The 144,179-nt window shown below is 42.6% G+C and overlaps 1 protein-coding gene and 1 pseudogene across 2 annotated transcripts; one reads left to right on the top strand and one right to left on the bottom strand.

Moving 5' to 3' along the window:
* Positions 1 to 48,050: 48,050 nt before the first annotated feature.
* On the bottom strand, positions 48,051 to 141,204 carry TGFB2 (transforming growth factor beta 2). Of its 2 annotated transcripts, XM_065938343.1 has the most exons (8): positions 140,293 to 141,204; positions 124,185 to 124,268; positions 85,190 to 85,353; positions 60,575 to 60,707; positions 60,340 to 60,450; positions 58,656 to 58,833; positions 56,859 to 57,012; positions 48,051 to 52,652 (listed from the first exon to the last, which is right to left on the bottom strand). In XM_065938343.1, the coding sequence occupies exons 1-8, from the start codon at positions 140,636 to 140,638 to the stop codon at positions 52,494 to 52,496; spliced, it is 1,329 nt and encodes a 442-aa protein (XP_065794415.1). In that variant the 5' UTR covers positions 140,639 to 141,204; the 3' UTR covers positions 48,051 to 52,493. The 2 variants fall into 2 exon arrangements, with proteins under 2 accessions (XP_065794415.1, XP_065794416.1); XM_065938344.1 differs by lacking the exon at positions 124,185 to 124,268.
* LOC136170093 (U6 spliceosomal RNA) lies at positions 107,394 to 107,493 on the top strand (annotated as a pseudogene).
* Positions 141,205 to 144,179: the final 2,975 nt, after the last annotated feature.

Here is a 144,179-nt window from a genome sequence, read left to right as displayed (position 1 = left end):
AGAGACAAAAGCAAAAATTAATTAGGCAGCATCTCCAAAATCCTATTAAGAATATGTGAAGAATAATGTCAAACTCCCTTTAAGATGTTTTGCATTCAGCATTTTCTCATTTTATTCTATGCAACAGAACATACAAATTTAGTGTAAAAAGGGGGGAAATTTGGAGTAGCTTCCTGAACTCTTGAAAGGCAGTCACCTTGACATTTGTGTATCCCACCAATGGCAATAGGCAGGTGTTTGATGAATGGATAAATGCATGAATGAATGAATGAGGAAACATACCTGAGGATCATAGTGATCTCTCACACACTGTTTCTGTGGTTTCTACTGCATGATTTATTCATCTTCCCCTTGTTTCTCAGACCTAAGTAATTGAAGTCCATTTCTCAGGCCAGATTTAGTGAACAAAGCCTTTAATGATACCTGACATGTTTATAACGTACTACCAGAAATGTATTGGGGTATTTTTATTGTGCTACTAATTTTTGGTTTTGTTTCTTTTCCTTCCTTTTTAAAGTAACAGATGATACTTGCTTAACATTCAGGCTATTCATTCATTCAACACACACACACTACTGTGATCTAGACCAGTGTCCTAAATGTGGGAGATACCAAGGTGCCAGACATCTGTGAGCTCACAGGCTGGAGGCTGAGACCATGACAAAGCATAGGGTAATTCTAGTAACAGCTCAGTTCTTCATCACCACCCTCTTGGATGTCACTAACACTCATCTTTTAATCATCCTGGTCCAGTCATTGTCTGAACCCTACTTGTTTAACTTTGGAAATATCCCCTCTCTGTGCTCATTAGCAAAAGGAATGCCCAGTAGCTGCAGCATCATTACACAACCCTTATGAGGGCAAGACCCAGGTCTCCTCTGTTTTCTCCAGGCTTCAAACAAAGATGAAGACTGTACGCTGTCTTGTAAAGATTTCTGTTCTGGGTTCTGATTGCTCATAATGTCAGAACCTCTCTACATTTCAGTGTCCTTGAATATAAAATAAGATCATTGGAGTTAATCGTCTTAAGATCTTTTCTGCAATCTAATGACGGTGATTATTTAATACTAAAGAAATGTTCATTACTCAGCTAGAAGGAGTCTGTCACCTATATGTACGTTTTGAAGGAAGTGTAGTTAAATAGTGAAATTTGACCTCTGAAGTACCCTGAAGAATCAGGAACAGGCTTTTAAATGCAAGTATCCACTTTAGCACAAATGGCATAAATTTAAAAGCTCTCTAAGAGCAGCAGCTAAATAAAAAGGAACTACTTTTGCTAAACATTGCACCCAATTTTCCCAGGCCAGATGCAAGCAAGTACTTCAATCTGGTCAGAGACCTTTTTTTTTTTTTTTTTAAATTGGACCTTCCTGTTCTGGGAAAGTCAAGGCAGAAAGTTGTAGCAAATGAGCCCTGGACTCCAAGCACACAAACTTGCCTCCAGGTCCTACTCTAACATTGAGGGCTGGTGGCATTAGGTACCTCCCTGGCCCTGTTTTCTTCTCCATGAAATTAAATGGTCCAATTCAGCAACAGTAAAAATCCACACAATTCTATCGAAGCATGGTTTTAGGAAGTCTATAACATTAGCATGGCTGCATACTTCAGAAGGGGCTTCCCAGGAGGCTCAATAGTAAAGAATCCGCCTGCCAACGCAGGAGATGAGGGTTCTATCTCTGGGTCAGGAAGATTCATCCCTGAAGGAGGAAATGGCAACCCACTCTGGTGGGAAGTCGCATAGACAGAGGAGCCTGGCATCCATGGGGTCAAAAAGAGGTGGCCACTCTGAGCGACTTAACAGCAAAAACAACACTTCTGCAAATAACCTGATATTTCAGAAGTCCTATACAGCAGCAAAGTCGCCACATTAGATCCTCAGTAGTCCAGAAAATAGTAATTCTAATTTCAGCTTGAATTAAAACAAACTCATTGTTTCCTGTACTTAAGGAAAATGAAGAGGCTCAGATCAATTCAATTGGTAATTAAGTAACTATGCATTCATTGAACTTGCTAGACTCTATACAGGAAACAGGTAAACATATCATAGATATTTCAATGGTGCTCAAGAAACCCAGAAGGTTTATTTGTTCCTTTACAATTCTTTAGGCCCAATAGTAACAGGGTTAGATATCTTCTGTTCCAGGCTAAAAAAAAATGAAACTGGTTTTAACAGTGTTGTGGATATGCATCCAGGCAAGACATACACCTTAGGAAAATTGTTTGGCAGCTGCTATCATTATGGCTTGAATTGGGAAAGATAGAAAAGAAGAAGAGATAAGAGGTTGCTGGCAGAGGATCCTTGAGTCATAAAGATGTTTATTACATAATTATTAGTAGTATGCAGAAAGCAAGAAATCACCTTAAGTACTCTTAATAGACATAGGTTGGAATATCCTATAATTATTAAAGTACATTTGCCAGTGAAACTACTGTGTGTGACACTGGAATGGTAGATACATATTATAAATTTGTCCAAACTCATGGAAAGTACAAGACAAGGACTGAACCCTAACGTAAACTGTGGACTGCAGGTGATTATAATGGGTCAATGTAGATTCATCACATGTAGTTTGTTTACCACTCTGGTGGGAGATGTTGCCAACAGGGGAGGTTGAGCATGTGTGAGGGGAGGGATTACACGGGAAACCTCTGTACCTTCTGCTCAATCTGCTATGAACCTAAAGTTCAGTCGCTTAGTCACGTCCAACCCTTTGTGGCCCCTTGGACTGGAGCATGCCAGGCTTCCCTGCCCATCACCAATTCCTAGAGCTTGCTCATACCCATGTCCATTGAGTCAGTGAAGCCATTCAATGGTTCTAAAAAAATAAAGTCTAATAAAGTCTGTTTGCCAGGAGTTTGCAATAACTTGAGGAAAACACTTTTTATTAAGCTAAATGAAAACGTGTTACAAGATAAAAAGTATATATGTATAGTACACATCTTTACATGAATGGATAGAGACATAGGAATACCTCTAAAATACAGATGGAAAAGTAGCTAAAATAAAGCATGTATCTATCTATTTCTAATTAGGAGGGCTGTAGGCAATGTTCTTTCTGCTATTTCTTCTGATGTTCTCCTTATTTTCCATAATTTTTACAATTATATAATGATATGATTAGCAAAATAAAAATATTTTTCAAAGAAGTTCAAGTAAGAGATGAAGGTAACTTGAGCTCCAGTATCAGCAAAGGGAATGTTGAAGCAAGAACTCGGTAATAGAATGTGGAAGATTTGCTTTTGGAACCCAAAGAGTCTTCAACTTCCTTCTCCATTTTGGCCAATAGCATCCATCACCTCTAGCCTCAAATATTTCTACGTGTGACGGGCTACATGGAGTCATGTTTAATTAAGTGCATCAGCCCTGGAGACAGAGAGCGTGGGTTTGAATTCTGTTCTGCCACTGACTAGCTTGGTGATCTTGGGCAAGTCGCTTACTAAGCCTCAGTCTCCTCATCTTTAAAATGGAATTAATCATACTGAGTTCCAAAGACTGGTGAAAGGACTCAATGAGGTCATATGCTTAATCATTGATAAACTGCTCGCCACAGCAAGGACTCAGTGGAGGCTGACTACTATTTTTTTAAGATATATTTATTTATCTATCTATTTTAGGCTGTGCAGGGTCTTCATTGCTGTGCATAGACTTCCTCTAGTTGTGACGAGGAGGCTACTCTCTAGTTGCTATGCACCAGCTTCTCATTGCAGTGGTTTCTCTTGTTGCGGAGTCCAGGCTCCAGGCCAGTGGACTTTAATAGCTGCAGCACACGGTTCCATTGTCCTGTGACATGTGGGATCTTCCCAGACCAGGGATCAAACCCCTGTTCCCCTGCATTGGCAGGCAGACTCCTCACCGCTGAGTAACCAGGGAAGCCCTGGTTGCTACTTTTGTGGTTACTGTTTGCCTTGTCCACCCTCTAAGCAAGGATCAAGAGGAAAGGGGAGGTAATAAATGAGTTTCTGTTTCATTGGAGATAAAGAGGCAGCCCGCAGGCAAATGGAACCAGAAAAAAAAAAACAAACAAACAGAAAAACCACTACCCACCAGACTCACATTTAAGGGCATGCTGCACAACTGAACCCTGTCCCCTGGCAGGGTCCAGTTACCCTCTCCCGTTCTTGGCTGGTGTTGAGACCAGACTTTGCCTTTCTCACACCTTCAGAAACACAGTGATCATCTGCACCTCACCAACCCATCCCCCTCCGTTATCAGCCAGCTCTGATTTCTTGGACCCTGTTCCCACTCAACCTTACTCCATGAGGTGTTATTGGCATTTATGATGCTCACCATGAAATGGCAGAACTGCATCACTGCTTTAAGGAACTTCCAAAAGATGCCAAAAGGAAGCACAATGCCTTCCTCTTGGGACCATCTTGCGTGACAATGTGTGTTTCAGGAATTAAAATAGAAGCTTTGTTTATTGTAAACTAAAAACTGGCCAAAAGGAAATAGTGCCTTTGTACCGTGACTTTCTGTGACTTTCCTGGATCAGAAAATGGTCTTCATTACTCATGATTACAAAACAGAGGCATTTCTGTTGTTGGTGTTGAAGAATTGTGTAGCGATCATCCAAAATATACTATTGATCTTCCTTTATCCAAAGGAGCAAGTCTACTTCTTTTAATTTGCTGCTTCAATTTTTTTTCCACTGTTTTATCCTTCCTTTCTTGCTCCTTTCCATGTTAACATAAACTGTGCAGATGGAAATATCAAATATTCTAGCAAATAGGATATGATATAACATAAATTCATTATACAAGTGTTTAAATAAAATATCATATTTACATATAGAAAAGTGAAAGTTGCTCAGTCGTGTCTGATTCTTTGTGACCTCATGGACTATACAGTCCATGGAATTCTCCGGGCCAGAATACTGAAGTGGGTAGCCATTCCCTTCTCCAAGGGATCTTCCCAACCCAGAGATCGAACCCAGGTCTCCTGCATTGCAGGTGAATTCTTTACCAGCTGTGCCACCAGGGAAGCCCTTTTTACATATAGGCATGTAGGCAAATATCTGGGCTTCCCAGATGGCACAGTGGTAAGGAATCTGCTTGCCAATGTAGGAGATGATAGAGATGTGAATTCAATCCCTGGATTGGGAAAGAGCCCCTGGAAGCAGGTGTGGCAACCCACTCCAGTATTCTTGCCTGGAAAATCACATGGACAGAGGAGCCTGGCAGGTTACAGTCCATAGGGTCTCAAAAAGTTAGACATGACTGAGCAACTGAACATGCATGCATGCAGGCAGATATTCAGACTATTTATATAGCTTCATGGTTAAATGCTGCTTTTTTGAGTCAATAGATAAAGAAACTTAAAGAAAGAGAAAACAGAAAAATTATCAATGGTACAGTAGCAGGGAGGCAGTTGTAGATCCAAGAACAGAATACAGGAGCCCTCTCTGCTTATTCTATTTAATTATTTCTCCACATTATCCCCTTCAGAGCAAAGATAACACCCAACCTTTCTTGGAAAGCCTCACATTTTTCAGGCTATGTTTCTTTTGGAGTTGTTCTGGAGACAACAACATCATTAAAATTTGAGGCAAGGGACAGACACAATGTCTATCTGGTTGCTATTAGTGTTTTGGAGATGCCAAATGAAATGCTTCTTTCTAGTTAGCAACGAGAGGTGTTGATCAAACAATAGTTTCCTAGCCAACCGCAAATAGGATGTACCCAAATGACTTTGCACTCAAGCATTAGAATTTGAGGGTCTGTGAGTAAAGCTTGACTAAGTGTGGTATCCACCTTAGGATAGTTATGGAGGACCTACTGTGCCAAAAAAAAGTATGGCACAAATAAATTCACATATTGTGTTTATGGCATGCTAGAGACAGCACTTAACATGGCATTACCAAACTCACGATCTAAAGCAACTTTGATGCAATGCTACAAGTCAGCAGAGTTCATGGTAATCTTTTTATTTTCAATTTTTAAAAATTTTTATTGTGGTATGGTTGATTTACAATGTTGTGTTAGTTTCTACTATACAGCGATGTGAATCAGTTATACATGTATCCACTCTTTTTAAGATTCTTTGGCCACATAGGCCATTACAGGGTACTTAGTAGAGTTCCCTGTGTTATACAGTAGGTCCTTATTAATTATTGGAGTTTATGGTAGCCTATTGAATAATGAATCTCCCAGACACTCTTGTGCTCCATTTTGCAAACTGGAGAAAACACTCCAGGAATGAAAATATGGGAAAGCATTCAGATATGGATTACTGAAATAACTACAAGGAACTCTCACTGCACACACACAAGTTATGTTGACATGGAAGAATATCTCCCCATCAGTCTGAGTAAACTATTACATAACAGCTAAGCTATAATAAAATCCTGATTCCAAATCAAATAAGTCTCCCAGACTTCTAAAATGAGTCACCAACAGCTTTATAAACATACAAAATACTTGACAAGGAAGTCTCTGATAATTTTTTAGTAATTATGTCTGCAAATTGTTCCTTGCTGACATCACCATCAGAAATGGTTTCCCATAAGTTTGCATCGCCTCTTCACATCTGCTCATTAATCACCAATGCTTTGAATGTTTCTATCATTATTAGGTAATTCACAGGGTTTACATGATTCCACAGCACTTTCCTCGGTGGAATTTTTAATTAGTGGAATCAGTGTGATCAAAGCTGGTATAATCATGGTCTCATGTTCTTCACAGTGTTTTTTAGGGCAGCTTCACAATATTGACATACTTTTATCCTAAGATCATATTTCACAAACAAAGATGACACAATTTCTAAACATCTCAAAAAAAATGCAGAGAAGAGAAAAAGGAGCAGGGTCACTGGCCCTGGAGGGGCCACTGAATTGACATATTTTGTGTTAAAAGACATTTCAAAGCACTGGCGTCATCTCTCTTTGTGTTGGACGTGAGATTTAAAGCTTTGCTCTGACATGTGATTCACAAACTAACCCTGAGCCAAATATGAGTGTCAGATACTGGGTTCCGCATACTGTATTGTCTGGTAGTGAAAACAGGAGGGAGAAGGAGCTATGAAAAACAGCACTGATGCTTCAGAATAAAGACAAAGCAGCTCACAGCCTGGGCACACGGGTTCATCCTGGGAGGGAGGGTAACATGGCAAAACATTTCAGGCTTAGACCCAGGAAAGTGCTTGGGAACAAGAGGGCTCCTTGGTCTACACTAGGCCATTAAAATGGATATGACCCAGAATAAACTAAGTCCTTGATCTCTCTGTAACTGTACTCACCCAGTGATAAACACTGGCTCCCTGGAAGCCTGAGAAAGTATAATATTTAGAGGAGTTCAAAATGTATCTAAATGGAATTTGGATTTCTCCCTAGATGACCTGTGTGGCTGGCATGCCAGAAACTTGCCACTGGAATGCCCCTGGAATGAAGATGGTTGAACAAGCAAAGGAGTAAGCACAGTACTTCCTGTTGAAAACAAAATTGCTATCTTCATTAGGCCTGAAGTCTTCAGTTTATTATGTATAATAAATACTTGGGAAAGATATTTTCTATGGGAAAATGGAAGTTCTGAGGATAAGTTTTAGCTTAATACCAAAGAAAAGCTTTTTATCATGAAAGCTGTCCAACATAGTAATGGATTGACTAACAAGGTAGTATTTCAGAACACGAAGTGCTCTAGGAGAAGTTGTATGTAAGTGTCACATGAACAGTTTATTTATTAACAGCACAGTATTTATGGAGTGTCTATGAAGCATAAGGAGCTGATAATACAGAGATTAATAAGATACAGTCCCTGACATCCAGGAGTTCACAGACTAGTGGGTGAGCCACTCCCCAATACAGAAAATTAAAATGCTGTGTAGTCAATGATGAGCTGATAACATGACCCAGTTTTGGACCACACATTGAACCTGACTTTAGAAGGAGCTGGAGAAATATATATCTTTCCACTGAGCCTCCGATGGGTTGCTTCTCTCTTCTTCCAAACAAGCAAAACTTTGGATCTCTTGCTCATGTTACTGGAAGAAAAAATGATGCCTAGCCCTTTAATTTAAAGAGAAGCAGCAAGTTGGAATAATAGAAGAGTAGAACAAGTCGTGCTGCCAAAAAAGTGAATCAGTAGGGGGGAAAGATAAAGGAAAAAGAAAGTAACATTAGCAGACCCTTGGAAATCATGCTTTCTACTCAAAAAGCTTCCTCTCTCTCTTCCTCTGATCCAAGAAATAAATATTTTCTCATCACTCTAATAATGAGACCCTTCTGACTTCAGAAACTTGCACTGATAGGAAAATTCACTCACACCCACACTCTCACACACATGCATATGAGCCTGTTTCAATAAGCTAACCATAACAATGATTTAAAAATTAAGAGTCAATGTTAATCTCCCAATTCATCCCACCGTCCCCTTCCCTGTTTGTGTCCACATGTCCATTCTCTATGTCTGCGTCTCTATTCCTGCCCTGTTAATAGGTTCATCTGGACCAATTTTCTAAATTCCACATATATACGTTAATATGTGATATTTGTTTTTCTCTTTCTGACTTACTGCACTCTCTATGACAGACTCTCTGTCAATCCACATCTCTACAAATGACCCAATTTGGTTCCATTTTATGGCTGAATAAAGACCTAGAGAGTCGAGATGTGAGGGTGGGAGATCCAAGAGAAAGCAGATATATGTACAAATACAGCTGATTCACCTCATTGTACAGCAGAACCTAATGCAACATTGCAAAGCAATTACACTCCAATAAAGATAAAAACAAGAGTTAACAAAACCACTAATTTTTTTTTAATTAAAAAATTTTTAAATAAAAATTGAGTCATATAACCTATGCCAAGAATGCTTGAAAATAACTTTCAGGCTCAAAGAATAGAAAAAATATTAACAGGAAAGAATCAATGCTGAAAATGAATGAAGCCCAACTATTTATTTTATACAAGATCCCTGGGATAAGGAAACCAAAAGACGAGAACCATGAACCATTGTCAATTATTCTGAGGAGCTACGAAGTACATGAAAGGTGACAGAAGCCTGGAGAAAGAAAAACGTGGACGAAGCTTCTGGACCAAGCTCACCATGGGTTCCTTGAATTAAGCAAGAAGTATGAACTTATTTCCTGTTCTGACAGCTAAGAACCTTGACTGTCTGGGAAGGGCATTTGACAAGGTGAGTCATGGTGTCCTGGTGGGGAAAATGAAGAAATGTGGACTGAAATGACCAGTCAGTTGGTGACTTTATAAGTGTTCAAACGATTGTAACTTCCATGGGATGACTATGGACAGCCCTGAGCCTAGGAGGAGGACACTCACACAAGCCATGAGTGTCCTGTCCAGGTTAACATATTTATCACTAAATTAAATGACGATGCTGCTAGTCAGCTGATTCCATAATTAGATAACATGAGACTGAGGGGGTACCCGATGAGTTAGCTGTGAGAATTCTGTTCCGAAGGAAAACTGGGTCAATCTGAAACAATGAGTCAACTAGTAAGGGGAAACGTAATAACTCTAAATAGAAAATTTTGTACCTGATCTAAAAAAAAATTCCAGTTTCAAAAAATGGAGGAATATGATTTAAGAAGAGAAAACTTTAAAAATAACTAGGGTTGCATCATGATAGTACCATCGCTACTGGAAACCAGTGTTGAAATTTCAGTAGTATTCAAAGTAGGATTGAGACAGTAGAACCAAGAAACTGAAAATATGCAGATTTCAGTGCAATACAAGGGAGAACTTTCTGGTCCTTAGAGCTGTTGAAAGTGTAATGGGTTTCTGGGAGAGGGTCAGAGGATATTGGAAGATATCCTTTGTGACTACTTAGATCTGTGCTGTTCAATACAGTTACACAAATGACATGGGACCTTTGAGTACTTGAAGTGCAGCTAGTTCAAATCAAGATGTGCTTTCATTGGAAAATACCCTGAATTCTCAAGACTTTGTATGAAAAAAAAAAGAGTGTAAAATATTTCATTAATAACTTTATAACAATTACATGTTGAAGCAATAAAAGTTTTGCACATATTGAGTTAAATAAAACAGTGTTAAAATTAATTTCACAGGTTTCTTCTTACTTTTTTAGTGTGACCATTAGAAAATTTTAAATTACATATGTGGCTTTATTTTTGGCTCACATTCTATTGCTAGAGGACAGCACTGATGTATTAACAGTTGCTGGATATGCATACAGAGTGTGGAGGGAGTTTACACATTGCATAAGGACTGAGTCCCATCTCTCAGTCCTTCAGACTCTGAACTTTATGCTATAGATTAAAGAATCACCAGCAGAAACTGAAAAGTAATTAAAACTTCATTGCTAAATTGCAAATTCTTCTCTGGCAACAGCCATTTGTTGATTTAGGAGTCCTGCTTAGGTTAAGACCATTTGTGGAAGAAACTGAATAGCAGTGACTCATCACACAAGTGTCTTTGAATTCTTGGCATTTTCTAATGGAGTCATCACGTTGATCAGCCATCATGTTGATAACTGCCGTCATTGACTCTTAGACTAGCAAACCATGATCTTTTAAAATGGCCCCTTATAAGAATCATATTCAAGAATTTTCTAATTCTTATTTCCTATAGCATCTTGTAGATATTAAGTAAATAGTTGAATGAAGAACTTCAGAAAGGAGCAAAACAACTCAGGCTTGAGTATTTACTCTGTGCATGAAAGAGAATTGAGGGGAGCAAGTACAATCTATATTCATAAATTCTGTATAATGGGTGCTCATCTTGTCTCAGGATTGAACAATTCATCTCCTTAACTAGATTATTATAATGACCTTGAAATCAATATGCAAGTTCCTCCTGTGAAGTGTGAGCTTTGTACAGAGATCTGGGAGGTACTAGGTAGATGCTTGCTGCATGTAGAGATAACAGTACAGCTCACTATTTGGGGAGATAAGTTCATCTTCACACAGGAGTGGAATTTTCCAATAAGGCCAGAAAGCAGTACAGAAACTGATTTGATTTCAGATGACTATACATTCTAACCGCACTCTTCCTCCCTCCAGAATCTATAAGCCCTTCGAGGAGTTTGAATCTAGCTAAGGAGCTCACCATCATGGATTACAGGATATTAGGGATGACTCTGAAACTGACATCTCCTGACTCCAGCCCTGACCTCTGAAAGTTTACCTGTATCTTATTACCTAGGCATCACATGTGATTATAAAGCCTTAGCATTTTAAGGTAAGAGAGTAGTGGTGGTTAGTTTTAGGGATAAACTTAGACTTGAAATGCTCTGTTCTTCAGTGACCTTTATCACTGATGATATAAAAATTCTGACAAAATTTTAGGATCCCAAAGCTCTTCAGAGACTGCTTATATAATTGCTATTCATCTTGCTTTATAGGTATCTGGCTTAACAGGAAGCTAACAATGAGCATTTAAAAGTCAAATGACAAGAGTCATTAAGAATAGCCATGAAGGATGATGTAAAGGCATCTCCATTTCAGCCTGGAGAGAGTACAGAAATGTTCTACCTCCTGGATCATAGATTAAAAATAGCTGCCATCTCCTGGTGCCAGGGACTTTACATGATTCTCTCCTTGAATCCTCCCGGCCACTTTATGAGATGGGTGCCATGTTACTCCGTGTAATAAGTGAGGAATCTCAGGCAGGGAGAGGTTTTGTTACTTGTCAGATGTTACAGTCGGTCATGGGGTTGGAACCCCATCCTACGCTGATCTGAATCCCAAGCCTGCTCTTGGGGGTGGAGACTGGCCCTCCCACCAGGGAGCTGAGACGGTCTCAGATGAGCTCTTGCTTGGATCTTAGTGAACTGGAAAGAGCTGTTTCCTCTGAGAGCCGGAGCCAGGGAAGGGGAACTGCTTGGACTCTTGGGGAAGCCTGTGCCTAGAAACCTTTTGTGATGAAGGATCTTGCTCTGAGGAATCCCAGAGACCTCATGGCTCTATCCCTCACTCAGTAAGGCAACTAAAAACAACCAGCCTGTTGAATCTATTTGCAGAGCAGCAATGGAGACAGAGAACAGACTTGTGGACAGTGTGGAAGGGAGAAGATGGGATGAATTAAGAGAGTAGCATGGAAACAGACATTACCACACATGAAATAGATAACCCGTGGGGATTTGCCATGTGACACAGAGAACTCAAGCCAGTGCTCTGTGACAGCCTAGAGGGGTGGGATGGGATGGGAGATGGGAGGGAGGCTCAAGAGGGAGGGGACAAATGTATACCTGTGGCTGATTTATGTTGATGTATGGCAGAAATCAGCACAATATTGGAAAGTAAACATCTTGCAATAAAAGTTTTTTAAAAACCAACATAAAATAAGCACTCAGAAACATTAGCAGTGCAATACCAGTAACAGTCCACATCCTAACTTCCAAAGGAAAGAAGTAAACCAATATCACTTGTTTCCCATTGAAACATCTCTTCTGTATCATTTTGATGCTCCAGTGGAACTCTGTACAGATTAAAACCCCTTATGAACTTGCTATCTTTGTTTTCAATCCAAATTCAATTGTAAAATGAAGGACTCTGGTCACCATCAGTGGTGTTGGGCAGGGGCAGGGGGGGCAGTGTCTGTGAATTATTCACACTAAGCTGTAGAGTCTTTATCCATGAACAGTGTTGGATCAGAAATGTTATCTTTGGGTAAGAGACACCAAGTGAGAAACTGTGGAGGTGTTTCTCTCCGAGACCAGCAAGAAGGATTCCAGGAAGGCGGGATGACCCCTCGTCATGGAAACCAAGTTCTGAGTGAATGGAGCTCTGACAGCTCTCCTGAGAAAAGGAGGATGGAGGAAGAAAAGAAGGTGAAGACCTTTCTCTCAGGAGAAAGACTGTAAGGAAGAATGTGACATAACTAAGGGGACCACAGCGCAACAAGAGCTGGGCTAGGGAAAGGTCAGGAGCAGAGCATCTCCGCCCTGCACTTCCTCTGGCTTCAATATCTGACCACAAGTAGAAGTAAACAACAGCTGGGAAGGAAAGGAAAGGGAAGAAAAGGAAGAAGAGACACATTAGTCAGGGGCTGTGAAACGTGAGGGCAAGTCAGATAGGCAGAAAAGTGGCACTTGATGTCAATGAGAGGACAGTGAGTCAGTGGGAAACCCTTCAGGCAAGAGGATAGAAAAGCGTCACATGAAAAAGCATCTGCAGACAGCTACAAAGCCAAAAGCATACTGACTGTTTTGTGCAAAACCCAGTTTAGACACCACGAAGGGAAAAGTGCCAGAATAAGAAGCAGAAGGGAAGGTAAGTCAGGAGGGCGAATGGCAGAAAGGTTGAGGGAATGGATGATAGGAGGCAAAGAAAACACACATGCTGACTTTGAAGAGTTTATCTTTCACCAGCCTGCAATATCTGGCTCACGTGCAAGCAGTAGATAATCGATTCACACTAATCACAAGTGTGACGTGCTACAGTCCATGAGGTCACAAAGAGTCAGACACAACTGAGCGACTGAACAACAGAAGAGGACAGTTTGAATAAGAAAAAAATGTGCTTGAAGGGCAGGGCAGTCAATGACAAGTACAATGCAAATGACAGATATCATCTAACTTAACCCAGTCAAATGCTGTGCTTGCCCTCACCATTAAGGAAGAGCCATTGAACAAGGAATTCAGCTGGTAAAAAGGTACAATTCGGAAAAAGAAAGCAATTTCAGATTTAACACTGTGTAAAGGGGATGGTCTCATTAAGTATGCATCAAAATGGTGCATAATCCGTACCATTATTATTATTATTTATGAATAACAGCAGCATGGAACCCAATTTCACAGTGGCTGAGGTCAGCCTCAAATGGGTGACTCACACACATGGCTGATCGACATAAATAGCATGTGCTAAGATTACCATCTGGTATAACAATCTACATCACAAGACTCCACATTTCCTGTTACCCAGGGTAAGTAAATTTCAAGCATGAGGGAAAATTTTAGCAAGTTTCTCCAAGTACCTTTACTGAGAGACTAATGTGGCTTACACAGAGAGGAGGGGAAGGGAAATTATGAGGTAAAGGCCAGTCTCTCTTTCATCTCCCCGTGACTTCCCACTCCCAGGAGGAGAGAGCCGCCCCCTTAGCTCTTCTGGCTCCTATCATTTAGAAAATCAAACCTGCCTAATTAATCTCTAACAAAGGCACTCCAGACACACTGCGAGACAAATATTTGAAATGTTAAAAACGAGCAGCGCACACTTGAAAATCTTTTTCCCTTCCTTTCTTTTCAGATTCTCTCTTTCCTTTCTTTCTTTGTTGAATGAAGATATCAACGTGTGTCATAGACCCACACAAAGGGAAGCTGTGACCTCCAAAGATGATTTTCATATTTTGCTTTTCCAGTAAAGAAATCCATATCTGAAATCGTTCTCAGACAAAGCAAATTTTGATTCATTTTAAAGATTTCCCTACCCATAAAGATGTTATTACCGCTGTATCTAGAACTGCCTGGTTTTCTGTAACAGGCAGGTAAGGAAGCTCCTACGTTCACGCCTGTGTACATGATGCCTCTTGGCACATCAATATCCATCTCTTTTTACTGAGAACCATCTCCAGGGCCCACCAATCACAGAAGCCTTCAGAGGGACTTTTAGAGTGCGGGACAAGCTAGCATCTCTATTCCTGGTTTGATTCCTCAAATCCTCTTTTATTATTTTTCTTTTTTTTCCTTCAAATTTTCATAAATTTGGAATTTTGCAACTCAGATTATAAAATTCAGGTTATAATTCAGCCAGGCAATGCAATTTTGTCTCTTTTTGCCACCTGTAAGAAAGAATGTTGTGTTACATTAATTAAAAGTATAAACAAAGATTTAATATAACTGGGAAGAAAAGCAAATAATTTACAGCATCCGTTGCTTGAGAGCAAGGACTATGCTTGTTATCAATAACAGAAATCCCTCATACAATACTTTATAGCACCAATCAATAAACTTTTTCAGATAGTAAATAGTTTAGGCCTTTTGGGGCCAAGAGGCAAAGAAGAGGATATTACGGTGGTATTTTATAACCAAAAAGAAGAAGAATGTCCATAAAATCTTTATTGAGGAAATTCAAAATGTAGTAATAATAACTGAGTGCAATTCTATTGTCATATAGACCTATAAGGAAAAGAAAGAATTCTTGGATAAAGGGAGTGGTAACGTTTTTCATGGACTTTCCAGGTAGCTCAGTGGTGAAGAATCCACCTGGTTCGATCCCTGGGTCAGGCAGATCCCCCGGAGAAGGAATTGGCAACCCACTTCAGTATTCTTCCCTGATAACTTCTATGGACAGAGGAGCATGATAGGCTACAGTCCAAGGAGTCTCAAAGAGCCAGACACAACTGAAGTGACTTAGCATGCGAGCACACACATATTGTTTAAAAGTATTTACTGAATTGTGTTACAATATTGTTTCTGTTTTCTGTTTTGGTGTTTTGGCCGGGAGGCAGGTGGGATCTTAGTTCTTCTGCTAAGCGCACCTCCTGCACTGGAAGGCAAAGTCTTAACCACTGGACAGCTAGGAAGTTCCAATACATACATCCATTGGCACCATGCCCTGCTGACTGGCTATACACAGATGGGCAACAGACTCAATCTGGCCTATAGTTTGCCAATCTTAGCTTGTAGTCTTGGAAGCTTTCAAACAATCAAAGCACTCTGACATCTTCTGTCTCATTTGTGCTTCATAATTCCATGAGAAGTCTAGTTTGATACTATACCCCTATACTATGGTTGAAGTTCCCCAAACTTCCATAAACAAAGAAGCTTCTTGAGGGAATACAGCGGCAAACGCTGGAACCAAGACTTAAACTTCTACTTCCTAACCACTCACCCATTCCAATTTAGGGCATATACTATATCTTTGCTTCCTCTGATTTGCCAAGGAAAACAGTCAAACTAATAATGTCCCAAAATTATTCTGATCCTAACCCCAAATTTTTGCCATCTCATGTTTGAAGCATCTATCAGATTATCTTCAATGGTGGTACATCTCTTTCCTTAGACAATATATTTGGTTTTTGCAAAAAGCTCCAAAACATTTGCACCCAAGTCTCATAAACATATAAGCTGCATTTGATATGCAAACAAGGCTTGGCTATAATATAATGAGACATTTTCTCTGGATTGACCTTCAAAGCCAATTCAGAAGAGAACATTCGAGAAGAAACACCTACCCCTGTCTGCAGAAAGCAAAGGAATCTTCACTGGAAAAATGTATAGGCTCCTAGTTGATTAATCTTTATACAATTTTAGAATTAGAAGGGACTTCTGTGATGGTTTTTTTTTTTTTCTTATTTATAGAAGATGAAGAAGGAAGAAGACTCAGAAAGATTTATTTGAAGAATAGCATTTATAAAATCTCATATTTGGCTTTCGAACCTCTTTGTCAGTAGTAATAAACATGGAATTAATTTCCCTCCAATATACATCTTATAAATAAAACTGGATATCGAAGTTTAGTGACATTAAACCAGCAAGAATAAGAAATCTACTGTAACATGATTGGGAATTTTGGTCTGTTTAGGGTAAGTTATTGGTTCAGATCAAACCAGTCAATTCTAAAGGAAATCAACCCTGAATACTCATTGGAAGAACCGTTGCTGAATCTGCAGCTCCAATACTTTGGCCACCTGATGCAAAGAGCCAACTCATTGGCAAAGACCCTGATGCTGGGAAAGATTGAAGGCAGGAGGAGACAGGGGTGACAGAGGATGAGATAGTCTGATAGTATCACCAACTGAATGGACATGAATTTCAGCAAACTCTGAGAGATAGTGGGGGACAGAGGAGCTTGATACGCTACAGCCATGGTGTCACAAAGAGTTGAACAAGACTTAGTGACTGAAAAACAACTGGTTCAAATAATTTCTCAAAAGCTCTCTGAGCCCTCAAAACCCCATAATACTGTGGAAAGCTATACAGAGTCAAATTCAAGTTTTGTAGGTAGTGGTAAATACTAATTACTTTCCATATGTCTTGCAGAGTTCTCAGGTCTCATAATCCTCATAATACTCCTCTTTGGTAGTTAGTATTATCCCCATTTTATAGATGAAGACATTTACTTAGACAGATTTGCCTACTATTGTGTTTATAGCTCAAGGAAGATATTGGATTCTAATCTACTCAGTTACTTGGGGCTCAATCAAAAAAGCAAAATCACCAGGATTGATATATATGAGTTGGTCAAAAAGTTTGTTTGAATTTTTCCAAAGAATGTTATAGAAAAATGTGAATGAAATTTTTAGTCAGACTTTATTTTGGGGAGCTCCAAAATCACTGCACATGGTGATTGCAGCCATGAAATTAAAAGACACTTACTCCTTGGAAGGAAAGTTATGACCATCCTAGATAACATATTAAAAAGCAGAGACATTACTTTGCCAACAAAGGTCCGTCTGGTCAAGGCTATGCTTTTTCCAGTGGTCATGTATGAATGTGAGAGTTGGACTGTGAAGAAAGCTGAGCACCGAAGAACTGATGCTTTTGAACTGAAGTATTCGAGAAGACTCTTGAGAGTCCCTTGGACTGCAAGGAGATCCAACCAGTCCATCCTAAAGGGGATCAGTCCTAGGTGTTCATTGGAAGGACTGATGCTGAAGCTGAAACTCCAATACTTTGGCCACCTCATGTGAAGAGCTGGCTCATTGGAAAAGACCCTGATGCTGGGAGGGATTGGGGGCAGGAGGAGAAGGGGCCGACAGAGGATGAGATGGCTGGGTGGCATCACTGACTCAATGGACATGAGTTTGAGTAAACTCTGAGATTTGGTGATGGACCGGGAGGCCTGGCGTTTGCTGCAATTCATGGGGTTGCAAAGAGTCAGACACGACTGAGCAACTGAACTGAACTGATATTTGCCCTTACACAATTATAGGATTTAACTGAATGGTTTATATACAGCTGGGCCTGAAGTCAGAAAGGCAGGATTTCAGGAAAGGAAAGGTGGACCTGAAGGATGGGAGAGCAAGGACAAGTTACATCCATGAAAATAAGCTAGAATCTTTGAGGATGAACTGGAGCCAATGTTATCCCAATGCCTCCAAGTCTCTGACTTCAATGACACATATCATCTGCACAAGAGCTGGTGCATTTTGTCAGAAAACTACATGAAAACCCATCGGATTCTCAACTTCCAGTTTAATGAAACCATTGCTATATCCACTGTCTTGAGGACTAAGCCCTCTAGACCAACAGGGCAGGTACAGGTAGGGAAAATTTCACTAGCTTATCCCTAGGGATGATAATAAGAGACACCATTTGCATTTCCAACTCTTAATTCCTAGAATCCAAATCCTATCTGTGGGAGAGAGAGTATCATATATTATGCACTGGCTTAGAGCAGATAATGCATTCTGGAGGCTATTTGGGCTGAAGGTTCATGACATTGTACAGGAGGCAGTGATCAAGACCATCCTCAAGAAGAAGAAATGTAAAAAGCAAAATGATTGTCTGAGGATGCCTTACAGATAGCTGAGACAAGAGAAGTGAAATGCAAAAGAGAAAAGGAAAGACATTTGAATGCAGAGTTTCAAAGAATAGCAAGGAGAGAAAAGAAAGGCTTCCTCAGTGATCAGTGCAAAGAAACAGTGGAAAACAATAGAATGGGAAAGTCTAGAGATCTCTTCAAGAAAATTAGAGATACCAAAGGAACATTTCATGCAAAGATGGGTACAATAAAGGACAGAAATGGTATGAACCCAACAGAAGCAGAAGATATTAAGAAGAGGTGTCAACAACACACATTAGAACTATACAAAAAAGATCTTAATGACCTAGATAACCACGATGGTGTGATCACTGGACTAGGGCCAGACATCCTGGAGTGCGAAATCAAGTGGGCATTAGGAAGCATCATTATGAACAAAGCTAGTGGAGGTGATGGAATTCCAATTGAGCTATTTCAAACCCTAAAAGATGGTGCTGTTAAAATGTTGCACTCAATATGCCAGCAAATTTGGAAAAATCAGCAGTGGCCACAGGGTTGGAAAAAGTCAGCTTTCATTCCAATCCCAAAGAAAGGCAATGCCAAAGAATGTTCAAAACTACCACACAATTGCATTCATCTCATACACTAGTGAAGTAATGCTCAAAATTCCCCAAGCCAGGCTTCAACAGTATGTGAACTGTGAACTTCCAGATGTTTAAGCTGGATTTAGAAAAGACAGAGGAACCAGAGATCAAATTGCCAACATCTTCTGGATCATTGATAAAGCAAGAGAGTTCCAGAAAAACTATTTCTGCTTTATTGACTATGCCAAAGCCTTTGACTGTGTGGATCACAAAAGAATTGTGGAAAATTCTTCAAGAGATGGAAATACCAGACCACCTGACCTGCCTCCTAAGAAATCTGTATACAGGTCAAGAAGCAACAGTTAGAACTGAACATGGAACAACAGAATGGTTTCAAATCAGGAGGGAATATGTCAAGGCTGTATATTGTCACCCTGCTTATTTAACTTATATACAGAGTACATCATGCAAAATGCCAAACTGGATGAAGCACAAGCTGGAATCAAGATTGCCAGAAGAAATATCAATAACCTCAGATATGCAGATGACACCACCCTTATGGCAAAAAGTGAAGAACTAAAGAACCTCTTCATGAAAGTGAAAGAAGAGAGTGAAAGTGAAACATTGACTTAAAACTCAATGTTCAGAAAACTATCATGGCACTTGGTCCCATCACTTCATGGCAAAAAGATGGGGAAACAATGGAAACAGTGACAGACTTTATTTTCTTGGGCTCCAAAATCACTGCAGATGGTGACTGTAGCCATGAAATTAAAAGATGCTTGCTCCTTGGAAGAAAAGCTATGACAAACCTAGACAGCATATTAAAGCGCAGAGACATTACTTTGCCAACAAAGGTTCATCTAGTCAAAGCTATGGTTTTTCCAGTAGTCACATATGGATGTAAGAGTTGGACCATAAAGAAAGCTGAGCACTGAAGAATTTATGCTTTTGAACTATGGCATTGAAGAAAACTTGAGAGTCCCTTGAACCAGAAGGAGATCAAACCAGTGAATCCTAAAGGAAATTGGTCTTGAATATTCATTGGAAGGACGGATGCTAAAGCTGAAACTCCAATACTTTGGCCACCTGATGTGAAGAACTGACTCATTGGAAAAGACCCTGATGCTGAGAAAGATTGAAGACAGGGGGAGAAGGGGACAACAGAGGATGAGATGGTTGGATGGCATCACCAACTCAATGGACATGAGTTTGAGCAAACTCCAGAAGTTGGTGATGAACAGGGAAGCCTGGTTTGCTGCCGTCCATGGTGCTGCAAAGAGTTGGACATGACAGGGTAGCTGAACTGAACTGAACTGAATTCCTAGAATGTAAATCCTATCTATGGGAGAGAAAGTACCATATATAACTCACTGGTTTAGAGCAGATAATGCATCCTGGATCCTATTTGGGCTTCCCTAGTGTCTCAGATCCGAGAAGGAAATGGCACCCTACTCCAGTACTCTTGTCTGGAAAATCCCATGGACGGAGGATCCTGGTAGGTTGCAGTCCATGGCGTCACTAGGAGTCGGACACAACTGAGTGATTTCACTTTCACTTTTCGCCTTCACACATTGGAGAAGGAAATGGCAACCCACTCCAGTGTTATTGCCTGGAGAATCCCAGGAATGGCAGAACCTGGTGGGCTGCCGTCTATGGGGTCAGACAGAGTCAGGCACGACTCAGATGACTTAGCAGCAGCAGCAGCAGCAGCAGCAGCAGCATTTCAGATGGTAAAGAATCTGCCTGCAATGCAGGAGACCTGGGTTCAATCCCTGGGTCAGGAAGACTCCCCTGGAGAAAGGAATGGCTAACCACTCCAGTATTCTTACCTGGAGAATTCCATGGGCTCTTCTTCCATCTTCCAACCTATTCACATCCAGTTGGCACTGTAACAAGTCTCAAAAGGTCCTTCTACTCTCCCATCAGGCCACCTGTTTCATAGTGGTGTGGAACCCAGTAAGACTAGTGAATCACAAGGGTAGGAGCCCATTGCTGCACTTAATTTCTTGTGAATGAGGTCCTCAGTTGAAAGCGATGTTGTATGGTGATCATGGCGTCTGTAAGTCTATAAATGTAGTATTGGCAGATGCATTGAAGGAAATTAAGGGAAATCTACATCTATTCCAATGAGAACAAAGTGCCAGTGCTGTCCCTTACATAATAGAACTGGCCCGATGGAATCAACCTGCCACCAAGTGTCTGTTTAAATCCTTCAGGGAGTGGTGCCATATTGGGAGTTCATTGTCAGTCTCTGCTATTGCAGGACATATCTTCAGCAGTCACTGAAGTGAAATCAGTCTTAGCGAGGAGTCTATATTGCTGAGTCCATGTATAACCTTCACCCCTATTTCTCTGCCCACTTTGTTCATAGAGCCAACTGGGCAAGGGTAAGGGTTGCTGGGAAGAGAAACTGACTGGTAGCCATTAGACAGGCCATCTGTACACCGTTTAGGTTGCTGTTTGATGCGTGTTCACAGAGGCCCACCCACAGTCAGAGCATGCCTGATTGACACTCTTGGAGGAAAGACTTATGACCAGTAACTTCCCAAGACCTCTTTGTCACTAACTTTCCCGTTGAGTTCCTTCCAAGTTCCTGACTATCTAGGCAAACCAATAGCCAGACCACAACCCATGAATTATTGTATATACACATCTTTTACTCTCTCCTTCTAAGAAAGATTAACAACCAAGTACACTGCTTGAAGTTCCTTCCCTTACCACTGTCTTCAGGGCCACCCCAGAGTGTGGTTTGTGCTCAGTCACTAAGCTGTGTCCAACTCTTTGCCGCCCCATTGATTATAGTCCACCGGGCTCCTCTGTCCATGGGATTTCCCAGGCAAGAATACTGGAAGTGGGTTGCCATTACCTTCCCCAGGGCATCTTCCCGACCCAAGGATGGAAACTGCATCTCCTGTGTCTCCTGCATTGCAGGTGGATTCTTTACCACTAAGCCACCTAGGAAGCTCAAGACTGTAATTGTCTACTTTGGGATAGTGCCAGCATATTGCCAAAAACTATCCACAAATGAGACCTAAATGATCCTTCCTTAGCTGATAACGGGGAATAGCCACAGGGCCATATGTTTGAGAAGGAAGAAGCTGTATATCTGAAGGCTGTCCCGTGAGCATCCTTGCCTTTGCACATACAACTTACATTAACCTTCAGGACCTGCTCTAACCTGATCTTGTTTACAGTGCTTCCACTTAGTCATGGAATGTTTCTATGCACAAACAGTGTTATGACCCAAATATGTGTGTTTCCATAACCCATGATCTTAACTATTGTACTGCACCTCTGTTGGAGTTCATAACAAACAAGAACCATCATATTCGGTACAGAAAGAAGCATCAGGTAACCACCATTCTTTACAACATCACCACAGACATACATTATGTTAACACTGCTGATTTCAAATATAAAGCAGATATAATGGGAGAGCTAAACCCAAGCAACTCCTGAGAAAATGATAATGGAAGGTGCCTGATTTACACTCTTAGAGATAATTATCTGTGACCAGTAACTACACAGGAGAAAAGACCTTTGAAATTATATATAATTTAAATCCTAAATATCTTTTAAAGTAAATAGGTGTTTCTAAAACTTTTTCTGTTAATGATGCATTCCCATGGCAAAAGAGTAAAGTAGCCAATCTTTTCTTAACTCTTCCATTTTCTTCTCAAGCTTTCTAAAATACAACAGACATGCTATGGTAATTGCTCAAAAATATAACATTATTTCATAATTAACCTTCAAACATCCTGCATCATATTTTGACAAATGTAATAAACTTTAACTATCTGATATGCTTGATTGCCCTTTTAGGAGATTCTACTTTGATTCAAGCAAATTTGATTTCTCAATCTCTGAAGAAAGAGAAAGTTAAAAAAAAAAAAATAAGTAAAAGAGAAGCATTTCTTTTGCAAAGCATGAAGGAAAAAAAGAACTTATCTTAGGAAACAGACTGCAAATAGGACATTGTAAAAGCACAGTTTTGATGTTAATGCTACTACTCCATCCATCATGTATCAAAGGAAGAGTCCACATAAGATGGTGCATCTATGAATAAAGAGATGTCAACATTTCACAAGTGATAATAAGATGGATTGATTTTTCTTCCAAAGAGCTCTCCAAATATTGTATCTACAAAGATTACAATCTTAAAGGAAGAGTGAGACACCCTTAGAAATATGAGCAAGGATTTTCCTTCTAGTCTTTGTCTGACTTTGACTCTCTGGGCTTCAGAATGAAAGCTCTGCAACTCTGAGCACAACTACCTTGCATTTGCCACCCTGGAAATTCTCTAGTTTTTCCTGGGCTGATTTTCCCACCCTGGTTACTCTTGGATATAAATAAGAAATGAAGTTGCAAATGTAGTCACTGTCAAAGCTTCAAAAAAACGTGAGGGAAGGGGGTGGAGTGGTGACAAGGCTAATCCAAGAACTGCAGTTACTGTCAAATGTAAGGATAATCTAAGAATTGCAGTTAAGCCAAAGAGCTTTAATGTTTGGCTTTGGAAAGGATCATGAAATTGAGAGAGCCTTCTTGTTGAACTCTAACAAATACTAAAATGAGTCTATCCCCTGGGGATAACCACCAACTCCTAGTTCTGGGAGGCCAGCCTACACTTAACATTTTTTTCAGTTGAGGTCCAATGTGGACAATCCATCCAGATAAATGGAGAATTGATTTTAAATGTCAGGTGATGAGAAATACCAGTGTGGTAAGAGAAAGGAAGAAGAGATGGGGCAAGAAGGAGGCGTAATTCACATGTCGGCGGGCCCACGGTGACTCCAATCAGACCCGTAATTCTATCCTCCATACTGAAGAAGATGCTTACAACAGTCATGGGTCACAACACAAGCTCCTTTATTCCCACGGCAAACAGCATCTGAAAATGATGCTCCATGCAATTAAGGTTTGTTGGGAACTTTTTTCTTCTTTTCACATATGGCAATATTTATCTTCAAAGTTTTCCTCTTTGGCTCATGGGCTTCTTCGTGAGGCAGCTGGTCTTGTGTGGCCTAATTGTGAGATGATTTGTTGTGTGATTCAGTAGCATTGTTTATTTGTACAGTGGTTCAGTGGAATTTATAAACTGCATAATATTGTTCTAGACTGTTTTCTTTTTATTAAGAAGCCACATTTTCTCCAGCATTCATGACTGGGACTATAATTAGCCAGAGGATTCAAGAAATTTTCAACCTAGCTTCCTCTGTTAATTAATGACATTAAACCAGAAACTCTTGCATTTAAATAAGAAGATGGGAACAGAACATGGAAAGAGAACTCAAGTGATGAATCAAGTTGAAATCAATCTTTGTTTTGCATACAAAGAGCTTGTTAACAAATACTCAGATGTAAGTAATACAAGCTGTAAGTTGTGTCTAATTAGTCCTAGCTGTTCTCAGGAAAATCGAGACAAACCATGGAGTCTTTTAGAAAAGTTCCCTTTTACTATTCTTGGTCTGTCCCTGAGAAACCCTCAGTAAATGGTCCCAGTGACTTGTCACAAGTTCTTTAATGATGAAATATTTCCAGTGCTGCCAGGCCTATAAAAAGTTCTAAGAGCAATTTGACCTTCCCATTTCGTTTCCTTTATTAAAAAGAAACTACATGTGGGGTTTTTTTGTTGTTGTTTTTTTCCAACAGGAATATTTCTAAATAAATTATGAATGGAATTCTCAAGGGACTCTGGAAGTTAAAAAGGGATAATTGCAGGACCTGGGATGGGATGTGAAACCTGACCATGGTAAGATATGTTTAAGCTGAATAGAAAGGCTTAAGACAAAATAGGGAGTCGCAGGGGAGAGCTGGTTAGCTATGGGTCAAGCAGTTTCCAACATGGCATTGCTGTGGTGAATGAGTCACAGACCAGAGTCTGGCCCTTTGCCTTTGCAGTCCTGTAACGATCTTATCTAGACTCCCAGATGTAGTCAGAATCTTGAGGAGAGATTCACACATTAAGTTCACAGAAGGGTAATGAGTGAATCCAAAGGTCAATTTACTAATTTCTTATGGAAGGTGTCTACGTCCGGGTGCTGAATGCTTGCCCCTCCTGTCTAAGACATCCCTTTCCATGTACTGAGTAGACAGGAAGCTGGGTTATTCATCTGAATGCTGCTTGGTTGGCATGGAACTGAAACCCATGGGTGGGGAATGTTTGAGGATCATGTTATCTAAGTCAAAATAAGGCTCAATGAAATTCCCATCATTTCACAGGAACAACACTATACAAAGATCTCTGTCTCCCAAACTTTGTCACTTCAGTCCACTCAATAAGACTTAACATAAATCATTATTTCTTTTCCCTCTTTTCCTCTGTGCTGCACATCTTTATTTAAAGGTGTTAAGTTTGTTAACCAATTATTGAATGGCTATTTCTGTAGATGCCAGAAGATACACTGTCCACTTCCTTATATGCTTACTTAATGTCTTTGAATATTTAAGACCATTCTTTTTTACACTAAGTTTCTTGGGGAACCCTTGTTTCACTCCAATGTATCATCTTCAAAATTCAGGAGTCAATTGTTCACTGAAGATATATTTTTAATCAGTTCAGTTCAGTCGCTCAGTTGTGTACAACTCTTTGCAACCCCATGAATCGCAGCACGCCAGGCCTCCCTGTCCATCACCAACTCCCAGAGTTTACTCAAACTCATGCCCATTGAGCCTGTGTTGCCATCCAACCATCTCATCCTCTGTCGTCCCCTTCTCCTCCTGCCCTCAATCTTTCCTATCATCAGGGTCTTTTCAAAAGGGTCAACTCTTCGCATCAGGTGGCCAAAATATTGGAGTTTCAGCTTCAACATCAGTCCTTCCAGTGAACACCCAGGACTGATTTCCTTCAAGATGGACAGGTTGGATCTCCTTGAAGTCCAAGGGACTCTCAAGAGTCTTCTCCAACACCACAGTTCAAAGGCATCAATTCTTCTGCACTCATCTTTCTTTATAGTCCAACTCTCACATCCATACATGACTACTGGAAAAACCATAGCCTTGACTAGACAGACCTTTGTTGGCAAAGTAATGCCTCTGCTTTTTATTATGCTGTCTAGGTTGGTCATAACTTTCCTGATATTTTTAATATCAGGAGTGTATTGAATATAAGTGCTTCTTAAGGGGAAGCCCTTATATATATAAAGCCACCTTTAAATATAAAGCCACCATTACCCAGATGGCTCCGTTGGTAAAGAACCTACCTGCAAAGGAGACATGGGTTGGACCCTTGGGTCTGGAAGATCTCCTGGAGAAGGAAATGGCTACCCATTCCAGTATTCTTGCCTAGGAAGTCCCAAGGACAGAAGAGGCTGGCAGGTTACAGTCTGTGGGGTTGCGAGAGTCATACACAACTTAGCTACTAAACCACCACCAAACCGAGAGTTAGGTTGGGTACAGTCAAAAGCACAGAAAGAAGGGGAGATGAACTCTGCTGTCAGGAAACCTCAAATTCAGGTAGGGAGATAAACTGTAGATCCATTCAGAAGAGCAGTGCTATGCAAAACATGGCTTGGTGCCAGAGACATAGCAGTGTCCAAAGAAGGAAGAAAATAGGATTGTCCAGAGAAAGTTTAATGGAAGAAGTGGAATTTAGGAGGAAATTTGTATAAATTCCATGTTAGGTTAAGGTGGGCTTTCTTGCTTTAAGCACTAATGATTTTGTTGTGGGGGCCTTTTCCACGTATTGTAGGATGCCCATATTTCGGGCCTCTATCCAACACGCTGGTATTATCACTTGCTCAGTGGTAAAGAATTTGCCTGCCAATGCAGGAGATGCAGGTTTGATCCCTGGGTCAGGAAGATCCCCTGGAGGAGGGAATATCAACCCACTCGAGTATTCTTGACTAAGAAGTCCCAAGGACAGAGGATCCTGGATGGTTACAGTCCATAGGGTCACAAAGAGTCAGACACAACTTAGTGACTAAACAACAAGTGTGACAACCAAAATAATCTCTGGATATTGTCATATATCCCCTGGGGCCTGCAAAATCACCACTGTTAGAACCCTTGCCGCAAGGGTAGCCTGTCATCCAAGTAAATTATTCAACTGATCTTTAAAGATGGAGGACCACTGGTGCCCAGGAGAGAAGTCGGGGTAAAAATTCAGAATGGAGAGTTAGCATCACAACTGTGTGAATCTATAATATTGGGGACTAGGAAGAACAGTGACAATCAAAGAGAATAGGTCACACTGCAGGCAGACTCACCATCTGAGCTACTAGGAAAGCCCTTTTTTCAAGGGCCTGAGACTGGATATAACATAAGACATAACAGTAGTTAGGAAACATATTTTTTGAAATTAAATTGTTGTTTTGAAAACTCTTAGAACATTCCTGCCTTTATTCTGAACTGGTGAGTTTTTTGATATATGGTTCTTCTTTGAAAAGACTCCAAGTAAAGGGAGAAGTTGGCTACATATGACTAATTATCTCAGAAGACATCTAAGTAACCTATAGGAACAAATATGATTGCAGGCCTGACACCAGAACCAGACGGTTTTCAAGGCAGAGAGCTCCCTTCTTACTACATACTATTTTGAGTGCTGAAATATATAATTATGACAGAACACATTTCAAAATGACATGCCACATAAATAATGTCACCACAATCCATCATATAATCCCTTTTCAGGGTGCTTTTTGCCAGGGCTGCATATGAGCAGAAGTCTTCAGCATCATCAATAGCCACTGTGTGTGTGTGTGTGTGTGTGTGTGTGTGTGTGTGTTATTAACAGTCATATCTGACTCTTTTGCAACCCATGGACTGTAGCCCACCAGGCTCCTCTGTCCATGGGATTCTCCAGGCAAGAATACTGGAGTGGAATGTCATTACCTTCTCCAGGGGATCTTCCTGATCCAGGGATCAAATCTGGGTTTCCTGCATTGCAGGCGGATTCTTACCATCAAAATGCCTAATATCACAAGCCAGCTTAGAAGAAGAAATTGATACCTCTGCCCAACTTGCGACTTTGCTGAGGACCATGGAGGGGGACAGGGCTTCCCTGGTGGCTCAAACCGTAAAGAGTCTGCCTGCCAGTGCAGGAAACGAGAGTTCAATCCCTGGATTGGGAAGATCCCCTGGAGAAGGAAATGACACCCTACTCCAGTATTCTTGCCTGGAGAATTTCAAGGACAGAGGAACCTGGCGGGCTATAGTCAATGGGGTCACAAAGAGTCAGACATGACTGAGCAACACTTTCTTTCTTTCTTTCTTTCTTTCTTTCTTGGAAGGGAACCAAGGAAAGATCCACAGGCAAAGGGGCACCTGATGCTAGAGTAGGTCTGTTAATATTCTGTGGAGTGTTCAGCAGGCCTGTTGTCTCCCAGATTCATTTTGTAATCATTCTAGCAGGAAGTAAGAAGGCCCAATGACTCATGCAGAAATACATCCTTTAAAAAAAAAAGAAAGAAAGAAAACAAAAACAAAACCTAGTTGACCTTCCCAACTTGTTCAGATGTACACCGTTTAAACTTTTGCTTGCTTTTAATTCACCAAAAAACAGGAACAGTGGGGAAGTACAGCTGGGTCTTGGGCAGAGGGGATCCATCAGCCTAGCAGGTGGTGGGCAGGAGCACACAGGAGCGTGGAGGAGGGCAGTCTATCTGAAACCTTTACCAGCCTCACTGACTTTGTTTCAGATCTCTTTATTCACTCTTTGCCTGGACTCCAACGTGTCAGGAGCAGCAGTGCAGAAACAACGCTGATTCAGAAAGGCTGGTTGCCAGAAACAGAAAGGATTCTGTGCTGGGAGGGCAAGCTACACATGGCAAGGCCTATTATCCTTGCACACAGGAGAAACTGTCAGAATCTTTTGAATCAAAAATATCAGAGTGGAAAGCAGCCTTTAAAAAAAAAATCTTTTTTTTTTTTAAAGTGCTGACTCTTCTCTGATTTCCAGAGTTTTCTGGTTAGGCTTCAATTGGAAATGCTACTGTGGGTGCGACTGTGTGTGTGCTCAATTGCTCAGTCCTGTCTGACTCTTTGCAATGTCATGGACTATAGCTCACAAGGCTCCTCTGTCCATGGGATTCTCCAGGCAAGAACACTGGAATGGGTTGCCATTTCCTTCTCCAGGGGATCTTCCCGACCCAAGGATTGAACCCTCATCTCCTGCATTGGCAGGCAGATTCTTTATCACTGAGCCACATGGGAAGCCCTGTGGTGGGATTATTCCAACATAACATTATTAAACCATTTCGAGGCAGTGATCCTTTAAAGCTATAGGCAAATGTTAAGGATAATTTTTATTTTGTCCAAACGCTTTTATTCATCTCTTCCTTTGAATCCTCTCCTTGCCCAGCCATTACTATTCGCTTCCTTTTAAAAAAAGAAGAAAGCACTCATATTATAACATACACTAGAATAGCTCCAAGTCCTATTCTTAGATTGATACATAAGGAATTCACCACTCCCTTCAGGATTAAGGAGCATTAACCTTTGGAACACAGTCTCCATAGGCATGTCAGGGTATTTTTAAGAATGGGAAAACCCAAGATACAGATAAACAACAACAGTTCCAAATGGGGTTTATTTTTAGATCTGAGATTCTGAAATATATAAAGTTACAGATACCAAAACGGTTCTCAGTCTGGTGGGCGTGCCCCTCCCAACACCTCCACAGACCACTGTCCTCTGGCTCAGCCTCATCTGTTCACAGGCACACACATGTAAACACATGCGCACACATCTCAGACCCCTTCATAAAATCTCACTGCCACAACCTTAGTTTTGATCGTAATCCAAACCATGAAGAGGAGTAGAAATATTTAACTGTTTCCTGCAGACAAAAGACATTTATTACTAAGACTTTCCCCATAATTGTTCAGCCATTGAGTTGTGTCCGACTCTTTTGCGACCCCATGCATTGTGGCCTGCCAGACTCCTCTGTCCATGGAGTTTCCCAGGCAAGAATGGAGTGGCTTGCCATTTCCTTCTCCCGGGAATCTTCCCGACCCAGGGATCAAACCTGCATCTCTTCCACTGGCAGGTGGATTCTGTACCACTGAGCCACCAGGGAAACCCTTCCCCCATAAAGCTGTAATTTAAAATGCCTGGGTTTTTGCAAATTTGTCCAGAGCATTGGAATATTAGTGATTTCTCCAAAACCTCTCATGGACTCTGAGGCTGTCATGCAAAAATGTTGTGGATATTACCCTTCCTGCAGTGACTACTAACCACTGATCTTTAACAATGGAAAGAGAGTGGGATTACTGGGTCATATGGTAGTTCTATTCCCAGATGCCTTCATAAAGAACAGACTTACAGACACGGGAGCGGGGGTGGAGGGGGGAGAAAAAGGAGAGGGTGGGACAAATGGAGAGAGTAACATGAAAGAATATACACTACCATGTGTAAAATAGATAACCAATGGAAATTTGCTTATGACTCAGGGAACTCAAACTGGAGCTCTGTAACAACCTAGAGCAGTGGGAATGGGTGGGAGGTGGGAAAGAGGTTCAAGAGAGAGGGGACACGTGTATACCTATGGCTGACTCATGTTCATGTATAGCAGAGGCCAACACAATATTGTGAAGCAATTATCTGTCAATTAAAAAAAAGTTTAGGGAAAAAAAATGGACAGAGAGCCCCCAGAAAAGAATGGAAAAACTTCCTTACGTGATGTGATATGAAAAATCTGCAGTGGAAAAGAAAGTAATAACACATGAAAGCTGACCCTATTTGGACTGATCTAGAGCAGTCTTTTGGGGTTCCACAAGGGGTGTGCAGACTCATGTGCTTATTCCAGAGCTGTGAATCTATCCAAAAATATGGAGTACGCTTTAATGGAGCTTTGGTTTTCTGCTAATCTAGAACACATGGCATCCTTAAAGGACTAATGGGATCTGAGAGTAATGGAACTATTTGCTCTATCCTCTTGGAAAAAGCAGCAGCCGTATGGTTCTGGCACCTGCAGGGAATCAATTTCTCTAGTTGGTTTTACCCAGATTGTCTGAATCTGTTTATATTCCTGAGGAGTATCATTATGCTAATGATTTGTTAAATTTGTAAAAACTTCTTAGTCACCTGATACAATATCTGGGATTTATTTCAAAATAATCCGATGGGATGAAGAGGAAAGTGAATAGAGATATAGATAAAACACTTAGAGCTGAATAAAGGGTACAGGAGGTTTATTCTACTATTCTTGCTGCTTTCGTGTGTGTTTGAATTTTTCCATAATAAAAAGCTTTTTAAAGTTTTATGCAGTCATTCATTTATTTTCCGACTGAACTCTTTGAGTGACTCCTTCAAAAAAAGCACAACTTCCCAGTTTAATTCACACAGTTAAAGCATACAGTTGGCAGCCTAGTTGAAGGGGAGTGGGCATTCTAAAGCAATGCAAACAATAAGACATCCAGGTACCCAAATCCTGATTTCAGGGAAAATGTCTACATCTCACTCTGTAATCTTACATTTAAAACTGAAGGCAATAGTACCTAGTTTATCAGAACTGTTATGAAGTTCAAAAAAGTTAATATACCCAAAAGGGTCCTGACCCTATAGGTGATTAATACATGTCATTTTTATTTCTCAACAAAACCACTGATGGAATATCAAATGTTGAGTTTATTTCAAACACCAAAGAAACAGAACAAGAATATTTTAGGCATGTATCTGCCTAAATAAGCATCTTTTGTGTGATTTGAACTGTGCTGGGCACAGCACAGAATAATATATGGTCATTGCTTTAGAGGATTCTGTAGCTTAGTGGTCGGCAGAGATACAAATTTATGCCACCAGTTGGGGAAAAACCAAAACAGGGGCGTATATGCAGAACTCTTGGAACCCTGGCCAGGACACTGTGAACTCAGTCAGGGGGGTCATGGAGTGGTTAATCAGGCACTCGAATAGGGCATCCTACTGACCACTAAGCCCTGCTCCACGGCCTCTCAGGGAATCCATCCAAGCTCCCAGCCAATCCATCGCCTCTCCTGGCCATATCCTAGGTAACCAACAGACAGCCACGGAAACGGAGCATACACAGTGGAAGGAAACCAGAACAAATAACCTCTGGCATTTCCACTCATTTCAGGACAGTCCATCTGAATTGTTAATAAACAGAGAACAGAATTGTTGGAAGGAACAGAGCAGATTGGAGGGTCCAGCTTGAGGGTCTGGGGTGAGGGTTTGATGGGGGAGATATACTAGGAACACTTGAGTTCTTGAGAGGCTCCGAGGGCATCAGGGGCAGGGTGCCTGGGGCATGGGGCATCAGAAAGCAGTCTCTTGCAGGCTTTGCTTTCGGTCAGGGGACAAAGAAAACTTGAAAACTGAAAAAGAGAAATAGCCAGCATGGTGGTACACAGCAAGAGGCAAAATCCAAATAACCTGCCCCTCCTCTTTTCTATTGGCACTATAAATACCATTCTCAAATGTTACCGTAACTTAATGAGTCCCTTTTAGGAAGCACTGGGTCGTGAGTCATCTCAAAACTATGCATGAGGCTGAACACCCTGCTCAGATTCCGTGAACCTTCGCAACTGGCTCTTACTGGGTCTGGTTTGGAATCCCATTTCTGTGGCGAGGAAGCATCTGAGCTACATACAGGCGAGGTCAATTTGGCTGCCAAGATCTCATCAACTGCACTTATTCCTGTCTTGCCCTGGGGGGCTTCCAGGAGAAGGGATGCTCGTTCAGACACTTGCATGATGTGGATCCACTTTAAAAAGACAAGGTGGGGCTAATTTTAATGAGTGAAATGTTTTTAGAAGAAGACCCTTTGCAGATGACAGAAAGTAGACAAAAGGGAAACAGACCGAAGGCTCAAAGCAGGGACAGGGATGACTGCACCAAATCTCTTGGATCCCCTGGGGTTAGGGCTGCAGGGCTGGCCAAACTACATCTTGGCCACTTGTCTAAGGAAATCCCCACAGGTGTCCTTTTAGGGCTCATCCCCTCAATCTCATGGCTCTCCAGAAAGTCAGCAGTCAAAACCAAGACACACATCCGACAGCAATCCTAGCAAAATTATTGCATTACCTTACCAAGTGAGGGCCTGACCTTCTGGTTCACCCTCACCAAAATCTATGAAGTAGGCAGTGCTTACTAGCTTTAGCTTATTAATATTATTTAATGATTTTGCCTTTTGAGTAAAAATTATTTGTATGATAGTAATGTATGTTTACTACCTGAAGATTATAAGGCAAAATAATAAACCAGAGAAATAAGAACTGGGATCCAACCCTTGGACATAAGAACTGTTAGCATTTGAATATATTTCTCTGCTGAATTGCTTGGAACTTAAGGGAATAGATATGCTTTTCATCATAGGGAACTGGAATGCAAAAGTAGAAGTCAAGAGATACCTGGAATAACAGGCAAGTGTGGCCTTGGAGTACAAAATGAAGCAGGGAAAAGGCTAACAGAGTTTTGCCAAGAGAACACACTGGTCGTAGCAAACACCCTCTTCCAACAACACAAGAGATGACTCTACACATGGACATCATCAGATGGTCAACACTGAAAATCAGATTAATTTTATTCTTTGCAGCCAAAGATGGAGAAGCTCTATACAGTGAGCAAAAACAAAACCAGAAGTTGACTGTGGCTCAGATCATGAACTCCTTATTGCAAAATTCTGAGTTGAACTGAAAAAAGTAGGGAAAACAACTAGACCATTTAGGTATGACCTAAATTAAATCCCTTATGATTATACAGTGGAAATAACAAATAGATTCAAGGGATTAGATCTGATAGACAGAAAAACTACTGACAGAGGTTCCTGACACTACAGGAGGCACTGATCAAAACCATCCCCAAGAAGAAGAAATGCAAAAAGGCAAAATGGTTGCCTGAGGAGGCCTTACAAATAGTTGAGAAAAGTAGAGAAGTGAAAGACAAAAGAGAAAAGGAAAGATATATCCATTGAATGCAGAGCTCCAGAGAATAGCAAGGAGAGAAAACAAAGCCTTCCTTAGTGATCAATGCAAAGAAATAGAGCAAAATAATAGAATGGGAAAGACTAGAGATCTCTTCAAGAAAATTAGAGATACTAAGGGAACATTTCATGCAAAGATGGATACAATAAAGGACAGAAATGGTGTGGACCCAACAGAAGCAAAAAGATATTAAGAAGAGGTGTCAACAACACACAGAAGAACTATACAAAAAAGATCTTAATGACCCAGATAACCATGATGGTGTGATCACTCACCTAGAGTCAGACATCTGGAGTGTGAAGTCAAGTGGGCCTTAGGAAGCATCACTACGAACAAAACTAGTGGATGTGATGGAATTTCAGTTGAGCTATTTCAAATCCTAAAAGATGATGCTGTGAAAGTGCTGCACTCAACATGCCAGCAAATTTGAAAACTTCAGCAGTGGCCACAGGACTGGAAAAGGTCAGTTTTCATTCCAATCCCAAAGAAAGGCAATGGCAAATAATGCTCAAACTACCACACAATTGCACTCATCTCAAATGCTAGCAAAGTAATGCTCAAAATTCTGCAAGCTAGGCCTCAACAGTACATGAACTGAGAACTTCCAGATGTTCAAGCTGGATTTAGAAAAGGCAGAGTAACCAGAGATCAAATTGCCAACATCCACTGGATCATAGAAAAAGCAAGAGAATTCCAGAAAAATATCTACTTCTGCTTCATTGACTACACTAAAACCTTTGACTGTGTGGACCACAACAAATTGTGGAAAATTCTTCAAGAGATGGAAATACCAGACCACCTTACCTGCCTCCTGAGAAACCTGTATGCAGGTCAAGAAGCAACAGTTGGAACCAGACATGGAACAACAAACTGGCTCCAAATTGGGAAAGGATTACATCAAGGCTGTATATTGTCGCTCTGCTTATTTAACTTCTATGCAGAGTACAACATGCAAAATGCCAGACTGGATGAAATACAAGCTAGAATCAAGATTTCCGGGAGAAATATCAATAACCTCAGGTATGCAGAGAACACCACCCTTATGGCAGAAAAGGAAGAGGAAATGAAGAGCTTCTTGATGAAAGAGAAAGAGGAGAGTGGAAAAGTGGGCTTAAAACTCAACATTCAAAAAACTAAGATCTTTGCATTCAGTCCCATCACATGATGGAAAATAGATGGGGAAACAATGGAAATAGTGACAAATTTTGTTTTCTTGGGCTCCAAAATCACTGCAGATGGTGACTGCAGTCATGAAATTAAAAGACACTTGCTCCTTGGAAGAAAAGCTATGACAAACCTAGACAGCATATTAAAAAGCAGAGACATTATTTTACCAACAAATGTCCATAGAGTCGGAGCTATGGTTTTTCCAGTAGTCACGTATGGATATGCGAGTTGGGCCATTAAAGAAATCTGAGTGCTAAAGAATTGATGCTTTTGAAATGTGGTGTTGGAGAAGACTCTTGAGAGTACCTTGGACTGCAAGGAGATCCAACCAGTCAATCCAAAAGAATTCAATCTTGAGTATTCATTGGAAGGATTGATGCTGAAGTTCCAATTCTTTGGCCACCTGATGCAAAGAACTGACTCATTGGAAAAGACCCTGATGCTGGGAAAGATTGAAGGCAGGAGGAGAAGGGGATGGCAGAGGATGAGATGGTTGGATGGCATCACCGACTCAATGCACATGAGTTTGAGCAAGCTCCGGGAGTTGATGATGGACAGGGAAGCCTGGGGCGCTGCATTCCATGGGCCACAAAGAGTCATACACAACTGAGTGACTGAACTGACTAAGGGAATAGATGGAGACAGTTGACAGCTTTTATATTAGCTCCTCCACTTGAGACCTATGTGACTTCTTTTGTTTTTTATTGAAGTTTAGTTATTATAGAATATTATATAATTACTGGTATAAAATATAGTGATCCATAATTTTTAAAGGTTATACTCTATTTATAGTTATAAAATATTGACTATATTCCCCTTGTTGTAAAATATATCCTTGTAACTTATTTTGTACATAAAAATTTGTACCTATTAATCCCTACCCCTATATTGTCCCACCCCCTTTGCATCTCCCCACTGGTAACCAGTAGCCTATTTTCTGTATCTATAAGTCTGACTTATTTGTTATATTCACTAGTTTTTGTATTCTTTAAGATCCCACATATAAGTGATATTGAACAGTATATTGAACAGAAAGACAAAGTCTTTCTCTGTCTGACTTAGTTCACTTAGAATAATGCTCTCCAAGTCCATCCATAGTTCTGCAGACAAAATTTTGTTCATTTTTATGGCTGAGTAGTATTCCATTGTCCCTAGAGAAGGGCATGGCAACCCACTCCAGTACTCTTGCCTGGAGAATCCCATGGACAGAGGAGCCTGGCAGGCTACACAGTCCATAGGGTCACAAAGAGTCGGACACAATCGAAGTCACTCAGCACAAGAATTCCACTGGATACACATACCACACCTTCTTTATCCATTTATCTGTGGATGGACACTAAGGTTGCTTCCACATATTGGCAATTACAAATAACACTGCTGTGAACATTGGGATGCATGTATATTGAATTAGCATTTTTGTTTTTTTCAAATATATACCCAGGATTGGAAGTGCTGGGTCATATAGCAACCTATGTGACTTTGGCCAGTCTATTCAACCTCACATCAACCAACTCTCTTTATCTGAAAAATGGGGACTATAATAAAACTGATCTCCAAGATCATTGTACAAACTAATCTCCAGAAAGGATGTGTCACAGCCAAAAGAAAAATAACAGAGAGGAGCTCAGCAGTAGAGACCAGAGGAGCAGAAGGAGGGGGCAGATTCTATCTGCTGTTTAAGCTAAGGAAACTCCTATGCTTGATTATAAAATTTAGCTCTGAGTTCACTGGCAGCCGAAATAAAAAATAAATAATTGATGCACTGTATTTTCTCACAATCTCATTAAAGAAAGCTTCATCTTACATCAAGAAAGATATATTCTAGTAACAGCTGACTCCAAGAGGAACTATTGTATGGTCTTTTCTATATGGGACCATAAAGAATATATTAGGGGCTGGATTTTAAATATTTACCCAAAACATAGATATTCTTCAGGTAACTGCCTCTCATCTTCTCTGAAGGCTCTCCATGTGTGTAATCATTTTCTTTTAAAACTGGATAATATTTGAAAAAACAAACATAAATCACCCCGCATACAACAGATTGCTCTTGATTTAGTAGCTTCTATTTGCTTTATCTTAACTTTGTGTGGTTTAATGTGGCATTTCATTTTACAGCTATGGATAATTCCTACTTATACTCTTTTTTGATACAGATGTGAAAGTATAAAATTCAGTCAAGTAGATGTCAAAAATCTTAATTGGCCTTAGTCAGTGATTCATAAATCAGGCAGCAGTCAGTTGGGCAACAGACAGAAGCTGCAAAGAGTAGTACAGTTTGAGAGGGTTTCATAACCAAAGTGAGCAGGAACAAGGAAGTTATTTTGGGAAAAAGTGGATTGGCTATTGCAAGGTTCCTTTCCTCATATTGAGTAAAGGGAAATCTCGGTGCCTTGTCAGGTAACATGTGCTAAGAAAGCAAACAATGATAACTTACACTTCCCTTTACTGGGAGAGCCGAGTATAGAATCTTAGTTAACTTCTGGTTTGCTGCAGGAGAGATTCCATTTTGAGCCCAACAGAGATAATACATGATTATGAATTAAAAATTAGTGCCAATATATTATGCTAATTGACCTTTCCCTGTGGCTCAGGGGTAAAAAAATCCACCTGCAATGCAGGACACATGGGTTCAATCTCACGAAGATCCCCTGGAGAAGGACATGACAACCCACTCCAGTATTCTTGCCTGGAGAAGCCCCATGGACAGAGGAGTCTGGCAGGCTACAGTCCATGAGGCTGCAAAGAGTCAGACACAACTGAGTGACTAAGCACACAGCACACATTTTTAATAATTAATACATTCCTATAATTAAAGACAAATAATAGAAATAAGTCAGTGATCAGAATCAGTGTTCTAGAGCTGTGAATATCTCCAAAAGCATCCATGGAACAGGCTTCCTTTTTTGAATGGCTAGTTTATTTTGCAAAAGATCACAGAAACCTCAAGATAGCATTTTCTTCATGTGAAAGAAAGAGTTAAGTAAGCGTTGACAAGATTCATATTTGGGAAATGACATCACAACTTCACCAAGAGTGACATTGGTTTGCTTCATCATTTGCGTACATTCCAGTTTTGCTGATGTTGGTCAGTGGTCCTGGAGAGGGGAGTAGGGAGATTCTTTTTATACCACCTGCAGTGTACTTCTGTGGGGGTGACAGCCACTTTCAGGATGACTGATGAAATTGAAGGTGACAAAGTTTTAAACAACTCTACTCTTCTGAAACAGTCACCGAGCTTTGTGTGTCTCAGATGGGAAATGCCCAAGTATCGCCTACCACATTAGCATCCAACACACCTAACCTTGGGGATATTTAGGCAGGATAAATGGTGAAATAGAAGAAATGTCCAGCATACAAATTGAGGAAGAAATTTCTGCTCTGAGGCTCCATGGCTGACTCCAATTGGTTCCCTTTATTGGTAAAGTTTTTCTTTGTGGGTTTTCTTTCTGGTCTACTGAGGGCTTGACCAATAGCCCATGGAATGTGTCAGCTCTAATTGCCTGTGTGGATTGGCACAAGTCATGCCTCAAAATTGGAATGTTGTCACATATAACATAGTCCTCCAAAGGGATAAATGTGGCCTGGAAAAAGTTTTATCCAAACATTCCTTAAAAGCAATTGTGTTCTGCTATGGCGAGGGGGCGGACGACTTTCAGAGAAACAGCTGAGCCAATTCCCAGGATACCGAAGCGGTTCAACACGTGTCAGGACACTGCTACCTCCCCTGGCCCCTAAAAATCAGATTTCGTCTTCCTGCCAAGGAGACAGACAATGGCCGACTGCACTCTGGAGGTAACCTGGCACTGGTGTCAGGGTAGGTTTCCAAGAGAAATGGGTAATTGGAGAGCTGTGAAGACAGATGAGGGATCTACAGACCTGGGCTCACTTTGGGAGTGAATCTTTACACAAGCGTTGTCTGTTATGGTAATAGCTATCAATATAGCCTTGCTACAACAGGTTTGAGGAAAGTAAGGACACTGTGTTCACAGGGGAGGTTTGCTACAAAGAAAGATGCCATGAGTTAAGGACATAATGCAATTATGGAGACAAAAGACACGGAAATCTTGAGCACCTATATGTGCCAGGTCCTGTGAGTTGGCATTTTTATCATTTTTGTCATGGGACTCCAAAGGTCAATCAAGCACTCACATCCTCCTGAAAGGTCTGTTTACTTTAGAAATAAATTGCGGCAACCTGGTTCCTATGAGCCAATTGAGTAGTAAATGTTGGGCCACACAGACAAATCAGTTCTTTGCTTATGCACTCTATTTTCCTCTGCACCTGGCAGACAGGTGCCAGGGAAGGAAAACTGATGCTTGAACCAAATACTATATAGTTGGGAAAACATTCATTGCATATGCCACAAGTTCAGATAATATTCCTCTTGCCTCAGATAACAATGTAGTCCAGACAACAGTCCTCCTTAAAGCCACATAGGCAGGGACTTCCCTGATGGAGAAGTGGATAAGAATCTGCCTGCCAGTGTGGCAGACACAGGTTCAATCCCTAGCCAGGGAAGATTCCACTTGCCACGGAACTGTGGCCCTTGCGCCACATCTACCGAGCCAGTGTGCTGCAACTACTGAAGCCACCATGCCTGGAGCCTGTGCTCTGCAACAAGAGAAGCAATGAAGATCCAGCATGGCCAAAAATCAAATAAAGGCACATAGGCAGACACCAACCCCTGCTGGAAAACTAAACAAAAAAACTAGTTACATTGGGTACATATGATGAAGCAATTAGTAGACTGATTTGAATTTTGGGAAAATGAACACATTTTGAATTGCTCTCTTTATCATGAGAGATTGAGTTGATTGTAGACCAACAGCAAAACAGAATTCGGCGCCATTTGAGGACATGCAGTCAAGGCTTGCCATCAGAGAAGACTCTCTACCGGAGAAACTCTCAAGAAAGTTCCCATAGAAAAACTCAGGCCCACAGGAAATGTCTAGTTGAAATGATGGATCACAGACCACCCCATTTGCCAAACTTCCATTTCAAGCTCCTGCAGCCACCATCACGTGAAGAAACAATTCTCCTTTTTGTCCTGGGATACATCTTTTTTGGGAAATGACAAACTGGTCTTCTAAACATTTCATGTTTGATATTTGACATTTTCCCATGAGACCCAACCTCACCACGCAATGAACTTGAGATAAAGATGCTTCTTTTTTTAGAGACAGGCAATACTGCTTTTGGAGAGCGAGACATAACCACAAGCATGTCTTAGCAGAGAATAGAGCTGTGACAATCAGATCTCTGGAGACGTGAGTGGGAGTCTATGAGCACACAACATTATCAATACTCATCTTCTGACTGACAGCTTTTCAAATATTTACAGTGTCTGGAAACTCTCTCATTGAAATGGTCCCATTTTTATGAACACTTTCTCATAAATTTATACCCATTTGTTTAGACAATACAGTGGACCAGTGAACCGTGTAGGAGTTAGGGGTGTCAATACTCCCCAAGCCGAAAATCCATGTATAATATAAACAGTTGATCTATATTAATAAAATAAATAACCAAAAAGGACATACTGTGTAGCACAGGGAGCTATGTTTAGTATTTTGTAATAGCATATAAATGAAAAGAATCTGAAAAAGTATATATATTTGTATACATGTGTATGCATATGTATATCTGAATCACTTTGCTATACACTTGAAACTAACGCAACATTGTAAATCAACTATACTTCAATAAAACAAACAAACAAGACTTTTCATCTCTCACATCCAAGAATTCAGCCAACTGCAGGCTGAATAATAATACAATAGTATTTAATAGTGAAAAAAATTTCATGTATAAATCCTGTTGTTCAACGCTCAACTGTGATTGATAAATGCTAGCATGAGACTGCATAAGATTTCCTTGAAAGATTTTCTTTTTTTTTACTGTACAGTTCCCTCTCTATCTCAAAAACAACCTGATTTAGTAGGTTGGGATGGACATAGGAATCTCTGGTTTTTACATTCCTCCATGTGACTCTGTTTTGTACCCTGATGTAGGACCACTGAGCATAGACAGAGTACCCATCCTAAGGAATCATGACATTTTTCCACCCCACTACTTTTCAAAATGTCTTATGAAGGAAATGGGGTAACAGAGTTTGGTCTAATTGGCCCACATTGTTCTCTATTATTGGCACAAATGTCTGGCCATTAGCAGATATGTGTATGTGTGTGTGTGTGCGCTCAGTCCCTTCAATCACGTCCTACCTACTCTTTGTGACCTCATGGACTGTAGCCCACCAGGCTCTTCTGTCCGTGAGACTTCCAAGGCAAGAACACTGGAGTGGGTTGCCATTTCCTACTCCTGGGGATCTTCCCCACTCAGGGATCAAGCCCTCATCTCTTACGTCTCCTGCATTGGCAGGCAGATTCTTTACTGCTAGTGCTACATGGAACCTACAATAAACCAATTTCATATGGTCTGATCTAATAATATTATTAGACTTATTTTCTGTTGTTTGTTACTAAGAACCTTAATACATTTCTAATGCATTTCACAATGTATTATTATAACCCACTAATATCATTTCCATGTGTCTGTCATCTCAAAATCACTATATTCCCAGTACCTGCAGAGTGCATACTACATCACAGGTACTCAATAAATATTGGAAAAATTAACTGCTTTTGACTTCCAGATTGTACTTTATATATTAATATTTATATACCTAGTTCTTTCAGAAGACTAAAAACTTCATGGCCAGAGATTGGGACTTCTTTTTATCTCTGAATCTCCAGCAATTTATACAGATCCTGCTAATATTAAAAGTTTCTGGGACTTCCCTGGTAGTTGAGGGGCTAAGACTCCACACTCCCAGTGAGGGAAGCCAAGTTCAATCCCTGGTCACTGAAATAGATCCCAGACAGCACAGCTAAGAATTCACACGCTGCAACTTAAGATTCTGCATGCCACAATAAAGATTAAAGTTCACATGTGCCACAACTAAGACCCTGTGCAGCCTAACAAATACGTATTTTTAAAAAGTTGCTGAGAGACTGAATTCAAAAAGTTATTTTTTGAGAGAAAAGAGTCTGTGCAGATCATCCAATTAAAGTTCCTGTTTTACACAGGCTCTTAGTTTAAGTGATAAAAGTCATGCATCTAACTTAATTACAAAAGCAAAAAAATAGTCACTGTTTCAGTTATCATCACTGTATAACCAACCACCCCAAATTGGTGGCTTAAAATAGCAACAATTATTTTGATTATTGCCTTTTGTAGACAACTTCGTACACCCCCAATAGAATTTTCTATTGTTACCAAACTCGAGTTTGGTTGCTATTCACTTGAAAGTGTTAACTGGAAAGGAAAGGATGCTTTATTCAGGAGGCTGGCAACCTGGGGAGAAGGCAGACTCATGTCCAAAATCGAACTCTGAAGATTATGCACAGCCATGAAAGTTTTTAAAGGGCAAATCATTTGGGGAGGGGGTCAGAGTCTTTGTTTTCTTCCGCCGTGTGCAGACTTCCTCCAGACTGGGTGGTAATGAGGCAACAGGGCAGTGCTCAGCCCAAAGCTACCATCCTCCCCCCAGGTAGAGGCCTTGTTCCTGCAGAAAAACTAGGGTCCTGTTACATATATCCGCGGAGGAAGCCGGATCCTGCTTTATTGATGCATTATCCTGCTTTATTGATGCATTACTGTTTCTTAACTGTTCCACCTTAGTTTCTACATTCCTTCCTTTCCCTGATTAGCAACTCCTCAAATCTGCCTTTTGGAGCTCAGGGAAGGTCAAGGAAGCTTATTTCCTACAAACAAGTGGGGGACACAGAAAGGATTGGTACCCAAGAGGGTCCCAGAGGGTCCTACTCCACTTCACTATGAATAAAGATGTTTTCTGATGCTTGCTCTCTCCTGAGAGACTTCTTAAGACTTCTGAACACACTGGGGTTGAAATGACATTCCAGTACATGCAGCATAACTGGAGCTCTGTAATAGGCACAGATTAATGAGCAACTTGCTTTAAAAGACTCTTGGGTTGAGGTGAAAGCTTTCAGAGACACTCACACTTCTGTTACTGTGCGACTAGACTGTTATTTCGGAAACTCGTTATAGTTACTCACACTACATTTCTGCAAATATGTTCATCATTATTTACTGTCTTGTGAAATACTTGATAACTACCAAATGTTGCTGGAGTTTTGATCTAGATCAGAGTTTTTCAGTCTCTGCAATACTGACATTTTTTTGGCTAGAAAATTCTTTATCGAAGGAGACTGTCCTGTGCATTGAGGGATGCTTAGCTGCACGCCTGGCCTCTACCTCCTCAATGCCGATAGCACTTTCTGAGTTGTGACAACCAGAAATGTCTCCAGACTTTGTCAGATGTCCCATGGGGGAAAGGGGAGGAGTGAAAACAGCTCCCGGTTCAGATCATTGGTTTAGATGGAACAAGTTAGCCATGGGAGATAAATCAAGATACACACACTTAGTAAGTTGCAGTGATGATTTTGTTGATGATGATACTGCTGGCAACAAAATCAATGTAAGTATAATTGGACTCATTGTTTCTTTCACTCTAAATTGTGAGCTCCTGGGGTGCAGAACTAATTACTGTTCACTGTGGTGGAATAAGCATCTGAAGCCCTCTTTGCCGAGTCTCCACTTGTAGCAGCAAAATGCTCCCAGTTTTTCTTCCTCACGAAGAGCGGTTTATCAACTCCTTCGTGCTGGGTTATAGCCCAGCTGCATCTTGGATCAGCAAACGAGAGGCTTGGCTCCACTGGAGAAAGTACTGGGGAAGAAGGGCTTCTTCCTTCTCCATTTCCTCTAAAATCAGCCAAAGAAGTGGCTGCTGATTCCACTTCCACCAGAGATGATCAACCAAGCCTCAGCATCTGCAGCAAAGAAAATACAGCAGGAGGGCAGATTACAGCACTTTCTTTAGGGTTTCACTGAAGTGAAATTCAACTCCCTCTACCCGGAGCATCACCTACTGAATGCTCAGACTGAAGGGCCTGTTTTGTTCACTTGTGTGAACCTAGAAACTAAAACCTAGAAAAAATATCTAGTGTATATGATATGCTCTGTAATTATTCGTTGAATGAGTTGTAGTGAAGAGTTGTTTCACGCTCACTGGTGCAATCATAGAAAAACACACAGAGCATCCTACCAACCAGGAAAAAGAAAAAAAGGAATTGACAAAGGACTTTGTAGATCACCTAATCTCTTTTTTTTAAATTGAAAAAGACACTGAAAGTGTCATCTCTGCATCCCAGATAGTGTGTCAGTGGTTGGGTTGAGGGTATAATCCCATCTCATGCTTTTCTTTGACTTTTGTCATGAGCTAAGTTGTACAGTGGGTTTTCCTGCTGGGTCAGTTGGTAAAGAATCTGCATGCATTATAAGAGATACAGTTTCAATCCCTGGATCAGGACGATCCCATGAGAAGAAAGTGGCAAACCACATCAGTATTCGTGCCTGGAGAATCCCATGGACAGAGGGGCCTGGCAGTTCATGGGGTCACAAAAGCTTCAGACATGACTTATCGACTAAGCCACAGCCACAAGTTGTATAGTAGGTGCTGAGGATTAAGATAAATGAGGATGAATCCAAAATAGGAAATTTAGGATTGGGATGGCTCAGCGTTCTGAGGGAGACTCCTGGGCGTGAGATGTGACCATTCCTAACACCCAGCACGGCAGGGCAGAGACTGAGCAAAAAGAATTACTTCTTCCAGTCACATCATACATGCAACTAGCATCTTTACTTCTTAAGACACCTACTGAAAAACAATGGCACATTAGAACTCCCCCTTTGAATCTTTTGCTTGAGCTTAAGCCCAGTTGACTAACTTGTTCTGTATTTCTCACCACATTTGTTTAGCTACTTCGGTGTTATATACAGACACCAATCTCTTGACTCAATGTGTGATGCACATAAAGTCTGGTGGCCATGTAACCCCCTCCCTTTCCTGTCCGCCTCCTCGTCCCTCCTCACGCCTCCCCCTTTCACTGTGCCCTGGGTGTTCACTGGTGTCACTATTCCAGATCCCAGATCAATAGTGGAATAATGGAAATAAATAGTGGAAATAAATCACAATCGATCCTAGTATTCCCAGTAAATTAAAGGTTCTCGCTTAGTCACAAAAGAATTTGGAAATGAACTGATAGGTAAGAAGCAGATTTATTGAAGGAGAAACACACGCCACAGACAGAATATGGGCCATCTCAGAAGAAGGGAGAGAGTGAGAGAATTTAGAAATATGACATGGCTAGTTTTTATGAGCTGGGTAATTTCATAGGCTAATGAGAGGGAAGATTATTCCAATTATTTGGGGGAGGAGGCAGAGATTTCTAGGAATTGGGACATCACTCACTCTTTTAAGATTAGCCTCGGAACTGTCATGGCCTAATGGGTGTATCATTTAGCATGCTAATGTATTACAATGAGCATACACTCAGGCTCAAGATCTAGTGGAAGTTGACTCGTCCACCATCTTGACCTATTTGCTTCTAATTAGTTTGCGTTGTGTCCTTGGGCTTTGTCATTCTTTTAAAGATTGTGCCCTGCCCTCCTCCCTCCTGTTTCACTAGCACCTTTGGTTGGAATTATTTTCTGCACTACACCCATAAGGATTCTAAAATTAAAATAAATGTTACAAAAAATCTACCTACCTACCTACCTACCTACCTAGCTAATCACCCTTGGGGAAAATTATACAGGAATAATTCCTCATGGTTGACTGTAAGAGCCTGCTGTCAAGGGTTTGCCAGACCTCCCTGGGTCTTCTTCAGATCTACTATGCCACCTTCTCTCTGTATTTTACCTTTGTAGGAATCTGAATGTAGCCAGTGGCTTTGGAGGACACCAGGGTGTGAGCAAGTAGAAGATGTACACACTTGATGATGTAAAATTTATTACTTCATGAAATGGACAACCACTGCTTGATTGAAAGTGCTCCTCCATTTTCCGTACTTTCACTTAATTTTGCTTCAAGTGAAGAAATTAGTGTTACACCCATGCTTGAGGACAAGCCAAACTACATGACTTCACATCAACTTCAGAGCTGAATGGGATTATGTAATATCTTAACTTGTTTGCTCCCAACATCCTGAGATTCAGGACTTTCTATATGAATCAGAATGGAGATTTGGGCCTGAGGAGAGGGTTTCCATCTCTAGGGCTGGCCAAGACTTTATAATGTCACCTGAGTCACCCATCTGTGTCCTTCTAGTTGGGTTGGCATCTATGGGAGACAAAAATCCCACTTTGGGGGAAAAGCCTCAGAAATGATATTGGGCCTTTTTCTTGTCCACTAATGTCCTGCTTTGCTGTTTAATTATGTCTGTTCTCTTGGCCTGAATGATTTTTCTAGTTTTGATCACACAGTCTCCCTCAGTACATTCTGTTCCTTTTACTAGGTCTCTGCCCAACTACAGGAACATACTCATCTCTTCTCCAAACAGCCATTACTTGCTGAAATAGAGAAACCAACTACAAAGTGTTTCAGGGAAATAAGGACACAAGCACAATCATCCCAATGGGGGAAGGGAGGAGATCAGAGCAATTCTTTCCTTTCAAACAAAGTTAATTTAAATTTGCAACTTCAGGAGAAGTTATTTGTATCCCCTGATACAACTACCTGATATTTATATGAACTGTATCTCCAATCTAATAGGGTGTTCCAAATGAGGTATAAAAATAACATCACTTCTATTCCTCTGACCCAGAATGTTAGAAAAACCACAGTCTTTTTCTCCTTTGATCAGCAATAAGATGTGATTTAACAGAGGACTGAAAGAGATGGGATTTAGTTTTTGCTAGAATTACGAAGTGACCATCTGATAGGAATAAAGGCATGTGCTAGCTCGAAGCCCCAAGGCCAGTTTCAGTAAAGCTCTTACAGCTCAAAATGTTCTAGCTTCTTACTTTTATGGGCCTTTTCGAAGGCTCTGACTCTAATTTTGTATTTGCAATTTTAATTTTTTGTAAAACAAAATCCTCCCTTATGTATGCTTCCGGAACACAAAGTCTGGATCCACCCTTCCAAGACCTGTTAGTAAAGGTGATACAGCTTATTCACGGGTAGCAAAGCAATGTCTTCTCAGTGACTTGAAGGAGCACAGTGAGTATTTGGCTTTCCCAGCCCACTTCAACACAGTAGAAAACGTCATTACAGGTACGTTAATGAAGATTTCTATGAACTGAAAATATTTGCTACAATAGTCTCTTTACCCTTGAAATAGGTTGCACTGTCTTAGTAGTGCTTAGATGATAGGTAACCATTAATTTTATCTAGAGCTTTGCCAGTAGAGCTTCTATGATATTTGTATCTTCATTAATACATCTGTTAATTAGTTCCAACTATTAGGTTGAACCTAGGTTTTATAGGTTGAACCCTAAAGAATTGGCAACATTCAACAAATCACAACCTACAAAAACAGTCTCCTAGTGTTTGACTCAGTATTGTTTAATGATAGGTTAATTACAAAAACAAAAGCTGGTCATATAGTTTATGGGAATAGCTTAGTCTTCGAACAGAGCTGTTATCGAACTCTACACCATTCTATTCTCTACTCTAATAGAGAGCTGTCCAACAGAGAGGTAGAAAGAACTTCTGGCTCCACGTGTAAGGAGCTTAGGAGTCACCACTCTGTCCTAACAACTAATAAAAAGCTGAACCGACTGAAAAAAATCAGCAAATCTTCTTGGATCCAAAAAAGAGAAGAGGAAACCAGGCAAACCCCCTCCCTCCAAGGATGAAAAAACAGATGGTAGCAGACATGGGATGTTGGAATTACCAGATCTGTAATTTAAAACAACCAGGATTAATATGCCAGGGAAGGCTGGCATGCTGCCATCCATGAGGGTGAAAAGAGTAGGACAAAACTTAGCGACTAAACAACAACAATATGCAAAGGGCTCTAATGGATAAAGTAGATGGCATGTAAGAAGAGATGGGCAGAGTAAGCAGAGAGATGGGGAAGTTCTAAGAATCAAAAAGAAATTCTGGAGAGATAGAACATAGGGTACGAGTCCCATGTGTAAGTTTAAATTTTCTAATAATTGTATTAAAAAATAAAAAGAAACAGGTGAAATAATTTCAATAATATACTTTATTTAATCCCATATATTCAAAATAGTATTATTCAGACATGTAATCAATATAAAAAAGTAATGAGACATTTTACATTCTTTCTTTTTTGTCCTAAGTCTTCAAAGAATGGTTTGTATATTATACCTTGGAATAACTCAGTTCAGATTCACCACATTTCAGTTGCTTGAAAGTCACACATGGCTAGTAGCTAGTGTATCGAACAATGAAGTTCTCAACCCTCCTCTTACAAACTGGGTGACCTTGGACATGTCATTTAACCATTCTGAGTCTGCTTACCTCTCTGTAAAATGGAATTCTATCAAAAAACCCTACACCCTAGGGTGATATGTGAGATTAAGTAAGATAACAAAGAACATAGCTGGTGGGTGCTCAACAAACTGGAGTTCTCACAACCACCATCTTAGAAAATGGGTCCTTCAACTAACCACCTTGACTCTCTTATTTTGAATTCAGTTGGTGGATTGGAAGCAGAGTCTTACCTGAACATTTCCCCACCAGCTGAAACAATTTCTGGTCAGTCATGTGACCAAACAGTCAAGAGAGCGAGCGACAGAATATTCTCCGAAATAACTGATGGCCTGACTCATTGAGGAGATGAGGGTCTAGAGGTTACACATTTAGTAACAAGAGGAAGAAATATGGCCCCAGCTTAAAGTCTGAACAGATGTTAAAAAGTTCATTACAACAGGATTGCAGAGCCCAAACCAGCTCGGTTTGGGAAATGTTGTCAAGACTATGATTTACTGACCATCAACTACAGGCCAAACACCAAAGTACTTTTTGTACGTCCATTTACTTAACAATAGGAAGGGCACAGAAACAAACATGCAAAGCCCTGTAAAGCAGGTCATCTCATCCTCATTTTAAAGATAAGGAAACAGAGGCTCAGAGTGGCTGACAAATTTGTCCAAGTTGATATAGCTCTTAGGGGACTCTTTTCAGAACCCTATGATACCTTCTTATTCTCACGTGTCAGATAAAGGTGATGTGGGGTGGTACTGGCCTGGTACTAGCCCCCTGCAGAGCACACACGAATTATTTCAAAGTGAAACACTTCCTCTATGAGTTGAATATAAAAGATGAAACACAAATGGCAGGAAAGGAACCATTCTCTGTTCTACCTATTCACCTGAATGGATGGTTTGTTTCTAGGTGATGTTTTCAGACAACAGGCACAAACTAGTTCTCTCATGAGATAAAGCAGGCAATCAGATAGAGCCACAATGACTTTTTTTTTTAATTAGCTCTATTTATTAAGAGACTGGCAACTTGCTTGCAAAGTCTGGTCTTGTAGGGAACAGCCAAGGAAGCTTGCGGGAATAAGGGGTTTTTGGTACAGCGGTAGGGGAGAAATAGAGAGAGGAGTAGCTGGTCTCAACCATCAATCCCAAGGAGCACATGGCTCTTGTTATATCTGGCTGGCTCAGCAGCTATCCAAGTTATGGGGCTGCAGGGGATACTGTCTAGACCAGTTCTTTTGGCCCTGGGGTTGGCAGAACATAGGATCAGAAAGCCAAGGCATGGTCCAAACATCTCTCTGCATTTTTTTCTGGTAGACAGTCAAGCTGGATGGAAACTAAATCTCCAACAATTACCAAATAGCAATAAACAAGGGAATAAAAAGACTGCACAGGGCTTTCTTCAGGCTTTGATAGATACATCCTGGCTCTTGAACTATAAAGTATGACATCTCTGGACTGAATCTCTTTGAGGAAAAAAAAAAAAAAAGCATGATCTTAAAGCTGGTATGACTTTTCTAGCTTGAGCTTAAATGCTCTCTGCATTAGAAGCGTTCTCTGATCTCCACAATGGACAGGAAAAACACATCGACATATCATTGAAATAATTTATTTACCACTAGAGCACCACAAAAACAGACATACATTGTGTTAAAATACAGCGTAATCAGTCATCAAAATACAAAACAGCTATTCTTATGTTCCATTAAAAAAAAAATCATGCCAACCATAAAACTGCATTGCTGTTTAACACAGAAAAACTGTAGCCCCATCCCACCCACATACTAACATTTTCCCCATTCCCTCCCACCTCCCTCCCGTCTCATGGCAATATTTACTTAGGGAAAAAAAGGCCTTACAGAACCCCCCAAACTAAAAAAAAAAAAAAAAGATTCAAGATATCTTAAAATAGAGCATTTAAAATATTATCAGTGCATTCATGAGGAAAGACAAAATAATACAAAACAAAATGTCATTCTATCTGAAAAGAAAATACCTGCAGAAATAAAAGTGATTTACATAGAATGAATAGAAAAGTGGAAGAGAAAAAAAAAAATCAACACACTCCAATCTGGGATTGGGTTTCACCCAATCCAAAGGTTGTTTGGTATTGTGGCATCCTATCTCTTGCTTTTCCAGTTTTCAAACAAATCCAATCTGTCATTTTAATAATGGCCAGGAAATTCCAAGAAAAACTCTATATCAAACAACTTCACTCTGGATTCACACCTCACTGTGCTGCTCTTTAGGTAAAACTGCAAATATTCCATTGTCTTACTATTAATGATTATTCTAAAGCTAAATAAGTGACAACTGACAAACTGACATATCCTACAAACCCAAGGTTACCTCCTCTGCAAAAATGTAGCAAATCATGTATTTCGGCAAGGTAAATTCTAGCCTCTGATTTGGTAAGTCACATTCAGAGGAAAGAAAGGACTTTTTGATCACGGGAGAATTTGCCTTGTGCCTTTGCAACCTTTAAAGAACATCTATAAAAACCTTAATTTCAGTGAAATACACTAAATGACTCATGCTGACATGGGTTTATTTTTTCTTCCTTAAAAAAATCAACTAAAATGTTAATCTTTCCATTTTTCCCTGAACACTAAAAACTCGATTAAAGAAAAAGCTGTTTCCTGTGATCTGTCTGCTCTTTTTTTCAACAGCAGAATTCTGTGAAAATACTGACTAAACCAAGTTAGAGACACCTTTCTTAAACCAGTCACTAAGACTCTGAGTTCCAGTCAGATCCTTAAGTCCTGGCTAAAACTAAAACATTTCACCTCAATTATCTATGTATCTATAATCCCCAATTTTCCTAAAATAAAAGCTTGTTAATGTCTGAACTGATTAGTAATGATGCTTAGAAAATGAAGGAAAACTATGTCTTTTTATAAAAGAAAAAAAAAGGACAAGTGGACTCAGGTAGTTTATGTCATAATAATGGACAATGAACAAGCACAAGTGGAACAAATACTATCAAACATGTATTTGTAGTGCAAGTCGAAATACAGGGGCTTTATTCAAAAGTTCTGGCCAGCTAAAGGAAACAAACAATTCCCAACAATCATTAGAAAGAGCCCAAATTTAAGTCCAATCTAAATCAGAGTTGGTGTTACTATAGAACATTAAAAAAATATGGTAAAAATTTACATATTACACATAAAGTAGTTAATGTTTTGATTTCATCATTTGCAAAAGAGATCTGCAGTTGTGTTTCCAATTATACTGGCTTCTATACCCATCTATTGTAATAATATAGGTATGGTTACATACACCGAAACGAAAGAAAAATCTAGAGCGTAGCTACACAGCAATACTTTAAGGTCTGAAGTTTGACCAGTACGTATCTAAACATCTCAACGTCTCACTGGTTGACTAAACTGACAGAGAACCATTTACAATTAAAGAGAACAAAAAAATCTTACAGACTTAATCTGACTGAAAGTTTCCTTTATTAACAGGCTTTTCAGTTTTGAACCTTACAAGAAGCTTCTTCGGGCAGTTGGTACAGAGCATGTATTTGCAGGGTCTTTCTCTTTATGCAGGCTCGCTCGGTCATATAATAGATCTCACTTGCATTTTTCATCTTGTTAATATGACCTCTTTTTGCTGGCCCGTTTAAGTTCAAGTTCCTTAAGCCATCCACGGGTTTCTGGCAAAGTATTTGGTCTCCACTTTTTTTACACCTGTTTCATTTTCCAAGGGCAATGAAATGTTCATTATATAGTAACACACAATAAATAACTCACTGTTAACTCTAAGAGTAAGAATGGGAAAGACACCTATTGCATAGCAATACAGAAAAATCAAGTGAGGCATGGGATAAGAACATATGTACAGCAACTCCACTGAACGGGATTTTCCTGTTTGTTTTTTTCTTTCACATAATTAACACTAACAAATACTTCCAGTGTTTATTTTTTTCTTAAGAAAAAAAAGGTTTTGCTTCTTGTCTCTCTCACTTACAGAGTAGGTAAAATATAGAGTAAAGCCTTCAACTTTTTTTTCATTTCAGATGCCAGGTTTAACAAACAGAACACACACTTCCAAAGTGTTTGAACTAGTACCGCTTTTTCAATTTTTTTTTTAACACTGATGAAGCAAGGCTCTTTTTGTGTTTTCTTGTTACAAACATTGCCTTTGTCACCATCATCACCATCATCATCATGCGATTATCGTCTTGTCACTTTTCCGAGAATCTTAGCTGCATTTGCAAGACTTGACAATCATATTAGAAAGCTGTTCGATCTTGGGTGTTTTGCCAATGTAGTAGAGAATGGTGAGCGGCTCTAAATCTTGGGACACACAGCAAGGGGAAGCAGACGCTTCTGGATTTATGGTATTATATAAGCTGAGAACCTGAAAGAATGCAGGAGAAGAAAGAAAACATAGGAAAGGCCCAAACAAAAATAAGGGTAGTTATTTTTTAAATTTATTTATTTAATTGGAGGATAATTACTTTACATTATTGTGATGGTTTTTGCATACAATATGAATATGAATTATCAATATGAATTGGCCATAGGCATACATGTGTCCCCTCCATCCTGACCACTATGGAGAACACTGTGGAGATTCCTTAAAAAACTAAGGCAGATATTTTTAAATAGAACCATGGCACAATGTTCCAGTACAGTTCCAGTACTGAGTAGGCAATTTAAATGATTTTGGCTTACACTTTCCTTATTCTCCAATTATAGTCAAATAGGGAGGCATCCCCAAGAACCCCTGAATTTATCATTTTCCCACAGAATCCTTTTTTCATACATTGGACAAAATTGCTCATTCAACAGATTTTCCAGTTTTTCCAATGAGTCTTTACTTTGATCATAGCTTTGCTGTCTGCACTTCCCAGGCCCTCAGAAAACTAGGTCCAAATACCAAACTTGGCATTTGGTCTTATAGATATGCCTGCAATACAGTTCGATTCCTGGATTGGGAAGTTCCCCTGGAGAAGGGATAGGCTACTCACTCCAGTATTCTTGGGCATCCCTTGTGGCTCAGATGGTAAAGAAGTGAAGTGAAAGTAGCTCAGTCATGTCTGACTCTTTGCAACTCTATACAGTTCATGGAATTCTCCAAGCCAGAATCTGAGTGGGTAGCCTTTCCCTTCTCCAGCGGATCTTCCCAACCCAGGAATCGAACTGGGGTCTCCTGCAATGAAGGTGGATTCTTTACCAACTGAGCTACAGAATCCATCTGCAATTCCGGGAGACCTGGGTTCAGTCCCTGAGTTGGGAAGATCCCCTGGAGGAGAGAATGGCAACCCACTCCAGTATTCTTGCCTGGAGAATCCCCATTGACAGAGGAGCTTAGCGAGCAACAGTCCATGGGGTCACAAAGAGATGGACACGACTGAGTGACTAAGCACAAGCCAGAACTACACTGCTTCATAACTGAAGTTGTTTCATGAGTAGATATTTTCAATTCCCACCCAGACGAAGAGTTTCCTCCAGTCAGGGACTCTATACTCTTTAACTTTATAGCCCTAGTAAGTCTTCTCTGGACAAAATTAGACTCATGTGCTAGGTGAAGAAACAAATACACAAATAAGTAAGAGAATAACTTTTTCTTTATTAAAATTCTTAGCAGAATGTTAATCTATCCTTAGGTAGAGCTAAAGACACCTGTCTGCAGTGTGAAATATTTCTACGCTAAGTGTCTTCTCAGGTCAATTTAATGTCACCTAAAATTTTCATTTAAAAGAAAAAAAAAGTTCAAATTTTTTTCATTTGTCATTGCTTCATAAATACAATCATGTGAAAAAATACCCTCAGAAACAATCTATGTTCTTAATTATCCAGTGGTTACATTTTGCTTATAACAATGATTTTAATAATAAAAACATCCTAATAATAATCAACCCTCTATTTAACTTTTCATGTGGTAAATGGTAGTGGCTAAGTTGGAGGGGTGGATAGCCAGTCTGAAAACAGAATGAAAAGGAAGTTCTACAGTTTGTGCTATACCTTTAACCCTGTCCTCTATCAAAAGAGCACATGACTTCTACCAACAGAAGTATGGCACATCCTCAGTGATGATAAAGAGACCTTTCCAAGGATGCCATTAATGTGTTAGTCAAACAGCAAGTGACCTTTTCCTCGAGATCCACGGCAACATTTTCAGCCTAAGACAGAAAATCTGTTCAGCACACCAACACTGACTACTTTATTAAGCTACCTCTGGCTTTTTGGGTAACTGTCCAAACCACATATTTGTGATCATGACAGTGATTCTTCCTCTCTCCTTAAAAAACAAGCATGGTCGCAGCCTTCACACACTCCCTCTGTGTATCAAGAAGGAGAATTATGTTTCTACTTGGCAACTGGGCCTTCCCACATTACGGCTACTGTTGCCACAGCCCAGCTGAAACAGCCTGGCCTGAGAGCTCAGACAAAGGGACAGGCAGGAGCAAGCTTCCCTCACATGGCCAACCACATGGTCAGTCCTGAGAGCCAAAAATCTCCAGGGTAGTCGGCAAAACAGCTGAAGGAAGGGGGGCCGTTTGTGTCAACTGAAAGTTTTGTGGACGTAAGCATTTATCAATAAATAGACTTTATCCTCCACCAACACGTGATTCTTCCACTGAACACAAGAGGAATTTTCTAAGACAGATTGTCCAAAATAATGGATATTCCCCAAACTCTCGAATTCAGCTGAACGCATTATGCGATCTTTTTTTGGCAGCGGATTCATTTTCCTACCCTGCAGTGAAAGGCAATTTTTCTAATGCTCCTTTAATAAGAAGATTTACAGAGGCATAACCCCAATGTGTAGCCAAGACAGAGCAAATGAAGGCCTGGTTATAAAACCAGGAGTCTTGCGTCCTAAACTTTGGCTTGTCACCAACTGTTTGACCCTGGGTAAGTCATCTACATGATACAGACTCTGATTTTTTTAGAAAAATGAAGGATTTGGACAATATAACCCATTTTTTGTATTTTATCTTATGATTATTTTGTTTTTTATTGAATACAGTTGATTTAAAATGCTATGTTAGTTTCAGATGGACAGAAAAGTGATTCAGTTATACATATATATGTATTGAGTTGGCCAAAACAATCACTGGGGTTAAGATGTTATGGAAAGATCTGAACGAACTTTTTGGTCAACCCTATGTGTGTGTGTGTGTGTGTGTGTGTGTGTGTGTGTGTGTGTGTGTGTGTGTGTGTGTGTGAGTGTGTGTGTGTGTATTCTTTTTCCAATTCTTTTCCCTTATCTGTGCTGTATGGTAGGTGTTTGTTATTTATCTGTTTTATGGATAGTACCACAGGGTGGGACAAGATAACTTATCAAGTCCTTTCCATCTCTAAAATTCTACATGATGAGGCACCAGGAAAGAAGCATTTGGAAAAATATCATTATTACACAGAAAAAGTCTTGGCTAATCTGGGCCGGAAACTCATGACATCTACTCTGGGACCTGACTTCTGAATGAGACTTCATATCTCATCAAAGTAACTGAATAAAATTTTCAGATTCTCATTTATTCTAGCTTATATTAAAAAAGACTTAGGGACACTGGTTTTTGAAATCATTGTCACGTATATCATCTTACGTTTTTCACATCTACTCTTGAGTTGGACATTATTATTTCAAAAAATTATTTTTATTCTTTTTACTGATAAGAAACTGAGGTTCAAAGAAGTTAAATAATTTCATAATTGTCATACACTAGTGAATCAGGTGGCACTAGTGGTAAAGAACCCGCCTGCCAATGTAGGAGATGACACTTAAGAACCACGGGTTTGATCCCTGAGTCTGGAAGATCCCCTGGAGGAAGGCATGGCAACCCACTCCAGTATTCTTGCCTGGAGAATTCTATGGACAGAGGAGCCTGGAGGATTACAGTCCATAGGGTCGCACAGAGTCGGACATAACTGAAGCGACTTAACAAGCAAGCAAGTGAATCACTCAGGCTTCCCTGGTGGGTCAGTGACAAAGAACCCACCTGCCAATGTGGGAGATGTGGGTTTGATCCCTGATCCAGGAAGATCCCTTGGAGAAGGGAATAGCACCCCGCTCCAGTATTCTTGCCTGGGAAATCCCATGGACAGACAGCCTGACTGGCTACAGTCCATGCGGTCGCAAAGAGTCAGACATGACTTAGTGATTGAACAGCAACAACATTGAATCAGTCCACCAAAGCATCTATTGAAGTCGTCAGTGTTCTTTCTAGCATGATAGACCCGATTGGGGTGATAACACATCCTTTTTCCAGCTAGAGAACTGGGTCCCTGCACATTTTAACAGTATCTGACACTTAGTCAGATATTGATTCCACCTATTTATGCTTACAGCTGTTGAGAACATAAAACAAAGAGAAAATTAAAATTGTCCTCAGGTTGCTTACAGGCTAATTGGAAAGGCCAGACCTACTGTCTAAACTCATGAGGATTGCTTTCTGAGTTCACCTACAGCCCAAATTTTTTCTCATCATTCAAAAGGGTTTCTCCAGCATCCATTCCTGTGTGATGACAAAAGGGCACCGGGCTATTCAGTAGAACTGTCAGCAGTTACCGTCAGCAGCCCAAGAACGGAGAGACAAGTGAAGCCCATACTTACCCTGCTATGCTGAGTGTCCGAGCTCCACAGATAAGGGCATGCTCCAGCGCAGAAGTTGGCATTGTACCCTTTAGGCTCATGAATCCATTTCCACCCAAGATCCCTCTTGAAATCAATGTAAAGTGGGCGTAGGCAACAATTATCCTGCACATTTCTGATAAAAGAAAGAGCAATGGAGAGTTTAAAGCTGATTTTCGTCCCACTCCAGGTCCCTTATTCCAAATCAGAAAAATGACTCATTTGTTTATTCAACAAGTAAATATGAGCATTGGGGTTCCCTGGTGGCTCAGATGGTAAAGAATCCACCAGCAATGCAAGAGACCTGGGTTTGATTCCTGGATTGAGAAGATCCCCTGGAGAAGGGAACAACTACCACTCTGGAGAATTCCATGAACAGAGGAGCCTGGCAGGCGACAGTCCGTGGAGTCACAAAGAGTCAGACACAACTGAGTGACTTTCATACATACATATATAAGCATATATCACAGACACGGTTTTAATGGTTGTACAGCAATCTCAGAGACTTTCATAATGGAGTGTGATGGTGCTTTGCTGGACTGCTTTCCCTTGGGAGTACTACACTCTGACCCTCTTACCTGTGTCCTCAAAAACTAACCCCTTCCCCTGAAGGATGAGACATAAGCAGAAAGGTGGCAGACGGAGACCAAGCCCCTTCCAACCTACAAAGCACCGTTTTGCCATCCAGCCTCTATTGCCTTTTCAAATGCAAAATGAATGAAGTACAACAGCGATTTACAGAGAACCATCTCAGGCATTTTCCTTTGAGAAAAAATCCTTTATTTCATTTCCTGGCCCTGGATCTAGGGATAAACCAGAGATCAAGGAACACGGAGTCTTGCTTATTAGTGTAACCACTGGCGCTAGCAAACAAAAAACACCCTTTTTCTTGCACTTTATCAGTGAGGACCTCTCACCACCCCATAGCTCATGACATAAAGAAAGAGCCTTTCTCTCACCAGGCTCACTAAGAAACCACAGAAGGACATTCACACTTTCCCTCCATGAACTCATGTGGGAATAGGAGATAAATTTATGTTACTCCCCCTTCTCTCGTATTCTGTAGCAAAAGACACAAAAAACAGCACTTTTCTTCTATCTCTCTCATCACTGTTACTGTCTGTGAAGGAGGTCTGACCATGGGTACCCTGCCAGGTGGCATGGATGATAAAGAACCTGCCTGCCAATGCAGAAGATGTAAGAGATGCAGGTTCAATCCCTAGGTCGGGAAGATCCCCTGGAGGAGGGCATGGCGCAGCCCACTCCAGTATTTTTGCCTGGAGAATCCCATGAACAGAGGAGGCTGGCGGGCTACAGTCCATAGGATTGCACAGAACTGAGGCAGGACTGAGGCAATTTAGCACACACACATGCATGCACACCCTGCAGGGAGACGAAAGGCTCCTACAGATGGCGAGTCTCCCCAGTTAGGGAGCCGCCATCACGCTCCTCAAATAAACCTATCTTTGCTCTGGGAGTCAAGGGTTCCTTTTCTCCTCCAGCCTCAAAGTGCTTCAGAGAGACTTGGGGTGGGGGGGAAACTCAAGGGGCTAGTTTTCTCCCTTCATAGTGGGTTTGTTGCTAAAGAACTGATGAGGACAGCATAGAAATAACTGTTTAAACCTCTGGTGTTACAAAATACGATGGCTATTTTTCTATCCCCGGCTTTAAGCAACGAGTTACGGTTCAAGTCCATTTTCAGTAAAACAAAAGGCAAAGGCAGTATAGGAGTTAAACAGAAACACAATTCCTTTTTTGTTTTCTTTTTATGTCCTTTACCTAAAGCAATAGGCTGCATCCAGGGCACGCTTCTTCCGCCGGTTGGACTGTTGGGACTCAAGTCTGTAGGAGGGCAACAACATTAGCAGGAGATGTGGGCTCTTCCCACTGGTTTTTTTCCTAGTGGACTTTATTGTTTTCTGATCACCACTGGTATAGGTAGAGGTGCCATCAATACCTTGAAAAAATGCATTCGGGTAATAAACATTTAGCTTTACCTTCATCAAGTAGAATCAGCCATACCTTTTTTTTTTCCCCCTTTGTCTGTTGTCACAAACAGCAGTGATGACCACCCAGCAGCAGCAGCTGGCTCACTCCCCACAGCAACGGACAGGACGAGTACCGGTGACAAGGAACACGGCTAAATGGGGCTCTTGTCAGAAGGCAGTTCAGTGTCCAAGGCAGGGCGAGTTGGTTATGAAAGTCACTACAGAAGGAGTCTTTGACCTCTAGTCCAAGGGCACTCTTTCTCAGTAGTTCAGTCAGTCCTCAGCGGAGGCTGGGCTCAAGCCTTCGACGACTGATGACACGGCTAGAGAACATGGCTTGTCACCCGCTGGGCGCCTCTCTTCCCAGGACTGGTCAACTCAAAGACTTTCCTCATGAACCTAAACGGAGCCTCACACTAAACTGCAGTGAATGAGGTTCAAGTGAAACAGAAGTCACCCTTACCTAATGCTGTTTGGGGAAGCTGTGAAGAAAGGGCTTTTTCATTGATTTTTATGGCATCCTCAACACTTTCCTGATTCCATCTGAGATGGAGAAACCCGAGCTTCCCAGAGCATGCTCAAGAGACTGCCAGCTTAAGCATTTAATCTCTGTACTTCTCAAGAATCATGACTAGGTTAGAGGCTGAAATAAATCTCTAGACTTCTGGGAGGATTTTTCCATGAGCAAGGGCCATTGGAGCCTTCGGCCAAGGGATGGAGGTCCCCGGTGGGGTTAGTTAGGGAAGGGCGATCAGCTCCCTAACCTGGTGGTATGGAGCAAGTGCTGCACCCGCAACTGGCCCAGACCCTCTGCTCGTCTCATCATCCAATGACTTGTCATCTGGTGGAAGACACGACTTGAACCCCTGGTATCTCCTCATCCCCTTCGACTTTTGGTTAATTCACTAAAAGGTGAGCAAGGCTGGGGGGACCACTAAAACTCTGTTCTGTGTTTACAAGCGAATTATGAAAGCCTGATAAAGAAGCCACTTGGAGTATTGGGCATCAGTCAGCAAAGGGGGTGTGTTCTGACACAGATCAGGTTAGTCACAGAGGCTGTAGCAGGAGGGGACGTCCTTCTGAGAAATCCAGTGGTGGATTCCTGATGTTGGGTTTGGGAGCATTATCAATGGATGTCCTGGAATGCATGCTATCTTTTTCTTCTATAACACTAGCACTGAGGGAATGCTGGTTTGCTTAAATGAAGAATGAAGGGCTTAACAGGTTCTTTAAGAGTCTGGAAGGCTGGTAAGTCTGTCAATTAGTACTGCCAAGTCATCACTATACTTTGAGCAATGTAAACTGGAAACCAATCCCTTTCTGCCTTCATGTATCTTACCCCAACGACAGTTTTGACCAAACAAATGACCAAACAATTGCAAACTCATTTTCACACGCAAACTGACCTCATTCCCCCAGAAGATTATCGACAGAGGCCTTCCCTCCCCCACCTCCTTTGCCCAAGTTTCATTTACCTGCAAATCGTGCCTCTAGTTCTTCACTTTTATTGGGGATGATGTAATTATTTGATGGTACAAAGGTGCAGCAGGGACAGTGTAAACTTATTTTAAATCCCAGGTTCCTGTCTGGAAAACATGAAGTCGAGGAGGTCATTTTTCTGGGCATCTAATACCCCTCCACCGGCCAGTGCTTTGTAAATAATTTAGGATCACAAAACATCAAAGGAGGAAAACAGAGAGCAGTGGTCACCTTTATGGTGGAGCCATTCGTGAACAGCATCGGTGACATCGAAGGAGAGCCATTCGCCCTCTGCTCTGGTTTTCACGACTTTGCTATCGATGTAGCGCTGGGTTGGAGATGTTAAATCTTTGGATTTGAGAATCTAGAGGAGGAAAGGGCAAGAGAAAAAGCTCAGCTGGCATAGTGACAGCAGGACTAAACCCACACTATTAACAGTATCCCAATTCACTATCTAAGTTGAGTCCCACTCCAGTCTACCCAAGTATTGTCATCTCATGGGCACGGCCACATGCATAAAAAAGTAACACCAGGCCATTTGCCATGAAAAACAGAGCTACTAAATCAGCCATGTGTTTTGATAAAGGTGACAGGAGCCATAAAGCCAAGTGTCTCAAAGAAAGTGACAGTAATTATTTTCTTCTGCTGACACAAGCTTTGCAAGATTTCAGCCATAAATTCTATGCTGTTAAGTTAATGGTTTTGTTGTTCTGCTTCCCGACTGTATTTCATATGGGGAGCTGGGATGTGGGGAGGGACCAGAGGACCAGTCCAGGTCAGAGGATCCGGGCTCACCCTCGGAAGGCTCTGAATATAAATCTTCTTCAAATAAAGAGACAAAGGCCTTAATCTTGGTTCCTAAATCCACCGCCATTTTAATAAAATATGGGACATGCCTCAACTTTGGAGGTAAGTCTCTAGCTGGGATTTTTACTCTCCCTGTGACTTGTTATGATTTATAAGGATATTCCACATCCCGCAGACAAAGAACGAATTTGGGCAGGAGCAGTCTGGCATGGTGTGGAGGGAGAGTCTGAAAGGAAATCAGCCTGAACGCTAACAATTTAGAAAGATGCATTTATTTCAAATAAAAGCAACTGCAGGCTGTTCTTAGGTTTCTATAGGAAGTGAGCATTTTAAGTTGCTTTTTAAAAAAACTTTCTGTCTGTCTTTAAATGATAGTGTTTTATGAACCAGTCAAACCACGACTCTAAGGCTCCAAGAACTATATTAAATCCCTACCCAAACCTGTATCCTGCCTTTCCTCAGTACTTACGGGCTCAAGCCCTGTTGCTTTATATTTACTTCCTGAGACTGAGTCTAACCGTGATGTGGTTGCTTCATGTTTATGTGTTTGGTCTCTCCAGCAAGTTCATAAACCTTTGCCAGGGCTGGGATCTTCAATTTGATATCATCTCAAAGCACAGCACTTGACTTAATCAATGTCTATTAATAGGACTGCCTGCATATCTAGAAAATTGATTTATGCCCCTTTAAAGCTTGTAAAACAAAAATGCATAGTGTTCCTGCAGATTTTACAATGCATTTTCCTTCCATGTGTGCACATCATTGGTTTCAAGCAGTCCAACAACAGACACTTCCTAGGAAATTTGGCATTATAGTAGACTTTTTTTTTCTGGATGGTTGTTCAGTCGATAAGTTGTATCCAACTCCTTGCAGTGCCTAGGACTGCAGCATGTCAGGCTTCCCTGTCCTTCACTATGTCCCAGAGTTTGCTCAAGTTCATGTACATTGAGTCAGTGTTGCTATATAACCACCTCATCTTCTGTTGCCCCCTTCTCCTTTTGCTTTTAACCTTTCCCAGCATCAGGGTCTTTTCCAATGAGTTGGCTCTTCATATCAGGTGGCCAAAGTATTAGAGCTTCTTCTGGATTAAGTAAGTACAAAATAGGGGAAAAAATCATATAACTGGACCTCAGACACCCTCATGAATCTTTAGACTAACCTTACTCTACAAGCCTACCTCTCAAGTGCAACAAACCCCACTATGTGCAGAGAATCTAGAGGTAATCATGATCGACCATACACAAGAGATGCCCTTTGTGAACTAAAGGAAGAAAAGAAACATGACTTAAGGGCTGAGTACATGAGCCCTGAGTTTGGCACACATTATTTCATTTAATTTAATCCTGTCAGGTAGATGAAGGAAACCGAAACTCAGAGAGGTTGAATAACTTGCCCAAAGCCTCACAGTGAACAAATGATTCAAGGCAATTCCAAGTTATTTTTTCAACTCTGATGCTGGATTCTTCAAGGCCAAAAGAGTTGTCAGAGTCCCCTTGGATCACGATTCGCCCTTACCCCTTTCCAGATGAGAGAAAACAGTCCCTGACAGAGGCAAATATTTCTAATAAGATTATAGTAAATGTTGGTAGAAGATGAAAATATACCACGTGGGACATACATGTAGTTAATGCTGACATACCTATAACTTTCAAGATGCAACTTAACAGTTATATCCTCTGGAAATCAAACCTTGATTTGATTTCCTGCCTTGGAAATACTCCCAGTTGGGGAATTAAGACACTACGCATCCAATTCAGGAAAAACAGTACAATTCACATAACATAGAATAACAAGGGTGAAACAATAGTTGAGAAGACATTTTCAGGCATTTCCATCTGTCTCACTGACTGAAAACTGTAACATTTCCAAAACTCACCTTTCCATCTTTAAATTTCTTCCTCTAGCTGACTTTCTTTCATGATGTATTATTTCATAACGCTTTGTGTACTTGCTTTGTTCCTAATTAACATGTGCATGCTAAGTCAGTTCAATCAGTTCAATCAGTCTGACTCTTTGTGACCCTATGGATTGTAGCCCACCAGGCTCCTCTGTCCATGGAGTTTTCCAGGCAAGAGTACTGGAGTGGGTTGCCATGCCCTCCTCCAGGGGATCTTTCTGACCCAGGGACTGAACCCGTGTCTCTCATGTCTCCTGCACTACAGGCAGATTCTTTACCACTAGTGTCACTTGTTGTTCACTCAGTCGTGTCCCACTCTTTGCGACCCCATGGACTGCAGCACTCCAGGCTTCCCTGTCCTTCACCATCTCCTGGAACTTGCTCAAACTCATGTCTATTGAGTCAGTGATGCCATCCAACCATCTTGTCCCCTGTCTTCCCTGTCTCCTCCTGTCTTCAATCTTTCCCAGCATCAGGGTCTTTTCTAATGAGTCGGCTCTTCGCATCTGGTGGCCAAAGTATTGGAGCTTCAGCTTCAGTAGCAATCCTTCTAATGAATATTCAGGACTGATTTCCTTCAGGATTGACTGGCTTGATTTCCTTGCAGACCAAAGGATTCTCAAAAGTCTTCTCAAAGGCCACAGTTCAAAAGCATCAGTTTTTTGACTCTCAGCCTTCTTTATGGTCCAACTCTCACATCCATACATGACTATTGGAAAAACCATAGCTTTGACTAGATGGACCTTTGCCACCAAAGTAATGTCTCTGCTTTTTGATACACTGCCTAGGTTTGTCATAGCTTTTTTTCCAAGGGGCAAGCGTCTTTTAATTTCATGGCTACAGTTACCATCTGCAGTAATTTTGGAGCCCAAGAAAATAAATCCTGTCACTGTTTCCATTGTTTCCCCACCTATTTGAAATGAAGTGATGGGACTGGATGCCATGATCTTAGTTTTTTGAATGTTGAGTGTTAAGCCAGCTTTTTCCCAGTGCCACCTGGGAAGCTCTAATTATCATAGTGTATATCTTACTCATCTTCATATCCCTAATACTTAGATGCACTGTCTAGAACAAAACATTGCTTTCATTGTTGAATTAATTACATCTGATAAGTATATATCTATTATATATCAATATCTTCAATATGTATCCGTGAGATATATGTATATATCTCATAACTTAAGATATCATGTATGTCTGTATACATCTATATGTGTGCAAACATATATATGTGTGTGTGTATTTGTATGTGGGCCTCCCCTGGTGGCTCAGATGGTAAAGAATCCACCTGCAATGCAACAGACCCAAGTTGGATCCCTGGGTTGGGAAGATCCCACAGAGAAGGGAATGGCTATCCACTCCAATATTCTTGCCTGGAGAATTCCATGGACAGAGGAGCCTGGCAGGCTACAGTCCATGGGTCACAAACATTTGGACAGGATTGAGCAACTAACACTTTCACTTTTCACATATGTGTATATATACAAATACACAGAATCTCACTAAAAATACAGAATTTTTTTTAAAAATTCATGACCACATTGACAACATGGGCAGAAAAAATGCACACTAGCAAATCTAATTAAATGCATCTTTATAGAGAAAGTAGATCTAGATTATCTGACTTTAAAATCAAATCAAAGAGGAGCAAAGAGATTCTGAATTTTTTTTCTTTTTAAATCTTACTAGAAGATAAGTGCTTCCTCAGCCACAGAACACTGGTAGGTTCCAACATCACACAACCTCATACTCTCACACGGGTGAAAGGTCCTCCATATCTTTTTACTAGTTCAAGAACAGGCCAATTGAAACCACCAAGAAAGACAGTCAGTGAGCTACCAAATTCTGAAACAGAGAAATGACTTTGGTCTTGTGGGTTTGTTGTCTTGAACTTTATGGCCAAGGAGTTCTTAAACCCACTTGTTGCAATTTAACTCCATTCTTTCTTATCCAGTCCTTAGTGGAAACAGGAAACAGCTGCTTTCCATCACTCATAGAATATCCCTCATATTCTTGGAGACTATTATTAAGTCCCCCTCAGCATGCTCAGTCTCCCTCTCTAAGCTAAATAAACCCAGTTCCTTTAGCCCATATTTAGAGGGCCAGTTTCCCAAACCTTTAATCACTTGGGTCACCAATAAGGATGGATGATGCTGTATAAAAGTACTCCTCCTACAGCTCGGTGATTTAATTTCAGAACTGGCTAGAAAACCTTCTAATCACATCCCAAAGTCTCGAATCTTAACTTGAAAGGTATTTTCTAAGAATAGGCATGCTCTCCGTATTCCCTGTTTATCCTCCATTTATCACCCATGCTAAATTAAGTTGTAAGGAAAGAAAATCAACCCACTGCATTTATCGAGTAGAATTTTCTTAAATTCAAGAGTTGACACAAAAATGACCACCTTGCTCAACTTCCCATTCTATCTAGCCTTTTCTGTCAGCCTTTCTTCTGCTAGAGTCCCAACTAGTATATTGATGTTAACAGTCCTAGATGTTTTTTTTTTTCCTAGAATCACAATCGTTTCTAAATTCCTTTATATGTTTTATCATGACAAAGATAATTTAGTTAAATGGTAAAAACTCTCTTAACTGGCCACCGTTTTACTGTCCAGATTAACCAGTATTCTCCATTTTTCTGTAATAGGTATTGGCTGTTGCCCACAGCACACTGGGACTCATTACTGGAAAGGTATTCTCTAGTATGTTCCAAGGACTTCTGGTCTTACCAGTTGAGTTGCATGCTTAGCAAGTATCAATTGTATGTTTCTAAGCCTGTTCAATATCAAGTTGAACTTGATACTGTAATTTTCCAAGTTCTTTAGATGGTCTAGAAACTGATGAAATACAGGACCAAAAGTAAAGAAAGCTGTGGCTTCTGTGAGAACCAAGCTGAATGCCTTAAAAAGTCCTCATAAAACAAGTTTCTTTAAAAAAAGATTTTTTTTGGAAAATAGTTTGGTGAGTCCTCAAAAACGTAAACATGGAATTATCATATAATCTAGCAATTCTACTCCTAGATACATACCCAAAATAATTCAAAATAAGGAATCAAATAAATGCTTGTATACCAATGTTCATAGCAGCATTATTCACAATAGCTAAATGATAAAAACAACCCAAGTGTCCATCAACAGATATACAGATAAAGAAAATGCAGTCTACACATACAATAGAATATTACTCAGCCATGAAAAGTAATGAAATGCTGACATACTAAAACATGGATGAATCTTGAAAACATTATGCTAAGTCAAATAAGCCAGACACAAAAGGACAAATATTGTACAATTTCACTTACACAAGATACCTAGAATAGGCAAATTTATGATGATATAAAGTAGGACAAAGGTGACCAGGGGCTGGGGGTAGCAGGAATGGGGAGTTATTTTTTATGGGTACAATTTCCATTTAGGATGATGAAAATTTTTCTATAAATGGATACCGGTGATGGTTGGACAACACTGTGAATTTATTTGAAGCTACTGAATTGTATACTCTAAAAAATGGTTAAAAATTAAATTCTATGTTATGTGTATTTTACCATGATAATTTTTTTCTAATTTTAGATGTGGGAGAGATAGCTAGCAAATTAAAAAAAATATATATGTTAAAAATCTAGAAGGATCCTGCACTCTGTTCACTTAGCAGATGTCCTGAAATGACTCTCTCCCTCAAAGAAACTAAAAACTAGAAATCATTGACAATGCACTTTGGATGTGGTTTAGGGAAAATATAAGACATGGATTGGCAATTTGTTGTTGTCATTGTTCAGTTGCTAAATCATGTCCAACTCTTTGTGACCCTGTGGACTGTAGCCCGCCAGGCTCCTCGTTCATGGGCTTCTCCAGGGAGGAATGCTGGAATATTGCCATTTCCTTCTCCAGGGGATATTCCTGACCCAAGGATCTTATGTCTCTTATGTCTCCTACACTGGCAGGCAGATTCTTTAATACTAAGCCACCTGGGAAGCCCCGGATTGGCAACAGACAGAGCCATAGTCAAAGAAGAGTCCTTGGTCTTTTATAAAAAACTCAGCATTTAAATTGTGTTTGGATGTGTCTGTTAAACATATATATATATACACACACACATATATATGTTTTAAGTTAAAATAAAAAGTTTACCTCCTGCCTTCCCCCAATTTTGTTTTTATAATCTCCTGCTTTAACTTACTTTTTTCTTTAAATAACAGACCAACAACTGTTGCTGACTAAATTAGAAGAGTCTTTAATATATTAAAAATGAGATATAGCTGTCTCTTACTTAGCTACCACCCACAGTGATGCCTGAATGGTACCTTCATTATGTTATTGATATATACACATTATCTGTAATATGTGTAAAATGCCCACATACTATCTTTGGCAAAGCTCTCAGTTCTTCCCTAAATTACAAAACTCCTTGCACAAAAGGATCCATTCATCTCTCTGACACTGGAAACCAGCCAATCAGGGAGTGGAGAGAGGCAAAAGTCACCAATGTTACCCAATAGTTTAGGAACAAGAAAAAAAAAAGAAGAAGAAATAGAACTCTAGATGCAGAAATATAGCCAGAGGACATCTTAGTCTTAAAGGAAAAATGATGTAAATCAATTCAGAATTTGGCTTAGAACCCGAAGAAGACACTGCTTCCATTCCTATGAAACATTGCAAAGAGTTATAAGTAAGCACTGAAATTCTAATTTACTTTCCATATTCAGACATCAATAGATTTATAGAAAAACCTAAGGGCCCATTCAAACCAGAATTTTAATGGAGAGATTTAATCATAGGGCCGGAGAGAAAAATTAAAATGAGGTTATCTAGTGTGGGCCCATCTTGTTCCTTTTTAATTTTTTTTTAATGTTTCTTTCTCTTGTTAAATTCATTTTTATTAGAGTATAGTTGCTTTACAATCTTGTGTTAGTTTCTACCATATAGTAAAATGAATCTGCTATATGTGTGTGTGGTTATTTTTTGGATTTCCTTTCCATTTTGGTCACCACAGAGCACTGAGTAAGTTTCCGTAAGCTATACAGTAGGTTCTCATTAGTTATCTATTTTAAACATAGTAGTGTATATATGCCAATCCCAATTTCCCAATTCACTCCACTCTCCTTCCCTCCTTAGTATGAGGAACAGTATGAAGTTTCCTTAAAAAATAGAACTCCATATGACCCAGCAATCCCACTACTGGGCATATATCCAGAGAAAAACATAATTTAAAAATCCACATGCACCACAATATTTGCTGCAGCACTACTTACAATAGCCAGGCCACGGAAACATCCTACACGGCCACTGACAGAGGAATGGGTAAAGAAGATGTGGTACATACATACAAAGAAATAGTACTCAGCCATAAAAAGGAACAAAGTTGCTTCATCTGTAGAGACATGGATGGACTTTTTAGATCTTTTTAATGTGCACGTGTGCTAAGTTGCTTCAGTCTTGTTCGACTCTGTGCAACCCTATGGACTGCAGCCCACCGGGTTCCTCTGTCCACGGGATTCTCCAGGCAAGAATACTGGAGTGGGTTGCCATACCCTCCTCCAGGGGGTCTTCCCAACCCAGGGATCAAACCTGCAACTCATGTCTCCTGCATTGGTAGGCAGGTTCTTTACCACTAGCGCCACCTGGGAAGCCCGATTTTTAATGTACTTAAGGTTTAAATGCATTTCAGTGTTTAAAACGTTTGCTGTGGCACACACTGGCATGCACAGGGTGATGAGGCAATGCCAAATTAAACCTTCATTCGGCTAGCTCCAAGCACCAGTCTCTTAGATCTCCCTCACCTCGAGTCAATGATCTCTGCGTCATGAAATACAAGCATCAGAGAGGCACTTAGGGGCCATCTCTCCAAACCAAAACAATTCATCCTCTCACATCTCTGTCTTGATCTGAAGACCTCTCATGACAGTGAACTTGCTACTTGTTGAGGAAGATCATCCCTCTTTGGGCCAACTGGTAGGTTGAAATGTTTCTTCATCTTGAACTTAAAATTTCCATCAACTCGTCTTAGTTAATAACAGTAACATTGGTTCATCATCACACAATTATGCTAGTTTTACAAATATTGAAACATTGTCACATTTCTCAGTCTTCACAGACACCTGTGAAGTGGACATTCTAGCCCTTATCATCTAAATACTACAGCTGGAGGAGAAAAAGCCTGAGAGACTTACCTGGATTGCCAACAGCTTGCAGAAAAAGCCTGGAGACATCTTTCCCTGTTCATACCAGTGGAGGGGGCTTTCCAACACTGTATGTTTTCTGCCCTCTGGAACAAGATGTCAAGTTCTCTTTCTTCTCTATGTCAGCCCCCCCATCATAGGTGGGGGCTTTCCTCAACTTCTTCCTTCAGGACAAGGTTTGTGGAGCTCTGCCACCCTTGTCAAACCCCTTTTCAATATCCCTCTGAAAACCAGTCCCTCAACAAACTCCAGGTACAGTCTAGTGCAATATGGCAAATACAGAGAATATGCCAAATGGGGAGGGGGCTGCCTCTTGCTTCCCTTCTTCTGGTCACTATTTTTAGTGCCAACTCTTTAGTTTTGGCAGCAGCCACATCACACCACTGAGTCTAAACTTTTCGTAAAATAAAACCTTTGTTCTTACACAAACCGTTAAGTCAGATTTTCCACCCCGAGTCCTTTCTGGAATGACATTGAATAAAGACAAAGAAATGAAGGAAGGCAGAGAAGGAAGGTTGGTTTTTCTAGCCAGTGGTTCTCCAACTTCAGCCTGCATTGACACAACTAGGGGGCTTATTAAAACATCTCTAGAGCTCCTGATATAATAGGGATAAGAGGGGCACAAGAACTTGTATTTCTAACATCTTCCTTGGCGATGCACCAGCTGCTGGTCTCGGGATCATTCAGAGAACTACTGTTCTAGTATATACTAACACAGTTCATTTTTGAATCTAAATGCAAATTAAGCATATGTCTCCATTAACTTTGAAGTTCTTGTTTGACCTGGGTTTTTAGCACTTCAGAATCTCTCTGAACCTTAACTTTGCTATTCAGCATCTCAACTATCCTTGCGATAGCACCAGTCACTATGCATCCAACATCTTCATCGGGTTGATGAAGACATTCCATACCCTCTATAGTTCCTTAGGTTTCTTTGAAAAACCCATGGAGTTTGCCAAGTGCCTTTGGAAATCATTAGGGTAGGGAAAAGTTCCTACACTAGGCTTTGAAGTCAGACAAACATAAACCATCACTTTGTGAGTATGATAAACTCTAGGGTCACCCACATTGTTGCAAATGGCACTATTTCATTCTTTTATGGCTGAGTAATATTCCACTGTATATATCATTATACTACATCTTCTTTATCCATTCATGTATCAATGTTAACTTAGGTTCTTCCATGTCTTAGCTATTGTAAATAGTGCCACTATCAACATTGAGATGCACGTATATTTTCCAATTAGAATTTTCTCTGTATATATACCCAGGAGTGGGATTGCAGGATCATATGATAGCTCTGTTTTTAGTTTTTTAAGGAGCCTCCATACTGTTCCCTATAGCTGCTGTGCCAATTTACATTCCCAACAGTGTAGGAAGATTCTTTTTCTCTACACTCTGTCCAGCATTTGTTATTTATAAATTTTTTTATGATAGCCATTCTGATGGCCATCAGTGTCAGGTGATACCTCACTGTAGTTCTGATTTGCATTTCTCTATTAATAATAATTGGAGATGTTGAACATCTTTTCATGTGCACATGGCTGTCCTCTTAGAAGCACACTGCCCATATAAAATTAGAAGCCTACCCTATTTCGGTATAATCTTACGTTAACAAATTATATCTGCAATGCACCTATTTCCAAATAAGGTCATGTTCTGAAGTGCTGAGGGTCAGGACGCCTACATATCTATTTTGAAGGGATATAATTCAACTTATAACAGTAGATGTTCATACATTACACAGGGTTGGGTATTTTTAGATGCTCAATCTGACTAGGAAGTTCTTCAAAGCAAAAAGCACTTTCTTATTCTTCCAAAGAGTATTTTCCACTGAAGTTTATATGGTCTAACTTTGGTAAATTCTTACAGACTAACAGACTTCATTAGAAAGACATTTATGATCAAGTGACATATAAGCCCCTGAACAATCAATCTTTTAGAAGTGATAGAAACTACTCAGAATTTCATACATACATATGACACACACTTCACAGAGACTTCATAGATAGACATCTGTATCTATATATCTTTATCTCTATCTGATGACAAAGAATCACCAGACAATGTAAATGATTTTATACTGCATTTTACCTTACTTAATATATTTCATTGTGGGAATGAAAATGATGACAAAAAGCAAGAGAGCTGAATTTCCAAATAATAGAAAGTGGGGTCTTAGAGCAGAATTGGGTATAAAGACTTCTCCTCCATGAGGCATAAACATAGTCCCCTAGCCCTGTTCAACTGCAGCCTCCTTGAGCGATGCTGGGTCACCTTGCGGGTCTCTAACAAGCTCACAGACTACATGAATCCTTCGAAAAGTGGCCTAACAGACCCAGCTCTTAGCCTCCTTCTCCAATTGCCACGTCCTGTATTGCTATGGCTCTCCTGTGACTGCATCCCTCTAGGGGGTTATAAGGAATACGTACTTCATAAGAGCTTCATGAGATCCTGTATAGTAGAAGCCTAAAGAATGCACATCAACTGTGAAAGGAAGACTCACCTGACAACACAGTCTCTTTGGAGCTGAGAAGTCTACATTATTATGTCTGATATTAACTCTTTCTCTTTACTGACCAAAGTAATGCACATTGCTATGCTCCTATGTTACACAGATCCAAGTGCAATTAGTAAAGTATGGCAGACAGAGGGCTTTAATGACCGTTATGGGAATGATACTTGCAAGCTACAAATATACACACACTCCACACAAATGTACATCCACACATATATACACACACATACATACATGTACACAATATATTAATACATACACAGACATGTACTTAGTCGTTTATTTGTGTCCGACTCTTTGCAACCCCATGGGCTGTAGCTCGCCAGAATCCTCTGTCCATGGGGATTCTCCAAGCAAGAATACTGGAGTGGGTTGCCATGCCCTCCTCCAGGGGATCTCCCCAACCCAGGGATTGAACTCAGGTCTCCTGCGTTGCAGGCGGATTCTTTACCATCTGAGCCACCAAGGAAGCCCAAGATTACTGGAGTGGGTAGCCTATCCCTTCTCCAGGGAATCTTCCAGACCCAGGAATCGAACCAGGGTCTCCTGCATTGCAGGCAGATTCTTTACCAGCTGAGCTACCAGGGAAGCCCATACACACACATATACACACACATACATATACATACACACACACACACGCACACACAGGAAAGCCTCTCCTCTCTGATGGAAACACCTCATAATTCCCTATTGTTTCCTTCACTTTTTTTCAGTCTCCATACACAGGTCTTTGTGCTGACTGCACATCTGTATAAACAAGCAAATGCATCTCTACAGGTCTGGGGGATGAAGGAGTCCTTTGTGTAAATGGAAAGTCTCTGATGCTCTGCAGCTCAACAGCATTCACAAGACCATTGGATGTAAATCATACAACATAAAAAATGATTCGAGCAGTCACAAGTCACATCCTCACAGGCGAGGAAAGAGGCACCTGCCTTCCAGTCATCAGTGATGGAATCTGAAGGGAAACAAAGTCAAGACCATAGTTCTAGTCGGTCCTTGGGGCCAAGCCACACAGCTCAGTACCAAGGATGCTGATAACAACCCGGCTGTATCCTACCATGGAGTGAATCAGTCCTGCAACAAAACTTCAAGCTCTCTGAGGCCATATCTTCATTTCCTCATTCAATCTCCCCTTCCAATTCTGCTGCAACTTGACACGAACACACACATACTTAGGGAACACACATCCAACCTCACTCTTCTTCCTGGCTCCCAACAACCCATGTGACCTGTACTATAATTCAAGTCCCAGCTCACATTCAGCTGAGCCCTTTAATTTAGGGGGTGTGACTCTAAAGTAATGAGTCTAAAAAAACAAAGAGCCTGTCTTTTCTACCATGTTGATGGGTTACCCAGGAGTATCAATTTCACTAATTTATTATACACATATGCATGTATTTTATCTACATGGTTATTATGCACTTAACCAGAAGTAGCTCTGTATAAGTAACAGAAAATGGGTAGCTATCCATGGTTCTTTCTTCGTAAATAGCTATGGTTAAAACAAATCTAGCAGAATTTCCAAATCCAAATAAATGATGTTTCTCAAGAGTCCCCTGATGATGTTACGCTCTTATTTCCACAGTGTTCCGTGGACTTAAATCTCATTTTGAAATGTCCCTTCAGGGTATTCAAAGATGTTTGTCGAGCATCATCTATGCACTCGGTGCTGTTCTGGGATCCCCAGAGGTACAGATAAGATCATAAATAAGATGAAGATAGAGAAGATCAAGCGTACCACAGGACACGGGTATGGAGCAGAAACAAGCAGTGAAGAACGGGGATGGCACATGTCAGAAAGAGCGACCTTGAGACGTCACACCGGGGTGGCCAGGGAGGTCTCTGAGTGAGTGACATTTGAAGAAAGATCTGAAGGAATGACGAGAGAGAGGCTTCTGGGAAGCAGAAACGAGCATTGTGGGTGGAAGGAACAGCAGCTGCAGACGTGAGCAGGAGATGAGCCCAGGGTGTCTGAGGAGCAGCAAAGAGGGAAGGATGAAGCACCCCCCGAGTGGCGGCAGTCATGGCTGGGGGACGAGTGAGCAGTGGGTCAGGGATGGCCTCACGAGGCACAAGAAGGCTGTTGGCTCTTACACAGGGTGAGGTAAGAAGCCACGACAGGGCTCTGGGCAGGAGGTTTGGATCTAAGCAACCTCTTGGGAGAAATCAGCCCCACTACTGTGTTGCAAATGGCCTTGAACGGGGCCAGGGTGCAAACAGCGAGATGAGGCCATTGCAAAAGTCCAAGTCTTGGGACCACTCTAGTAGAGGCAGAGAAGTGGTTGGATTTTGGATCCATCCTTTAAACACTTTAAATCACATAGGAAAAACAACTTAGCTATTTTTATTTTCGACTTTCATTAAAACTTTGTTGGCTGGGACTTCCCTGATGGTCCAGGGGTTAAAAAAAAAAAAAAAAAATCTGCTTTCCAGTGCAGGGGATGCAGGTTCGATCCCTGGCCAGGGAACTAAGAGTCCACATGCTGCAGAGAAACTAAGCCCATGTGCTACAACCATAAAGTCTATGGGCCGCAACTACTGAGCCCACGTGCTCTAGACCCCATGCAGTGCAACTAGAGAAGCCTGGATGTCGCAGGGAAGACCCAGCACAGCCAAAACCAGAAAGTGTGGAAATACTGAAATAAAACAAATTTATCAAAAAAAACAAAAAACAAAAATTTTGGCCATTTTCAAGAATCAACAGGATCTTTCAAAAATATAGGTTTGTCCCCATTGAAAGAATTCACAGTTCAGTATTTGTAGGTTCTAAACACAGTTCTAAAACAAAAGTTCCCCCAAATATTCTGATTACTGTTGCTACCAGGAAATAAACATGTATCCTTCTTTGGAACAATTTTTGCCCTGATGGAGTTATAGAAAAATTGGCATACAATTATAAGATGCAAATAAAACTATTGAAGTCAACACAGGAAGCAGGTATCAAGCCTATTTGTGCGGTGGTGAGGCAGAGAGAGCTAGAAAGACATCCTCACCGGGGTCGGTCATTCTGTAAAGGTTTCTTCAAAAAAAAGCCAGACACATCACAAAGTCAACTCATCAGAGCTGTGTCAGAGTTCTGATAAAGCAAACATCCAGAGCGCTAACACCTTGACCGTTCCCATCATCCTGCTCTGCTCTGCTGATCCCCGGAAATGGGTCAGAGGAGACCTCGTCTAACCAGAGATGAATGACATCATCCAACCAGAGATGGCTGACATCATCGAGGAGTAGTTTTACGATCACAAACTCACTCTAGGGGAAATATAAACAAGTTCTAGATGACAAGCAAAACCCTAATGAAAATAATCCACTCCTGACACAGCCAATGTGCCAGACACGCTACAGTGGTGCTCTTTTCACAGTAACTCATTAGACAAGAACTGTTGTCTCCATCGGAAGATGAAAAACTAAGGCTCAGAGAGATGAGTGATTTGTAAGAGCAGAAAACTAATATTAATGAACAAAAAAAGGCAAAAGGTGAACCCAGGGCTGACTGGCTGCAATGTTCCTTTTCTTTCCTACCCAGAGCTACTCACCAGCAATTGAATGAGACCACCACCAGCAGAGTGAGTTGAAAATATTATTTAAATAAGTCCTGAAGTAAACTCGTGGGACAGCCACTGCACACCCAGGACCCGGAAAGCTAGGGTCTAAGGTGAGAATTCTCATTCCTAAAAGATTTTGAAAAGATTGCAAATGTAAGAGATGGTTTCTGATAAAAGTTCAAAATCAGTGCTTTGGGAATAATACTACTACTAATCATTGAGTAGACTCATTGTGCTAGGAATTTCCATGCATTCGCTCATGCCTTACAAAATCCTGGCCAACTAGGTGTTTTTATTTACTTTTAACAGATAGAGAAATCATTTCGGTGCTGTGCCTTTCTCAGATTCCCCAAAGTCACACTTGGAACCCACACTGGCCCAACTCAGAAGCCTGGGATCCTCCTACCAGGAGGATAAAGTAAGCAACAGCACAGCTTCTGGGGCTAGGCCACCTAGGTTCAAATCTTGGCTCTGTCTCTTCCAAGTTATGTGGCCTGGACAAGTTGCTCAACTTCTCTGGGCCTCCGTGTCCTCATTTGTAAAATTAAGATAATAATAGGATTATTATGGTGATTAAATGAATCAATCATTATAAAGCACTTAAAATAATGCCCTGCACATGGTTAGTAATGCATATGTCAGTGATATTATCAACATGGTTACTGAGCCACATTATGCAAAAGAACAGAGAATTATTAGTTACAATCGCATGATTATTAACATTTTTTTTAATACAGTGGGGAAAGGTGGCTGTTTGCACCACTTTTGGGGTCCAGTCTGCTCACAGGGTTCCTAGAGTCTGGGTAACGTCATAACTTAATGCAAATGATAACGATCCAATTTCCTTACGAGGCAAGCATGTCATTCGATCAGTTTGCAAAAACCTGAGATATTAAAAGCCTTGTGCAAACAAAGTGTTTATTATACCTCATGGCTTTTTTTTTTTAAGTGGGTTACTATACTGCATGTGTCTCCAATGTGGCGCCAGAGTTAGGATCAGTATTAAGGGGATTGTATGCTGTAAAATTCTAGACAACAGGAGCACAGTATAACTTTTTTTTTCAGTGGCATTTTTTGCAAGTCTAATTTAACAGACAGTCAGTTTTCTTGGCTGACCTCTTTATATTTTATAAACCCTTGGGCAATATGAGAACTGAAAGCTGAACTCTGTGTGTGTGTGTGCGTGTGTGTGTGTGTGTGTGTGTGTGTGTGTGCAAGGCATGATGGCACATATGCGCATGTGCACATGCATGGGTTTGGGATCAGGAAAACGGTGCAGTTTTCATTAACCCCATTGAGTACTCTGGTCCTTGCAATGACAAGAACCTCATCCTTCATTCTGCAGTTTTGTTGTTGTTGTTCAGTCACTCAAGTCGTGTCTGACTCTTTGTGACCCCATGGACTGTAGAGCACCAGGCTTCCCTGTTCTCCACTATCTCCCTGAGTTTGCTCAAGTTCATGTCCAATTAGTTGGTGATACCATCTAACCATCTCATCCTCTGCTGCCCTCTTCTTTTGCCTTCAGTCTTTCCCAGCATCAGGGTCTTTCCCAATCAGTCAACTCTTCACATCAGGTGGCCAAAGTATTGTAGCCTCAGTTTAGTATCAGTCCTGCGGGTGAATATTCAGGGTTGAATTGCAGCTTTAGAGTCCCTTAAAAAGCAAGTTGAGGCCATCTACTTTGAATTTTCACTGTAAAGCCTTAGGGGTGTGCATAGTTTAAAATCTTTCTCAGAGATGAGATACAATGTTTATTTAAAGTGGTGGGTGATTCACTCCTTCCCACTAAAATCTTCGTTTATTTATTTTGCTCCATAACCATCAGGTCACGCTTTCACTTGCAACTCTGAAAAGTGATTTCATGTGTACTGTACAGTTTAAAGCCAGAGATAAATGGATGTGACTTAGATTTAGCCACTGTTTTTGCATAGCCTTGCAAGAGATCTCTAAAGATAAGAAATCATCACATTCGACAAGCCTGTCTAAACGCAAATCCAACTAGGCATTAAAATTCAAGGATTGGGAATTCCCTGGAGGTCCATTGCTTAGGACTCTGTGCTTCCACTTGAGGGGGCATGGGTTCAAGCCCTGGTTGGGGAACTAAGATCCCACCCATACAGCATGGTCCAAAAAAATAAATAAAATACAAAGGATTAAAGAAAGGGATGACGAAAAGCAGAAGGACAGATTGTATTTTACTTTTGTTCATCAAAGTTCTGATAGAGTATCCAGTAGAGTTGGGGTGGGAATCCCTTCTTAAGGCAAAGGTAACTTCAACTGAAGCTGAATGCTCCATCTCTACAAAAACAAACACCACTACTGTCCTTCTTATGGCCAAGGTCAGGAAATCTGTTTCCTTGGAAATCCACTGAGCTCATTTCACCCCAACACATTTATCTTCTACTGATTAACAGAGAACCACTAGCAGACTGTATTCTAGCAAACTATCTGATAGCAACCTCTGTGGTCTCACAACAGCCCCATGTGAGAAGATGACATTTCTCTCCTGATGTTTCATGATGCATCAACCCAGTATATCACATTGCCTATCAAGGAGTTCTTCTGTTTTTCTTTTAGTGGCCTCAAGCTAATAAATTAACCTAAAAATAATCTGGCAACTGACTTTGATAGGTAATTTTGTAAACGGCTCTTCCTCTTGGAGGAAGTAAACACTTAGAAGTCAAAATCCAAGAGATAACAAGGAAGGAAGGGAACTAACATAGATCGACTGCCCACTCTCCATCCAGCAGGTATACACATGGTTTTATTTCACCCTTAACAATAAGGAATTATTGTTAAGAATTATTAAGAAAAGTTAGATCACAATACTCACACCAATGAACACTACACCATGCTGTCTCATTAAGGGTGACTAGTGAACTAGTGAATGAAAGAAAATACTGTGCAGAGTAATTCACTAAACCTACTCCTATCTTAAGCTGATGCATTCAGATATTTCTGCTATAAGTACTGCTGGGCTCAAAGAAATATCCTGATTCAGGCAGACGGTGTATTATCTTGGAATTATCTGCCTGTCCACCCAAGGAATCAAACCAAGATGGTAGGATGTTGCCAAATTCTCACAATTCCCTTCTGGAAGAAATAAGTTCTGAGGCATTCCTCTGGATTTTCCAGATTTTACACTAGAAGTCTCTTGGGTATATTTCAATTAGTAGAAAGATGGTACTGTTGAAACACCATTTACACATCTGTTCCTCCACCAGACCCTGAGCCACTGCAAGGCACAAGCTGAGTCTGATATATATTGCTAGATTACTTACGTTGTTCAGTCACTAAGTTTGAACTCTGACTCTCTGCAGAGTGTGGACTGCAGCACACCAGGCTTCCCTATCCTTCACTACCTCCGGAATTTGCTCAAACTCATGCCCATCAAGTCAGTGATGCCATCCAACCATCACACCCTCTATCATCCCCTTCTTCTGCTCTCAGTCTGTCCCAGCATCAGGGTCTTTTCCAATGAGTTGGCTCTTTGACATCAGGTGGCCAGAGTATTGGAGCTTCAGCTTCAGCATCAGTCCTTCCAATGAATATTCAGGGTTGATTTCCTTTTGGATTGACTGGTTTGATCTACCTGCAGACCAAGGGATTCTCAAGAGTCTTCTCCAACACCACAGTTCAAAAGTACAATTCTTTGGTGTTCAGCCTTCTTTATGATCTAACTCTCACATCCATACATGACCATAGCTTTGACTATCTGGACCTTTGTCAGCAAAGTGATGTCTCTGTTGTTTAATATTCTGTCTAGGTTTGTCATAGCTTTTCTTCCATATCGCTAGATGACTGGCAGTAATTCTGGTACCAACGCTAGGAGGTGCTCACTCAGAGTGTTCTGTCTATGACCCTGTACAGTATGTTGGTGTGGCAGATTAAAGATGGGTGCAACTTCTTTGACACTCTTTCTATCAAGAGATGGGGTCTATTTCCTTTCCCTTTGAGTTTTGCCTGGGTTGTAGCACATTTGATCAATAGAATAAGGTGAAAGGGAAGCTCTGCTAGGTTTGGACCTTGTCTTTAAGTGGACTGACAGCTTCTGTCTTGGACACTTGGGCCCCTGAGCCTCAGGTAAAAAAGCCTGACTCCTCTTCTGGGAAGACCACATGGGTACATCCTGAAACTACTTAGGGAGGAGGGCTCAGTCATCCCATCCCAGCTCCAAGCTTAGAAGCAAATTCATCATAGATCACCCAGTTCAGCCCAGGTGCCACCTGAGCACCATCAAGTGACCCAGGTCAAAGCCACATGGAGCAGGAGAACAGCCCAGTCAAGTCCTGCCCAAGTTGCTGACTCCTAAAAATCGATACAAAATTGGTGTTTGAGGCCATAAAATGTGGGGAAGTCGGTTAAACAGTGACTATTTGAAAAAGTGATAAAGGTACAAATCTTATTATCCTAGAGGTGATAAAGTTTGAAATGCAGTAAACAGAGCCACAGACACAAAAAACAAACATTATCACCAAAGGGAAAATGGAGGTGGGTAGGCATAAATTAAGAGCTTGAGGATCAAAAAAAAAAAAGAAAAAAAAAGAGTTTGAGGATCTACTGTACACCCCAGGGACGTATACTCAATATTTTGTAATAATTTATAAGGGAAGAAAACTTGACAAAGAATATATCTATACATATATATGTATATACATAACTGAATCACTTTGCTATACACCTGAAACTAACACAACATTGCAAATCAACTTGACTTCAATTTAAAAAAAAAGGGGGGCAGTAAGTGTGAAAAGGGTATAAGTTGGTGAGAGGAAGCTATAAATAGCTGGAAGGTCCAAGGTCTTTGGAGGTCAGCATCCCTAAACACAAGTATTCCTTGGTGGCCCCATGCGGCCACAAGGTCAGAGACACCCTTAAATAACTTATTAATTTCTTGGTGACTCATTTCTTCTCTTGTAAATTTGAGGACTTAGCTTCCTCCAAGGTGGCAGATTCACTTGCTCATGCTGGCGATATTCAAATTGAAGAAGATTCCTCTTTCCTATTTTTTCCCCTTCTCATAACTCTGGGCATGATTTTAATCATAAATACAAGTGTGACTTAATCAAATAAAGATGTACTCAATTTTCCAAAAAGGCTAAGAGCGCTACTAAATATTAGTAGGCTCAAAAACATTTCCCAGAGCACTGGAGCTTTATAGGAGCACATTTCAATAAAGGCTGCCTTTGGCATAGATCTCTAAAAATACAGTAAGGGTCACTGTTATTTGGGAAAAAAAATTCAGTTTTCCTCTTTTTCCCCCTCCTCCTTCCTTCATATCAGAAGGCTTTATCCCTTTCTTATTCCGTGTGATATTGCTGTCCATCTGAAGTCATATCATAATCACACCAGTATATGCTCTTTGGAGTCCGTGAACATAAGAGAAGTCAGGGGTAGGAGGAGGACAGGACGGTTTTATGTTACCACCATTCATCACAGCTCTGACAGACTATTCTGTAGAGAGGGGAAGGAGAGAGCCGCCTTGCCAAACTAAACATGATTTCCACAGAAGCTCGGGTGTCTTGACTCTCCCGGGCAGGGAGAAATCAACAGACGCAGAACCCCAGATGAAACTAACTCTGAGCATGCTCCCAGAAATGCTATCTTAGGTCTTTCCTGCCTGGGATTCTGACTCTAGAAAGAGTAACCATCTATAAGTATGGGACAGAATGACCCCCAACCTTGGGATATGTTTCAAATCTGTGATGCCCATGGCAAATGACTGCATCTGAATCACAAGGAGAGCTCTTAGAAACCACATCTGCCCACAGGGAAATCTTTTCCTCTCCAGGGACAATCAGAATCTCCAGGAAAGAGGCCATGGGCAGGCCTTATAGAAGCTCCCCCAGGGCTTTTATAGGAAGGGGAGTACCTCCTACACCCACATGGCAACACGCATGAGCACACACACACATACTCTTTCCCTGCTTAAAATCAGTGTCCTGAATAATCCTGATAAATCATCCATATAACCATCTAAACACCCTGAAAACCTCTTCTAGTGATCCTATCTTCCTCTAGGAAGTAGACTGTCAGCTATGTGTTAAGTAATACAGTAATCAAAGGGCATCTAGAAATTTCAGAGGTTTTGTCCTTCTGAATAGTTGAGCTCTCCAAATAGCTAAAGATCTGTCCATTTAAGACTTTTATTTTTCAAAATAACCTTTAAGCAATTTTGGATATAAAACTCTCTAGCATTTTATGGCATGCGTTCAAATTACTACCCGAATATAATTTAGCCTCACCTACGTAATTCAAGGTTGTTATCATAAGCATCCATTTCTGCCCCCTGACAGAAGGGAGTTTTATACCAGGGAGTTTTACCACTGAAGGCTGCAAAGACTTCCAAATGCGCTGAAGGCAAGTGGAAAGTTGGAGAAAAACAAGCCAAAATTGGATTTCCAAAGAGGCCACAGCAGGTATCAGAAGACAGGTAGGGTGCCACAGAGGCAAAGATTGGGTTAACTACAAACGGGATAGGATTTAGGAAAATTGTCCATAAGAGACATTGCGTTCTGTGACTTGATCTTCTGAACTAGCATCACTGGGGTGCAAGTCTAAAGGTTCACCTCCTCCTATCAGAGTGTCTTCCTCCAGCACTCCTTCCTATCCAGTGCTTCAGATTTCTTGGTCTCAGAGAGGACCAAAGGCTGCCTTTCCAGTGATTCAGTTCCACGTGTGCTGTGTCTTCTGTGAGGCCTTCAGGGATCTCTCTGACTTGCTTCTGGACCTTGGCTGTGTTTCAGGAGGTTAGACTGCAGCATAGCTGAGCTCCAGATAGATAAAGAGATGTTAGTCTTCCTTCTTTTCCTTAAAACTACCTCCTTCACAGATTCCTGTGTTCAGTGACATTGAACAAACCCAAGGTCACAGTCTCCATTCAATGGGCTTCCATCTTGAGCTGTATCTTTTCCAATTGTTGTTGTTCAGTCACTAAGTCGTCTCTCTGAGACCTCATGGACTATAGCCTACCAGGCTCCTCTGTCCAGGCAAGAATACTGGAGTGGGTTACTATTTCCTTCCCCAGGGGATCTTCCCAACTCAGGGATCGAACCTGTGTCTCCTGCTTGGCAGGCAGATTCTTTACTGCTGAGCCACCAGGGAAGCCCCATCTTTTCCAATCTGGGGACTTTAATTGGAACAGAGCTTGCTGCTCATGTCATGGGGCGGCCAGTGCTGCAGTAATCTCTGGGAACGTACACATCCCTTGAGGACTCATTAAGGTCCTCTAAATTCCAGCCTCCAAGTACAGATCCCCTCCTGGAGAAGAGACGGCCTCTGGGAGGAAGATAAACCATCAGTATTCCGCTATCAGAGGTCACACCTCAGGGCAAAAAGTCAGGAGCCAAAGAATAATAGTGATTTAGCAGCTTACATTACAGGCAACAAAACTTAACAAACCTTGCCTTCAATTAACTGAAGTCACATGTCACATAATTAAAACAGGGCCACAGAGCACAATCCATCTGTACAGGGAGGCATGTAAGAGTGGCTTAATTGAAAAAAGAAGAAAAAGGAGGACAGGGAATCATGTTTTTAATTTTCAAATCATCTTATAATATCTCTGACTAACTTTGATCAAGCTGCTTTTTCAGAGAACTCAGTCTTTGCTTTCCCTCCAAATATCACTCCACCCTCTGGCCGGCCTAGTTTCTCTTATTTTTCTTCTATTCTGGCTGATTTTGAGGCAAAGAGGTAGGAAAGGATTTGCTACAAACAGCACATGTGGTGAGGAGTGAACACTTGGGAGTCAGAGCTGGACTTGTATCCCAGCCCTGCCCCCTCCTAGCTCGGTGACTCTGGCCAAGTGACTTAATTTCTCTGTGACTCAGCACCTTCTTCTGTAAAAAGAAGAAAGAATACAGGAGTAGAAAGAATATTTTAACTGGGTGAAGGTGGTCCAAAGGCACAAGCTTCCTACAGCTGTAAGATGAGTAAGTTCTAGGGATGTAATGTACAACACAGGGACCATAGTTAGCAATACTATATGGAATATTTGAAAGTTGCTACTAGAGTAAATCTTAGCAGAAAAACAGATATGTGAGTATGTGAAGCAATGGGTGTTAGCTGAACTTATTGTGGTGATCATTTTGCAATACATACACATATTAAATCCTTATATTGTACACCTTGAACTAATACAATGTTATGTGGCTATTATATGTTAATAAATGGGGGAAAAAAGATGCCTCATCATGCAAACTTCATAGCAGAGCTGTGAGAACAGAGATAATATTAATAAAGGGCTTAGCAGAGGGTCTGGTACACAGAACGGTGACTCTGTCTGATGCTTTTAGAACATGCCTTAAAATTCGAAGGTCTCCAAGGAAGTTACCTGAGGATCCATTATAGTAAGAAAGAATCACTTTTCATGAACACACATGTAACTAGTATTTGAAAACTCTTAACAGCTTTAACTTCATTCTCGAGATTTCATAACCAACATTTATTTGTATGATAATTTTTCCAATTTCCTAATAAATGCAAAGAAAAGTCTTCACCAAATTTCCAAACATTTACAATCCAGGACAATTAGAGGTTTCCACCTACAGATGTCAATTCCTCTCATTCCCTCAGATACGCCCACTTCTCAGTCTTATTGTCTCACGTGTTTCCTCCATAACAATGGGTTTCTTGGGTCAGTCCTTGCCCTTGTTTTGTCTCCCTTTACATACCTTCCCTGGAGGGCAACTCTCTCCCTGAGTCTTTCCTCACCCCTAGCACTGAGCACCATCTCTATAGTATCTTCTACAGGCCCCTTCAAGGGAGACCCTATTTTTGTACAGGTGATTCCTTCTGTTAAGAATGACCATCCCTCATCCTGCTTTAACAGATGCTTCTTGCGGCCCCACCCAAACATCAAGTCCATAGTGAAATCTTTCCAACTCTGCCCCCTACATACCGTGTTTATATGACACTATGACATTCATTATGACCATGTCTGTCTCCCCTACTAGACTCAGGGCTTTTAGAGCAATGCTTTCATGTGCATCAGAATCCCCTAAAGATCTTGGGTCATGCTGATGCCACATGAGTAATAAGCTATTAAGAACATCTCTCACCTCTCAGTAACTTGGCATCATCACCATCATCATCACCATCATCATCACCATCATAACCATCATCATCACCATCATCACCATCATCATCACCATCATTCATCACCATCATCACCATCACCATCATCATCATCAGCACCATTATCATCACCATCATTCATCACCATCATTACCACCACCATCATCACCATCATCATTCATCACCATCATCATCATCACCATCATCATCATCATCTTTCAACACAGCTGCCCAGCAGCTGTAGTTAGGGAGATGAGATGCCAGGGCTGCCTGAAATAATGGAGGGCAGAGGTGAACGGAGGATGTGCATTTGGTGGGAGATGGACTGGAAAGCCTGAGTAGAATCAGAGAGGAAGAGGAGGTTGGATGAGGTTAGTGAAGAGACAGGAGGTAGCAAAGACGGGAAGAAAAAAGAGTAAAAAGGATGGAGAGGATACAACAGGAAGGGAAGAAAAGGAGAAAGAGATGGCCATCAGATGAGAAAAGAAAGGTAGTTGACTTCTCTCCTTGGGGAGGGATTGGTCTTGCACCATCTGACTTTCCAGAGTAGGGGGTGAATTTCAGGACTGGAGCCTTCCAGAGGATGGTCATTCCAGCCATTTACGCTCAGAGCTTCCCTCCCTTCACATTAAAGGTTCTGCCTTCCTGAGCAACTCAGGAATGAGCTGTCACTGTGAGAGGAATAACAAATGAGGGCCTGTCCCATGATTGTGAGTACATAAAGTGTCATATCAGTTCAGAAAAATCTCAGTCTGTAGTTAAGTCCTTTACCCTAAGACTTAAAACTCATTGTCCATTCAAACAACCCAAACAAAATTACCTGATACAGCTCGATCCGTTGTTCAGGCACTCTGGCTTTTGGGTTCTGTAAACGAAAGACTCTGAACTCGGCCTTCACCAAATTGGAAGCATTCTTCTCCATCGCAGAGACGTCAAATCGGACAATTCTAAAGTACGGTCTGTAGAAAGTGGGCGGGATGGCATCTGTAAAAAGTTAGAGCAATCATTGAAAATGATAAAAATCCATTGTTCTCTCACAAAAGACCCTGCAGCCTTAGACAGCCTTAAGAAACCATACGGGAAATATCTATAGAATGATTTCGTTTCCAATGGCCAATTTAATATCATTAACAATTGAACTAGGAAAAAAATAAACATGTGCATTTGGTTACAGGAGTAGCCGATTAAAAGGGATTAACAAACCACTTCCAATTCCATTTGAGGGCATGAAGTTAACCCTCTCCTTTGAAAGTTGACGGAGCGGTGGAAAATCCTAAATGGTTATGAACTGGAACAAGTTCATGACAGTTGATGCCTGGAGAAAGCTGTCAGGCTTGCATACACTTTAATCAAATGTGCCAAGAAAATAGCTCCTAATGGCAAGCAGTTTGCCCATGTATTTTTTTCCCTTGAAATTTTGGCACCCAAACACTCTACTCTCTCCAGGTTCATGGACTGCATCTTTTTTGGCTTCTATAACTTGGTCTTTGACACACATAGGACCAAATACACCCTCCAGTGAAGCTAGGGTGAGGACAGTTGAATGAAAATACACACATAGTGGTGATACCAGGTCCAGTCTTAAAATTCTTTATTCGGCATAAATGTTTACGGGTGGGAGAGAATCCTAGTGAATGAAGAGAAAGAATCAACCCCAAGGCCTTCTGTTCTGAGCCGTGAAAAACACAGATTTGTAGACAGCCCACGACAATTTCAAGTTCATGGGCGGCTAGAATGTTGCTGTTATTTTGAGGTAACCTGTCTTTGCCTCTGGATATATAACTTGAGGTTAAAACAAAACCAAAGCAAGTTTGAATTCTATCCCCACACTTCCTATACAACGCCCATTTATTCAGGTCAGTACCTACAACTGGGCAGGCTAGCTGTTACAGGTATGTTTCTATAGTATAGGTAGAATAGGTATATTCCTACAATACTCTTTGAAAATCTCCTGCAAACTTACTTTCATTATTCTGGAATGTACCAACCAACTCTGGTGGTTCAATGATGTTCTACCCCCTCCTCAATTATGTCACATCATTACAACATAATCATTTTCAGTTTTTATGGCCCCTTACAAATGTTTTCTTTTCTGGGGCGGGGGGGGGGGGGGTTGGAAGGAGGGGCTTCGCTGGTGGCTCAGATGGTAAAGAATCTGCCTGCAATAGGGGAGACCCAGGTTCAACCCCTGGATTGGGAAGATCCCCTGAAGGAAATGGCTACCCACTCCAGTATTCTTGCCTGGAGAAGAATTCCATGGATAGAGGAGTCTAGAGGGCTACAGTCCACTTACAAATGTTTTTATTATTTTGCTATTATGCTTGCTTATTTTGTTTTCCCCAGTGAAATCTTAAGAATCCTGAGGACTGATAGTATTTCCCATATATTTTTCCGCACCTACTAGAACAGGAGTCTGCACATATGAAGTTCACCGAATATCCACTGTTTGCTTAGTTGGTCATCAACAGGAGTTTTGAAAGACTTAAGCATCTGGTTATTGGCAAGATTAGCTTCTTATTAAATAAATGTACCATCTCACTGATCTTAAAATAGAAATAAATACCTTTCATGATTTCCTGGGAAATCCTTGCTCTGGGATGATTACACTGAAAAATCAAATACTAGGAACACACCAGCATTTCATCATCTTAAGAGCTCTGCACTTTTTCCCCTCACAGAGGCTTTTCCCCATCCTTTCCCCATGTCCCATGACTCTCAGAAGGCATTTCATGGGGAAGTGATGCATTTCAAACCATGCTCTGCTTGATGACTGCTTCACAAATGTGAACTGAAACATTGTAGATCCAAAGTCTCAGAAACAATCAAACAAACAAACCTCTCCAAATCTAAAGCACCCAGGTTTCAGAGAAAAGAATCCATTTGGCAGACACAGGGCTGAGGCACTGCATCATTAATGTGAAACATTTGCTGGACAGTTTCAGGAGGGCAAACATTCACCCAGGCAGAATGGTCATGGGAGCCGCCAGCACAGCAGTTTGAAAAGGTAGCTGCACCAACATTACTTGTCCATGCCCCGTGTAAGATCATTTGCGAATGAGATATTGAGATGAGCCAAAACGTCATTCAGTTACCAGTGAGGGATCCTTCCTAGAATCTGCAGTGATGTTGGCCACAGCCCCCAAATCCAAATTTGTTATAGTTTGGATTTACATTGCTGTAGCATCTGCCTTTGGCAAAAAAGCAACGACTACTGACATTTTTGGTTGTTTTAAGATTGAAATGTAAAATGCGGCAGATGGTACCATTAAAAATCCAACCACCTGTGTAAAAAAAAAAGAAGAAATCAACCTTTCTGCCGGAACATGACCAGCCCAGGATGGGACTGGCCCAGAACAGGCTGGTCCCACCCTGACAGCTCAGCTGAAAATAGGCTGGGAATCCAGGCAGAGAGGCCTGGGAGGAGGGCTTCACACACTCTCCAGGTTGGCCAGAACCTTCCACGGGCCTAGTTTCTGCATTTATCTTCTCATAGCCTCCCCATTAGAGAGCAGAAGCTTCAAATATGCTTGGAAAGAGCATCCTGAAAGGGCAAGCCTGCTTCAGTGGGTTTCCTGTCATTAGAAAGAGTAAACAATCTTGTCGGTTTCCCCTTTCCTTTCAGTGGAAACCACCCCCCCCCCACCCCGGGGGCCTACACTACTTCCACAGACATGCAGCGTTCACACCCGGCCACCCCAATCTTATCCTTCCATCAAGTTTGTAAATAAGCGCTCTTGAGATTTATTTTTATTCTCTTTTGTGTTTATTAAACTTTGAACAATTTTTTTCCCTTTCTGGTCATCTGCCCGTACACACACTTGCTTTTTATGGCTGCTTCAGACCAGGAGGTCAATTTTGTTTCTCCTTCTTCTAAGCAAATCATCCAATGATCCGGTCCTAGGCGTTCGAGCTTTGAAGGGGTGTTTGCAAATATTTACGGGCGTCACTGGCTAGTTAAGTACGTTGTTCTCTTCTGCTCCCTATAAGCTGGCAATCAGCCCTCCTCCCTTCTGGCCATGATATCCGTGTTGGCTGTTTTGACTGCCTGATAATATAAATCCACATATCTGGTGCTCGTTTTATAAGTCAAAGCTGTTCACGGAGGAGGTGAAATGACAGTTAGACATCCCTTCCCTCCCCGCCAGTGCCTGGGCTTTGGACTCATGATGCCGCGAAGGGACCAGGCCAGCAGGACACAGCAGCCTTTCCCAAACCCCTGCCCCAGCACCCCAGAGCAGGAGCTCATTGGATAAAGACTGATAACTCAAGAACTAACTACCACTTCTAAGCTGTCGCCAGCTGTCCCCAGCTGTCCTCTGCTATGGGTGACCAGCTCCCAGCCTGGCTAAGGTACTTGAGCAACTTCCCAAATACTTCTGCACTGGAGGAAAAAATAAAAGTCACAGCAAATTCTCAGATCCAGCTCATGATCCTGCCCTTACCTCATAGAAGCTCTCAGAGGCAAGGTGCAAAGAGCTGAACACGGCCCTTCTATACCAGCCTGGTGCTGAGGCTCCTTTCCTGTGCTCGTGTTTAATGGCTTGATCCAACCACCTGGCCAGGGAGGGATGCAGATTTTTTCTCCACCTTCTGCAAGGACTCGTGTCCCCCTTTGGAATGGGAGCTCTCTCTAAAGGCCTCTGATGTTTCAACTCAGCTTCTACCCCATTGCGAGGTATTCAAGGACTCCGGTTTGACCTTTGCCAACTTGCCCTCATTTATCCTAGTTGGCACTCTCCTTTCAATGTCTGACCCACTTTTTTTTTGGTTCCATCAGATGCACCTTCCGCCAGCTCTGCGGATTTCAGGCCACCAAACTGGTTCTGCTCCCCTACCCTAACTGTCCCATATGCTTTCCTGTCTCAAAAAGGCTTGCACCTAGGAGATTCCAGAATGTCACCCAATGAGCAGTGTTCCCCTCACCTCAAATCCCTGCTAAATCCCACACAGGAGAATAGACAGAGGGAAAAAAAAAGGAGGAAGTCTAACTACTGATTTCTAAAGTCTAGTACCTTAGAAATAAAGTACACAATAAATGTAATGAGTTTGAATAAACTCCAAACCATCCCTGCTCTCCCCACTCTCCAGCCCTTGGAAGAATTGTCTTCCACGAAACCAGTCCCTGGTGCCAAAAAAGTTGGGGACCACTGATGTACAGAGTGCCCCAGTGACAGCATCTGATCACAAGCTACTTTCATAAGCATTCTAGGTCAACTTGTCATCTGTTCCAAATAACTTACCGACTCATTGTAAATTGTCTCCATCCCATGTTAGCACCTCGTGGTCAGCAATCTTCACTTAAGAGTCCTTTGGTTCCCCATGGCCCAGGGACGGCTTCATGGGCATGTGGTCATAGCAGTTGTACCAGTTCCCAAGCTCAAAAAAGGCTCACACTGGAATCTGATATTCTGTGGTTGCCATCTTCAACCCCTTGATCATTTCACCTTTGAATTTAGGCGTCAAAGGTGACATCTACTGGGACAATGGGGATGGAGTGGGGGCATGGAGCCTCACTCATGTGCTCTGCCACCCTTCCATACTCCTGGCCTCCCCAGAATTGGTGCTGGGCCCCCTGCCCCCCCCAGAATGCTGGTGCCAGGCACCCATACCCAAAGCATCTCAGATAGGGCACGGGGGCAGCTGTTTCACCCAAGGCTGGCAATGCAACAGAACAATCAGACACAATTCAGTGGGAGCAGGGACCGAGTCTTGCCACAGTCCCATATAATTATAGGATCTGCATGCAGGGGCTCCTTTAAGGCCACATGAATTTTAACCCCAAATCAAAAAAGTCTTATCTATGTGGCAACACAGACAGCATTTAGCTTTTCAGAGCCTGTTTCTTCATCTATATAACAAGGTAAATAATCCCCTACTTCATATGTATTGACTCAGGTTGTTAGGATCACACAAATGAGCAGATGGAACAGTTGAGAACTGAGTCTAGAACAAATTTCCTCTCAAAAAAGGTCCCTTCCTATCCCCTTTTCCATCCTGCAACAAAGGGGCTAAGTGATCCTTGGGCCTTCCTTGAATGTCCCACAGAGAGAGAAAACCTTCACACCACCTAACTGAATTAGAGGAGAAGGAGAAAAGTGTCCTGGGGCAGCTTATCAAGGACTCTGGGTGTTTGATTCCTGCCCGCTGCAGAGAGGAACAACAGTTACCACTATACTCACAGACTCCCCACCACCAGACTTTAATATTTACCTGTTGTGCTCAACTCTGACCATCATAAAGGATGACAAGAGAATTCTATCCTTCCACCAAACACCCTCTGCATCAAACAACTCCACCTCCCGTGACAATGCTCGGATTAGAACTGTTTAACAAAGAAGTTAGTGAAAAACACAAACCGAAGAAAGGTCTTACAACGTCACCAATATGTGAGGAGCTCTGGTTGAAAGAGGAGATGTGGAGCCTGAAAGAAATACCCAAGGACATCCAGAGTTCAGCCTTTAGGGGGGCAATGCTTCAATCATCTCTATCTGTTGTCTATTCCCTACTGGGCTGCTTACACCATAAAACTGGTTGGGAAAAAGTGTGTGACAGACATTGGAATTGTGGGTCAAGTATCCCTGAGTATTTGTTGCATTGAGTAAAGCTTAGACCACAGCATCTGCCTCACCTGGGAACCTGGGATAAGTGCAAATTATCCAAGGAAGCCTGACGCACCATCAAAGTTTAAGAACCACTGCGCTAAAAGGTACCAGTTGGCTGCTAACTGGAGAGGCCAGTGCTACTTCACAAAGCAAGCAGATTAGCAGAGGCCAAAAACAAGAAAGAGACCTTAATTTCTAACAACTACTTTCTTGAAGCTGGCACTCACAGAACTCCCAAGGGAAAACAGCACTGGTCCCAATGTCCTCGGGGAATTTCTAGGATAAGTCAGAGGGCAGTAGTTCAAAGTGAAAGGTAAAAGATATGCATCATACTCAGTCGCTTCAGTCATGTCTGACTCTTTGTGACCCCATGGACTGTAGAGCCTGCCAGGCTCCTCTGTCCATGGGATTTTCCAGGCAAGAATACCGGAGTGGATTGCCATTTCCTTCTCCAAGGGATCATCCTGACACAGGGATCAAACTCACATCTTTTATGTCTCCTGCATTGGCAGGCAGGTTCTTTACCACTAGTGCCGCCCATGAAATTAAAAGACACTTGCTCTTTGGAAGAAAAGTTATGACAAACCTAGACAGCGTATTAAAAAACAGAGACATCAGTTTACTGACAAAAGTTCCTATAGTCAAAGCTATGGATTTTTAGTAGTCGTGTATGGATGTGAGAGCTGGACCATAAAGAAGGCTGAAAGCCAAAGAATTGATGCTTTCAAACTATGGTGTTAGAAAAGGCTTAGACTGGGGACTCTACCCCAGATAAAGGAAATCAACCCTGAAAATTCACTGGAAGGGCTGATACTGAAGCTGAAGCTCCAATAACTTGGTCACCTGACGAGGAGAGCCAACTCACTGGGAAAGACCTTGATGCTGGGAAAGATTGAAGGCAAAAGGAGAAGAGGCAGACAGGATGAGATGGTTGGATGGCATCACTGACTCAGTGGACATGAATTTGAGCAAACTCCAAGAGACAATGGAGGACAGAGGAGCCTGGCATGCTGCGATCCATGGGGTCACAAAGAGTCAAACACGATTTAGCAGCTGAACAACAGCATGGGGATGGAGGATTGTTAGAGGCCCAGAGGTTCTGTTTGTCTTACTCCCTGAAGCACTCACTAGTTGCCTGAATTTCATTTTATGTTTTATTAATCTTTATTGGAATATAATTGCTTTACAATGCGGTGTTAGCTTCTGCTGTACCGCCAAGTGAACCAGATGGACACATATATGCATCTCCTCTTTTTTGGATTTCCTTCCCTTTTTGGTCACCCCAGATCATTTAAGTAGAGTTTCCTGTGTGATACAGTAGGTTCCTATTAGTTATCTACTTAATATATGGTATCAGGTGTGTATATTACTGAATTTTAAATACAAGCTAGATTCTTCTGTAGGGAAGAAGGTGTAAGAGGCTTACAGAGCATCCCAGGGCCCTGTTGTTTAGTGTGGATGTATAGATCCTATTCTATAGCAGGTTTCTCATGAGTGGGCATGGGGTAATGCTCAATGCTCTGCATTATAACAAACTCCTGTGCAATTCTTATGTACCCTAAAGTTTGAGGACCACTGAAAGAAACCACGGGCTTCCCAGTTGGTGCTAATGGTAAAGAACTCATCTGCCAATGCAGAAGATGGTATAAGAGACTCAGGTTTGATCCCTGGGTCAGGAAGATCCCCTGGATGTGGAAATGACAACCCGCTCTTGTATTCTTGCCTGGGAAATTCCATGGACAGAGGAGCCCGGCAGGCTACAGTCTGTGGGTTGTAAAGACTCAGACACAGTTTAGTGACTGAGCACAGATGCATGAACGTCCTAGACTACAGTTTATAAGTTCACTATACATTATAATGAACTTGGCTAGGCTTCCCCTCCCTTCAATCTCATGAACTAGTTAGGGATGAATAAAATACATCTATTCCCCCATCTCCACCCTGAAAAGAACAGTCTCAACTCAGCCTCAGAATTTTATTTCACAATTCACTCCCATTTTCTAAGATAAATTGGAGAATTTGTTTCATTTCTGCTAAGGAATGCTAAGGAAACACCTCCTTTACATGTTTCATTTCTGCTAAGGAGGTGTTTCTATCCCCATTTCACAGATAAAAAAATCAAGAGCAAGGAGAGTGAAATAACTTCTGGCTAAGGTCAAGGTAAGACTGGCCTGTCAATCAAAAGGTCTGGCTTTTCACCACAATATCCTGCCTTCTGCACAAAGGAGTCCCATGAGTCAAAGACACGAATCCAACCCCGGGCAGAAATACCAACACAAGTGTTTTCAACACTTGTGCAAAAACGGGCACAAGGAAGCAACTCCTGTACAACTGTTTAACCTCTTAAAAGCTCCAGAAACTTGAATGCAAAGCCTAGTATTTTCACTGATGGTCCTGAAAAGAATGGTTCTGATATGGTGATCTGTGGTTGCTCAGTGCAAAATCTCCCCCATAAGAGACACAGTGCTAAGGTCAGGATGGCTCACGATCTCTTGAACCTCCATAAGGATATGCATGATGCCTCGAGCCTGGGAAGCATTCATTAGTTCTCATCCGCAGGCTCCTCAAATAAACAGAACAAACTTCTCATCCCTCTTTCCAGAAATGACTATATGTTCCCTGAAGCTCTGCAATGATCCACGTGAACTTTCAACAGCGCTTAATGAGGACTCCTTGTTCCTGATGTCCCCAGCTTTGAGGGAAGTAGTTTGGGGTTCATTAGACATCCTCTGGGGTGCAGCAAGACAAGCAACCCGCCGCAGGGCCAGAGGGCAAGAATGAGCTGCTGTTTGCTGTGCACACAGACACGGCCAGCAAGAAACCAAGACGATTGTGTTCGGGGGTTTTCTCCAATTTGTCTTGGCACACGGGGATAGATTTGATTTCACTCCCACAGCCCCAAGCACTGCTGACACTCAAGTCACAGCAATTTAATACAAAATGACTGAGGAATAAACAGCGCATCACTAGCGGTTGCTGATTTTTCTCCCCGGCCATCCCTCCTATTAAGTGTAACCCAGCCCTGGAGCACTTTTGATGGAAACTGGGTGTCTCGGAGAGGCAGATGGTGTCAGACCTGTCATGCTGCTGGCAGTCCGGAGTCTAATTGTGTCAGCATCAGTGTATGTGACTTGGCCCTCATCTAGCTACTAGTTGAGACTGTGCACGCTGTCAGCAGAACTCTTTGGGCCCCTTCTTACACGGGGCCAAAAAAAGAAAGAAAGTAAAAAATCACAGGGATGCCAGCCCAGGGTGGTTGGTTTTATTGAACTATGACAGACACAGGGTTCCTAGCTTCAACTCCAAAGTTTCCATCACCATCATAAAACTCCACTTACGTGGAGACACCTATTCCATTTTGATTTCTCTACTTTTCTCATCGTGCTCAGAATTGTGTATGGAGGGGGCGCCTGGATCCACTTGTACAGGCAGGTGGGCCACACATGGGACACACGCCTTACGAATGATGTCACAGTGGGAGGCTCTCCTCCTGGCTGGACCAAGTGATCAAAGTCACTCTTCTCTGCCATTTTCTCATCTTTAAATACATAAAACTCATTTATTTCTTTCTCCCTCCTTGTCTTCTCTCCTTCCATTGCTCCACTTTCTCTCTCTTATTTCTCTTCAATCTATGCTTTTTTTTTCTTGTAAAAAATGGGAGCAAAGCAGTCATGACTCAATGGACATGAGTTCCAGCAGCAAGGTTTGGGAGTTGGTGATGGACAGGGAAGCCTAGCATGCTGCAGTCCATGGGGTCTCAAAGAGTCGGACATGACTGAGCAACTGAACTGAACCGAATGGCCAGTGACCTCAAGACATAGTTAACCACATAGCCATTCTAGATCTCAGCAATGGCCACAACACAATCAACAAAAAGAAGGCAAACGGCAGCCAGTGGCTAAGACCCTCTGCACTCCCAAATGCAGGGGACCCAGGTCCAATCCCTGGTCAGGGAACTAGCTCCCACATGCCTCAACTAAAGATCTTGCATGCCTCAAAGAAAATCAAAGGTCACACGTGCCACTACTAAGGCCTGGCACAGCTAAAGAAACAAATATTTTCTAAAATTTTGTAAAAAAAATAAGCATTGATCCCACTAACAAAGTAAACTTGGAAATGTAGGATCTCACCCTTAATCTCTTCATGGATGAGAGGCACCTTTTATTTTTAATCTTCTTCTGCAGATTGAGAAACGAGTAAAATCTTTTGCCAGAATTACACAAAGCATTGGCAAAATAAAGATGAAAACGTACCCTGTTGGACATCCTGGCTCATCCCTGTAGAGAGCTTTCCTAACCCAGAACAAACAGACATTCCCCTTTCCAGAAACTCTGCGCTTTCCCTGGAGCTCTGTGATGATTGGTGTGGACTGTTTGACATGCTTAATGGGTGTAGTGGCTCTAATTAGCTTGCAAATCTTTCTCTAATCTTCCTAAAATTATAGCGGTGATGCATATAATGGCCATTGCGTGTCTTACTGGGAGCTCGTGTCTCTGTGCTGTCTGTAAGCCTCTTGCTTGTGGCCTGACTTTGTCAGGCAATCACCTAATTACTTGGAGGCACTGTGCTGGTTTGCTGCTCTGCCCTGGAGCTAAGCTAATAAGCAACGGGCACACCCTGCTAGGATTGCAAGCTATTTACCAACTTCACCAAGTGGGACAGGCTATTACTGCTGATGTATTAAATTCATGACTGGGGAGTGAGGACATGTGAAGAGGAAGAGATGGTCTGGATTATCTCGTTTGAAAAGGAAAGTAAATACAGCTAACGCTGATTCTCCCTGAAACTTCATTGCACTTAGAAATGAGAACACATAAAGGGCTTGCCTGGCATCTATTATGTGCTCTCTCCATGTTCCTGGGATCTAATTGCCTCTTGCTGCAGTGTTCTGTTGCCTCAAGACAAGAGTATCTTCTAGAACTCCTTCAGGGACAGAGACCTCAAAACTCAGGCAGATGACCTGCTGCAGTCTCTGATGGCTCCAGCTGTAGAGTTCTTCCCCATGTTGGACTGAGGTCTGCTCACCTCCAAGGTCCGTCTACTGGGGCTGGGGCTGCCACACAAAATGATTCACGCCCTTTTCTACATGACCCTACTCAGAAATTGTGAGGGCAGATTTCATGTCTCCTTGCCCCCATTCTTTACTAAGCAAACATTCCTATTTCTTTTTATTATGACAGCATTTTACCTCCACTGATGGTCTCCTCTCTGCTCCAATTTTAAAACTGGACCCTTAAATTTGAACATAATTCTCAAGTCAGAATAGAGTAGAATTATCACTTTCCTTATGGTAGAACTTATACTTTTATTAGTGCATCCCAACAGTGAATTATTCTCATTCTCTCTCTCTTTTAACCTTTCTACTCATAATTTTTTCTATGTGTTTTGGGTGCATAATAAATTAGAAGTTTTCCGTCTTTTCCACACAGCCTATATTTTACAGATGTCATTATCTTATGTTTCACACCCTGAGGCCTTTTTGTGTGCAAATTTTACAGTGTGCCCCTATTCAATATGTATTTACTTGATTTGACTACTCATTTCAAATATGCTCAGATGGATGTGAAATCTGATTTGGTGAACCTGTGTATTCATTTTGCAGAGGTCAGAATCAAAATCAGAACTATTCTGCTAAATGCCAGTCTTGAGTCTTGACTAGAAGGATGGTAGGGAGTAAGAATTGCTTGAAAGGAATTTTTAGTTATCAGATATCTTTATTAGCATTTCAGTAGATGGCCATTCAGTACCTTACAAAGAATACCAGAGTTTCAAAAGATGGAGCTTTCTTAGGGTTGGTAGATGTATTCACTAAGGGCGTGGACTCTTCCCCTGTCCTGTTTGTACTGGCAACACAGCTATGGGCAATTAAGATATGGTAACATACAGGAATTATAGGAATCCAGATGAACTGTGGCATGACCGAGTTCTGGAATGGAGCCGCAGGTGTTATGCTTGTTTTAAGAATTCTTATGCATTTGGGCGCTAGGCAGCTTTCTGTTCAAGGTCAAGCCACCATTTGCAAGAGGAGAAAGCACAGCTTTTAAAGTGAGAATCTCCAAGGCAGAGCTAGACCACAGCTAAGTACCTTGAAATGTTTTAGTGTTTTATTTTTATTTAATTATCTGATGGCAAGCCCTACCATCTAGCTTCAATCTCATGACGTTGCTGTATAGAGCTATAACATGTACACATTTTCGTCTGCTCATAGGGACACTGGGAAAGAAAACTGATTAAATAGTAGCAGGCAGGACCTCCACAGAGTGAATCCAATCGGTCCCAAGTTACTTTACACCCCAGCAGAGGAAAAGGGCACTGTCATTTTGAGAACGGAAGGAGAATTCTTAAGGAAAAAAAAAAAAAGTTTTTTCTCTTTGGGGAAGCTTTGGCTCTGTCTTACAGCTCTATTATCTTTCTAAGCCTTCAGAAGCCTTAGTGGTGGACTTCTTGATGGTCCAGTGGCTAAGAATCCACCTGCCAATGCAGGCACTCGGGTTTGACCCCTGATCCAGGAAGATTCCACATGCCACAGGGCAACTAAGCCAGAGCATCACAACTACTGCAGCTGGTTAACCCTAGAGCCCATGCTCCACAACAAGAGAAGCTCTTGCACACAACTAGAGAGTAGCCCCTGCTCGCTGCACCTAGAGAAAGTCCACACATAGCAACAAAGACCCAGTGCAGCCAGAAACAAATAAATAATATTTTTTAAAAGTTTTATAAAAAGGAAAGACAGTCTTGGTGGTAGGGTCAAAACTCAGGCACTTTCTGAAGCTTTCCCCACTCTCTTTTCTCAGAGATGGATATGTAGATGGCACAGACCAATACCTTTATTTAGTTCTAAGCCAAGGGCTGGCCTACACTTCTTAAAAAAGCATTTACTAAGTATCCTCTAAAGAAGAGCTTGTTGAATAAGCTTCAAAAGCATTTTGAAAGTCACTCAGTCGTGTCCAACTATTTGTGACTCCATGGACAGCAGCCCGCCAGGCTCCATGGAATCTCCAGGCAAGAATAATGGAGTGGGTTGCCATTCCCTTCCCCAGGGAATTTTCCTGACCCAGGGATTGAACCTGGGTCTCTGGCATTGCAGACAGACTCTTTACCACCTGAGCCACCAGGGAAGTCCCTTTGAATAAGCCAGTGCTTCTTAAATGTGTTGGACTTCCCTAGTGGCTCAGATGGTAAAGTGTCTGTCTACAATGTGGGAGACCTGGGTTTGATACCTGGGTCAGGAAGATTCCCTGGAGAAGGAAATGGCAACTCACTCTAGTACTCTTGCCTAGAAAATCCCATGGATAGAGGAGCCTGGTGTTTATGGGGTTGCAGAGAGTCAGACACGACTGAGTGACTTCACTTTCTTAAATGTGTTAGAGTGGAAGCAAATAGAACTCCCAGGGCACCATAGTGATGTATACACACATGCATAACCAGAATAAAATAAGCAGCAAACACAGGGAGAGAGACGGAACCTTTCTATAACACCAGCATGGGGTTTACCTGCATGTACTCAAGGATGCCCTAAAATCAAGGGAATAACTTTTAACAGGTTGGGGTGTGTCTATTACGTCCCTGATTATATTCCATTTCTTGTCATATTACACTGGTTTCATTCGACTATTCTTAAAGCCTAGACAACATGTCAGAAAGATTTCCACATGTCAGAAAACTGAGAAAATAGCCCAGTTTCATAACCTCACTGGAATAAATTAATTGAGCTTTTGTGTGTACACGGACAGGAAGATCACCAATAAAGAACGTACACAATGCACGACAGAGCATGTGACACCGTCCTGAGAGCAGCTGCTGCCAGAGGAGGTTTGACAGTGGAAACCTGGTAACACTTCTCAATTCCTTTCAAGGACTCTTAGACACCCCAAGAATTCTGCTCAGGGAAAGCAAGTCATGTTGCTGCTTGGCTATAGCACTCGACTGGAGACCCCCGAGGGTCAGGAAGCAGTCTGCACACATCTATTTCACCTATAGGAGAGCTCCATTTTAGACTTTTTTGACGAGCTGCCCCTTGGACTGACCCTGGGAGGTCGGGCCCTTGGAACGTTGCCTCTGTGTTGGAGGGACAAGCCTTCGTAAGTCTCATGAGTACAGAGACTGAAACTTCTCCCTCCCCAATGCCTCCCGGTACATAATCAGTGCTCAGTAAGTATCACCATGGAGATAAATCCTTTTCTCAATAATGACGACCAGCATAAATCACAAGCTCTAACATTTTCCCAGGATTTTATGCCCTACAATGTACTTTCACATACACTGTGAGCCTGATAACTCCATAAACTAGGTAGTGTTATCTTCATCCTACTGTTGAGGAAACCATAATTCAGAGGCCAGTTTTATTTAAATGAGTATGGGGACCCTTGGTGCTAACCTCTGACACCAGGCTCAGGACCCGCCCCCTCCTGTAAGGTATAAATCCACTGATGGAGCGGTACAACCTCTTAGACAATGCATTCTTGAGTGAAGGCTGGGGAGACCAGTTCTGAGGCCTTCATGGTATTCCAACTTGAAGAGATATGGAAACATTAAAATAAACGCACCATCTTTTCCACCAGCCCTGATGCTCTCTGGTGAAAACAGTTTTCATTGTTATAGTGAAGGGCTATTCCAGTGCCAAGGGCACTACATGTCCAGCAGCCTCTGGGAGCATCTGAGAGGGACAGTGCTTAGAAGGGACCAAGATGGAGAACGTGACTTATGCTCAGGCAGCCACCTTGGGGATCATGACATACAGTGAATGACCTTCTCTGGAACTAGTACTTTGGGAATGACAAAGAAATTCCAGAGGGAAGAAGGGAGCACTTGCCCACATGTTTCAGTGGGGGGATTAAGATGTCTTTAGGACATCTCTATCTTCCACAGTGGATGAGGGAGAGACTGGGCCACAGTCAACTGCATGTCGCTTCAGTCCTGTCAGACTCTTTGCGACCCCATGGACTGTAGCCCACCAGGCTCCTCTGTCCAAGGGATTCTCCAGGCAAGAATACTGGAGTGGGTTGCCATTTCCTCCTCCAGGGGATCTTCCTGACCCAGGGATCAAACTTGCATCTTCTATGTCTCTTGCATGGACAGCTGGGTTTTTTACCACTAGCGTCACCTGAGGCAGTGACATAGGTCCAGTGATTGGGATTCTGTGTTTCCACTGCAGGAGGGTGCATGGTTTTGATCCCTAGACAGGGAACTAAGGTCCCATAAGCCATATGGTGGAGCAAAAAAATTAAAAAAGCAATATTATAAAATGAATGAAAGACTCAGTGATGCTTTTTGACCATCAGCCACTACAACAACATCACTTTTTGGTGTATAAAGTAATTCCACAACTACTCGGACGTTTACTGCATTTGTAAAATTTTTTCTCTGAATGTAGGGGATCAGCTGTGACCTCTCTTCCCTCAGGATGGCCTCACAGAAGTCATTCTGCCTTGAACAGACAATCAGGGCAGCCCAAACTCAGACAGACTTTTACAAAGCCCAGCTAGCTGCTTTTTTGAAATCAATTCATCATATATTAATTATTCCTTGTTCATTGTAAGAAGGAAGCTAGGGAGCTCTCAGAGGCAAATATGCCTTCTCTGCAGCTCTACTAGGGGTTTACCAGGTGGCACTAGTGGTAAAGAACCCGTCTGCCAATGCAGGAGATGCAAGAGGCACAGGTTCGATCCCTGAGTTGGGAAGATCCCCTGGAGGCGGGCATGGCAACCCACTCCAGTATTCTTGCCTAGAGAATCCCATGGATGAATGAGCCTGGCGGGCTACAGTTCATGTAATGGCAACACGACTGAGTGACTGAGCATAAAGTGAAAAGTGAAGTCGCTCAGTCGTGTCTGACTCTTTGCGACCTCGTGGACTGCAGCCTACCACGCTCCTCCATCCATGGAATTCTCCAAGCAAGAGTATTGGAGTGGGGTGCCATTTCCTTCTATATAGCTCTACTATAATTGCACATGTGTCTAATAAGCCCAGGCTCATGAGTCTAACCAGAGCTTCTAATCTCACATAGGACAGACACATCTTGCTCTTGGTGGGCCTTTTGGGCTGCGTTGGTTTCCGTAAAGGATAACGCTGATGGGAGGAATGTTGGGGTACGCACAAGGGGTGCACAGACAGATACACGAAATTCAAGGCATGTTTAGCAACGTAAACTATCCCTGAGAAAAATCCTAGAATCCCAAAAGCACCTTATGAGTCTGACATATGGAGAGACAGTCAGCATGGACTCAGTCCTATTTGCCCAGACTTCCATTGGACCAGCTTTCCTCCCAAGTCAAGCGTGAGAAAAGAGAAGTGCAATGCGCAAGCGGCGCAGGTCTGGGACAGTGGCCATTCGGCCCGTGGAGGGATTTACACGCAGTGTGGGCGGCGCTCTGCAGACGTCGGCCTGAGGAGGACGCGGCGTCGTGCCCTCTAGGAAGATTGCTATGGGGCAAAAAAACCTCTCCAGGGCTCAGTTCCCTGGGCGGGACTAGACTCCAAGGCTGGGGGAGTCACTCCCTACCGGTAAGGTCACAGGCGTTGGGTGGCCTTTTCTAGCTTGTCAAGATACCATGGTACAAGGAAAACCCACTTTTCTTCGCAGCCATCCTTTTCTCTCTCTTAACCCCTACTCAGTGAAAAGTCCTGACAATTTTCAAACGAAGAGACAACTCCAAGGCACGCCTTGCTTTGTCCCCTGGGACCCCAGCCTGCGTTCCTAGGTTTGGGGGCACACCGTCATCTCACTACCCCGTCCCCTGCCCACCCTCCCTCACCACAGCCGACTCGGCCCCAAGCGCTAAATGGCACCATCTGACTTCTGATCTCCAAACATGCCAAATGCTGACACACCGCCACGCCCATGCCACATGAATCCTTCACCTAGAAACCCTTTGCATTTGGCAAATTCTACTCATTCTTGAAGGTCCGGCCCGGTTTGTCCACTTTTCAGAAGAATTTCCAGCTCTTCCGGAGCAGAAGCCATCTCTCCCTTCTTTGGGCGCGACAACACTCTTGTGTATGACGGTTCCCTCTTTAGATTTTACCTGATAGATGAGCACGAGGACTCAGATTCATTTCTGGGTAATAATACTCACTCTTGCTTGTAAGAATCACTCTAAGGGTTAACTAAGGTAATGACTATGAACACAACCAGTGTTCAAGAAATGTAAGTTTATATTATCAACACCACTGGGAGCAGACGGGGAAAGGCAGCATCTAGTCTCCGAGTCTGATGCCAGGAAGACTCTCGTAAAGAAGTCACATAGGTCAAAACTACAGGAGAATCTGAACCCTGTGGATGGGAGGTAGTTTCTCTTGCCTTTGGAGTCAAACAAACCAGCACAGTCCTTGGCCCCATCTCTCCTTCTCAGTGGATAACTGTTAGTATCAGGACCCTAGGAGCCCAATCCAGTGGACTTATTAGATTTCCTGACCTGTTGGATAACTCACATAAAACCGGGTGTAAAAGATTTCTGGTGATTTTACTATTAAAAGTCACTAACATGCATTTTACAACATGCTTTCTTGGATATGACCTCATTTTTTACTTCAGTGACATCTCATTTAGATGCTCTCATACAAGAACAGTGCCTGCTATGAGCCAGCACCCGCCTCTCTTGTACAAATGAAGAGAGAGGTTTAGAGCAGGCAAGTCACTCATGCATGCAGTTAGAGCAGTGGCTGAACATCGCAAATCAAGTCTATCTGGCCCTAACTCCACACTCTTTCTACTGCTCCATGGTCCTTTCTTCCCAATAAGGGCTCATGCTGAAGTTCTTCAAGGTGGAAAGTTCCAGAAGAACAGCCAAAGTTCAGTAAATGATGAGCCATCTCTAAGTGTCAGAACCATCCACAGAAGGAGTCAGAAACCTCTGACTGGGAGCAGCCAGAGTCTCAGGACAAGGAGAGATGACAGAACCAGATGCCCTTTGAAATGTGACCATCCTGACGACTTGTGACACTGTGCTCAAGCTCATTAGACAAGTCTGGTTTTCAGCCTCTCGAATCTTCTGTTTTCCTCAAAGAGCAAATATGGGAAAGGAGACAGACAACACTGAGGGTTCAGAGGCTGAGCTTCTGAAAAGCCTCCTTTAGGTTTTGAAGGCGTGATATGTCTGTGTTATTGCTCCTTCACCGTGGCTCCTTACCAGCCAAGCACATGATGTGTGTGTGAGTTTCTAGCTCCTGATTCAATGCTGTCTGTTGCAACTAGGTTGCTGCCACTGAGTGAGAAGACTGGTCTTCATCTCACCTTGTGGTTGTGTTGAAAACCTTCAGTAGAAAACTCTCAGACCTGGTTAAAGGGAGGAAGGGTTTATGTGAGTGTGAAAGTGTGAGTCGCTCAGTTGTGTGTGATTCTTTGTGACCCCATGGACTGTAGCCTGCCTGGTTTCTCTGTCCATTCTCCAGGGAAGCATATTGGAGTGGGTTGTCATTCCCACCTCCAGGGGATTTTTCCAACCCAGGGATTGAATCCAGGTCTCCTGCCTTGGCAGGCGGATTCTTTATCATCTGAGTCATTGGAAGTCCATACACAGGACTACAACTTCTTAGTAAGAATTCCCATTTGCCTCTGAAACTGTGTTGTTTTAGATCTCTCTGTGCCTTTAGAGCTTGTGACCACTTTACAGGGCTCTGGTCAGGCTCAGATATGATGATGTATGTGGAAGGGTTTTGTTAAATGCAACGTAATCCATAAGTGTAAGGTGGCATGACTGTATTTATGCTTATTCTTTGTTAATATCTTTTTTACATTGAAGTATAATTGACTTACAATATTAGTTTCAGGTGCACAATGGTGATTCAGTATTTTTAAGCATTGAAAAATGATCACCATGATAAATCTCACTACCACCTGTCACCACACAACGTTATTATAGTATAATTGACTCTTCCCGATGCTGTGAATTATATGCCAAGATTTATTTATTTAGTAATAACTGGTAGTCTGTACCTCTTGGTCTCCCTCACCTATTTTATTATCTTTCCACTCCCTCTCCTCTGGCAAACACCTCTCTGTTCTCTGAATCTATGAGTCAGTTTCTGCTTTGTTGTTTGGTCACTTGTTTTGTGCTTTAGATATCATGTATAAGTGAAATCATATGGTATTTATCTTTCTCTGTCTGACTTATTTCACTTAGCATAGTACCCTCTAGGTCCATTCATGTTGTCACAAATGGCAAGATTTTATTCTTTTTTATGGCTGAGTAATACTCCATTGCATGCATATGTGTGTGTGTACATATATATATGTATATATGTGTATATATATATGTACACATATATACACACACTACATCTTCTTTATCTATTCATCTATCCATGGACACTTAGGTAGCTTCCTCGTCTTAGCTATTGTAAATAATGTTGCTAAGAACATGCAGCGTACATGTATCTTTTCAAATGAGTATTTTCGTTTTCTTTAGATGAGTACCCAGAAGTGAAATTGCTGGATCTATTTTGAAATTTTGTAGGAACCTCCATACTGTTTTCTGCAGGAGCTGCAGCACATTCCCTCAGCGCACGAGAGTTCCCTTTCCTCCATATCCTCCCCAATGCTCATTATTTGTTGTTTGGTGACAGCCTTTCTGACACTGTCACTGAAGAAGAATGTACCCACCACACCTCCTCAGAGGTCACTCAGAGATAACAAGCAATTGCTTACACAAGCTGATCTGTCCCTCCAGAAACAACTTTTGAGGTACCTATCCCACTCTTCAGATAAGGAAACCGAGGCTCAGAGCTAGAAACCAGGAAGCACTGGTAAGTGGATTATCAAACCCAAATCCTGACTCCCACCTCACAGCAGAGAAGGATCCTGCAGGTTACAATGCACAAAACCCAAGCCCTCTCAGGGGTCTGTGAGACCACAGCATCATCAGTCCTAAGAATGATACCTGCCCGCGACCCCGAAGCACCTGTAGCCAACCCTCATCTGTCTCCTTGGCTTCCCTGAAGCCCCTCAGGTCGTCCCCCAAGTTGCCTTTTAACCAAAAGATTTGAGTTTTGCCTTCTGTCCCTTTTTGGCCAGACCTGAGGGATGTGAAGGACTGGCACAGCCCCTGAGCTTAAGGATGAATGAGGTGGAGCACATGCCCAGTAGGTACGCTGCCTCAGAGTCTGCTTTTAATATGTAAGTTACCGATAATAAAAGCAGCGGATCAGAGTCCTACCTGCATTCTCTCCCTCAAACTTCACAAAAACTCGACAAGGGAGACACTCTTTTTGTTCCCATTTTGCAGATGAAGATACTAAGCTTTAGGAGGATTCCATCATTTATCTAGGGTAGGAATGATGATGAAGCTGAAGCTCCACTACTTTGGCCACCTGATGCAAAGAACTGCCTCACTGGAAAAGACCCTCATGCTCAGAAAGATTGAGAGAAGGAAGAGAAAAAGGTCACAGGGGATGAGATTGTCTGATTACATCACTGACTCAATAGACATGAATTTGAGGAAACTGAGGGAGACAGTGAAGGACAGGGAAGCTCGTCATGCTGCAGTTCACACATGACTTAGTGATTGAACAACAATATAGCCAATAAGTGATAGAACTTTTAGCACTTCATTTCATAAGGTAAGAGAAATCCATTTACACACAGTCTTGTTTATATTCACAGAGTATTTAACACACTTGCTTTTCTCAGCTTGGCAAACAGACCACATACCCATTAATGCTTTCTCCACCTCAAGTTATTCTGATTCTATTCCAACATACATAACAATTTTAATTGTCTACATGAAAAAGGTTATAACTTCTAACCCTACAAAATAATAAATGACAATCCATGGTCATCAAAAAATAAGACACATATCCAGTGCACTCAAAACATGTCTGCTACAAAATTCCTTTTTTCATTTAAAAAAAAATGAATCAAGATGTTTTGGTTGAGGGATGAGGCACCCCATGAATTACTTTATACTATTTAAATGAATCTTAAATAAATTTTCCCTTTATCTCATTTCTACAGAACTGTCACACCACCATAAAATTGCCACGCATGATGAACTCTGTGAGGCAGAAACGAAGGGTGGAGGGAAGGCATTCTTGTATTATTTCACAATTTCTGGGAGGCTCCAGAATGTGGTACTCTCCTTTCAGTGTGTGTTTACGCTCTACCTTTTAAGGTGGGGAAATCCAAAGGCAACAGTTTTTCCTTGAAAACTTGTTTCATGGAAAGTTCTTCAGAAGCTTGTGGTTAATTTTGTTGCAGCTTCTAACTCCTTGAAACCTGACTCATAGAACGTATCACCAAATCTGGCATGTAGCTGTGTTAAAATTCTTCAGCAAAAAACTTCCAGACATCATGGTTAAAGGGATAAACAGTTTATGTAAGGGGTGCCGCTTCTTACTGCCTCTGCAGCCCAGAGGAGCCTTCGTAACAATGAAGGTCTGTGACTCCCTTCCCCATGTCACCTGCTTCGCCATCAAACATAAAAGGGACCTCTGAAGGGTACACAAGCAACCTTATCACTGCATTTCCAAATGTTCCTGTGCTTAACTCAGTGTAGATTCATATTTACAATAGATGATACATTTTCTTTAAAGGCACACATGCTCTCTTGCAGCTCTGACCTTCCTAAAACATCACTTACAAATCCCAGGAGGATTCTAATTAACAAAACAGCAGTGGGCTATCCTGTCTAAATGGGAGTGCATCTGTGCTTCTAGGCTTCCCACTGAACCTCTGTTTAGATCATAAAACCAGCTGAACAGCTCTTCTCTAACATCCCAGGGCAGCATCCACATTTCCGAGGGTCTGTCACATGGCTTCCTTTCCTCCTGACTGGGAACTGTCTTTCCTTTTGCTTTCTATTTTTCCTTGAAACCTTTCCTAATTATCTAGTGTTTAATTCAAAACCCCAGTTATTTCCAAGAGGACTGTGAAAATAATGTACAGTAGAGTTGTGTCATGTGACAACCTTCTAGCCTCCATAGACACTAATTTTCAAAAAATGAGATGAAGGGGATTTCCCTGGTGGCCCAGTGGCTAAGACACTGTGCTCCCAGTGCAGGGGGTCCAGGTTCTATCTCTGGTCAGGGACCTAGATCCCACATGCCACATCGAAGGCCTGATGCAGTCAAGTAAATCAATAAAAATAAATATTTTTTAATAATTGAGATGAGGTATCAAAAGAGAAAGGGCACATTATAGCTCCATATACCACCAGAACTTGAAAAGGAAAGCCCATTAAAGACCTGCGCTCCTAAGAAAACTAGAGACAGTATTTGATGATGATCTTAGCATTATGTTGGGAGCAGGAGTCAGTGACTTGCATCCTCCTCTTCCTAACCCTGACTCCTTTCCCTAAACACTAGCTGTTTCACCAAAGGCACTCCTCTCTCCTCTGCTTCAAGATTTTGTTGAAGGCATCCCTTTCTGCACAAGTAAGACCTGTGCATTTCACTATATGCAAATAGTACTTCCATGAAGAATGGGGAGTGCTCACTTTGGCAGCACGTATACTAAAGTGGGAACAACACAGAGAAGATTTGCATGGTCTCTTTGTGAATGCAAATTCACAAAGCATTCCATATTTGGGGTTGGGGGGGGCATTGAGTTGGGAGCTTGGGATTAGCAGATGCAAACTATTATATGTAGACTGGGTGAATAACAAGATCCTACTGTATAGCACAGGGAACTATATTCAATATCCTGTAATAAACTATAATGGAAAAGAATATTAAAAAAGTATATATATACATATATAAAACTGAATCACTTTGCTGTATACCAGAGACTAACACAGTATTGCAAATCAACAACTTCAATTGCAACAACTTCAATTAAAAAAAAAAACATTAATAAGAAAAAAAGAATGGGGAAAAAAGAAACTAGAAGGATGACAATGCATATAAATAATTTAAAAATAATACCTCTAAGAAATGTCCTACAAAAGAAATACTAGTCCCTGGAAGTTGTACAGAAGAATCTCACTAGACTTTTAGGAAGTACATCATTCTAAACCATGCAGACTATCCCAGAGAAAGTACTGGGGAAATATCCCCACTCACTCAGGCAGGCAGTATACACTTGATGCCAAAACCAAATCAGAAAAGGAGATGTAGAGACCAAATCCACTCATGAAACAAAATCCATTCGGCAAAATAGTAGCATAACCAAGGTCTGTTGTATTTATGACCCCCTCCACCACCACCACCACCACACTTTGAAATGATGAAACATCCTTTGGATTCAGTTTCTGTGACAAATGTCCAATTCAGGACACAGCGGCACTGTGAAGGTAGTAAAGAAAAATTCCGAATTTCCAGAGAAAGAAACCTGTCTACCGACTTCAGTGTGGAAGTGAAACCAAGTGCTTAAGACCAGTCCCTCTATCAGTCCCGCCAGCACCGCTGCTGCGGGACGTCAGGGGCCCTGCTCCAGTGTGGATGGGACTCTTGGAGCGACTTCGTCTATGCTGGGGGCGACTTCTTCCACTGACAACACTCACCAAAGAGCTTCATTTCACACCTTTGCTTTTATAATTTTCCATCTTCAGCTAAAAATACAGCTTTTTGGGTGAGATTCAACCAAAGCATCACCCACCCCACCCCCCCAAAGCCAAGGGAGCAGTAGCGAATAAGGGCTCTTGCAAGGGGCCCCCAGGCAGACTAGCTCTTCTGTTTATATTTCCAGCCTCATTGGAAGACGGCCCTGAGCACTTCGGCTGGGGGCGGGGGGCTGCTGCCAATGCTGTGGCTTCACTTTCAGTCAAACACTCCTACGCCAAAAAAATAGAAAAAAATACCAGCTATGGTGAGGGTGCTGATGGCAGCCCCCATCCGGGAAGGGCAGAAAGAACTAGAGACCGGTTTCGCCATCTCCTTTTGCTGACCTTGGGGATCTTGTCTCTATTTACTCATCTGATGAAGTGATGATGAAAGTAAAATATGGTTCATTACAGATGTGCTGCTGTGGCAACTGCTGACCTCTTTGATTTGAAAATCATTCTCGTCTCCTCCAGCCTGTGACTGCCACTGTTTGTGCATGGACACACGTGTGCGCCACACACATACACACACACACATGCGCACACACACTCTTAATCACACTGTCTTATTTACTAGCTCTGTTTATTGACACACGGGGTTCAGGATTAGGCAGTCTGAAATGGCCTCCAGCCCCTTCTCCCAACCAAGGGACACCACAGAGAGCGGTGCTTGTCCGGAGTTTTATGATGGGCTTTTGTTTGTAAGCTCAGCACTGCCAGCTGAAGACAGTGCTATAACGCCAGATTTAAGGTCTGGGACTCAGCAGCCCCCGATTCTGCTTTGGCTTTGTCACTTAAAAAAGCTGGCTGTGGGCACCTCCCTTCAGCTTTCTAGGTCTCAGTTTCCTCACCTGTAGGGAGCGAGGAACACCTGCCTGGCAGGGAGGCTGGGAAGGTCAGACGAAGGGAGACCCAAGAGAGGCTACAGGCAGTGAGTCAGCCCCACTTGGCCACCTTCAGCTCCTTTCTCCAAATCAGTTTTACTAAAGTCAAAATAAAGACAGACTTTGGAAGAGGACTAAATACGTGAGCTTGGGCAATCTATTTATGTCTCTAAACCACGTTGAAAGTAAAAGTTGCTCCGTCGTGTCCAACTCTGTGTGACCCCGTGGACTATACAGTCCGTGGAATTCTCCAGGCCAGAATACTGGAGTGGGTAGCCTTTCCATTCTCCAAGAGATTTTTCCAACCCAAGGATTGAACCCAGATGTCCCACATTGCAGGCGAATTCTCTACCAGCTGAGCCACAAGGGAAGCCCAAGAAAACTGGAGTGGGTAGCCTATCCCTGCTCTAGCAGACCTTCCTGATCCAGGAATCGAACTGGGGTCTCCTGCATTGCAGGCGGATTCTTTACCAACTGAGCTATCAGGGAAGCCCTGAGCTGCATCACCCCCACCTATAAAATGGGGACAAGACAGCATCTATCACCTAGAGATGTGAGGATAAAATAGGATTGTGAAAGCAAAAGCACTCTGCCCTATGAGTTTGCTGGGCACCCCAACCACGTAAGGTCTGTTATTTTTTCCTAGATTCCCGGCTGCCAGGAAAAAGGCTTGTTTCTGGCAGATCTGTGCTCACCTCCCCAGCTCCCTGCTCGTTCGGGGATGCCTCTGCACACGGAGCTCCCTTCCCAGCAGCCAGGCCCGCCCCGACTCTGGGCAGCTCTGCTCTTCATCTCCAGATGAAGCAAAAATCTGGTAAATATTACACTTACAAGGTAACAGGTCTGGAATGCTCGGCATCCCAGCGGAGCACAGTTGCTTCTTGGCATTCAGACACATATAGGCTGCAGCCCAGGGCCAACTACATTTGGCTGCTTTGTGTAAATCAAATAAAGATATTAAAAATCCTCCAACTCTATCAACATCTGTACTGTTTGCTAATCAGAGGGGTGAGTTTTAAAAAGTCATCTGGAGAGAACTTGGCATGTTGACTGCTCTTTTCAGTTTCATCCCAAAGGAGCGCTGCGTGGGTGGATATTCGCCACATAGGCTTCTCATATATATAAGTGATTTCTATATTTTAAGCCAGGTGGACTCTGCTTTCAGACCTCATTGCCTTTCCCCAAACAGAGTTTTCTGGAGCAGTTTTCGTCCCAGAGTTTGTGCCCTCAACCATGACGCAGCATTGCCACTTCTGTGTCACATGATCAGCTCAAGGGTCACTTAATGGGAGTGATGATGATAATGGCAGATATGGGGGGAGGGAGGTCCTGTTTCTTCCCTTATTAGCTATGGATCTGGGGAGTGATTTCATCTATCTCTGGGCCTTGGTTTCCTCCCATGTGAAATGGAGAAAATAATAATATCTACCTAGTATTGCCAGGATCAAATGAGTCAGTTATCTCTAAAGTGCTTAGGAAGGTCCCTAGGGTAGAAGCACTACATGGATATAAGTAATAAATGTTATTATTATAAATATTGTTCTTTTTGTTGTTATTGTTTATTTTGGACCAAATACTAATTGTGAATAAAAGAAACTAGATACAGATTCTTAGCAAAGGGTGACTGGTTGCCCCCATCAGTAAAAGAAGTTAAGTGTAATTAGGCATCTTTAGGTCCACCTTTCTCTCCATTAACTAGCAGCAAGTAGAGAAAAGTGGTAAAATCAGATTCTAACACAGCTAGTGACTTAAACTTTGGGCTTCACTGATTTCATCAGGACTGAACTTCCCTCAGTTAAGAGTACAGAAACAGGACACTGTTTTCGATCGGCTTCGTCTTACTTTCCGAATAGCCGACCTCAGCACTTTTAAAGAAAACCTCCTCCCAAATAGCAACCTTGAGAAAAAATATCAAGGCGGACTTGGAGCATTAGGCAGGAACAAAGGTACACCGCTGTCCTAAGAATAAAGGAAACAGAGCACACTCTTCTCTCGGTCTGCTTTGACAGTTAAAGGTAATCATGAAGCCTGACATCCCCTGTGGGTAATTCTGGAAGGTCCGGGATTTCCAGGATGACAGCTCAAGGCAGACACCCTTCTGGCTTCACTAGCCTGGGAAGGTGCTGCCCCATGAGGAATGGCCAAGTCCAAACAGCGAGCAGGTGAAGGCTGCCCCCGTCCTTTGCACACCTGTCTCCCACCCTCCCTTCCTCTCCTCCCCTCTGGGCTCCCCGTGCATTCACGACCCCTGCGGCTGCCTGAGGTCCCTACTGCGTAAGAACAAGAGGGAAAAAGCAGTACAAGACACATAAGGAATGAAAACAAAGCTGAGGGCTAGTGGGGACCTCAAGATTCCCATTACAGAGGATGCAACAGGAAGCCAGTTGTACTGGCAGAGACAGGGCAAAATTGTTTGCTCAGTAAGGTTTGCTGGGACCTCAGGCCACGTCCTCCGGAGGGATCTATCCTGTGTCCCTATGACAATGAGGCCACAGACACCCCAGAACAGGACGGGGCTTCCCAGGGGTCAGAATGGGGCATGTGAGACAACACAGGAGCAGGCAGACCAGCCCAAGAGGGGGACTTTCTGTTCTCTGTATTCGAAGAAGGCTGCCTCTCTCGATACAGAGGCTACAAGCAGGAGAGGCACTAAACTGAATGAATCACAGTGCTGATTGGGGGGTGGGGCTGGCGGGGAGGGATGTCCTTGTGGTTAACCACATTTTACTGGGCTTTTTATTGATTGCAGTTGTATTGAAATAGACATGACTCAGACATACCGTATCCGAAGCCACGTAAAGCAGTGGATTCTAATGGAATTTCAATGTATGGAAACGTCAAGAACTGTACTCTGAGATGTGAAAAGCTTTGCTATCAACACCGACATCATTTGCTTCTGTCCTTTAACAGCTGAAGGAGACACCGACTTTCCTATTTCCCTTTCAATACGGAGGTTGTGGCTATTCACTGCTCAGGTACACATAGCAATCTGCATACGATACGGATCAAATTTTTTTTAAAGTTGTTTTAATGCCTCAATCATTTTGTCTTTGTGTTACCATTGGTACCATTGGCCTTGGCTTGTAGATATCATTCAGCAACTTTTGAATGGTTCTGCTGCTTTGTGTACGGTGGTGGGTATATCAACTTGTTTTCACAAATAGGGTATAAGCTATTTGGGGGCAGGTATAACAGAAGAATAACAATAAAAATAATAAGAAGAACATTGACAAAAACAACATCACACGTTTTGAGGCACACACCCTCTGTCATGTACCCACCATGATTATCGCATTTTGGCGTGAGCTAAGAAACTGAGGCTTAAAGAAGGAGCGCGCCCAATCATTATCCTATAAAAATAAATCTGGTGTCTCCACTCATACCTGTGTCTTGTGATCACCGTGTCTTCCCCTGGGCTAGCTATGCTGCCTCCTCTGGGGGGGGAGGGGGGTTCTCCCCTACTCTCCTCATTTTTATCCACCTCTGTGATTCAGGCAGCAAGCCCTGGAGTCAGTATATGCTCAGTGAATATTTATTGAATTAAATTGAACCAAACAATATTTTCCACATTACTGTTTTCAGGGACAGTCCAGGAAGAGATTACAGTAAAATAACACACAGAAAAATGTTGTTTAAACTGAAAACAAAAGTATGATCAGGAGCCTATGTGGTGTATTTTCTAATATTTTGTTCATTTCATAGCAGCCTAATTTGGCAAACAAAAGTGAACTGGAATATATCTCAAAGGTTAATATGTATTTAAGTGTGCATGTATATCATGTATAATATTGTCCATATGTAATGAAAACCTGCAAAATGCTTAAAAATAAAGTGAAATAACAAGGGAGAGAGATGTACCACCTAGTTGCAGAAATAGTTACTAACAAAGAGAGTTCTTTTAGGCAGGTTCTGAGAATTTTGAGTCCTTCTGATACAACAGAGAATATCATTCTACCTTATTTACCTCTACCAATGTTTAAGTGATATCTCCAATATTACTTTTGTCTAACAGAAATTGGTACTATCAATTTTCTCCTAGGCTTAAAAAATATCTATCACTTGCTTTGCTCAAAGTATGACTTGATATTAAAAATATGGGCTGGAATTTCTGGTTTTCCTAGAGTTCTCAGAATACAAAAAGCAGGAGAAGTTAAGTCTTTACTGATCACCTTGAATGAATGAATGAATAAAAAATATATTCACTCCCTACCACATGCAAGGCATTTTTATGTGTTAATCTCTCTCTTTTTAAGTACCATTAAGAGTATTTTAAAAAATTAATTCTCATTTTAAAGAAGATAAAAATGAGGTTCAGAGAGGGTAAGTGACTTGCCTAATATTTCACAGTCAGGATTTTTAGCCAGGATTCTCCTTTATGCAAAATCTATGTTTTCTTTCTATTATATCACAGACTGTGTCACACTTGAGAGTCATCTTTGGCTCCTGTGTGAGTCACTTTCTTGGCTTATCAACAGTAGGCTGGGATTAAAAAACCAAAGGTTGACATCCTCATAGAGTTGAAAGGAAGGGACCACCGTCTGTTATAACAAAGCAAAAGAAACAGAGAGGCCCATTATATGAACTCGTCTGTCTAGACAGATGACTAAATAGGGGTCCCTCCAGGGTTAGACTTGAATTTCCTCTGTTCAGCCTGTTGGATAGTTAGCAATAAAAAAAAAAAAAAAATTGCTCAAAGGCTGTGGTACTAATCCAAGCCCTCCTACACTACCCAGAGAGTAGTTTAAAAGTCATTTCTGTGCAGCCTGCATGTGTTAAAGTTTCAAGCAGAAATTAGATTGAGAGGCGAAGAGCCCTAAAAATACTTGTGCTGTCTGGCTGAGGACCCAACTGCCCCTTTATAACTCCAGGGACAGCAATTTGAACCCACAGCGGGAGTGGGGGCTAATCTAGGTGTTCCCGTGGGACCATCCACGACAAGAATGCATCAACATTGGGCTTGACTTTCCCATGGGCTGGCAAGTAACTTGCCTCTTTCTCTCTCCACTCCTAGGGACTCTGAATTTTACCAACTTATAACATGAAAAATGCTGCTGAGAATGAAGAAAAAGGCAGTGTCCTTTCATCCAGACTGAGAGATACAAACAGAGGTCAGTGATAATAAGACTGTTTTAACCTTATTAATATTGCTGTGCGTAGTGTACAAAAAGTTACCCCAGGAAGGAATTAGGGGTTGGCTAACTGACCAAGTGGCCCCCTGGAGAAACTGGGAGCAGACCAGTGAACTAAGACCTTGCTCATTTCCCAAGAAATCCTTAGCAATATGCTATTTCTATTATGGTCCATATTTGCAAAGTTCATTCACTTCCTCACTTAACAAATATTTACTGGATTCCTCAATCTGCAACATTCTTTCACATGCATGGGTATACATAGGGTGGCCAAGAGCTGGAGATGGAATTTCCAGGGTCTTGGTCTGGTACCATTCTGAACTTTTAAAGGGCATGATTAATTGAGTAGTTTAAGAACTCAGATTTACTAGCCTGAAAAAAAAAAAAAAGTTGTTCTTATATAGGGAGGAAAAAAATGAAAAACGCCAGCATTTTACCTTGCACACTTCAGTCATTACCCGGTGCAGACAAGAGAATCACTTAAGGATACCATACAGTGTACAAGTTTGGATAAGAAGCAACCATTGTCGTTCCTCAAACGGGGAATAAAGGAGGTAAAGATGAGCTAAACTCAGAAGCCACTGCCTAATTCCAACACTGTCATTCAAGTCATTGGGTTCTGCTGCTCACTCTGAATTTCCATAGGTTTGGGGGAGACAAATATTGGCTTCAAAAGAAAATAAGAAAGCCATCCAAATATATCTTTTTTTTTCTTCCTTCTTCAGAAAAGAACGATCTCCCTTAAATATAGTTATATATTATTTTCACTCAGTGAATTCTCCTTTCTTGACATCGCATCCCTTCACCCCAAATATTCTTGTCCATATTTAAGTTTATCGGCTTAGGGGAGTGACTGAGTTGGATGAGCTTTGGAGCCAGAAAGACCAAGTTCAAGTTCTGGCTCTGCCACCTTATCTACATGACTGTGGGGAAATTACATGATGTCTGTAAGCCTCGGTTCCCTCATCTATAAACTGAAAATAACAGTAGCATTTATCCTCTGATGTGCTGGGCTGTGCTAAGTCACTCAGTCGTGTCTGACTCTTTGCGACCCCATGGACTGTAGGCCACCAGGCTCCTCTGTCCATGGGGATTCTCCAGGCAAGAGTACTGGAGTGGGTTGTCATGCCCTCCTCCAGGGGATCTTCCCAAGTCAGGGATCGAACCCAGGTTTCCCACATTGCAGGCAGATTTTTTACCATCTGAGCCACCAGGGAAGCCCAAAAATACTGGAATGGTTAGCCTATCTCTTCTCCAGGGGGAACTTCTTGACCCAGGAATCGAACTGAGGTCTCCTGCATTACAGGTGGATTCTTTACAAGATGAGCTAACAGGGAAGCCCTGTTTATCCTATAGGGCTAATATAAAGATTAGCACAGTGCCTATAGAAGTATGCAATAACTAACAATGATCAATATCATTACTATTCATTTTCTTATTACTAAAGCCAGGATCCAGCCTCTTCATTTATCAACAGCCCACCTAGATCTTTGCCTTTTTCCATGCAGAAATTCGTGCAGAAACTCATAACAGGACATGGATAGCTAGACAAAAATCACAGTAGCAAATGTTACATAAACTCCCAAAACAGAGGTTCTCAAATCTGGCTGCATGTCAAAATGCCCTGGGAAGCTGTTTAAAACTAAAGGTGCCAGCTCCCACCCCAGACCAACCAAATCAGAATTTCTGGAGGTGGACCCCAGTCTGAGTTTATGATTTTTATATTATACACAGTGAAGTTGAGTATCTCAGTAGCAGAGCAGCCAAGTAGAGAGCACAGCCCTGAGGGTCAGCACTTGCAGGAGATGATCTGAGTGCTCTGCTATCTGAAGTCCAAGTTTTTGTCATAGTACCAGCATACCTGTGGGTGCGCTGGTCCTGACGCTTCCCCTATTCAGTTTCTGAAAACCAGTCAGCTCTCTCCCTAACAATAACACTCGAGTAAACCATCCCTGAAGCCACAGTGGCCATGGTACCACAGGGAGCTGCCCTCCTGCTCTCCTGAAAACACACAATGGACGAGGTAAACAGCAGTCTTGAGAAAACAAGCAACTCAGAGCAGAAAAACAAAGAAGCAACCCCTGCCGTGGACGTGAACACAAACGAATCAGCTCCACTTCAGAGCAAAGATACAGTCCAACTGAAGATTAGAAAAATATGGCCTGACCGTTTAGATTTCACAAGGATCCAAAACCAATTTAGAGTCCAGTCGGTGGACAAAGTTCACATTCAGCAAAACAGCTCCAGCAGTTGCATCATCCACACAACAGGGCGATTCAGAAATACAGATGTCCAGCCATGTGCAAAACAATGCTTTCATTTTTTTCTGCTCTTTCCCACTGCTGACCCCAGAAGCAGGATGGAGATGCTCAGCATCTGCTGCTACTAAGAATAGGCTGCCGAGATGATGGGGAAGTTGCAAGCAGGGAGTTACCCAGCATGCTCAGGGGCATTCGGAGCGGATGGCTGCTGCCCCTGGGCTGAGAGGGGCACAGGGGATGCCCCGTGCCAGGCGGGGTCATTCTGCAGTGTTCTCACTGGACACAGCAGGAAGGAGCCCGACACTAAGCCTTTGACCTCATCGGTCACTGTCAGGAGACTAAGGCTCAGGTAACATAGAATTTGAGGGAGCCACACGGTGCTACTCAATGTTTAACTCATTCAACTGGCGTGGAACTCATACAAAAGAGATAAGAAATAGGAGAATCATGGCACCTCTAGCTACAGCTAAGCATCTTCAGGCTTACAGTCTTACAGAAACTTAACCTGGATTATGAAGAACGCTTACCAGAGACTGCTGGGCATGTCAGGAACATATTGGCAACCTGAGACCCTAAGGCGAAGAGATGTGAGTACATGTTTTGGAGGTAAGCCTGAGTTTCCCTGACACACATAAATTTCACATAACATATCAGGACTTGCTTCCTAAACCCAGTACTACCAACTGTGCCTCTGACACCAAACAAACTTGTTTTGGTTGGAGGAATAAGTTGTATATAAAAATGAAGGGAACTTCCCTGGCGGTCCAGTGGCTAAGACTGCCTTCCAATGCAGGGATGTGGGTTCCATCCGTGGTCAGAGAGTTAAGATCCCACATGTCCCATAGCCAAAAAACCAAAACATAAAGCAGAAGCAATATTGTAACAAATTCAACAAAGACTTTAAAAATAATAATAATAGTGGAGCAGAAGGAAATTGATGTCTGTCTTACAAAGCCAACTGACTAAGTATTCAGCAAATACCCATTATAAAGCTCCTTATAATTCCATGGAGAAAGCAAAAGTGTGGATCCATCCATGCCATACCATCAACATGGAAAGTTTTTAACATGGGTGAAATCCTTCTCTTTTCCCCAACTCCTCCACTTACCCTGTGGTAGACTATACCATTTGTCAAAATCCTCTTTTCTAGACCCACCGCCAAACAGATCTTTTTCTTGCACCCCTTCTGGCCCTACTGAAGTCATGCTTGGCCACTATAATGTAGTTGTGGATAACTGTACATCTCCTGCAGTCCAGCCAGGAGGTCAGCATGCCCAGGTTAGACGCTGCTCCCTCAGCCTGGATCCCAGAATGAAAGATGCCATGGAGCAGAGCTACTGCCAACCCACAAATCCATAGAATATAAGTGAGGGATCAACCTTTGTGATGTGCCCTTAAGAAGAAGGGGAAAGAAGCTCTAATGACTCTGAACTTGTATAATGGATTTTATACACCAAGGGTCCATTATGTCTTCTGAATAACAAATACCTATATAATGATCTTGCCCTGTTCTCCAGCTTTACTATTTCATAGTGGGTCTCCTGTAGGTATATATTCAATTTTTCAAAGACTACATTAAGTGCTTCTGATGTTTCATGATTCATCAAGACAGGAGTCATACAAGCTCAAAGAGGGAGAAAACATGAAAGGGCAAATCTTCCCTTTCATGAAAACTGAAAACTTCCTAGTGCTACTGATTGACTGCCAAGCTATCCTCCCAAAGGTCATCTTTTCAAGCAGCAAATACCAGCTCCCCCTGAGAAGGCATCCTTGACCTCTCTAGAGCAAGTTCATCAACTCTTCTGACCTCTCAGACCCTTACTTAAAATCAACCACAGGGTGCCAGCTTCTCAGTTTGGTTGGGCTGGTTTGGTCTGCCTGAGCTCCTCACTAAGGCAAAGGCTCCTGGAGTCAGGATCTGTGCTCTATGACTCATTCATCGGCAGAGCTCTCACAGCACCTGAATGCAGCAGACCCGATTGACATGTCTTATACAGATGGATGAAGGGATCGAACCAACATCCCAGTGTACAGTCTTGCTGCTCAAAACTTAAAAATTGGAACATAAACTCTGGTCCAACAGAAATGCTTTTTGACTGATAAGAGACATAGTTTCACACATTCCCTGGCTTATGACCTCATTTCAAAGTTTAGGCAAACGTACAAGGCACAGCTGGACAGATCCAAAGAGCCTTCCAAGTCTGACTTTCCACTTCCTACAGGAAGAGACAGCTTGTCATTCTCAGAGGCCAGCTGTGGTCACCTATGAGTGTAGTGTCTTGTGTTCCTGGTCATGAATCGAGGGTGGCCAAGACTAGGCAGTCCAGTAAGGAGAGCCTCCAGCAGCGGCCATTCCACACTTGTCAGCACAAGATTGGAGACCCGAGAGGTTATTTTCATACACAGAAGGTGCAAAGGTAGCTTCTTTCCAGAAAGGAAGGGGGTGGGTTGCCAGTAATTCAGGAGTGTCCATTTAAAACAAAGAAACAAAACATATTCTATATACAGAACCCATTTGTGACCTGCCTATCAAATTATCTGTTAAAGAATGAACTCAGCACAAGGGAGGTCTTGTTGAAGTTCCTAGTTGTTGGAACTTCCTTGTGCTGAGTGCCCTCCCAGTGTATTGCCAAGACCAGCTCACTGGGCTTCCTGCTCCCGCCTTGGTCACTGTCCTCAATTTTGCCACAGAACCCCTTGGCTAAAACCACCCTTCTCCCCATTTGATTCAGAGGAAAAACCACAGACTTGGCAATGGCCTCCAAGGCCCCACCTGACCCATCTGTCATTAGTTCTCTAATCTCATCTCCTAGGATACTTCTGATCAAATTGCAACTCACCTCCCCACTGCCCCCTCCCCAACGTTGCTCTGATTTTCTGCCCTATCCCATGGACCACATTCTACCATTCTCATCTCATCTTTTTAATTAATTGTCTATCTTCTTTCTCCAAAATGTGAAGTTCCCCAAGGGCAAAGTTTTCTGTTTTATTCACTGATGGCATCGCTTGTGCCTAGATGTATGCCTAGTACATTGCGACAATGAACACTGGAGTGAATGACTGTATCATAAGAATGTCTCGTATTTACCTTCGTCTTCCTATGATCTTTGCACGCAGTAGACATCTATCTTACAACTAGATCTATATTTGTAGTGCATGTAGAGACCTTTTTAGTGGAAGGCTTGCTGGGAAGTAGAACGAATATGACTAGTCATTCTTTTCCTGCTTCAATAGAAAAATGCTTATTCCCATTGTTTAAATCTTCAAAGTGATGAGTGTTCTTATAATATTAAGACTTTAAACTTCCTGTTTTCCAGTGGTTATTAAGCCTGACCAGTATAATCCTAGGGCAGCTATAAAGTAACCACTGTAGTTACTGCCTCTTCCTCTGGTGTTAGTTCACTGTTATATTTACTCTTCACCACATAGCAAACAACCTAGCTCTCAAACTGGTAGAAATAAGAGAGAAATCACTTGGGGCACAAAGACAATTTCTGGGCGTGTTTATTTTTAAAAACACTTTTTTTTGGTTTGTTTAGTGATACACGGCACATAGAAGAACTGGCTATTTCTCTATCTTGATCGTCAAAAACACTACAGTAGTTATAGAATAGCCATATTGTGTGGTTGGATTCAAAATACTGGATGGTTCGAAAACAACATCAAAAAAACAGGAGATCTAGGTTGCACAAAGAAAATACCAAGTCATTTACTATTAACTTTTTCTGTTTAATATCTGGGTCAGATTTTCACCTGCTCGAATACCTCTGGTTGAAAAAAAAAAAGACCAAAACACTATTTGGAAAGAGAAAACTTCAGTTACTTGGAACTGAGTTGGGCTGAGTGAGTAGAGTTTACATTCCATTGTTGGCGAGATCCTTACCCCATGGAATGTCTCAGAACAGATTTCAGGCCATGAAGAGGTCAGCGGTGCTTTGACCAAACACTACCTCAGCGAATTAAACATTATACATTGGCTACGGCATTGTAAATTGTACATCACTTGCACATTATACATTTATTTTGAAACTGCGCTGCCCAATCCAGCCTCACAGGGAGGCATTCACTCACGTGCATAACCTCCCAAGGAGGCATCCACCCGCCGCCACGTGGTCATCTGCCTGCACATTCACAGCCCCTCTGTGGTGGGTGGTAAGCAGGGGTGATGTGTGATCAGCGTGATTAACCACGGACCTAACTCAATTGTTGTATGCATTTGGGGACATGGAGAGCACAGGGTGAAAACGTGGTCACACTATGGATTTGGGGTCTCACACTTGCGGGACCAGCTGATCAAACAGAGGCCCTGCTAGATCTGAATCCTTCAGGCTGAAGGACTTGGAGTAAACAGACCGGCAGAATAGGAGCCTCCACTGCCTCAGCCTAGTGGGGACAGGCGCACCTGCACTGCCTTTTAAAGGTACAGACTCCTCGGTTCCACCCGCCCCAGAGACTCTGACTCAAGACAGGTCCGGGAATCTGCTTTGATGACCCTTCGGAACGTACAAAAAAATGCAGGCCACGCTCTGAGAAACCCACCTTTAAATCTGAACCATGCTAACGAAAGGCATCATGCTCAGCAAATACTTAAAGAACAAACAAAGCTGGATTTGCCTTCATGACTCTTAACCCATTCCTTCCTGGAGAAACCCTATAGACTGCTTATCTCCTGGACTCATCTATCTTAGAAGAAAAACCTTCAGGCAGGCTAAGTTCATCTCAACCTATGTTTTGGAGGAGAGTGACCTTAAAGGGGGGGGAAAATGATGTAGCAGCCACATAGGCTGCGAGGAGCAAGGACGATGTCTTCCTCCAGGGGATCTGATGTAAAACTGAGGAGGCATCAGCGCTGCCAGTCCAAGAATGGGTGTCAGGGCACGTTGTGACAACTACACCCAGGTTAGAGAGAGAGGGAGGAAAGCCAGAGGCCCACGGGTGTCCCCATCACCCCACCCCCCCGCCCCCGCTCCGACTCCCTGCAGCCACTCCCAACATCTCCTTGGAATGGAGAGGCGGTTCACACAAGGTGACAGGGATGACCCTCGAGCCGCTTGGCACCAGCCAGCCTCCACTTAACGAGTGTTCAGAATCACAGTCAGCATGGAGAAATTCACCCTGACCCTGGACGCCTGCCCCCTGGCATCGGCTCACTTACATTTTTACTCAATTACTATTTCTAAGAACAGAGACCAAAAAAAAAAAAAAAATTGCAGAGCCCCACTGCTCAGCACTCTTGCATGAAAGGTCTGGAAGGGTCTGCAGGCTTGACTCCCAGGCGGGAAGCTGGGTGGGGCAGGAGGGCCTCCCACTGAACTGGGATCTCTTTCCCCGGCCACACCCTCTGAGACACTCCTGATTTTCCCAGACTCAGGAGGGGCAGGGTGGGTTTCCAATGTTTTTCCACCAAAGAAAGGGGGAAGCTTGCAGCCATTAAATGACCGAAAATAACGCCAAGTGAGAAGGCGTGTCCGAGGCCAAGTGGAAGGGTAGACCTCTCCACTTGTTGACTATGAGGAAAAGATGAAAAGGAAATGAATCCAAAGTGGTAGGTAAGAAATTTATAAAACTATAATGGGATGGGATTCCCAAGGGAAACAAAAGGAAGGCAAAAAAAAAAAAAAGAAGTTCGGGGTCTCTGTGGAGTGGTGGAGGGTACATGGGCCAGACCTGAATTCAGAATTTGCTTCTCCTCCCTTTGCTAGTTTGATGACTGAGGACAAGGTATTCACCTCTCCAAGCCAGAGTTCCCTGAAAAATGGGGATTTCATCCCACCCTCACCACCCAACCAACGTGGGGAGGATAAGGATGTCATGCCTTCAGTACCAGGGACATGGGGGCGGGGTGGGGCGACTGGAATTCAACACGTTTTCCTTCTCTCATCCCTTTCCCTCGTCTTTTTCAACAAGCTGACGAAACAACAAACAAACAAAAATCAGACAATTAACTCCTTGGTTTAGACAGTACAATAAAATACAAATTTAGAGATGGAAAACCAAATACAATCTGCCTTACAAATGGGAACTTAAGCATGTTTGAAGCCATTCACTCTTTTTATTCACATGGCAGCTTCTAGCCATTCTGAGGCCTTCTGTATGCAAATAAATATACATTCTCAATGGAATCAGTTTTGTTTTTGAGGAAAGCCCAGCTTAGGTCACCGTAAATAAACTATTTCATTTCTTGATTCCTTGATTCCTAAGGAGCAAACTTAGTAGCTCAGTTGGTAAAGAATCTGCCTGCAGTGCAGGAGACCCAGATCTTCCCCTGGGTCGGGAAGATCCTCTGGAGAAGGAAATGGCACCCCACTCCAGTATTCTTGCCTGGAAAATCCCATGGACAGAGGAGCCTGATGGGCTGCAGTTCATGGGGTCACAAAGAGTCGGGCATGATGGAGTGACTAACACTTTCAAGGTTAGGCGTGGTAAAGTGCACATCAGGATAACCCAGGGAGTGCAGACGTCTATTGGGGAAACAAAAACATTTCTCCTGTCCTTATTTGGGATCTCCACTTGAATTTAGAATCCATATAATTCATGCTTCCTCGGGGCCTCAAAAGTGTAGCGGGAACCAAGGCCAGGATGGTAAGTCCACTTCCTGCCTTCCTGAGCATGGATCAGGGTACCACCTGGGCCAGAGTGTTTGAGTGTCACGATCACCTAAGACCTGTTCTTTGCTCTGGTCTCATGGCTCAGCAGACGATAAAAGATGGCACTCAATAAAAGCTGGCTGATTTATTAATGTTCCAAATCAGAAAGGGGTGAGCCCTCCGGCTTTGGTGACCTCCCCCCCACCCCAGCCTATCACACGGGGTTAGGCTCTGAGGGGCCTGCACTCGCCCTGAGGATCAGGGTGCAGTGGCAACTCTCAGGTTCAGCCAACTGAAGCCTTGACCGTGATCAGCCCCTTCTCTCATGCAACCCATTAATGACTGTATGAAGGCCACAAACAATGATCAGCATACATTTCCCACTGTCCTCCCTCTAGAGCTTCAAAGGAGAGAAAAGTCTCCTTCTTCCCTTCCAGTTCAGTACCAGAAACATTCATTGAGCCATTGCTGTGTGTCAGAAATAAGAACACAGGCTCAAATAAGAGAACAAAATAAAGAACCCTTGACATTCTGGCCATACAATCCCCCCCCACAGAGTATCCTCCCAGGGAGTCAAGAGATCAGTCTATCAAATCACTTGGGAAGCCCTGGATCACATATCTCATAGACCCACAATCCATCCTTCCCCATATTACAATCAAGTCATCAGAGTACTTCAAAGTATTCATGAATATTTTTTGGATAGACACTCTGACTACAAGATTGGGGGCACCTGTGTGACTGTCCAGCTACGAGGCTGCACTTCAGAATTCTCTTTTGCCTCTGACAAGTCCCCCCCCACCCAGGAGACAAACACTACAGATGGACCGGCTATCACTACGTCAAATGAGGTATATAAAGCAGACGAGTGTACTCACCAAGGTACCCACAGAAAACCTGGGACTGTCTGGAGCACAAGCTGCCCACTGAGCCAGAGGGTGTTGTAACAACTGGGCAGACAGCTAGGAGTTTTAAAAAGCACAGTCATTAGCTGTTTTACTGAGGAGATGCCTATACAGAGCTATACAAAGATTCAATGCAGAAGAGGGACTCAATGCATGTATTTATCATTCCCCCAGAAGCAGAAGGGCCCCGCTGCTCAGGGCCAGGGGACCACGGGGTAAGCAAGTCTGGGGGATTGTGAATTCTCACCCCAGGCCTCTTGGCATGCCTTAACCGGCAATCAGGCTCCTGAATATAGCATTCCCCTTAACACATTCTAGTGTTAAAATAACAGTGTACAATTTATATACTGAAACAGTCACATAAATATCTTGACTTATATTAAAGATGAATAGGAAAGGCCCTGACCTTTTGAACAAAAGACAGCCTCCCTCTTAAAACTCTGATTTTCATTTGGTTGGCCTCGATGTCAGTTTTCTTAAAACCACCTGTTACCATTTTTAATTCACACATGAAAACTCCTACATCAGGGATCAAAAATTCAAGTATATACTGGTTTAGGGCTACTTAGTGACAATTTAAAAATCTAGGCCTCCTTGGAATGGATTACATGCATCTTCCATGATATTTATTGACATCCTGAAATTCTGAACTCTGCTTTCTTTAAAGACCTTGTATGTGTACTAAATGTCAGAGTTTTGCATGAGATGATGTAGACGGACACCCCTGCTCTGTCATCAGTCTCCTGGAATCTTTGAGCAAATGCCTCGATGCACCTAAGCCACTGTTGCTATAAAATGAAACTGACATCATGCTATTCCTAAGGGTTTGTGAAAGATTAAAATGAGATATTTAAAAGAAACTGACAAATAAAAAGTGCTCTGGGATATCATAATATCAGTTATCTAACATATTTGATAGGGGAATTCCCGATGGCCTTTCAGATCTGAATGAACAGACTTCCATCCTAGCTCCTTATATCAATTTAAAGCCGTCCATGCACCTTCCATTCACCTAGGGCATGTCTTCTAAAAGTAGCATGACCACTATTCATAACTGACTTGAAGATTTCTTTGGACAAAACATACAGATCTTGAGGGCTTCTCCCTCCCCCCCCACCCCCATTTTTTTTGGCCAGATTTTTATGTTTCTCTCTCAATTCTAAAGCAGATAAGGAAAATTTTTTTCCATGCCCTATAACACCACCTCCAACATTCAGCCCCCTAACAAGATCCCAGGGACACATTTTCACACTTGTGGGGATTACACCTGCCAGTCAAAACCCTCTTTAATTGAGATGTGGGAGGTGCCCGGCCTGAATGGCCCAGAAGATGAAGGCCCAAAACCCAGGCCTCAGAAACACATTGCTCTCACGTCGCCACCATACGCTGCTACCAGCTGACATCTGCTCACACATGTTCTCACCCACAAGCAACCACGGTGTTTATTTTCAGAGCCCTCTCTACAGCCTCCCCAAGAGAAAATTCCCTCCCATCACCCGTCAGCAAAGATAGGAAGCTACAGACAGGGTATAAACTATGTCACAACATCAGCAAGGCACACAGTATCTTCTCATTCAGATCTGACTTCTAAAAAGAGATGCTGAAAGCTCTCTGCGATAAAAATCTCAAGGAACAGAACCAGAGACAGGCAGGGCATGCAGAGTGTGGCTGGGTCAGCAGCACATTCTCTTCACACGAGGGCCCTGTGCATTTCTGGGGGGATTTCACTCCTTTTCCTGGGAAATAGCACCTTCTTCAGGCCAGTGGCTGTGTGGTGCTGCAGAGGGATACTGATTCTGTTAATGGAATCCAGATCCCTGAACTCACCCCTGATCACCCGGGTCAAAGGAAGTCTATGAGAGAACAGGCAAGCTAACTGTCGTCATCTGTCATTTCCAACAAGCAGTCCTCAAGTATGCACCTTTGGTTTACTCTCGCTCTTCTATCAAGTACAGCATTAAAATCCTTTCTTTCCTCCCTCTCCTTTTTGTTTTGTTTTATTTTGTTTTGTTTTTAAGCACGGCCAAAGAACAGGGTGAGGTTCACTAGTGGCTCAGTTGTTAAAGAATCTGTGATGCAAGAGTCATAGGTTCGATCCCTAGGTTGGGAAGATCCCCCTGGAAAAGGAAATGGCAACTCACTCCAGTATTCTTGCCTGAAAAAATCCCATGGACAGAGGAGCCTGGTAGGCTACAGACTATGGGGTTGCAAAGAGTCGGACACGACTGAGCAACTAAACCACCACCATAAAGAACAGGGTGCTCTGGTGCTGATCCAGGGCCTCAGCAGTTAAGACCATGAATCGGATGGAGATATAAGTGATGCAAATAAGGGTGATTTATGCCAAAGAAAGTAACTGTTAGTTATTTTTTTAAAATCAGTTTTCAAGATCTATGTGTTTGAAGTCACACTATAATACAGGTAAACTTTTTCTATTAATAAGGTTTGGGGTCCATGTGAAATGCTTTTTAAAATGTGAAACCCTAGGGAAAATCTGAGACATGAATAGTCTTAGAGATGCAATCATTTTAAGAAGTCCCTGGGTATATTCACTCATGGATAATGGGGGAGCATGGCTCAGGTAAGTCAGAAGATAGAAACAGTCCTGGAATTAAAATTTTGCATGAGTAATTTATAAAATAACTAAAAGACAATGAAGCTAACTATAAAAGTGCTAGGACTCCTTTTTGCCTGTGATGACACAACTAAGAAATAAAGCAATCAAACCTAAACACACAGGGTTTCCAAAGTGTGCTTCTGAGCTGCCTACTTGAAGATCACCTGGCCATCTTGTCAAGAGGCAGTTACCTGGAGCTCACCTTGAAATTAAAGAATAATCATCTTGGTAACTCCACGGTGGTCCAGTGATTAGGACAATGAGAGCTCACGACTGAGGACCCCGGTTAGATCCCTGGTGGGGAACTAAAATCCCTCAAACCACGAGACATGGCCAAGAAAAAAAAAACCAAAAATCAAAACTATTGAATAATAATTTGGATGGAGGGCAGGAGACAAAGTTCCGGGAGTCCACACCTAGCACTCCAGGTGATCTCTTTGCTTGGCATAACTCAAGAAACACTAGTATAGCCTTTGTGACCTAGAGGTTAGAAAGGCCTTTTACAAAAAGTTCATTTGTCCTCAAAACAATCCAATCAGGTGGATCACAGAGAAACGATCCTCTCATAAGGGTTGTCTGTTCTGGGTAATTAGTCTTTTTATGTAGCGTGAAAGTGTCTCTTAGCCAGGGAGAAAGACATTCTTGCTGCAATGACATCTCAAGCAGAATTAAATGTCACTAAAAATGGGCTTCCCAGGTGGTGCTAGTGATTAAGAACCTGCCTGCCAATGCAGGAGATGCAAGAGACTCAGGTTCCATTCCTGGGTCAGGAAGATCCCCTAGAGGAGGGCATGGCAACCCACCCCAGTATTCTTGCCTGGAGAATCCCATGGGCAGAGGAGCCTGGCGGGCTCCATAGGGTCACAAAGAGTCACATCTGAGTGACTTAGCAGGAGCAGCAAAAATGCTGCAGTAAACTCCACATCAAATTAGTCCCTGCCTCAACCCCTCCCCGGCCTCCACACAAACGTTCTCTACACAGATCTCTCTCTCATGATGACAGCAGTTCCAGAAGTGGGCACCGTTACCTCTCCCAGCACGAGATGACAGGGAGTTTCTACTCCTCTCAGAGGATCCCCAGCAAAGGTTTCTTACAAACTGCTGATCCCCAACGTCTAATGACTCAGGGTCAGTTTGGCTCAAGACCCTCTTTCTAGAATCCGGGTACAACTGCCAAAGAATTAATGAAACTAGACCTGACCCTATACACAGTTTCATGGTTGATGGTGATGCTTTCTGACAGCAGAATTCCTCTGAAATATATCTTGCTCCAAGACAAACCAGCGGCTGCCACCTCATTCCATGGAGGTGAAATGCACAGTAGGTGAAATAGTGGCCATTCAGGACTGAGTTCACACATATGAACAGCAAACTCCACTAACACACCAAACAACCTAAAGCTTGAGTGAGAACCGCTGCCTGAGAACCTTAGGTGATAGCCATCATTCTCCTTTGGTTCTGCCCAGCTACTTCTAGGTAAAAGCTGTTTCTCTCTCCTTAACTTCCGGAGCCAGATGCCAAGATGCAAGCTTGGATGTGGAAACCCTTCTTCCAGAAAGCCCCGACAGACATCCAAGCAGGCAATTCCTTTACCAGGTCATCCATCTTCTGTAAAGACATGTCCTCAGTCTGTGATTTTCTTCTTTTTTTTTTTTTTCCCTCCTTCTAAAGTCGAATAAGTCACCCACCTATTTTTCTTTCTTTTTTGGCCTTTCTCAGCTAGCAACTTAATGATAGGAGTTTATTATAAGGAAAGAACAACTTCAATGGCATAGTCATTAAGCTGTCAAAACAGAAGTTAAAACGAGAAGCCAATGGATCGGGAAATGTGCTGTGTGCTCAGTCACTAAGTAGCGTCCGACTCTTTGCAACTCCATGGGCTGTAGCCTGCCAGACTCCTCTTCCATGGGATTATCCAGGCAAGAACACTGGAGTGGGCTGCTGTTTTCTTCTCCAAGGGATCGTCCAACCCAGGGATTGAACCTAGGTCTCCTGTACTGGCAAGCAGATTTTTTACCACTGAGCCACCTGGGGAGCCCAGAGAGGGAAATAAATAATCCCATAAGAAGAAAACCTCCCCACCAATGGAAGGAATAATAAAGTTATTGCTACATATGATCTAGAGAGGATAACGTTAGTTGAATTTGGTCTAAGAAGTACTGAATTCCCAATACTGAAATGACTCCAAAACTTAAAAATTAGGTTATAGTTCTTAGAAAATTCCCATTGATGGGCAATAGTATATTTTAGTGACCTTAAGATGCATGAAAAACTACTGTCTCCTCGTGTAGACAGTTCTTACTCTGAGATCAATGTCTCTCTTAAAACCAAACCCTGCCTTCTCATTCACATGCTGGAGTAACAGACAAGGGCCGTGACAACAGCCTGAAGTTATGAATGAGCAGTTATTTGTGAACACGCTTGTCAAGACAGATGTGGAATCTGTCAGTGTGGTGTGGGTTAGATAGGGAAGGCCAAATGAACTGAGCCAAGGTCAAAGTCACAACATTTTTCTTTTTCCTCCTTGAGACTGGAAAGATGCTACAGGGCTTCCTGAAACGAACATCTCCAAAAAAGCAGCCCGAGTGTTACTCGGGCTCATGGTTGCCTCGTGACCCTCTTTTCCAAAACACCGTGTCTCTTCCTCAGGAACATGCTGCTTTCTACTGAGCCACGTGGAGGCCGCGAGGAAGGCCCGAAGGAAGAGCCACGCTCTCTCCTGTGGACAGAGATGCGTGCCGCATGCCAGTGTGAGAGCAAACAGCTGCCCGAGGAGGCTGGAAATGCATCTGAACTATTTTCAGAAGGTCTGGGCTTTGCAACATCTAGAAAGCATTTTCCATTTGCTTTAAGTTCCTCAAGTTGTTGTGATTAAAGGGGACATCTAAGCCCCACATTTCTGGCTTATCAGACAGAACCAAATCCAAGGGCTCATTTCTGAGAAAAAAGGGAAGGGGTTGGTCCATGGAGAAGATCTTTGTGGACACCAGAAGGCATTCCTCTCCTTCCAACAGCCCCTGCTGCAGCTGCTGTGTCCACCTCTGTTTGACCCTATAGACTGCAGCCCACCAGGCTCCTCTGTCCATGGGATTCTCCAGGCAAGAATACTGGAGCAGGTTGCCATGCCATCCTCCAGGGGACCTTCCCAACCCAGGGATCTTCCCAACCCAGGGTCTCCTGCATTGCAGGCAGATTCTTTACCAGTAAGGCACCAGAGAAGCCCCCTAACAGACCCTAAGCCCAGTAACCTCGATTCCCTTTGGACAGCACTGTCCTCTCACGCCAGTGAAGTGGTTTGACTCGGTGGCTCCAAGAAAGCCAGGATGCTGCGTCAAACAGAGAGAACCTTCCTCTTTTGACAGCTGCTGCTGCCCAAGTGCAGCCTGTCCTCTCGGACAACACCTCCTCCGTTTTCATTTCCTCCTCAAACCCTTTGCAGTAACTTCCCACCACCCTCTCCCCTTCTTCTGACCCATCCTCCTCTGGGAGACTTCTACCCTGTAATGGCATTTTGTTGCTGAAGTCTGTTGCTAAATGAATTGCCTGGGACTTCCCCAGCAGTCCAGTGGTTAAGACTTCGCCTTCTAATGCAGGGGTTGTGGGTTGGGTCCCTGGTCAGAGAGCTAAGATCTCACATGCCTCATGGCCAAAAATCCAGAACTTAGGAAAAAACAAAGAAAAAAAAAGAATACTGTAACCAATTCAATAAAACCTTTAAAAATGGTCTGCATTTAAAAAAAAAAAAAGTCTTTAAAATGTTAGAAAATAATAAGTAATAAATAAATAAATTGCCTGGCAGTGAAGAAACCGCTGTGGCTGGTTCCTGGTCATGAAAGTTAGATGAGGTCGAAACATCCTGGCTACCTTCTCAATAGAGCCTCTCAACAGGGGAGGCAATGAGACAAGGGACCTGGGAGAAGGGGCTGAGCGTGGCCCAGAGACAAGCTGCCCGGAAGCCCCCTCAGCATGCTAGCCTTTTATGAACAACATCCTCCCCCATCCGCACCCCAACCTTTGTTGGATTTCAGCCTTTAGGGCCCAGAAAGATAAAGAGGCGAGTATCATGCAACTCATATGCATATTCAGAGAGATCAGTTAAAATCATTTCAAAAAAAATTTCCCTAGAAATGTACAGGCCCTTTGAAACAACTAGCAACACCCTGAGATGTCAAAAAAAAAAAAAAATGAAAAAGAAAACCGGATATTAATGCACTGAGTATGCCTAGCCAGACACTCCAGCTGGGAGGAATCCAGGATGCAGATCTCCTGTTTCTGGTGCCAGAGGTGGCTATTACCAGTCAGAGGCTCTGAAAGTTTACTAAATAGAAACGTTTCCTGAGGGCAGATATCACGCCCCCTCTTAATTTTATTTTCAGTGTGTTTCTAGGACAGAGCGCTCTGCTATATACACATGGACTGCTACTCTTCCAATCCACAAACATGAATGTGACTTCCCTGATGCTAGGTATTTTTCATATTCTAATACCTCTGAAATCCCGACGCCCTCTTAGAAACAATGGCATGTTACAATTAATTAATTGGCAATGAGAGCTCTAAGTGGCATATGAAATTATGGACTGTTGCTTCAGGCGTGTCTGACTCTGTGACCCCAAGGACTGTAGCCTGCCAGGCTCCTCTGTCCAAGGGATTCTCAAGAATACTGGAGTGGGTTTCATTTCCTACTCCAGGGGATCTTCTCAACCCAGGGATCCATATGAAATTACGGTGCATTGTGAAATCAGTGGTGCTTGAGATTCAATGCATAATAACTGCCTACAAAGCAAGCCTGTTAAGTGCCAGAAGTAGCTACACTGGGAATTTCTCTGCACATCATCACCCATCCTCCACGACCCTAGGGGGCAGGGCTCATCATCTTCTTCATGACAAGTGAACAAACAGATCAGTTTAAATGCTGGGTCTGTAGCCCAGCCACTAAGCCACGATGGCAGAGCCAAGATCTGAATTCAGCAGTGTGTGTTAAGTCGCTTCAGTTGTATCAGACTCTTTGCACCCTCATGGACTGTAGGCTGCCAGGCTCTCCTGTCCATGGAATTCTCCAGGCAAGAATACTGGAGTAGGTTGCCATTTCCTCCTCCAGGGGATCTTCCTGACCTAGGGATCAAACCCGAGTCTCTGTCTCCTGCACTGGTAGGCAGGTTCTTTACAACTAGCGCCACCTGGGAAGCCCCTCAGCAGGAAGCAGCTGAAACGTCCATGAGGCAGTTTGAGACAGCCAGGTGGATCACCCAGACAAGACCACATTTTAACAACTTCCATCGGCCTGGCGTAGGCCTTCTTGCCTTTGAAGCTCCCTTTTCCCTTTCAGCCTCTGAGATTGTTCTGGTGCAATTCCCTTTTACTTATTCTCTCTCTTTTACTGATTGGATCTGTCTGGCTCTCAAGCCTGTGCTCATTAGACGACACCATCCTGCCTTACCCAATCAATTTTCTAGAGACAAGATGAATCTCCTATCAATCAAATTTAGAAAAGTTTTGCAAAGAAATGATGGCAGTTCAAGATGAAGACCAGGAGACTTGAGAGATCACAATACTTGTATCAACTACCTGCAGAGATAAAAGCAGAATGTGTTAAAAACAAGAAAAAAGACCCAGGGTTGTAGAAAAGGATTCATAAATATAGTGCCTTCTGGAGGGAAAGAATGCAGAGCTTCTAGGAATAGAATTCCTGCCAGGAGAGGAAAGTCACCACCCTTTCAGGGATGTTCTATGTCACTTTTCAAGAGGGCAGGAAAAGTCATGCTCTCCATTTCCTAAATGGTCTCTATTTAGGGCTTCTATTACTTATACCTAAAAGCCTGACTTTCAATTAGACATCGCTGATAGAAATAGTTAGAGCCATGTCCTCAGATGTTGCAGGGAAAATACTCGTATGAACTATACAGGGTTACTTGTGAGAAGGAAATACGTGCACACATGTAAAATATTTAAAACTATGCTTGGCACACAGTGTGTACCTGCTGAGGGTTAGCTTTCATCATCATCATTATCACCATCATTTTCACTCTTATCTGCAAAACTGGAAACAGGAACTGGGTGGTTCTGAAAGGCCTGGTATTGCCTTTAGCATAGGAACAAGATCCATCAGGCATGGTTTCCCTGAAAACGGAGGTAAGATTTCCATCTCTCCACATCTCCTGGTCTTAATGCTTTCAACTCATAGATCTTTCTTCTGGTGACTTAGTCTTATTCTCTAAAGGGAAACCCTCATTCATTTATTAAGTATTGGTTGAGCAAAAACAAGCTTTAAGGACATAGCTAAGTCCAAGTGGGTTCTTGTTCTGAAGTAGGTCACCAACTGATGAAGAAGACAGGTCAGGACACAGCTAGATTTTACCTACAGCAAAAGAAAAGAGGCTGAGATAGAGATGAGTATCAGGACTGTGAGAGTGCTGAGGAAAAGTTAATTAAATATGACGAGGAACATCAAAGAAGGTTTCATAAGGGGATGGCACTCACTAAACCTCGAAGGATCCTTAAAGGTGTTAAAAGATGGCTCTCTAAGTGGAAGAAACAACATAAACAAAGGCCTGACGGCAGGAAAATAAATGGCCCCTTTGGGTAAAGGCAAAGAGAGTGATCTGGCTGGAGTGTGGTTTTCATGAGAGGATTCAGTTGGGGGCAGAATGCTAAGCAAGGAGGGACCAGACCCTAAAAGGTCTTGGATGTTATCTAAGCTATCTGAGATCTTATCCACAAAGCCAAAATTCTCAAGGCCTTCCTATGTTAGGATTAGACAGTGATGGGCCTGCCAGATTACCAGCCCCGCCAGTCTCTGTTCCCACCCTCTTGGGTGGCAAAAATCACCTAAGGACCAATCCGAGTGAGCCACGGAAACAGATCCTCTGAGGGAAAGTTACACAGAAATGAATGAGATGGAGGTCCTGAGACATCTGGGCTGGTGGGAGTGGTTCCCAGAGTGTTACTTTTAACCACATCAGAATACCTCTAAAATATCTTTTTAATATCTCATGACCAGTGGCATGTTATAGTCAGTTGTCAGTGATGTTTCTTTCTTCAGGGCACATAAAATAAGGGTGCACCTTAAAATCAATGGTGTCTGGGAATCGGTGATTAACAGGTACCCTGCAAGGAAGGTCCACCAAGTGTCAGAGGCAGGGTTTGGGACTTCTTTACACAGGTCACGGTCAGTCCTTTGCAACCCTAGGAAGCCAGCATCTCCTTCATCTTAACAGGTGAAGAAACAAGAGGCATGGATGGGTCAATAATGTTCCCCACCCTACACACGGGTATTCCAGAAGAGAGAAAAACAGGAAGGCAATCTAGAGCCTGTGGGGAAGAGGTCAACAGGGAGAGTTTATGAAGAGTTGAGGCCACCAAGCCCATCTGGCAGTAAGGTGGCGGTCACAGCGTAGAGCCGCTCTAACCTACCGGAGGTTAGAAAAGAAACGAAACCAGTGACAACCACCAAAACCGACTTGTGGTTGCAGCGTGACTCGAATTTCTCTCAAACACAGGATGGAAGCAAGCTTTGCAGTCTAAACAAACCTACCAAAGAGTCCCTAGTATGTGATTAAAGTGAAACTACCTGGAGGACACAATTCCTAGGTTAACAACCATCCTTGTTTAAAGAATATTAAAAGACAAAGCTCACCATATGGTTTCAAAATGACAAGGGAAACTTGTGTTTATCTCGGCCAGAGGCACGCTTCATCGAGCTGTTCAGCCTGCGCCCACCCTTCGGCAGACGGGGAGAATGAGCACATTTGGGAAACCCACACCCTCTCTGCAGGGTCCCTCAAGACCGGAGGTGCTGCAGGAGGAGGGCTGAGCAGGACCGGAAGTGCTCCACGAGGAAGGGTGAGCAGGACTGGAAGTAGCCCATGAGGAAGGCTGAGGGAGCTGCTTCCAGAGCTCTTCCCCGCCCTGCTCACCTTAATACTGGGCTTCCCAGGAGGCGCTAGTGGCCAAGAATCCCCTGCCAATGCAGGAGACATACGAGACGAAGGTTCGAGTCCTGGGTCAGGAAGATTCCCTTGGAGAAGGCAATGGCAACCCACTCCAGTATTCTTGACTGGGAAACCCTATGGACAGAAGAACCTGGAGGGTTACAGTCCACGGGGTTGCAAAGAGTCAGACATGACTGAGTGCACGCGCATGCATGCACACACACACACCCCACCCCTTAATACTGAACTTGTAAAGGGGTGGGTGGGACCAGGGAGGGAGAAAGACCCCAGAGTCCCACCTTGGTGGTCGGTTTGCACATCTCCCTCAGGGGCAGTCTCCTCCACTCTTCTTCCCTAACCTTCTAAAAATGCAGCCTGAAGTGTGTTGTAATCTCTGGGCAAAGGCCTAGCAGTCGGTGACCTCCTCTGTTCTAACCCAGATTTGATATGGGATCAACAGTGAGTCATTAGCCCTTTTTTCACATCTCAGTTTCCGCTAGGAAACAGGATCTGTCATTCTTTCATATCTTTTTATATGAAAGAGGCTGTGCCTGGGTTACATCAACTTTTCACTAGGGAGAAGGTAGCATTCAAAAAGTGCAGTTCCTTGAGTCGACCCCAGGGGTCGCTGTGGAGACACAGCCGGCTCCCGAAGCCTCTGCCAGGTCAGCGGGTCCCCACCTACTCCTCCAGCTTGACAAAGCCCAGCCTCCATCCGGTTTGTAGGGACTCCTCGGAAGAGGAGAGCGGCCTCCCTTGGCAACAAAGACTGCCCAACTGCTTCAGTTATAACCACTGTATTTCTTTTAGGGTTTTTCCCAGACTTTGAAAAGTAAAAGAAAGAAAAGAGGAAACCCTGGAAGAGAAGAACGTGGCCTAAGTTAAATGTGACCACAATTAGGCACTAGAGTTAGTACAAGCAATGATGCAATTCAATACAAGTGGGAGAATTAAAACTTTGCTGTGTATTAGTAACTCAGTCATTGGGGAAGTCTAGGGAAGAGGTTCAAGTCTGTCTTTGATCTCTGTGTCTCTCTTACTCACACATCCACACACAGAGAATCTTCAAAAATGAAATCCCTATCACTTGGCTGTAGACCTGAAACTAACACAATATTACAAATCAACTATAGTTCAATAAAAGAAAAATAAAAATAATCCCTGACTATCCAGAAAAAATACTACTGTATTCTAGCAACTGCTAGTATTTTCCTTCATTGGGCAATTGGTTGACAGTCCAGCAATGTATTGGAGAAGGAAATGGTAACCCACTCCAGTATTCTTGCCTGGAGAATCCCATGGACAGCGGAGCCTGGCAGGCTACAGTCCATGGTGTCGCAAGAGTCGGATATGACCTAGTGACTAAACCACCACCACCAGCAATATGTACATAGAAAAGATACATCCATGAATAGAATGGTAAGTTTCTGCCCTGCCCCAAACCATACAGTGCTACTACTGTGTCCATTCTATGTTCCATGATTTCACTTGGCAATTTACAGGGGAAATAGAAAAGAAGATTGCCTGGTATTAAATGTTTAGCATTTATGTGAGTCAGTTACAAAAGAAACCTCATCATGTCTCCTGCTGTACAGTTTGGTTTGTCTAATTCAATATGACAGAATAAACCAACATGATTATTTACTTTCTTCCATTGCGTAGCTTGGAGATTCCACTCTTCCTGAACATGAGTTGCTTATTTTCCTTGCAAGGAAAATCCAAGATAATCCCACACTTCTTTTTTCTCTGTCCTGACTAATATCATACTGCTGCTGACTGAAGTTACAGATGGGTGGAGTGACACTACTGCTTAGGCTAAATGAATGGGAAGTTTTGATGCCTCTCATTGAAGCCCTTTAAGATCATCATAATATACTATATATCATACAAAAGAGTGAAATTCATAGTCCAACTTACTTAAGAAAACTTACTGATTATCTGTCTATTCCATGTTAATGTCCTTTTGATCCTAAAGATGTTTTGTTTTTAGGTTATTACTTTGGAGGTGGTGCTACTGCAGAATTTAGCAATCCTAAATAAATCCCAGGGTCACCGGGCTTCTCCACATGGGAATTTCATGATTTTTTTATGTAAGGGGGTTGGGAGTGGGAAGAGGACCTGTCCTGTGCATTCTAGAGTGGTTAACAGCAGTCCCTGGCCTCTCCATCTCCAGTCATGACATCCAAGAATGTCTCCTGACATTGCCAAACATTCCCTGAGGGTGGGGATAGCAAAAGCGGTAACATCACCACAATAAGAACCACAACACCTGCCTGAAATTTGTTACATGGGAAAGAGAGAAGAAAGAAAAAAAAAGTTTTGTCTCGTCCTTTTTCCTTTTTTGACTGTCCAAGTGTCTACATATTTCAATTGTTAATCATTTGGATTCTTACTCCATTAAGTGGAATCACTCTCTAAATTTCTAAAGCCTAGTACAGTGTCTTTGGAATAGATGTGCCTTGAGATTCCAGTGGATTGTCAAAGGATGAGAAGTCTGCTAATTCCCACTGGGTAAAGTGTGGATAAACCTTAGCATAACTCCACTTTGAGCCTTAAACTAACAGCATGTGAAAAGATCAATACAAATAAATTCAAAACTAATCAGACCCCTTCTTCAAATGTTGACACAGTATTATTTATAACCCATAAATACCTTCTTGACTAAAATTTATCCTAGGAGGTTGGCACCTGGCCAGTTCTATTCATATTTACTGTATTTATATAGTACACTGGTCCAAGGATAATATTTAAGACAAAACATGCTTCAAGGCATATACAATATCTCTTATATTTTTACTTTTAAAACTCTGCATTGCTAAAAATATTCGTCTGAACTGTATAAAATGCCCTGCAAAGGACTATCAAGAATCTGTAATGATATATAGCTCATTGAGTATAATTAGAGCATATTTGTAATATTTGAGTTGAAGTCACTCCCTGAACGCTAATAAGTTGGTGGTAAAAAATGAACCAGTGATCTTTCCCATGCCTCCATCCCTGGGGCTCGTGACCGTCCTCGGATTCCCTTTGAGAAATGACAGGCGCACTCCCTCCCCACAGCAGCTTCAGTTAAAAGTTAGGCGGAACAGTCCTAAAGAGGGAGACTTGGTATATAAGCCAATGCTGTCCTTTCAATTTGCCCTTTAAAAAATATGGTGGAGTGATTTTTTTTTCTTTTCTCCCCCCTTTTTTTTTGGAAGGGTTCTCTATATTCCAGTATAACTAGAAAGTGCTGGAAAATCAGTTAACCTACTTTCTATAAAATTATCCACAGTCCTAGCACAGTAGTATCAAATCTGCTATTAATAAGACTTTCTGCTCCTAAACTTCCTTTCAGGCTTTAAGAAGCCTGCATTCTTTGTAGGAAAACTGATAGTGTATATTTTATCCTGTGCTGATCAGAGGTTTTCAATTTCTTTGGTAGCTGGGAGTGGAAACAGAAGGGAATCCACACACCCATCTTTAATGCCAACCTCTGAAATCCTAATAATCTGAAAATTTTCCCAGTTTGGTGATGATTATGATCCCAAGTGGGATCATCTCAATTCTTGAGATTGAAGAGGGTTTGAAAGAATGAACACCCTCTTGGGTAACTTGCTCTCTCCACACCTATCTCAGGAAGAGATCAGACCTCCTCTGTGTTATAAAAATACCAGCAGCTCATTAAAGCTGTTGCAGGTAAACACTGAAGGGTTGGCTTGTTCTGATTCTACATAACATAACTGCCTGCCTGCCCAAATTCCAGTAGAACGTTGCACGTGCTAGAGAAAAAGCAAACTGACTCAACTCCCTGTTGGGTCTCAATGATTTTGCACTAAATTACAATGAACTTTATTTCCTAATATCTCCAGGGCTCCATCCCAGGTAGGAAGCTTTCCTTCCTCCCACCCTCCTTACCCGCCTCCCCCCACCCCGCATCACCAAGATGGAGTGTATATTATCACCACTGTGGTGAATGGTGTCATAATTACAATAATAAAATCGACCCCCTTGCCAGGATCTCCTATCTCAGCTCTGCTCTTAAACAAGAGATGCTGCTGCAGCAAAAGAGGTCGCCAGGAAGACTGGGGTTGTATACGTCAGCCGATATTCTGACACCATCAGACACAAGACATGGCAAGCCCCGGAACTACGACTTGTCAAACTAAATATAAATATTCAAAAAGAAAAGCACCACCCTGCAATTAGAACCTCTAGGATAAAACTACCAAGATGGCCATATTATCTCTGTAGGCAAGACACAGAGACTTTGTGAAGGCAGCCAGAGAGTATATAGGGCATGAAAAGGGGCGGAGAGAAATGGGCAACCAATGAAAAGTGTACGACTTGGGACTTGGAATACGCAAAAGTTGGAGCTTTTTTTTTTTTCTCCTTTCTTTTTCTTCTTCCTGGTATTTAACCCTCTCAGGTATCAATATATGCGTCGTCTTTGCTTTTTCTTTTTTTAAGAACTTGGAAATCATTCTAAGCTAACTGCCCTCTTCCCTTTCCCCCAAGAAACTCCAACAATAAATCATTTCACTTCCATGGCTACTGTATGCCAGCTGGTTTTAAGGACACTGCCCTCAGAGAAGCCAGTTTAAAAAAAAAAATCGGCTGTCTTCTACGCTGAGATTCAGGAATGCAACGAAGTGGCTGCAGGAAGCCTATGAAAGGGCAGGGAACACCGGGCTCCAGAGTGAGAAAGATTAACGATAAACGCCTAAGAAAAAGGATTTGCTACACCGGCGATTTTAAGAAGGCAGGTTTGAGAGGATTCTGGAAAAAAAAAAAAAAAGGAAGGAAAAACTCTTAAACGTAGTCAGAAACGAAGCTGTCCTCTCTACCATTCCAGGTGAAATCAAAAGGGGACGTGGTTACAAGATCTCGCCTTGGCGGGGGCGGGGGGATGTAAACACCCCGTCGAGGTCAGAGATTCACGAATTGAGGGGCTGGAGGTCGGTTTTTGGAGGGGTCGCCAGATCGGGTTTCTTCTTGGCGATGCTGACTTTTTTCGGGGAGTTAGAGACAATAGGGAAGGCTCGCGGAATCAGCTGATAGGTCGGCACGGAATGGGGCGCCTTCCGGTGAGGCTCGTTTTGAGCCACTTTTTTTTTTTTTTTAACCCTTCGCGCCCCAGTTCGGCGGGCTCCAGGCCAATCGGAGCAAAGAAAACAAACCCACCGAGGTTTCCCGGTTTAACTCGGCCCCGGGGAGCGCCTGGAGTTTGACAGAGGAGGGCTGACTCCTAGCCGGTGGCCGAGTCGAGAATTCCAGGGAGAAGAAAAAAAAGAGAGAGAGAATAACGCCTTATAAAGGACGGGGGCGTTGGGGGGGTGGGGGAGAAATGGAGAAAATAAAGTCGCAAGTCCACGTTTTAAAACCTAATGTTCTCAAGCACACAGCTGGCAAGGAGGTGGGTGGGACGGAGGACCAGAGAAGGGGAAGGAGCGAGCCGGGGACCCCAGAGGGCAGGGCGATCCCCGGAGTGGCTGCGGTTCTGGAAGCCTCGGGCAGCGCTAAGCCCCGGGGAATGGAAGCGAGGAGCGGTACTTACTTTCCGAGGGTAAGAAGGGCGGCATGTCTATTTTGTAAACCTCCTTGGCGTAGTATTCCTCGTCGCTCCGCTCGCGCTCGCAGGCGGCCGCCCTCCGGCTCGCCTTCTCCTGGAGCAAGTCCCTGGTGCTGTTGTAGATGGAGATCACCTCCGGGGGGACCTCCTCGGGTTCGGGGTAGTCTTCTGGGGGGCTGGTGAGCTTCAGCTTGCTCAGGATCTGCCCGCGGATCGCCTCGATCCTCTTGCGCATGAACTGGTCCATGTCGAGCGTGCTGCAGGTAGACAGGCTGAGCGCGACCGTGACCAGATGCAGGAGCAGAAACGCGCTCAGCACACAGTAGTGCATTTTTTAAAGGTGGAAAAAAATTTTTTTTTCTTTTAAGTAAAAAAGTAAGAAGAAGAAAAAAAAAAAAACCTAGCAACTCTCAAAGTACAGATCAGGTAGATTTTTTTTAATGCGAAACTTTTGCAAACAATCGAGAGTCAGTGTCCGAGAGAAAAAGGTATCTTGCTTGAATTCCTTTCAAAAGAAAAGGCAACGTCGTTCCCCAAGTGGAAATATTAATACACGACGGGCAGGGGAAACCTGCACTTGAGGGAGTCGGCAAAAGTTTTCTTGGAGCGACGAGATGGAGGGGAGGGGGGGCGGAAAAAAGAGACGAGTGGCTATTAGGCAGAAATAAATTTAGCAGGAGGAAACGGAGTTCAGTATGTCAGTTTCGGGTGCGGAGTGGCGAATCTGAACTCGGCTCCTCCGGCCAAAAGGGAAGATGAAAAGGTCCCGGGGCTGGCAGCGGGCGCGCCGGCGGGAGGGGCGCGGGCCGCGCTGTCAGGGGGGCGGCCGAGGCCGGCCGGCTCCAATTTATATATTTCAAGAAGGAGCGGCGCGGCGCGGCCCTGCCTTCCACTGCGGCGCTGAGAGCAGGAGCGGCAGCAGCTCCGGAGCGGAGGAGCGCACACGTGTGTGAGTGTGTGAGTGAGTGTGCGTGTGAGTGTGTGTGGTGTGAGTGTGGGCGCGCGCGCGCCCGGGTGCGCGCGCTGGGGGCGAGCCCGGCCCGCGGCGGGGAGGCGGGAGAGCTTCGCTCGGCGCCCGGGACTCGGCCGGGTCCGGCGCGGGCCGCGGAGGCCGCGCAGGGAGGCGGCGAGGATCCTGCTCCCGGAGCTGCGCGCGGGGGCCGACACCCCGGCCGGCGCGCCGACCCGCCCGCTCACTCCACGTTGCCGCCGCCGCCGCCGCTGGCGAACGCGTCCGGCCTCCAGCTCCCTCCTTCTGCTCCTCCTTCTGCTCTCGCTCCAAACGCCAACCCGGCAACAGGCGAGCGGCGGCCGCCGCCGTGGCTCTCGCCGCCCGCGGACCGCAGCGGCAGCCGGGCGACGCGCCGGCGGGGGAGTTTTATTCCTAGGGGGGTGGCGAAGGGGTTCCCTCGGACTCCCACCCCGTCCCACCCTCGCCTGATTTCTCTCCCACGTGGGCTTTTCTCGCTTAGGGCAGCAGGCACTTGGCAGCCCGCAGTAGGTCCTCTCCTGCTTGCTTTCTGCTGCCGGGCAGCCCCCTCGGTTTGCGCCCGAACGGCTCCCTAGACCGTTATCCTAGCTCTCCATCGCTCTCCCCGGGCCTGCTTCACTTGCGCTCTCGCCCTTCCCCGTGTCTCTTCTTTCTGCCTCTCTCTCGGTCCCTCTGTATCTCTCTGGCTGACCTTCTCTCTCTCTCTCCCTGTCTCTGTCTCTGTCTCTCGTCGGGAGCTTCTGGAGCTCCCCTCAGAGCGAACCTTCTGCTGGCAGCAGATAACATCACGATCCTGCCTGGGAGGAGAGATTTATAAGTTCTCCCCGAACCACGTGTTTGCCTTCAACAAAGTGACGTGCTAGGATTACAGTCAGGAGTCCTCTCGTTTACTTAGACCACGAGCTCTCCCTGAACCGTTGAGGGGGTGTGGAAATGAGGATGGCTGAGGGGCAGGGAGGGAGGAGGTGCAGTGTGCGCCCTGACAACAGTGATTTATGGTATTTACTTTATATAGTCATTTTGGACCCGTCTGGTGAAGGACAGGCGATCAAGCCTCCCATTTTTACTTCGTGTGGCGTGCTCACGGCTTCCCAGATGGGATCACTTGCTCGAGAAGCAAGTCTTCCCTCCTATATTGTACACACACACACACACCCGCACACTGAGGCAAATGAGCATCAAACAGTTGACTCTGGGCCAGGCTAGCCCCTGAGATAGGTCATCCAAGCTCCACCTTCTTTGTAGTTCAGTCACTAAGTCATGTTCCACTCTTTGCGACCCCGTGGACTGCAGCTGCCGGGCTTCCCTGTCCTTCTCTATCTCCCGGAGTCTGCCCAAATTCATGTTCATTGAGTCGGTGATGCTATCTAATTTCTCATCCTCTGCCACCTTATCCTCCTTTTGCCTTCAGTCTTTCCCAGCATCAGGGTCTTTTCGTGGTCGTTTTCTGAGATTCCACAGCACCTGTGCTGGTACCTCTGTCCTAAAGCTTATTATGGTTTGTTGTTCACAGCCTGGTTCTACACTTGAAACAAAACTTTATCTTGTGCACCCAGAGAATGAATTGCATTTATTTTGCTGTTTGAATGAATGGATATCCTCTTAAGTTGCTGCCAAAGGCTTTCTCTTCCCCTTCTTCCCCAGCTAGACCTGAGTGACCAACTTCTTTTTTTCCACAGCCCATATCCATGAAGCTGGGATTTTAAGTGTTTGATGTCTCCTGTTATACACTACTCATATCTTGACATTTTCTATTTCAACCTAGTCCAAATGAGATGAATAAAAATAATGCTTGCCCCTGTTCACTTCTTTTTCTTTTACCTTTACTCAAAAAACATTTTCATCATGACTGTAGCCATACCAACTAGAGAGATGATTTAAGCTGCCAAATGTTGAGTTTTCCCCCAGACTCAAAGCCACTATATCATTCTGTAGTTTAGATGTTCCTTTTATTACAGAAAGGTCACAAGGAACTTTCTCTAACTTTTGGAATTTAAACTTTCCATGTGTATGGGGTCTATATTAGTAAGTAGAGAGTTAAATAGCTGTAGTTAACAGTAGCAGGCACATTTTACACTTAGTAATGCGCTGTGCTGTGCTGAGTCACTCAGTCGTGTCCGACTCTTTGCGACCCCATGGACTACAGCCCTCCAGGCTCCTCTGTCCATGGGATTCTCCAGGCAAGAATACTGGAGTGGGTTGTCATGCCCTCCTCCAGGGGATCTTCCCTACCTAAGGATTGAACACAGGTCTCCTGCATTGCAGACAGATTCTTTACTGTCTGATCCACTAGAGAAGCCGGTAGATCCTTAGATGTATATATGTTCATTTAATCTTCACAATGACACTTTAAAGTATTTTTATTATCATCTCTATTTTGCAGATGAAGAGACTGTGGTATAGAGAAGCTAAGTACCTTGTTCAAGTAAGAAGCAGAGCTGGATTTTGTGAACAGAATCCATTTCCGTGTTCTTACCCATCATGTATTTCTAAGAAGCACTGGTTCCAGAACATGTCTGATAAACAAGGATTCTGTGGTGAAGTTAAGTTTAGGAGGTACTGGGTACTGTTGCCCTCTCACTGGTTCATATTTCCCACCATGTTAAAGGCTGAGACTTATGGAAAACAAACCTGTTTAACTCTTTTTACCCAGCATATTCTGAACTCCTGTGGATTTTTCCCTATTAAAACACATTGGAAAACTCTGACATAATGGTTCCAAACCACTCTGAATGATTCTGAAAATTACGTATAAATCGACCTAGGTGTTTTCCTTTTGGTCAGCTGCAAATTGAAGCAGCTTGAAAGGAGTTAAGACAACCAGCTACAATTTCAATAGTCAAAGCAAATTAAGAGGCCCTACCATGGGGCTAGCAGTTTC

The sequence above is a fragment of the Muntiacus reevesi genome, chromosome 5 (assembly GCF_963930625.1).
Source record: "Muntiacus reevesi chromosome 5, mMunRee1.1, whole genome shotgun sequence".
Taxonomy (NCBI): domain Eukaryota; kingdom Metazoa; phylum Chordata; class Mammalia; order Artiodactyla; family Cervidae; genus Muntiacus; species Muntiacus reevesi.
This window is presented reverse-complemented; position numbering and strand designations above follow the sequence as displayed.

Bases quoted from the DNA above. Each gene is read 5' to 3' on its own strand.
- TGFB2 (XM_065938343.1), bottom strand. From the start codon at position 140,638: ATGCACTACTGTGTGCTGAGCGCGTTTCTGCTCCTGCATCTGGTCACG. The intron at 60,708-85,189 runs GTAATTTTGTTT...TTCCTCCTCTAG, and splicing joins AACGGATCGAGCTGTATCAG to ATTCTCAAATCCAAAGATTT. The intron at 52,653-56,858 runs GTAAGTATGGGC...GCATTCTTTCAG, and splicing joins CGGACACTCAGCATAGCAGG to GTTCTCAGCTTATATAATAC.